At 44.4% G+C, this 122,866-nt stretch overlaps 2 protein-coding genes across 3 annotated transcripts; both read left to right on the top strand.

Moving 5' to 3' along the window:
* The first annotated feature begins 40,231 nt into the window (after window positions 1–40,231).
* CLSPN (claspin) lies at window positions 40,232–78,497 on the top strand. Of its 2 annotated transcripts, none has more exons than XM_064363679.1 (25): window positions 40,232–40,353; window positions 44,259–44,367; window positions 44,869–45,317; window positions 46,216–46,377; window positions 47,058–47,135; window positions 47,470–47,542; window positions 48,627–48,735; window positions 48,923–49,500; window positions 57,179–57,370; window positions 59,310–59,563; window positions 61,189–61,208; window positions 61,310–61,374; window positions 64,936–65,135; window positions 65,479–65,633; window positions 66,229–66,455; window positions 67,336–67,447; window positions 69,357–69,432; window positions 69,646–69,749; window positions 73,670–73,834; window positions 73,942–74,063; window positions 74,309–74,436; window positions 75,073–75,178; window positions 75,747–75,829; window positions 76,092–76,253; window positions 76,559–78,497. In XM_064363679.1, the coding sequence occupies exons 1-25, from the start codon at window positions 40,330–40,332 to the stop codon at window positions 76,670–76,672; spliced, it is 3,867 nt and encodes a 1,288-aa protein (XP_064219749.1). In that variant the 5' UTR covers window positions 40,232–40,329; the 3' UTR covers window positions 76,673–78,497. The 2 variants fall into 2 exon arrangements, with proteins under 2 accessions (XP_064219749.1, XP_012295287.2); XM_012439864.2 differs by having other exon boundaries at window positions 61,030–61,208.
* Window positions 78,498–93,575: 15,078 nt separating this feature from the next.
* Window positions 93,576–98,483, top strand: CUNH1orf216 (chromosome unknown C1orf216 homolog). Its single transcript, XM_012439876.2, has 2 exons — window positions 93,576–93,746; window positions 96,019–98,483. The coding sequence occupies exon 2, from the start codon at window positions 96,024–96,026 to the stop codon at window positions 96,711–96,713; it is 690 nt and encodes a 229-aa protein (XP_012295299.1). The 5' UTR covers window positions 93,576–93,746; window positions 96,019–96,023; the 3' UTR covers window positions 96,714–98,483.
* Window positions 98,484–122,866: the final 24,383 nt, after the last annotated feature.

Here is a 122,866-nt window from a genome sequence, read left to right as displayed (position 1 = left end):
ATGGGTGCCCGTGATCCCAGCTACTTGGGAGGCTGAGGCAAGAGAATTGCTTGAATCCAGGAGGCAGAGGTTGCAATGAGCCGAGATCATGCCATTGCACTCCAGCCTAGGGGACTCAGTGAGACTCTGTCTCAAGGAAAAAAAAAAAAGGTCTTGCTCTCTTGGATGCCTTCCCCTTAGCGGCCAAGAGCCAAGGGAGCAGCACCACCTCCAAGGTAGCATGGTCAGCCCAGCAGGCCCAGCATCTTTAGGGCTTTCAGTAAGAACTCTGAGTGGGAGAACATTGAACAACAGGCCAAGAAGCAGTTTCTAGTCAGCAGAATGAAGGAGCCCCTTGTCCACCAGTTGAAAAGGTACAGTGAGTGTGTGTATGTTGTATTCCTTTGCTAGGGCATAACATAACAAAGTATCTCAGACTAGGTGGCTTAAACAACAGAAATCTATTTTCTCACAGTTCTGGAGGACATGGTGTAGGCAGGGTTGATTCCTTCTGAGGCCTGTCTCCGGCACTTGTAGATGGTGGCATTCTCCCAGTAACTTCACGTGGTCATCCCTTTGTGCGTATCTGTGTCCAAATTTCCTCTTCTTGTAAGGATAGCAGTTGTATTAGAGTAGGGCTCATCTAATGACCTCGTTTTAACTTAATTACCTCTTCAGAGACCCTGTTTCCATCTACAGTCACATCCTAAGATACTAGAGTTAGGACTTCAATATACAAGTAATTGGGCTGGGGACAATTTAGGCCTCTGGCATGTGTGGTGGGATATTCATTTGAGCACCTGCCATGTGCAGTCATAGAGCCAGGTAGTTTTTGTATGCATTCATAAAAAATATTAGCATCACACCCTGGCCACCCATTGTGTTATGGGCTTTTCATGTCACTCAATCTTTACAATCACTGGTAAGGTACTGTTAAGAAAGGGATTTGTACAGATGATAACACTGAAGCTCAGGGAAGTTAACTAAGTCGGGCTTTGCATTATATGATGCTGCAGTGAAGCATGGGAAAATTGGAGTTCTAAATCTTGCATTTCAGTCCTGACTGATTCTCTCCCTGATTGGCTATAGAACTGGGACTTTTAATCTAGTGCCTAAATTCTAGTCTACTGATAGCATACTCTATATTCTTTTCACAGCATCATACTACCTCTCTGTTAAATCAGATATTAACTGGAAATAGTAATAGGGGACAGAAAGTTCAAAAGGGAGAAAGTATTTACTAAATGATCGGAGTGCTGTACAGCTAAGAAGAAAGAAAAACCAACTAGAGGTCAAGTTTTTCACTTCACGCTAAGTTCCTCCTACGGTTTAAACAATGCTGGTGTCTCATATAGCCTGGTTTGTGGCTGACTTTCCCAACCCTACTTCCTAACAAAATTTCTCCATATTCTATTTGCTACCCTGAGCAGAGACTATAGCTTGTTCCTTGGACTGAAAATCATTTTACCACTAGCTTCAGAAATGGGAGTATGAAATTTATTTAACCCATAGTTCCAGTTGGGATCGAAGTCTCACTCCATCAACAGTGATTCTTGATCACTCTGATCATCTGTCTTCTCATTTCAAAGCTCACTCCCACTCAGAAACCAACCGTCCCTTTTCCAAAAACTCTTCCTAACGAACTCTCCCAAACCAAATTTCTGTAGTCAATAAACTCCCCTAAACCTTAGCCTGCTCAGCAAGCCCTCCCTCCACTTCCTGCTGTGGCTGAGAAGCCATGACCCAGAATGCCACTTCCCCTGCAGCTCTCTGCTGCTGCTCATTCTCCCACACCCCACATGCCTCCTGGACAGGGTAGGGCATGAGTGAAGAATTGACAATATATTTTCCCCCATAATATAAAACCTTGAATCCTTCTTTTCATTTTAAAACCATTTGCCATTTGGCCACACCACCACAGAGCCTCCCTTGGGGGTGTAATTAACTCAGTTCCTGGTCTTACGTTTCACTCCAGGCCTGGCTCCCAAAATAGTGAAAATCCTTGAGAGCAGGGCTCATGCCTTATTCAGGTATTCAGGTTTGTTCTCTGTTGCCTACCAACCTACCAGACACCAAATGCCTATTTGTGGATGTTTATGGAATGAATAAATAAGTGAATGTGTAAACTGTGGAAGCTAAAAATGGTCCAGTGGAGGGGCCAAGGCAAAAAAAAAAAAAACAACTCTGGGTGAGGTGCCAGCTTCTCTAGAGCACAGATTTTCAAATCAGATGGTCCTGAGTGCAAATCCTAGCTCCTCAATGCACGGGCTCTGAATGACTCGGGTATGTCCCATCACCTACTGCTTAAGAATGTCTTGAGGAGGAAGTTAAATTATATATTTGCTTGCTCCTGTATGTCTGGCACAGAGATAGTTACTAGTTCTCCTTTCTTCCTACTGTTCCCCCTGCAAAAAGTCACAATGTGATGTCTCTCTTCTTCCATGCTGCTGTCATGCTGTTCTTTGAGAGACACTGAGCTCAAGATCTCAGTTGAGTCAAGAGAGGAGAGCAGCCTATAGTCCCAGCACTTTAGGAGGCCAAGGTGGGCAGATCACCTGAGGTCAGGAATTCAAGACCTGCCTGGCCAACATGGCAAAACCTTGTCTCTACTGAAAATACAAAAATTAGCTGGGCATGGTTGCGGGCACCTGTAGTCTCAGCTACTCGGGAGGCTGATGCAGGAGAATTGCTTGAACCCAGAAGGTGGAGGTTGCAGTGAGCGGAGATTGTGCCACTGCACTCCAGTCTGGGTGACAGAGAAAGGCTCTGTCTCAAAAAAAAAAAAAAAGGAGAGCAGAGTTCTCAAGAACTGAGCATGTTTACATGTTTTGTGCCTGAGCCACCTGAAGACAGGGCCTTGGCTCACCCCGCTGAAGGTGAGAGCCAGGCACGAAGAACATGCTTGATCAAGGTGTATAAGTGAAACTGAACTTCCTTAATATATCAATGCTCCCCGGAAGCTAGCTGTGCCAGGGGGAGCCTTACTGGTGGATGCTATGCCAGAAGGCAGGGTTCCAGCCACCAGTGCTGCATGGGGCACTCTGGGCCACTGGTCTCTGTCAGTGCTTTCTCTCCCCAGCCTTTCCTTACCCTAGCTTTCCTCAATGTCTGGAGTTTAGGAGTTGAGGAGGAGCTTCTTTGGTTTATCAGTTGGGCCAGGGGCTTTACTTCTTCTTTAGCTGGGGAACCCCTTATTCAAATAAAAACCTTCAATGTAAACTAAAGTGGAGCCACTCTGGTGGAGATGGGCAGAGACTTCATTGAACACTACTGAACTCAACCAGTGCACCATGAGCCACCATCTGGCATCTGAATAGAATTTCACCCCACCTGCTCCTATTCCATTGACAGCCTTGTGCTGTTGTATTTTTTAGAGACGGGGTCTCACCATGTTGCCCAGGCTGGTCTCAAACTCCTGGGCCCAAGTGATCCTCCTGCCTTGGCCTCCCAAAGTGCCGGGATTACAGGCATGAGCCACCTCACCTGGCCTTGAATGCTTTTTGTGGCTGAATAATATTTCACTATACGGATATGCCACATTTTATTTATCCATTCATCAGTTGGTTGACATTTGGGTTGTTTCCACTGTTTGGCTATAATAATACTGCTATGAACATTCATGTACAAGTTTTTATAGGGACATACATTTTCAGTTCTTTTGGATATAATCCTAGAGGTAAAATTCCTGGGTCATATGGTAACTCTATATTTAACTTTTGACAAACTGCCAAACTGTTTTTCCTCAGTAGCCGTATCATTTTACATTTCTATCAGCAATGTATGAGGGTTCTACTATTTCATATTCTTGCCAACACTTAATTTTATTTATTTATTTACTTTGAGACAGAGTCTCCCTCTACTTCCCAGGCTGGAGTGCAGTGGTGCAATCATGGCTCACTGTAGACTCAACCTCCCTGGCTCAAGCAATCCTCCCACCTCATACTCCCGAGTAGCTGGGACTACAGGCCTGCACCACCACACTCAGCTAATTTTTGTATTTTTTGTAGAGAGTAGAGATAGAGTCTCACCATGTTGCCCAGGTTGGTCTTGAACTCTTGGGCTCAACTGATCCTCCTGCATTGGCCTCCCAAAGTGCTGATTATAGGCCTAACCACTGCACCTTGCCTACACTTATTTTTAGATTAAAAAAATTATTAGCCATTTTTCTGGGTATAAGGTGGTATCACATTGTGGTTTGTATTTTCCTAAGTACTAATGATGTTGAACACAACTTATGTACTTATTGGTCATTTGTATTTCTTTGGAGAAATGTCTATTCAAATCCTCTGTCCTTTTACAAACTGGATAATTTATCTCTTTTGTTATTGAGTTGTAGGAGTCCTTATCAGACGATTTGCAAAACTTTTCTCCATTCTGTTGGATATTTCACTTCCCTCTTTTTGTTTCTAATGTTCCTTCCTGCACATTGAACTATTTTACTTTTTTTGTTCTTTGAAGTACAAAAGTTTCTAATTTAGATGAAATCTAGTTTATTTTTTCTTTGATTGCTTGTGCCTTTTTGTTATTATCTAAGAAACCTAATTCATGGTCATGAAGATTTATTCCTATGTTGTCTTCTAACAGTTTTATTCGTTTTAGCTCTTACATTTGGGTCTCTGGCCCATTTTGAGTTAACAGCATGAGGCAGCGGTTCAAATTCATTCTTTTGTATGCGAATACCGAGTTGTCCAAGTACCATTTGTTGAAAAGACTATCCTTTCTCCTAATGAATGGTCTGGCACCCTTGTTGAAAATCAGTTGACTACTGGGTGTGGTGGCTCGTGCCTGTAATCCCAACACTTTGGGAGACCGAGGCGGGCAGATCACCTGAGTTGGGAGTTCGAGACCAGCCTGGCCAACATGGTGAAACCCCATCTCTACTAAAAATACAAAATTAGCTGGGCATGGTGATGGACACCTGTAATCCCAGCTACTTGGGAAGCTGAGGCAGGAGAATTGCTTGAACCCGGCAGGCAGAGGTTACAGTGAGCCGAGATCATGCCACTGCACTCCAGCCTGGATAACAAAGTGAGACTCCATCTCCAAAAAATTTTTTTTAATTAAAAAAGAAAAAAAGAAAATCAATTGACTATACATGTAAGGGTTTATTTCTAGACTCCCAATTCTATCCCATCAATCTTATGTCTATCCTTATGCCAGTATCACATTGCCTTAATTACTGTAACTTTGTAGTAAATTTTGAAATCAGGAAGTGCAAGTCATCCAACTTTGTTCTTCTTTTTCAAGATTGTTTTGGCTATTCTGGGTCCCTTGTATTTCCATATGCATTTTAGGATATGCTTGTCCATTACTGCAAAAAAGGCAGTTGGAGCTTGTGCGTGTGTGTGTGTGTGTGTGTGTGTGTGTGTGTGTGTTTGGTGACAGTCTCGCTTTGTGGCCCAGTCTGGGGTACAGTGGAGCAATCTCATGATCTCAGCTCACCGCAACCTCCATCTCCTGGGTTCAAACGATTCTCATGCTTCAGCCTCTGGAGTAGCTGGGATTACAGGCGCATGCCACTATGCCTGGCTAATATTTTGTATTTTTAGTAGAGACGGTGTTTCGCCATGTTGGCCAGGCTGGTCTCAAACTCCTGACCTCAGATGATCCACCTGCCTTGACCTCCCAAAGTGCTAGGATTACAGGCGTTAGCCACCGTACCTGTACCTGGTCTTCTTATTGGAATTTTAGTAGGAATTACATTTAATCTGTAAATCAATTTGGGGAGTATTACCATCTTAACAATATTAAGTATTCCAATGCATGAACACAGGATATATCTCCATTTATTTAAATATTCTTTAACTTCTTTCAACAATGTTTTATAGTTTTCAGTGTTTTTAAAAAAAAACCATTCTTGGGTTAAATTTATTCCTAAGTATTTTCTTGTTGATGATATTGTAAATGGAATTGTTTTCTTAATTTCATTTTAGAATTGTTCATCTCCAGTGTTTAGAAATATTATACAACTGATTTTTAAAAATTATTATTATTTTTTATAGAGACAGGGTTTCACCATGTTGGTCAGGCTGGTCTCGAGCTCCTGACCTCAGGTGATACACCTGCCTTGGCCTCCCAAAGTGCTGGGATTACAGGCGTGAGCCACCGCGCCCAGCACAACTGATTTTTTATATTAAACTTGTATCCGCAACCTTACTGAACTCATTTATTACGTCTAACATGACCCTCTCTGGTAGTCTACTGGTTAGGATTTGGTGCACTCACTTAGTATCTCTAACTGATTTTTTTTAATGTGGATTCTTTAGGGTTTTCTATATATAAGATCATATCAGCCAGGTGCAATGGTTCATGCCTATAATCCCAGCACTTTGGGAGGCCGAGGCAAGCAGATTGCTTGAGCCCAGGAACTCAAGACCAGCCTAGACAATATGGTGAAACCCTGTCTCTCCTAAAACCACAAAAAATTAGCCAGGTATGGGAGTGCATACCTGTAGTCCAGCTACTTGGGAGGCTGAGGCAGGAGAATCACATGAGCCCAGGAAGTTGAGGCTGAAGTGTGCCAAGGTGGTGCCACTGCACTCCAGCCCGGGCAAAAGGAGTGAAACTCTGTCTTAAAAAAAAAAAGTTACAATAGCAAAGACTTGGAACCAACCCAAATGCCCATCAATTATAGAGTGGATAAAGAAAATGTGGCACATATACACCATAGAATACTATACAGCCATAAAAAATGATGAGTTCATGACCTTTACAGGAACATGGATGAAGCTGGAAACCATCATTCTCAGCAAACAAACACAGGAACAGAAAACCAAACACCACATGTTCTCATTCCTAAGTGGGAGTTGAACAATGGGAACACATGGACACAGGGAGGGGAACATCACACACTGAGGACTGTCAGGGGGTGGGGAGTAAAGGGAGGGATAGCATTAGGACAAATACCTAATGCATGCAGGGCTTAAAACCTAGATGACAGGTTGATGGTACAGCAAACCACCATCGCACATATATACCCATGTAACAAACCTACACATTCTGAACATTTCCCAGAACTTAAAGTATAAAAAAAATCATGTCAACTGCAAATAGAGATAGTTTCACTTCTTCCTTTTCAAAATAGATACTTAAAAATTATTTTTTCTTGCTTAATTACCCTCTAGTACAAGGTTGAATAGAAACGTCTCTTTTGTATTTCATAGGCAGCTTTCTGCATATTTATAGTCTAAAGGCCAGCAATACAGAGACTTGGCAACTTTTTTTTTAGACAGAGTCTAAAAAAGTCCATATTTGATCTCACCATCTTTGTCAATGGGATGGTACAGCTAGCAAGGAGAGCAATGCCTCAGGCATTGACAAACAATCGATGACTATGTTTGCTTTTACTTTTAGCCTTTATTTCTACTACACTTTTTAAACATGTCAATTGATTTTTCTTCCTCTTCTTTAAGATGAAGTAAAGAGAATGAATTATGAAATGAGATAAACTGCATTCAAATTCCTATTTATATAATTCTCCAATTTCAATTTTATAGGCCATGTTATTTTAAGTTGTCTCCTCACCTCTCTGAACCTCAGCTTCCTCAACTGTAAAATAGAGATGACACCAGTCGTTTCATAGGCTTATTGAAAGAATTAAAGGAGATAATGAATGGAAAACATCTAACTCTAACAGAGTGCCTGGGACTTTGAAAAGGCTCAAAAAGTGCACAATCCCACAGCCGGGCACGGTGGCTCACGCCTGTAATTCCAGCACTTTGGGAGGCCGAGGCGGGCGGATCACGAGATCAGGACTTTGAGACCATCCTGACCAACATGGTGAAACCCCGTCTCTACTAAAAATGCAAACATTAGCCAGGCTTGGTGGTGTGAGCCTGTAATCGCAACTACTCAGAAGGCTGAGGCAGGAGAATCACTTGTGAGCCGGGATCCTGCCACTGCACTCCAGCCTGGGTGACAAAGCAAGACTGTCTAAAAAAAAAAACAAGAAAGTGCTCAATCTCTTTCACTTCTTCCCTAGTGCTGAACAAGCCTCTTTTATCTGTAGGTTGGGGAAAATGACTAGTGTTTGTTTATTTGAGACGGAGTGTTGCTCTGTCGCCCAGGCTGTAGTGCAATGGCGTGATCTCGGCTCACTACAACCTCCGCCTCCTGGGTTCAAGTGATTCTCCTGCCTCAGCCTCCCAAGTAGCTGGGATTACAGGTGCCTGCCACCATGCCCAGCTAATTTTTGTATTTTTAACAGAGGAGGGGTTTCACCATGTTGGTCAGGCTGGTCTCGAACTCCTGACCTTGGACCTTGTGATCCACCTCCCTCGGCCTCCCAAAGTGCTAGGATTACAGGTGTGAGCCACCATGCCCAGCTCCATTATTTTTTGAGACAGAGTCTCACTGTGTCACCCAGGCTGAACTGCAGTGGTGTGATCATAGCTCATGTAGCCTTGACCGCACTGGACTCAGGTCATCCTCCTACCTCAGTTTTCTAAGTAGCTGGGACTACAGGCATGCACCACCATGCCCAGCATGGTGGCACATTTTTTCGGGGCACAAGTGATCTTCTTGCCTAGGTCTCCCCAAAGTGCTGGGATTACAGGTATGAGCCACTGCACCCAGCTATAATTTTAAAAAGAGCTTTCTAATACACAGAGTGATCCAAAGAAGGAAGGGGTCTTGGGAAGTAGTGAGCTCCAAATTCAGAGGGTGTTCAAGCATGATGTTTCAGGATTTGAGATTACATTTGGAGTGACTGAGATGATGAAAAGGTAAAGTCAGATGACTTTTGTGGTTCCGTAGAATCTATTAAGTTGCATGAAGATATTTATTGACTAATGTGTTATTCTTTTTTTTCAGCAACTACTTATTGAGTATCTACCGTGTGTCAGACCCCATGCTAAGTAACGGGAATCCAAGAGTGAGCAAGAGAAGCAGGGTTCCTGTCCTCTGGGAGTTCACAGTCTTGAAATGAGACTAACAATAGAAGGAAAACAAACCAAAACAAAGGAATAAGACTGTGGGGATCCCCCACCAGCGTAGAGGCCCCTCCGTGTCTCCGCCATGACGGGGTCTGAGCCCAGACACGTTTCCCTCCACTGGGTGCAGTCGAGTGAGGTGGCTACAGGAAGACGTGGGAAATGTTAAGCTTACAGAGAGTCACTCTCAGTTCACTGCTCTTAGAGCATGACTGAGGTAATGCCAGCTTATTGTTTTTCTGTTGAAGTCCCTGTTCTGGGCTAGTTCTATGACTCTGTTTACCTGTAGTCACAGAAGCATTGAGATTATTCACTGTATTACTAGAAAATTGCTCCCTTCCTGATTTATTGCTTGCCCACCTGTCTTAACGTCATTTTCTGTAACAATGGATAAGAGGATAAGAATCTTTTGTGACCTTTAGGTAAGCTCGCATGTTGCCCCCTCCCTTGGTTACTTTGAACCTCCTTTGGTTACCTTGTAACTTTCTGTTTTTTCCCCTGATAATGATTTTGTGAGAAAACTGACGTCAGTCACTGAATGTAAAACCATATATAAGATCATGTGCACAAAGAATAAATCGCTGATCTGAGCATAGCTCATTTCAGACCTCCGGACCCATCTTCTCTATCTCCCTTTTCTTCCGCGCACTCTGTCTTCCAGGTATTAGGACCCTCTTGCTGGTCAAGAGACCCCCGGCAGATGTGCCGGTCTCACGGCCAACGACATAAGACCACTACAAAGTGTGATGAGCGTTGTAGCAGCAATAAATTAGATTAGTTTACCTAGGGGAGGCAATTTAAGAAAAAGTAGAAAGGGAGTGCCTTTCTGACATAAGGAGGCTATATCACTAATTTGAGCTGAGCACTTCTGGTGGTTTTAAAACAGGGCCACAAGTTATTTGATATCTCACTCATCAGGAGGTAGGGTATATATCCTCTCTCCTTTTATATGGATGGGTTTATGACCATTTTGACCAATGGAGAATTGATGCTATGTGATGTCCAAAGCTAGGTGATAAAAGGCCATCTAGTGCTTTACCTTGCTCGACAGAGCGAGCACTCTGTCGGGGAACCCTGAGCTGTCGTGTAAGAGTCTGACTACCCTGAGGACCACCATGTTGGAGAGGCCATATGTAGGTGGTCCACTCGACTCTCCCAACTGAGCCCAGCTTTCCAGCTCTCCCTGCTTAAGGTGCCAGATAAGTGAATAAATAAGCCTCCAGATGACTTCAGCCACCGCCCAGTTGAGTGACCCTCATCTACTTGAGTCTTGCTAGCTGAAGCCCTAAATATTCCAGAACAGAGACAAACTATTTCAACTGTTCTTTTTCTGAATTTCTGACTCCCAGAATCCATGAGCATAATAAAATGGTCATTCCTTTGTGCCACTAAGCTTTGGGAGTAATTTGATACCTAGCAATAGATGACTGTAACAGCAAACAAAACACTTTATTTTTCTTTCCTTTCCCAATCCTGGATCCCCCTCCTGCAAGTATAAATGAGTGAAAACAGGACTTAAAGGTGTAAAGAGAAGGAGGCAAAGGAAGGCAATGAGCAAGCAGAGCAGCAGGAGATGGCAAGGGTAACAAAAAAGGTTGAGGAGGAGGTTAAGGAAGAAGAGGAGGAGAAGAAATACGAGTCCCCATGATACCAAAGCAATGAGACAGATAGGATCCAGGGAAAAACCAGACAATATGGATCCTGAAGCAGATCAGAAATGTTGTTAGAGGTGGAGGAAGACGAGGCAGAGACTAAGCATGGTGGCTCACACCTGTTATCCCAGCACTTTGGGAGCCAAGGTGGGTGGATCACTTGAGGTCAGGAGTGTGAGACCAGCCTGGCCAACATGGTGAAACCTTGTCTCTACTAAAAATACAAAAATTAGCTTGGTATCGTGGAATGTGCCTGTAGTCCCAGCTACTTGGACGACTGAGGAGAAAGAATCACTTGAGCCTGGGAGTCTGAAGTTGCAGCGAGTCACGATCACACCACTGCACTCTGGCCTGGGCAACAGAGGGAGACCCAATCTTAAAAAAAGGAGGTTGGGGGAAGGGCAGGTGTGGCGGCTCACACCTGTAATCCCAGCACTTTGGGAGGCCGAGGATCATTTGAGGTCAGGAGTTTGGGACCAGCCTGGCCAACATGGTGAAACCCATCTCTACTAAAAATACAAAAATTAGCTGGGCATGATGGTGGACCCTTGTAATCCCAGCTACTTGGGTGGCTGAGGCAGGAGGAGAATTGCTTCAACCTGGGAGACAGAGGTTGCAGTGAGCTGAGATGGCGCCACTGCATTCCAGCCTGGGCGACAGAGCAAAACTCCATCTCAAAAAAAAAAAAAAAAGGCAGGACGCGGTGGCTAAAGCCTGTAATCCCAGCACTTTGGGAGGCTGAGGTGGGAAAACCACCTGAGGTTAGGAGTTTGAGACCAGCTTGGCCAACACAGTGAAACCCTGTCTCTACTAAAATATAAAAATTAGCCAGGTATGGTGGAACGTGCCTGTAGACCCAGCTACTGGGGAGACTGAGGCAGGAGAATCACTTCAACCCGGGAGGTGAAGGTAGCAGTGAGCTGAAAGTGTGCCACTGCACTCCAGCCTGGGTGACAGAGCAAGACTCCACCTCAAAAAAAAAAAAAGTTAGTTGGGCCTGGTGGCGCATACCTGTAGTGTCAACCACAAAGCTGAGGCAGAAGGATCACTTGATCCTGGGAGATTGAGGCTGCAATGAGCTATGATTGTGCCACTGCACTCCAGCCTGGGATACTGTCTCAAAATAAATAAGTAAATAAATAGGCCAGGTGCAGTGGCTCATATAGGGTCCAGCCCTATAGGGTTCTGTGAGCCCCTCCCTGTTGGTACAGAGATGAGAAACTGTAGAAATGAAAGACACAGACACAGAGATAGAGAAAAGAGAGCTTGGGCTCAGGGGTCCACTGCCAACCAAAGTATGGAGACCTGCAGTGGCACTGACTTTTATTGAGTACAAAGCAGTGGGCAGGGAAGGTAGGGTGAGGTAAATCACGTGTTTGGAGATGGGGGCCCAGGACTTTCAAGTAGCTGAGAGGAGGAGAAAACCTAATGCGTCAGCACTCTTCGCATATTTGTCAGAAATGTCAAGGACATTTACGATTATTAATTCTTATCTTCTGAGAAAAAGAGAAACTAAGTACAGAAGCGGAGCGTGAGAATGAACATGGAACGTGACCACTGAAGCACAGCATCACATAGAGATAGTTAAGCCCCCGGATGTCTGTGGGTCTTCCTGACAGCCGTTAGGCCTTGCCACAAGAGCTTGGAGAAGCGGAGTTTTCTTCTGACTTTCCCAGGAAGGAGATATCTTGGTTATTTTGGACATCTCCTTCCCTAGCTGGCTAAACAGTGGGTGCTTGCACAGCACTGGCACTGCCGCACAGCCGAGGTGCCCTCCAACAGCCCTTATGCGGGCGTGACAGAGGGCTTAGAGCATCTTGCCTTAGGATTACTTTGTTCACAATGTCACCTCAGTTCCATGCTTCATAACCCGATAGTCATTAGTAAAATTAAAGGTTATATTGAGGTTATATCTTTATGATTATAAGTGAGTAACTATAAGATTATATATGGTTATATAAAGGAATAACTATGTGTCTACATTTCTAATTCTTTTCTAAATTGATATTTATACAGGAACAGGCTGAGGCTTCAGACCCTCGCCATGGCACTTGCGGGATTTCTCCCCCACAGGCTCACACCTGTATTCCCAGCACTTTGGGAGGCCGAGGTGGATGGATCACTTGAAGCCAGGAATTCAAGACCAGGCTGGTCAACATGGTAAAACCTCGTCTCTACTAAAATTACAAAGGTTAGCCAGGTGTGGTTGTGCATGCCGGTAATCCCAGGTACTTGGGAGGCTGAGGCAGGAGAATCACATGAACCTGGGAGGCGGAAGTTGCAGTGAGCTTAGATCATGCCACTGCACTCCAGCCTGGGCAATAGAGTGAGACTCTGTCTCAAGAAAAAAAAGTAAATAAAAAATAAGCAAATAGACTGGGTGCAGTGGCTCATGCCTGTAATCCCAGCACTTTGGGAGGTTCGAGGCAGACGGATCACAAGGTCAGGAGATCGAGATCATTCTGGCTAGCATGGTGAAACCTGTCTCTACTAAAAATACAAAAAATTAGCCAAGTGTGGTGGCATGTGCCTGTAGTCCCAGCTACTCGGGAGGTTGAGGCAGGAGAATCACTTGAACCCAGGAGGCAGAGGTTGCAATGAGCTGAGATCATGGCACGGCAGTCCAGCCTGGGCAACAGAGTAAGCCTCTGTCTCAAAAAATAAATAAATAAATAAACGAAATAAAATAAAAAGTATCTACTAGAAACCAAAAGCAAACATTATGCTTGTAGTGGAGATCTCCCATAAGGGAATGCCCACACTGTGAGTCCCACAAAGGCAATAATTCAGGGTTAAATAAGTATCTAAATGTTATATACAGATGTATTCTATTAAATATTTTACATTAAATACAGATGCATCCTGCTAAGTTGCACATGTTACTGTAATATGCACAAGCTGTCCTACCCATGCAAGGACAAGGTATAAGAGGTAACTGAGAAAGTATTTGGGCAGCCTCTTAGCCTCCATGAAACCCACCTCACATAAACTGTTAACAATTGGTCACCTGACCAGGACATGCGTATGGGACCAAGAATATCTCTTCCATGATGTCTTGCTATCTGCTGAATGAGGCATCTCTAAGTAAACAGCTTGGTTAGATAATACATGCATGCTTCTCATAAATGAGGGTCAATCCTCCAAATTATGTTATAATAAAAATGGCAAACCACAAACCTCACTAAAACAAAGAACAAGAAACACATGCCAGTTTTTCATCTCTACTAGTCAACATTATATTGACAAAGCACAAGTAAAAAAAAAGATATAAATATTTTCAAAAAGAGATAATACAGGTATTATTTGAAGCTTAAAGATGCTACCTAGAAAAATCCAAGCAGATCACTATCCTGGACAACACAGCAAGACCCTGTCTCTACAATAGTTTTTTAAAAAATTCAACCAGGCCTGGTAGTACACTCCTGTAGTCCTAGCTACTCAGAAGGTGGAAGCTGGAGGATCACTTGAGCCCAGGAGTTCAAGGCTGCAGTGAGCTATGATAATGCCACTGTATCCCAGCCTGGGTGACTGAGTAAAACCCTGTGTCAGAAAGAAAAAAAAAAAAAGAGAGAGAGAGAAAATAAAAGAAAAAGACAAGGTGCAGTAGCTCATGCTTGTAATCCCAGCACTTTGAGGGTCCAAGATGGGAGAATCACTTGAGCCCAGGAGTTTGATATCAGGCTGGACAACAGTGAGAACCCCAACTCTACAAAAAATCAGAAAATTAGTTGGCATGATGGCACACACCTGTAGTCCCAGCTACTCTGGAGGCTGAGGCAGGAGGATTGCTTGAGCTTGGAAGGTAGAGGCTGCAGTGACCCTGTCTCAAAAAGAAAGAAAAAAAAGAAAAGAAAAAAAATCCAAGCAAATCAACTGAAAATTATTAGAATGAATGAGAGAGTTAATAAAATGAATAAAATAATTACTATGTAAAAATTAATAGCTTGGCCAGGCATGGTGGCTCACACCTGCAATCCCAGCACTCTGGAAGGCCGAGGTGAGCAGACCATGAGGTCAAGAGATCGAGACCATCCTGGCCAACATGGTGAAATCCCGTCTCTACTAAAAATACAAAAATTAGCGAGTGTGGTGGCATGTGCCTGTAGTCCCAGCTACTTGGGAGGCTGAGGCAGGAGAATTGCTTGAACCCGGGAGGCAGAGGTTGCAGTGAGCCGAGATTGTGCCACTGCATTCCAGACTGGCAACAGAGCAAGACTCTGTCTGAAAAAAAAAAAAAAAAAAAAAAAATGAACAGCTTGGCCAGGCGCATTGGCTCACAGCTCACATCTGTAATCTTAGCACTTGGAGAGGCCAAGGCGGGTGGATCAACTGAAGTGAGGAGCTCAAGACCAGCCTGACCGGCATGGTGAAACTCTGTCTCTACTAAAAATACAAAAATTAGTTGAGCATGGTGGTGGGCACCTATAATCCCAGATACTCGGGAAGCTGAGGTAGGAGAATCACCTGAACCTGGGAGGCAGAGGTTGCAGTCAGCTGAGATCACATCACTGCACTCCAGCCTGGGGCCAGAGTGAGACTCCATCTAAAAAAAAAAAAAAAAAAAAATCGCCGGGGGCAGTGGCACTTGCCTGTAGTGTCAGCTATTCGGGAGGCTGAGGCTGGAGGATCTCTTGAGTCCAGGAGTTCTGGGCTGCAGTTCGCTATGCCAATCAGGTGTCCGCACTAAGTTCGGCATCAATATGGTGACCTCCTGGGAGTGGGGGACCACCAGGTTGCCTAAGGAGGGGTGAACCGGCCCAGGTTGGAAACAGAGCAGGTCAAAACTCCCGTGCTGATCAGTAGTGGGATCGCGCCTGTGAATAGCCACTGCACTTCAGCCTGGGCAACATAGTGAGACCCCGTCTCTTTAAAAAAAAAAATCAATAGCTTTTCTATAGACCAATGATAATTTATTAGACTATGTCAAAAATTATAAATTCACAATTGATGCAAAGTTTATAAAGAACAAAGAAATAAAGAAATGTGAAAGTCCTCCACAATGAATAAAATTGTACAGTGTTACTCTAAGATATAAATAAGATCCAAATAACACATAGAAAGCCACCTATTTTAAAGATGCAATTTCTCCTCAGTCTATTTATTAATGTGTTTTTTTAAAGTGAAATTTAGCAAGTTGACAAAAAAATGTACAAACAGCCAAAAATATGAACCAAGCAGGAGGAGAAACCCTATCAGATATCAAAATGTGCTATAAAGCTATAATTACTCAAATAGAATTATTTTGGCTTAAGAATAAATAAGCATTAAAAATAAAAGCCGGGCACGGTGGCTCATGCTTGTAATCCCAGCACTTTGGGAGGCTGAGGCGGGTGGAGCACGAGGTAAGGAGTTTGAGACCAGACTGACCAACATGGTGAAACCCCATCTCTATTAAAAATACAAAAATTAAGCCAGGTGTGGTGGCATGCACTGTAATCCCAGCTACTCACAAGACTGAGCCTGGGCAACAGAGTAAGACTCTGTCTCCAAAAAAAAAAAAAAAAAAAAAAACAACAACAACAACAGAGTAAAAGCTCCAAAACCGGATTAGCTAGCTAACTATCTACCTACCTACCTACCTACCTACCTTCCTTCCTGGTGGTGTTTTGTACATGATAAACATGGCATTTCAAATTAGAGGGGAAAAGAATGACTATAGCAAATATTGTTGGGACAACTGGCTATCCATTTGGGAATGATATGGTCCAATCATTCTTCATATCACACACAAAACAAATTCCAGTTTGATTAAACAAAAACAAAATAATAGCAAAATAACAATAATAAAATAATAACAAAATAATAGTAGAAAAAATAGAATATTTTCAAGATGGGGGTAGGGGAAGGAGAGGCATTTTTGAACAAGACCTAAAATTTAGAAACCATAAAAAAATACTGATATATTTAATTACATAAAAAATTTAAACTTCTCACAAGAACCATCATAAAATTAACTATAAAGAGCTACAGGCCAGGTGTAGTGGCTCACGCCTGTAATCCCAGCACTTGGGGAGGCCGAGGCAGGTCGATAACCTGAGATCAGGAGTTCAAGACCAGCCTGGCCAACATGGTGAAACCCCGTCTCTATTAAAGATATAAAAAAATTAGCTGGGAGTTTTGGCGAGTGCCTGTAATCCCAGCTACTCGGGAGGCTGAGGCATGAGAATCACTTGAACCCGGGAGGTGGAGGTTCCAGCGAGCTAAGATTGTACCACTACACTTCGGTCTGGGTGACAGGGCAAGACTTCAACTCAAAAAAAAAAGAGTTAATACAAGTCCATAGTAAACGATTAACAATCCAGTAGAAAAACTGGACAATTCACATAAGCAAACATGAAAAGGTGTATAATCAGCAATCAGAAATAAAAAGAACAAAAATGATACTTTAAAAAAGTCCATAGTCCAATCTTGGCTCACTGCAACATCCGCCTCCCAGGTTCGAGCTACCACCCGAGTAGCTGGGATTACAGGTGCCCGCCACCATGCCTGGCAATTTTTGTATTTTTAGTAAAGATGGAGTTTCATCATGTTGGCCAGGCTGGTCTCGAACTCCTGACCACAAGTGATCCACCTGCCTTGGCTTCTCAAAGTGCTGGGATTATAGGCATGAGCCATGGCATCCAGCCTACTTTTTTATTCTTTAAGACAGGTCTCACTCTGTCACCTAGGCTGGAGCACAGCACAATAATAGCTCACTGCAGCCTCTACCTCCCTGCTCAAGTGATCCTCCCACCTCAGCCTCCCAAGTAGCTGGGACCACAGGCATGTACCACCATGCCCAGCTAATTTTTTGTATTTTTTTGTAGAGATGGGGTTTCACCATGTTGTCCAGACTGTTCTTGAACTCCTAGGCTCAATGCATTTGCTCACCTTGGCCCCACAAAGTGCTGAGATTTCAGGCGTGAGCCACTGCACCCAGCCTAAAAATATTTTTGCAACTGATTATATCCAGATTTATTTGGTATGTATGGAGATGTTATTACTAGACTGTGTAATATGAATTAGAGGCAATAAGTACAAAATTGTGCAATAAAAATGAAAATAAAGCCAAAGTCCATTGATACAAATATATAGGTTATTATCTGAAACATTCATATTTTCATATTAAGATCATCAGGCTGGGTGTGGTGGCTCATGCCTATAATCCCAGCATTTTGGGAGGCCAAGGCAGGTGGATCTCTTGAGCTCATGAGTTTGAGACCAGCATGGGCAACATGGCGAAATCCCGTCTCTACAAAAAATACAAAGATTAGCTGGGCATGGTGGCATGCACCTGTAGTCCCAGCTACTCAGGAGGCTGAGATGGGAGGATGGCTTGAGCCCAGGAGGCAGAGGTTGCAATAAGCCAAGATCACACCACTGCACTCCAGCCTGGGAGATAGAGCCAGACTTTGACTCAGAAAAGAAGTAAATGAAATAAATACATTGTGAATTAGCTGGGTTTGGTGGCACATGTCTGTAGTCCCAACTACTCAGGATGCTGAGGTAGGAGGATCACTTAAACCAGGGAGACAGAGGCTGCAGTGAGGCATCCATCCTGGGCAACAGAGCGAGACCCTGTAAGGAGTTCAAGACCAGCCTGGGCAACATGGTGAAACCCCGTCTCTACAAAAAAATACAAAAACTAGCTGGGCATGGTGGTGTGCATCTCTAGTTCCAGCTACTCGGGAGGCTGTGGTGGGAGGATCACTTAAACTCAGGCGGTCAAGGCTGTGGTGAGCTATGATCACACCACTGCACTCCAGCCTAACCCTGTCTCAAAAAAAAAAAAAGTCTACTGGAATTTTTGTGTATACAGGAATGACTTATTTTCTGGTAGGCTTCATTCATAAGATTATCTGTTTAGATCCTATCATTGGAGGACTCTCAGCTATCTGAGTTTGTATGCATTTCTCTTGGTTTAGTAAGTATCCATAGGGAAAGATCCTCCAATCTCTAGATTGAAGATACAAACTTGGCTGGTAGCATTGTCAGAACTAAGTGAGGGAAGAGAGCTGAGGGTATCACCATTCAACATACAGAGTTTCACTTAATTCTCTGTTTGATCATGGTTTACTATAGGATTAACAGGAACAGTAAGGAGAGTGGACTGAAACTGATTGAACAAGGAGAATGATGAGAGAGGAAGTCAGAGAGAAGATGATGGGCATGCTGATGACTAGGGCCTTGTAGACCATTTTAGGAATTAGGAATTTTTCTCTGAATTAGTTAGGAAACCACTAGAGGGTTTTGAGCAGAGATAACATAATCTTACTTGAACTTTATGAGGACCACAATGGATTATGGGGGGTGGGAGTGTTATGGGTTTAACTGTGTACCTAAAAAAAGATATGATTAAGTCCCAGCCTCCTGTACTTCAGAATGTGATGTTATTTGGAAATAGAGTCATTGCAGAGGTAGTCAAGATGAGGTCATTAGAATAAGCCTGAATCCAGTATGACTGCTGTCTCTATAAAAATGGGAAATATGGCTAGGCGTGGTGGCTCACGCCTGTAATCCAAGCACTTTGGAGGCCAAGGCGGGTGGATCACCTGAGGTCGGGAGTTCAAGACCAGCCTGACCAACATGGTGAAACCCCGTCTTTTAAAAAAAAAAAAAACAAAAAACGGGAAATATGGACACAGACACAGGCATGTATAGAGGGAAGACTATATAAGGACACAAAAGGAGATCACCTTGGAAAGACAGATGATTGGAGTAATGCATCTATAAACTAAGGAGCACCAAAGATTAGGAAGAAGCTAGGAAGAGGCAAGGATTTCTCTAGAGGTTTCAGAGGGAGCATGGCCTTGCCAAGCCCTTTATTTCAGACTTCCAGCCTCTAGAACTGTGAGACAAAACTTTTTTTTTTGAGATGGAGTCTTGCCCTGTCACCTAGGCCAAAGGGTGGTGGCACAATCTTGGCTTACTGCAACCTCCACCTCCTGGGGTTCAAGTAATTCTCCTGCCTCAGCCTCCCCAGTAGCTAGGACTACAGGTACATGTACCCCGCCTGGCTAATTTTTGTTATTTTTCTTTTTTTTGAGACAGAATCTCGGTCTGTTGCCCAGACTGGAGTGCAGCGGTGTGATCTCAGCTCACTTCAACCTCTGCCTCCCAGGTTCAAGTGATTCTCCTGCCTCAGCCTCTCGAGTAGCTGTGATTACAGGTGCTCACCACCACGTCCAGCTAATTTTTTGTATTTTTAGTAGAGACGAGGTTTGCCATGTTGCTTAGGCTGGTTTGAACTCCTGAGCTCAGGCAATCTGCCTGCCTTGGCCTCCCAAAGTGCTGGCATTATAGGCATGAGCCACAGTGCCCAACCCGACAATACATTTTGGTTTGTTTTTGGTACTTCATTACTCAGTCCTAGGAAACTGTCCAGGGAGCAAGAGTGAAAGCGGGGAGACCACAAGGCAGGCTAGTGCTCAGCTTCAGGTCAGTGTTGATGGTGGCCTGAGTGAAGGTTGCCACTATGGATATGACTACATTTTGAAGGTAGAATTTGATAAAGGACCAAATATGGGGTATGAGAAAAGGGGCGGCATTAGAAATAATTCAAAAATTTCAGTGCTATCAGTGCCCCAGATATCTGCATTTCTGAGCCTGAGGCCTTTCCCAGAAGTACAAAAGAAAAGCCACTTTAACAATTCCTACCTTAGACGGAAAGTGCTGAGAAATTATCCTGCCCGGGGAAAGCTCTCAACCAGTGAGTCTCAGGAGCTGGGGTATAAATACTCCTGTTCCCTTCTCCCTCAGGTGGGATAATTCTGGGGCATGTGTTCTACATTATTTCCTAGAGTTTCCCTGCAGTATTGAGATCCAGTCAATCAGTGGTAGCTGGTTTAATAACATTCCCTTTATTGGCTGCTGCCTCTTCCACAAATCACTTCCCATTCTCCTATAAGCACTCTCTGCACTTCTAAAATAAGTTACTTGTACTTGAACACTTTTGGGGGAACAAACTAATACATAACATTTTTGGCTAGAGCAACCGGAAGGACATTTACCAATATTCATTTATTGGCCAGGCACGGTGGCTCACACTCGTAATCCCAGCACTTTGGGAGGCTGAGGTGGGTGGATCACAAGGTCAGGAGTTCGAAACCAGCCTGGCCAACATGGTGAAACCCCATCTCTACTAAAAATACAAAAAAAAATTAGCTGAGTGTGGTGGTGTGCGCCTGTAATCTCAGCTTCTCAGGAGGCTGAAGCAGGAGAATCACTTGAACCCGGGAGGCAGAAGTTGTAGTGAGCTGAGATTGTGCCACTGCACGCTAGCCTAAGGGACAGAGTGAGACGGTCTCAAAAAACAAAGTTATGTATTAATAAGTTGACCTTTATTAAGATGAGGGAGACTTTAGTAGATACAGATTATTGGAGAGAAGATGATAGATTATATACATATATATATTTTAGACAGAGTATTACTCTGTCACCCAGGCTGGAGTATAGTGGCGCAATCTCTGTTCATTGCAACCTCTGCCTCAGGTTCAAGCAATTCTCCTGCCTCAGCTCCCAAGTATCTGGGATTACAGGCATGCACCACCACACCTGGCTAATTTTTGTATTTTCAATAGCGATGGGGTTTCACCATGTTTGCCAGGATGGTGTAGAACTCCTGACCCCAGGTGATCCACAGGCCTTGGCCTCCCAAAGTGCTGGGGTTACAGGCATAAGCCACCACTCTCAGCTGGTAATATATTTTGAACACATTAGTTTTGAGGTGCCTATAAGGTCACTAGGTGGAGAGGTTGAGTATGCACAAACAGTCCAGAGTCAGAGGAGAAATTGGTCTAAAAATATACATTTGGGAGTCAACGGCATATAAAGAATATTTAGAGGCATGAGACTGATGAGCTCACTAAAAGAGTGAGTGTAGATGGAGAAAAGAAGAGGTCCTTGTGTCCTCAGCATTGCAATATTTAAAGGTCAAGGAGATTGGCCGGGCACAGTGACTCATGCCTGTAATCCCAGCACTTTGGGAGGCCGAGGCGGGTGGATTACCTGAGGTTGGGAGTTCGAGACCAGCCTGACCAACAAGGAGAAACCCCTTGCATCTTTACTAAAAATACAAAATTAGCCGGGTGTGGTGGCTCATGCCTGTAATCCCAGCTACTCCAGAGGCTGTGGCAGGAGAATCGCTTGAACCTAAGAGGTGGAGGTTATGGTGAGCTGAGATCACGCCATTGCACTCCAGCCTGGGCAACAAGAGCAAAACTCTATCTCAATAAATAAATAAATAAATAAATAAGTCAATAAAGGTCAAGGAGATGAGGAAGATCCAGCAAAGGAGATTGGAAAGGATCAGCCAGGGAGGTAGAAGGAAAAGAAGAGTGTGAGAAACTCCAGAAACAAAGGGAGTTACATGTTCTATTAGTCTCTTTTTGTTTGTTTTAGTCCCTCATTTATTTTGCAGGCTTTCTTCAAATGTCTGGTGATCCTTTTTTGTCCATTCGCAATAAAGAGGCAGGTACTAAAGCGCTGATTTGAATTCTGTATCTATGTATAAGGTTTGTCCGTTAGTAGCTTATGATGGAAGCCCTAATTTTAGGTCATTTCTCTGGAACTGTTTAGTTTCTCCAGAGAATTCTCCATTTGCATACTTAGGGAGGGAGTAGCCTAGCCACCAGGATAAGGAGACTGTGGGGACTCGGGTGGGAGTGGACAGAGAAGGGTGTGTCTCATGGTTCAGAAGTAGACTTCCAGTGGCTTGCTCCCTCTTTCTCTTAAGGCTCCTCTTTGGTTCAATTGCTTCACAGACTAAACCTCTAGACTCCTGCCAGACTCCTGATAGGTGCTAGATCATAGAGGGGTGTAGAGGCTAACTAATCCTTATGGAGACTTCCAACCAATCCTCTTGTCTTCCATCCATTCTTCTCCCTGGGTCTTTCTTCCTGGGTTCCTGGATGCCCTAGCTGGATTTCTGTGGCAGGAAATGGCTAGCTTCTCGTCAGCACCACCTGCTTAGTGTACAGCTTTCTCACCACTGCTAATTTTTTCACTTAGCTTTCCATCTTCTCATCCTCTATTTTCTCCCACTCTCTTTATTCTTGTGGGTTTATTCTAGTTTTATTCATTTGCTCTCATTTTTTCTGGGGCTCCAGGAAAAAGCAGAGATAAACATATGTGTTCAAACCAGCATTGTTCCTCCTTAACAGAGGTATTTTGAGATTGTCAAATGTTCAGCAATTTTTTAGGTTCTGGGATCACAGTATCAGGAAAGATAGAAGTTCTTCCCTATAGAAGCCACATTCCTTGGAGGTCTTAGTACCTCTTGAGTTCCAGAGTATTTCTTGTTTTCTTTTTCTCAGAGGCTAGAAGTGGTCCAGAAACATTTCTGCCTGGTCCATCCATCTGTTTTCCAGCTATCTGACTGTGGAGGCATGTCCTACTTCCCAAGGAGCCAACTGAGGTTTTCTCCTCCGCGTTGCCAAGCCTTATGTGTCTGAGATCCGCATAGCAGAAATACATGCACAACTGTATTGAGTCCTTAAAGTGAGAGTAGTTAGGAAAAGGCATCTTAAAGTTATATGGAGAAAATATTTGGAAACTTTGGGCTGAGACCATGTGTATGGAATAGGTGAAGGCAATTTGGGCCAAAAAGCTTTCTTTTTTCTTTTTTGAGACAGGGTCCCACTCTGTCACCCACGCTGGAGTGCAGTGTCGCAATCTTGGCTCACTGCAACCTCTGCCCCCCAGGGTCAAGTGATCCTCCACCTCAGCCTCCAAGGTAGCTAGGACAACAGGCCCACACCACAACACCTGGCTAATTTTTGTATTTTTTGTAGAGGCGGGGTTTTGCCATGTTGCCCAGGCTGGTCTCGAACTCCTGACCTCAAGCGATTCATCCACCTCGGCCTCCCAAAGTGCTGGGATTGCAGGTGTGAGCCACTGTGCCCGGCCCTGGGCCCCAAATCTTAACTTACATTATCATATATACATCCTAGTGTTTCTAACCTGCCAAAGTTAGTGCTGATAATAATTTAAAACATTTTCATAATGCTTGTTATAAGCCAGTAATATTCTACATGCTTGTATATTAATTTATAAAATAAACAATTATATGTTAACTATATAATCTTCAATAACCTTATGAAGGAGGTACTGCCATTATCTTCAATTTACGACTAAAGGATCCAAAGCATAAGGGATTTAAATACAAGCCTAAGGCAAGGGGCTGTCACTCCAGAGTCCATATGCTTAACCCCGATCTCTGCTGCCTCTCTTCTTAGGTTGTATTTTGTCTTGTCTAATTCATATGATGAAAATTTTAGGATACCAAGTCTCAGAAACCAATCAAAGGCTTTTCTATACTATTTGTTTTCTATATTCAACACCTCAACCACATCTTGATAGTATCCTCACTGATTTAACTCTCTGTTTAAAGATGAGATTCTTCAACCATCTGAATAATTCTGAATCCCAGAGGTGGTATGCTTCTCTGTAGTTGGGGTTAGTGATAGAGATGCCTGCACCCTTGCAGCAGAGTCTCTGAGTACTTGAGTGCTTGGTCTGAGTTGTGGTACCAACCAGAAGAAAGGGTCATTCTCATTTTCATGATTTTCCCAGTGGACACAGACTGTGGGTCCATAGTGAATTCTATTACAAATTTCTTTTCTTGTTGGGGATATGAAGGAAAAAGTCTTAATCTACTTATGAATGCGAGGCTCTGATGGGTGGATCACCTGAGGTTAGGAGTTTGAGACCAGCTGACCAACATGGTGAAACCCTGTCTCTACTAAAAATACAAAAATTAGTGGGGTGTGGTGGCAGGTGCCTATAATCCCAACTACTCAGGAGGCTGAGGCAGGAGAATTGCTTGAACTGGGAGGCAGAGGTTGCAGTGAGTGGAGGTCATGCTACTGCGCTCCAGCCTGGGCAATACAACAAGACTCTATCTCAATAAATAGATAAATAAATAAATAAATAAATGGTGAGGCTGGGCTCGGTGGCTCATGCCTGCAAATTCAGCACTTTGGGAGGCCAAGTTGAGTGGATCACTTGAGGTCAAAAGTTTGAGACCAGCTTGGCCAACATAGTGAAACCCCATCTCTACTAAGAATGCAAAAACTGGCCGGGCATGGTGGTGTATGCCTATAATCCCAGCTACTTGGGAGGCTAAGGCAGGAGAATCACTTGAACCTGGGAAGCGGAGGCTACAGTGAGCAGATATCGCACCACTGCACTCCAGCCTGGGCAACAGAGCAAGACTCTGTCTCAAAACATTAAAATAAATTATCATATAAATAAAATAGTAGGGGCATTGCAGGCATTAACCAGGGGTACAGAAGCCACCTTGCAAAAGCTGGGAGCAGGGCAGCAAGATAGAGAGGAATGTCCTGAGGCATAGAAAATTGGGGGTGAGAATAAATCTCAGGTGATCCCCAAATTTAGCAGCTGAGCTGTAAAGTAGAAAGAGATCTTCCACAGTTCAGAAGTCGGCAGCCTGTTGTTTTTTGTGTTTGTTTGGTTTGTTTTTTGTTGTTGCTGTTTTGTTTTGAAACAGAGTCTCACTCTGTCACCCAGGCTGGAGTGCAGTATCATGATCTCAGCTCACTGCAACCTCCACCTCCCAGGTTCAAGCAATTCTTGTGCCTCAGCCTCCTAGTCTTGAACTCCCAACCTCGGGTGATCTGCCCTCTTAGTCCTCCCAAGGTGCTGGGATTACAGGCTTGAGCCACTGTGCCTGGCCCTGTTTTTTTTTTTTTTTTTTTTTTTAGACAGAGGATCTCCTCTGTCACCCAGGCTGGAATGCAGTGGTGTGATAATATCTCACTGTGACTTCAAACTCCTGGGCTCCAGAGATCCTCCTGCCCCAGTTGTCCCAGGTAGCTAGGACTACAGGCTTGTACCACCACTCCTGGCTAATTTTATAAAATCTATAAATTATATAAATAGTGAGATGGGGTCTTACTATGTTGCCCAGCTGGTCTTAAACTCCTGGCCTCAAGCCATCCTCCCACAGAGGCAACCCACTTTAAAGCATAAAGGGTTTACTAGAATATTTCTGGTGCTGAGAGTCCAAAGGAGTCCTGATATACCCTCAAAACATGTGAAGCCAGATGCGAACTGAATCTAACTAAAGCTGCAACAAAGCTCAGATCCAGCTCTACTACAGATCACATTTACTAATTTTCCCAACGGTGATCTCACAAAAAGGGGCTTCCCCTTTTTAAAAATCTTTGTTAGTTTCTACAGTTCTTTTACATAAAATATTCAGCATATAATGAAAAACACAAAGAACACAGAAAGACACACAAAGAACAAAAAAGTATGGCCATGTCAAGAAACAAAACAGTACTAGAAGGAGACGAAGTATAGCTGAGATTTTAAATTATCAGACAAGGATTTTGAAATAGCTATGATAAATATGTAAAGGTTCTAGTGGAAAAGGTGGATAAAATGCATGAACAGATGGGGGAATTTCAGCAACGAGGTAGAAACTATAAAAAAGAACCAAATGGAAGTGCTAGAAATGAAAAATAAGAAATGAATGTTTTTCAATGGACGTAGCAGACTGAACACAGCAGAGGGAAGAATCAATATGCTTGAAGACAGGTCAGTATAAATTATCCAAACTAAGGTACAAAGAGAAAAAAAAGAGTGAAAATATGTAACAGAGTGCCCAAGAATGGAGACGATATTAAACATGCTAACATATGTGTAATTGGATTCCCAGATGGAGAGGGGAGAGAAAAATCAGCAAAAGAAGTATTTAAAGAGATAATGGCTGAGATTTTTCTAAAATAGATGAAAGACAGAATGCACAGATCTCAGAAGCTTAGCAAATCCTAAGCAGGATAACTACATATAAAACCACACCTAGACATATAGTCAAACTACTGAAACCAAAGATAAAAATAACATTTTTAAAGTAGCAAGTGAAAATGGACATAGTGCCTATAGGAAAACAACGATACAAAGAATGAATGAAATCAGAAATGGAGACTAGAAAACTGGGGTCTGGGAGGAAGGGAGGCAGAAGAAAAAACAACTGAGACCAGAGGACAATAGATGACACCTTTATTTTTTATTTATTTTATTTTATTTTTTGACAGAGTCTTGCTCTGTCACTCAGGCTGGAGTGCAGTGGCATGATCTCAGCTCACTGCTTCCTCCACCTCCCATGTTCAAGTAATCCTTCTGCCTCAGCCTCCCAAGTAGCTGGAATTACAAGCACCCGCCACCACGCCTGGCTAATTTTTTGTATTTTTAGTAGAAATGGGGTTTTGCCATGTTGGCCAGGCTGTTCTCGAACTCCTGGCCTCAGGTGATCCGCCTGCCTTGGCTTCCCAAAGTGCTGGGATTACAGGCGTGAGCCATCGGGCCCGGCCTGGATGACACCTTTAAAGTGCTAGAAGATAAAAAAAACACAAAAATATCCTTCAAATATGAAATAAAAATATTTGCACATAGACAAAAGCTAACAGAAATTTGTTTCAGGCAGACGTGTATTATAAGAAATGCTAAAGTAAGTTCTAGAAACTGATAGGAAATGATACCAGATGAAAGTACAGATTTGCAGGAAGAAATGAAGAAAACTTGAAAGGGTGAATATCTGAATAAATATAAAAGACTTTTTCGAAAATGATCCTTAATAAAGTATATTTTATATGTTTATATATGTATATGTGTATAATATATTGTGAGATTTACAGAATAAATATATAACAAGGATTCAAAGGACAGGAGGTAGGTAAATGAAATATCACTGTAAGCATTCTTATATTATTCATAAAGGAGTATAGTATTATTTGAAAGTAGTCTGTGGTGGCCAGGCGCGGTGGCTCACGCCTGTAATCCCAACACTTTGAGAGGCCCAGGCGAGTGGATCATGAGGTCAAGAGATCGAGACCATACTGGCCAATATGGTGAAACTCCGTCTCTACTAAAAATACAAAAATGAGCTGGGCGTGGTGATGCCCACCTATAGTTGCACCGGCTACTCGGGAGGCTAAAGTAGGAGAATCATTTGAACCCTAGAGGTGAAGGTTTTAGTGAGCTGAGATCATGCCACTGCACTCCAGCCTGGCAAAAGAGCAATACTCCATCTCAAAAAAAAAAAAAAAGAAAAAAGAAAGACTGTGGTAAATTTTTTTTTCATAGAGACAGGGTCTCGCTATGTTACTCAGGCTAGTCTTGAACTCCTGGGCTCAAGTTATCCTCCTGCCTCAGCCTCCCAAAGTTCTGGGATTACAAGTGTGAGCCACTGTGTCCAGCTGACTATGATAAACGAAAATGGCCATTATAAGAACTTTAAGGCCAGATGCGGTGGCTCACACCTGTAATCTCATAACTTTGGGAGGCTAAAGCAAGATGATCATTTGAGCCCAGGAGACTGAGGCTGCAGTAAGCCATGATTATGCCACTGCTCTCCAGCCTGGGCAAGAGAGTGAGACTTTCAAAAAAACAAAACAAAAAGTATAGCTAAGAATCAATACAGAAAATATGTGGAATATTAAGTTCACCCAAAAAAGGCAGAAAAAGAGAAACAGATGAAACAAAGAGAAGACAAATACCAAGATGACAGACTTAACTAACCTGATTTGTCTATTACACATTGTATTCTTGTCTCAAAATATCACATGTACTCCATAAATATGTACAACTATTATGTACTCCTAAAAATAAAAAACAAAAAAGTTTTTTAAAAAAGATTATGATAGACAAACTCAAGCACATTAATAATTATATTAAATGTACAAGCACTCCAATTAAACAAGATTTTCATATTGGGAGAAAAAAAATCAAGAAGGATTTCCAAGTAAAGAAACTTTAATTCAGTAACATGGTGAGGGAAAAAAAAAAAAAAGAAATTTTAAGAAGGGCATTTGCGGCCAATTGCAGTGGCTCATACCTGTAATCTTAGCACTTTGGGAGGCTGACGCAGTTGTATCCCTTGAGCTTGGAGTTCTAGACTAACCTGGGCAACATGGCACAAACCCATCTCTGCAAAAAATTCAAAACTTAGCCAAGTGTTGTGTCACATTCCTGTAGTCCCAGCTACTTGGGAGGCTGAGGTAGGAGGCAGGCTTGAGCCCAGGAGGCGGAGGTTGTAGTGAGCCAATATCATGCCATTGCACTCCAGCCTGGGCAACCCAATCTCAAAAAGAAAAAAAATGTAAAAAGGGCATTTGCATTCATTCACCCTTCTCTCTCAATACAGACATGTAGATATCGTATAAGAAATGGCATACAAAATTTAGCTGGGTGTGGTGGTGTGTGTCTGTAAATCCTAGCTATTTGGGAGGCCGAGGCAGGAGAATAGGTTGAACCAGGGTGTTGGAAGTTGCAGTGAGCCAAGATCGCACCACTGTACTCCAGCCTGGCGACAGAGCAAGGCTTCATCTCAAAAAAAGAAAAAAAAATAGCAGAGGGATTGCAATAACCATACTGTATTTAATGGTCACAATATGTAAGTCTCATTTGCTTCCATTAGAAGGAAAAATTATAGCATCGTTGTGTCAGGCATTACATTTGGTGATTTTCTGAGTATTATTGGTAGCATCTGGGCTTATTGATCAAATACATATTCTTATATTGGGAACTCTTATATCTAACACCCTTCTAAAACTTGGCATTCTGAACAGGAGTTGGTATCTGTCTTTTAAGAAGATAACAGGATCATGCATCTGCAAATACAGCAAAGAAGCATCCTGGAGCAGTGAAAAGATCACTGGACCTGGAGTTAGAGAGATGAGATTGAAATCCTAGCTAAGCTATTAATTAGCTCTGTGATCCTGAATAATAAACTCTCTTTCCTTCTCTGGGCCTCAGTTTCCATGTATAAAAAAGGGGATAATAAGAATTACTACTATATAGGTTTGTTGTGTCAGCTAAATAATATATATGGAAGGTCTCATTCAAACAATGTCTAACCCATGATAGGAGCTTCTTTTAATTATCTATTACTTCATAACAAACCATACTAAAATGTAGTAGCTTACAACAACAATCATTTATTTGCCCATAATTCTGTAATTTTTTTTTCATATGGAGTCTTGCTCTGTCACCCAGGTTGGAGCGCAGTGGTGCCATCTCAGCTCCCGGGTTTCAAGAGATTCTCCTGCCTCAGCTTCCCAAGTAGCTGGGACTACAGGCATGTGCCATCATGCCCAGCTCATTTTTATATTTTTAGTAGAGGCAGAGTTCCACCATGTTGGCCAGACTGGTCTTGAATTTTTGACCTCAGGTGATCTGCTGCCTCGGGCTCCCAAAGTGCTGTGATTACAGGCGTGAACCACCATGCCCAGCTCATAATTCTGTAATTTGGCTGGGCTTAGCTGGCTGATTCTTCTCTTGGTCTCATCTTTGGTCACTCGTGTGGTTCTATTCATCTGGTGGCTAAATGGGGCTGGGTGGTCCAGGATGGTCATAGCTGACAATTAGCTGTCGGCTGAGGTGTCTTGATTCTCTTCCATGTGGCCCATTTAATGGGTTAACTTGGTTTCTTAAATAGTGGCTGCAGTGTTCTGAGATAACGAAACTAAAAGCTGCAAAGTCTGTTAAGACTTAGCCTCAGAAACTATACAATGCTGTCTTCTTGGGTTTTGTTTGTTTGTTTTTGAGACAAAGTCTCACTCTGTAGTCCAGGCTGGAGTGCAGTGGCATGATCACAGCTCACTGCATCCTTGACCTCCTGGGCTCAAGTGATCCTCCTACCTCAGCCTCTTGAGTAGCTGGGATTACAGGCAGGAGCCACTGTGCCTGGTACGAAGTTACTTGCAATACATTCTGTTAATTTTGGGGGGCAGTGGAGTAGGGGAAAGGGTCTTGCTGTGTTGCCCAGGCTCGAGTGCAGTGGTGCAATCATGGCTCACTGTAGCTTGACCTCCCTGGGCTCAGGTGATCCTCCTACCTGAGTAGCTGGGGCCACAGGCAGGCACCACCAGCCCCGGCTGATTTTTGTATTTTTTGTAGAGATGAGGTTTCACCATGTTGCCCAGGCTGGTCTCGATCCTCCTCCTGAGTAGTTGGGACCACAGGCATGCAACACCAGCCTTGGCTAATTTTTGTATTTTTTGTAGAGATGGGGCTTCGCCATGTTTCCCAGGCTGGTCTTGAACTCCTGGGCTCAAGCAGTCTGCCTGCCTCAGCCTCCCAAAGTGTTGGGTTTACAGGCATGAGCAACCACACTCAGCCTATTCTGTTGATTAATGCAAGTAACTAGGACAGCTCAGATTTAAGAGATGTTGAATTAGCTGGGAGGTACAGCAAAATCACATTGAAAAAGGGAGAGGACATAGCCATGATTATTCTCTCGGTCTACCACAATGTTCAATAAAGGTTTGTGTGGTGAATGAATGGCCGTATGTCTTATACCAAGTCGAAAGTTCTACTCTTCATATTCAAGGTCTGCTATGATCCTGCTTCTGGAGCACAGACCTCATATCTTTTCTATAACACTCATCACAATCTACTCCACAATTTATTTATTTGTAATGATATTTTATCCTCAGAGAAAGGTAATTTGTCTTGTTTTCTCTTAAATCTCATGAGCCTAGCAGATATTCAGGCTCCAAATAGACACTCTGTAGACGCTTATTGAATTGGATTTAATTAAACAATCTTTAGATCTTATTCCCTACTTTCCTTACCATCATCACCTACTAGTGCCCTCTAAAGTCATTAGTTGGACATTTCCCTTAATATCTTACTATCATTCCTGTTTTTGTGCCTTTACGCATTCTATTTTCTCTGCCTAAAATACTTCTCATTTTCCTGTTTGCCTATTTCTTACTGATATTTAGCAATCTTGGTCTCACCCACAAAATGCCAATAGAGTCTGGGCCATTCTGACAATCATGATAAATCCACTGGTAAAACCATCCTTTGGGCCTATAATAGGCACAAAATATATTGTCTGTCTGATACCACCTGTCTTAAAAGTTCCTAAGTGTTCCCCTATCCCAACTATATTGTGTTTGAAGAAATTACTGTATTCTTATAAGGCTTTACTCTTCTAGGTATAGTTGAATTATCTGGCATGCCTGAAGGGAGTCGAATATTAGCCAATCTATAAGCAGGTGCTGAAATATAATAGAAAGGAGAAATGGGCTGGGTGCGGTGGCTCACATCTGTTATCCCAGTACTTTTGGAGGCCAAGGTGGGCAGGTCATGAGTTCAAGAGGTCATGAGTTCAAGACCAGCCTGTCCAATATGGCAAAACCCTGTCTCTACTAAAAATACAAAAATTAGACAGGCATGGTGGCAGGGCCTGTAGTCCCAGCTACTCAGAAGTCAGAGGCAGGAGAATCACTTGAACCCAGGAGGCAGAGGTTGCTGTGAGCCGAGATCACACCACTGCACTCCAGCCTGGAAAACAGAGCAAAACTCCCTCTCAAAAAAAAAAAAAAAAAAAAGTAGGAATGAACCAGACTCTGTTTGTCCTTATGTGGTAGAATTATTTTTCCCCAAGCATACATAAATTGTCTCCTTAGACTGGATGAGGCATATGTAATTGAAGTATAATTGACAAGTGCTAGGGATACTAATGTCTAAATAAACACTACTGTCACCACCAAGCCATTAAGTTTCTTTCATGGAGATGGGAATCATGAAAACACTGGGTTTTTATAAAAACTGAAGTAAAAAGCTTGAGCATGAATACAGCAGGACAGAAGAATTTCTCTTATTCACTTTTCCTGGATAGGTAGGCAGAACGAAAAGGGGAATTGAGGAGAAAATATGTGAATCGAATACAAAAGAGTTTAGGTTTTGGGTGCTATAGGGATAGCAGTTTGGAAATAGAATGGAGAGAAGGGCTGAGCCTGGGGACCATCTCTTTAGTCACCAGAAGTGACTACAATTTGGACAAATGTAGACAGGGGTGAGCTAGGAAACTCATTCATTCTACACATTAATTTGCACCAAGCTAAAGTGAGTCTGTATTTGGAATTAGTGACCTGCATTCTTAATTTTGGTGAATGGCAACAATCCATCACTCACTAGTCTAGAAATGCAGGTGTCATTGGAGTCACATCGACTCCACTGTCCCTCACCCCTCAAGGTTAAATCATCCATCAAGCCCTGTCAACTTTGCCTCTTTTTCCAATCCATCCTCTCCTCTTCATTGTTACCACCATTGACCTAGTTCAGGTTCCCATAATCTCCCACTTAGACAAATGGTCTTCCTGCCTCCAGTCTAATCCTCTTCCAATCCATGCTTCATATGCTGCTAGAATAATCTATCTCAAGCATATATCTGTCCATATCACTCTCCTTGACAAAGCCCCTCCCCACACCCCAGCTGCTCCATTCATACTGTTGAAAAGCTAAACTTTTAGACATAGCATTCCAGACCTTTTGTTCCTGGTTTAACCTTCATTACCTAACCTGTTCATAACCTGTTTAGCCTTTACTCTGGCCACACCCTCACACCATGCTCTAGTCATACTGACCTACTTTTAGTTCCCCAAACATAACATGCTTTTTCAAGCCCCTGCACATACCTGGAGTGTCTTCTCCTCCCTGTACCAGCCTGGAGAAATTCAATTCATCTTTGAAACTCGGTTCAGGAGTCATCTCCGCCCTGACTTAACCCAGTCACAGCCAGTTGTCCCTCCCTCAGGGACAAGTAGCTCCCTCCAGAGCTACCTGTACACACTTTCATATCACACATGCTTGTTTGCTTGCCTGTCTCTGACTGCAGGGGGAAGCTCTCTGAGTTCAAGATAGTATTTTACTTGTCTTTATATTCTTTGTGTCTAGTACAGGCTTAAAATAGGTGCTCAAGTGGATGAACATTTTATAGGTACTTTAGATTTATTTGCCCAATGTGGTAAGGGAGCTTCTGCACACAGACTAGCTGATGGTGTGTGCATGTGCTGTTATACCTTGGGAAAAGGCCCCGGCATTTTTGTTTTATTTTATTTTTAGTCCCTAGTATTTTAACCACTTATTCAACAATTATTATTAAGCACCCACTATATTTCAGGACTTTTTTTTTTTTTTTTTTTTTTTGAGTCAGTGTCTCCCTCTGTTGTCCAGGCTGGAGTGCAGTGGTGTGATCATGGCTCATTACAGCCTCAGGCTCAAGCAATCCTCCCACCTCAGCCTCCTGAGTGGTTGGGACCACAGGCACTTGTCACCACTCTCAGCTAATTAAGAAAATTTTTTTTTTTTTTTACTAAAGATGAGGTCTCACTGTGTTACTCAGGCTGATCTTAAACTTCTGAGCTCAAGCCATCCTCTTGTCTCAGCCTCCCTAAGTGCTGGGATTACAGGCATGAGCCATTGTGCCCAGGCCTGTGCCATGTTATTTTATTACTTTTCTTTTCTTTTTTGAGACAGAGTCTTGCTCTGTCACACAGGCTGGAGTACAGTGGCATAATATTGGCTTACTACAGCCTCCGCCTTCCAGTTTCAAGAGACTCTCCTGCCTCAGCCTTCCCAAGTAACAGATTACAGGCGCCTGCTACCATGCCTGGCTAATTTTTGTTTTCGCAGCAGAGACAGGGTTTTACCATTTGGCCAGGCTGGTCTCGAACTTCTGGCCTCAAGTGATCTGCCTGCCTCAGCCTCCCAAAATGCTGGGATTACAGGCATGAGTCACCATGCCCAGTGTATTATTTTTTGAGACAGTCTCACTCTTGCCCAGGCTGCTGTGCAGTGGCGTGATCTTGGCTCACTGCAACCTCTGCTTCCTGGGTTCAAGCGATTCTTGTGCATCAGCCTCCAGAGTAGCTGGGATTAAAAGCGTGTGCCACCACACTGGGCTAATTTTTGCATTTTTAGTAGAGACAGAGTTTCACCATCCTCTCCTCTCCATTGTTACTACCATCGATCTAGTTCAAGTTCCCATAATCTCCCACTTAAACAACTGGTCTAACTATTCTGGTCAAACTCCTGGCCTCAAGTGATCCACCTGCTTTGGCCTCCCCAAAGTGCTGGGATTACAGGCTGAGCCACTGTGCCGAGCCCCTGTACCATTTTAAAGGTCAGAGACTACTATGATGAGCAAGAAAAACAGCTCTGGCCTTCAAGTAGGGTACTCTCTAAGAGAAGCTTCATAATTGTATGGAATGACAATATGAAATTATTTTAAAATCAGATACTGGGAGATGCAGCTATTTTACCCCACCAAAGGAACATTTAAATAACTTGAATAATCTTAAAATGACCCCCATGTCTCAAATGGTTTTAGGATAGCATGGCATAACCAAGGCCTGCCACATAGTGGCAGTGTTTCTCCAGGGACGAAGGTAATTTAGAGGCCTAGGACTGGAAAAGCAGGTAGTTCCCAAACTTAACTCCTGAAGAATAGAGGTACTAGAAATGCAACATAGTAGCCTTCCTCAATTTGCAGAAAAAGAAACAAAACAGATAATTGAGTCAATTATCTCCCTCTAAACTTTCTTAAGCCTTTGGTTTCTGCTTTTGTCTGCCAAGGAGCACATACACATAGAGCACTTTTAGAAATGGCTGAGCATGTTAAGTTCCATGGCTGATTTTTTCCCAGACTTGTAACTTCAGAATTGCTTTTTGATTTTTTTGGTGATATAATAATATATCCTACTACATAAAAGTGTTTCTTCATTCATATGACCAAATTAACAGCATCAGTACTGCAAAATGCTTCCTCTGGAGTGCTATACTTTCGGGTGCCCTGCCCATTAAACCTATTTGAGAATCATGATCTCATCCAATGTTTTCTAGTTACAAAAAAGAAGAACAAGTTTCTTTTCATTTTTTGAAATGGAGTCTCGCTCTGTCATCCAGGCTGTAGTGCAGTGGCACAATCTCGGCTCACTGCAACTTCTGTCTCCCAGATTCAAGCGATTCTCCTGCCTCAGCCTCCTAAGTAGCTGGGACTACAAGTGCCCACCACCATGCCCAGCTAATTTTTATATTTTTAGTAGAGATGAGGTTTCACCATGTTAGTCAGGCTGGTCTCCAGCTCTTGGCCTCAAGTGATCTAACCGCCTTGCCTTCCCAAAATGCTGGGATTACAGGCATGAGCCACTGTGCCCAGCCTCCAAAAAAGAACAAGTTTCTGAGAAATTAAATTACTTATCTAAGTTCATGAAGCCCTCTATGGGACAGATTCAGGCTAATCCTCATCAAGTGAGCACTCCAGATGTTTCCTTTGTTGCCATGTATCAACTTGTGCCTCATTGTTGAATTACTACAACAATGAAGAGACAGAGAGGTCAAAGTAACTCCCAGCTTTCTGAAATGGTGAGTGGATTATGGTTCATTCACCAAAATTGAGAATATAGGTTGCTAATTCTAAATAGAGACTCACTTTATCTTGGCACAAGTTAATGTGTAAAATAAAAGGTTTCCTGGGAATGTGAGGAATGAGAAGCTGTTGTTTAATGGGCATAGAGTTTCAGTTTTGAAAGATGAAGAGTTCTAAACCAGGGGCATGGCTCACACCTGTAATCCCAGCACTTTGGGAGGTCGAGGCAGAGGGATCACTTGAGGTCAGGGGTTCGAGATCAGCCTGGCTAACATGGTGAAAACTCATCACTACTAAAAATACAAAAAATTATCCAGGCATGGTGGTGGGTGCCTAAATCCCAGCTACTTGGGAGTCTGAGGCAGGAGAATCGCTTGAACCCTGGAGGTGGAGGTTGCAGTGAGCAGACATTGCACCACTGTACTCCAGCCTGGGCAACAAGAGCAAAATTACATCTTAAAAAAAAAAAGAAAAAAAAAGAAAGAAAGAAAGAAAAGAATTCTGAAGATTAACCGGTTGCATAACAATGTGAATGATGTGAATGTACTTCTAAACTGCATACTTTACACTTGATCTTAGCCAAAAGGCTGAGAAGTGATGAACTGCATACTTTAAAATGGTTAAGATGGTAAATTTTATGTTATATAGGTTTTACCACAATAAACAATGAATAAAAGGTTTTCCTTTCCTAGCTTACCTCTGTCCATCCATTGTTCAAACTGGAGCTTTCTCTCTTAGCTTCTGTGATGAGTGAAGAGGTGCTCCCCAAAGATATTTGAAAATACTAATATAAGGAATATTATTTCATTTATTCACTTTCAGAGGGAGTCCAAGAAGTTGTCAAGTTGTCATAGTTGTCAAGTGAATGAATTAATTAATTCAACAAATATTTATCAGTTTCCCTATCTTAAACCTGGGATGTTCTAAGCCCGTTATTCTCAAAGTGTGGTCTCCAGATCAGCAGCACTAGCATCACCAGGGAATTTGTTAGAAATATACATTCCTGCGGGGCATGGTGGTTCATGCCTGTAATCCCAGCACTTTGTGAGGCCGAGAAGTATGGATTGCTTGAGTCCAGGAGTTTGGGACCAGCTTGGGCAACATGATGAGACCCTGTCCCTACAAAATAAAAAATTAGCTGGGCATGGGGGTGCACAGCTGTAGTCCCATCCACTTGGGAGGCTGAGGTGGAAGGGTTGCTTGAGCTTGGGAGGTTGAGGCTGCAGTGAGCTATGATCATGCCACTACACTCTGGGAGAAAAAAAAAAAAAAAAAAGGAAAGAAAAAAGCATATGCATTCCTGGACCCCACTTCAGACATACCGAATCAGAAACTTTGGCGGTAGGACCCAACAATTGCTATTTTTACCAGCCTTTCAGATTACTCTGATGCATGCTCAAATTTAAGAAAGACAATTCTAGATAGCACTGATACAGAGGCAAAGAAAACAAAGTGCCTATCCTCTTGGAGCAACAACAGACAAAGAGATATAAATAAAATTTCAGGCAAAGGTTGGTGTTATCAGGGAAACCAGCACAGGAGAAGAAGGGATAACAGAGAATGCTCAGGCAGGGTCTCTCTCAGGTGTATGAGCTCTGAAGTCACATCGAGCAGGATCTGAAAATTGGTTCCACCAGTTCCTAGCCTTTTAAAAGTTTGGTTTCCTGCTCTTCTAAAAAAGAGATAATAATATTACTTACAAGTTTACTCTGAAGATTAAATAAGATAATGCTCATAAAATCCTTGCAATTGTTTCTGCCACAGAGTAAGGCGTCAATAAACGTTAGCCCTCCACATATGATGGGAAGTGCCATAGATGTATATTTGGGAATCATCGATGTAGAAATTAACAGTAAAGTAGATGAAAAGGTGGATAAACCAAGACACAAAAAGAGAAGCAGATGGATGATGGGCTCTTGGTGGGGACAGAAGTAGGTTCAGAGATGGTGAGGAGGTAAAGAAATGAAGATGTAGAGAGGGAGCTTTTTCTGAATCCAGCTAAAGCTGGAAACTTAGAAGAGGAGGCCAGTGGATTGGTTGACAAAGCAGCCATATGGTAGGCTTGTGACTGAGGAGGTTCTCAGGATGCAGGACTTTCAGTGCTAAAACTAGGAAAGTCAGCCGGGTGCAGTGGCTCATGCCTGTAATCCCAGCACTTTGGGAGGCTGAGGCGTGCAGATCACGAGGTCAGGAGTTTGAGGCCAGCCTAACGTGTTGAAACCCCTTCTCTACTAAAAACATAAAACTTAGCCAGGCATGGTGGCACATGCCTGTAATCTCAGTTACTCAGGGAGGCTGAGGCAGGAGAATCACCTGAACCCAGAAGGCTGAGGTTGCATTGAGCCAAGATCATGCCATTGCACTCCAGCCTGGGCGACAGAGCAAGCCTCCGTCTCAGAAAAAAAAACAAAAACAACAACAACAAAAAAAACAAAAACTAGGAAAGTCCTGGGCAAGCTGGGCCAAGCTGGCCACACTAGCAGTGAATGTGACCATGGAGGGTGAAATGAGCAATAAATCAATAAATACTCTGACTTTTCTTTCCTGGTGGCCTCTGCTCTCCTTACATAACCTTTACATGGGCCTGACCCAACCAGAAGCCAGAGGACAAGGGAGGTGGGATAATACAGTGGAGAGGTCAGCCTTGCCTCAACACACACCAGGGTAAAGAAAGGACAGAGAATTGATGTGGAGGGGCAAAAAATAATGGCCAGCACAGTGGCAAAACTGGGATTAGAATTGTCTCGGATAAACTTAAGCTTCAATTCTTTTTTTTGAGACAGAGTCTTGCTCTGTCACCCAGGCTGGAGTGCAGTGGCACGATCTCAGCTCACTACAACCTCCATCTCTCAGGTTCAAGCAATTCTCTGTCTCAGCCTCTTGAGTAGCAGGGATTACAGGTGCCTGCCCGCACACCCAGCTAAGTTTTTGTATTTTTAGTAGAGATGGGGTTTCACCATCTTGGCCAAGCTGATCTTGAACTCCTGACCTCATGATCCACCCGCCTTGGCCTCCCTAAGTGCTGGGATTACAGACGTGAGCCACCGCGCCCAGCCCGGAGTTTCAATTCTTTTCCCAGCCTTGTTTAAAGGTAGAAAGCCCTTTAGGCGTGATGAGGGCTTTCTACATCCTCAAATTAACACTACATAAAATTATAAAGATTATCAAACTATACTCTGGTATCTGAGAAGCCCGCAAAATTTTTCTTTAGAGACAGGGTCTTGCTCTGCCGCCCAGGCTGGATTGTGGTTGAGTAATCACAACTCATTCTAACCTCAAACTCCTGGGATCAAGCCATCCTCCCACCTCGACCTCCCAAAGCCTTGAGATTACAGGCATGAGCCAAGGCGCCCAGCCCTCTTTAAAAAATAAAACTGGGGGGCCGGGCGCGGTGGCTCACGCTTGTAATCCCAGCACTTTGGGAGGCCGAGGTGGGTGGATCACAAGGTCAAAAGATCGAGACCATCCTGGTCAACATGGTGAAACCCTGTCTCTACTAAAAATACAAAAAAAAATTAGCTGGGCATGGTGGCGCATGCCTGTAGTCCCAGCTACTCAGGAGGCTGAGGCAGGAGAATTGCTTGAACCCAGGAGGCGGAGGTTGCGGTGAATGGAGATCACGCCCTTGCACTCCAGCCTGGGTAACAAGAGCGAAACTCCACCTCAAAAAAAATAATAAATAAATAAATAAATAAATAAAACTGGGCTGGGAGTGGTGGCTAAGGCCTGTCATCCTAGTACTTTGGGAGGCCGAGGCGGGCGGATCATTTGAGGTCAGGAGTTCAAGACCAGCCTGGCCAACATGGTAAAACCCCATCTCTACTAAAAATACAAAAATTAGCTGGGCGAGGTGGCGGGTGCCTGTAATCCCAGATACTCGGGAGGCTGAGGCACAAGAATCGCTTGAACCTGGGAGGCGGAGATTGCAGTGAGCCGAGATCGCGCCATTGTATTACAGCCTGGGCAAGAGAGGGCGACTCCATCTCAAAAAAACCCAACAACAGTATGTTCGTGTGTGTGCATATATATAAATATATATATATATACTCAATGATAAGTGTCATGTGCAAGAGGCAGACCGGATTTAGCTGTTCCAGAAATGAAGTCAGTAGAGAAAATCCCCACGGGGACCCTGGAATCCCTCTGAAAAGGTTCAGATACAGGACACTCCCAGGTGCCCAGGTACCGTTTGCCAGCTCACTTTTTCCTGGAAGACTCACTCCTCCAATCGCACTTGATATTTAAGTAAGTGTCAATGGTCAAAGACCACTGCTCGCCTAGTACCTATGGCACCGCACCCCGCGCACCCCCAGGTGGCCCAGGCTCCGCAGCCAATAGTCACTACCACCCGCCAACTCAGCCTGAGTTATATGAGATTGGGCGGCCGGAGGCGCTGCGTGATTGGTGAGTCGGATGGGGGCGGGGCCTCGCTCGAAAGCCCCCTCTGGATTGGTGCAAACTATCCTATCGGGGTGGGGTCTCCACTCTGGGCGGGAAAGCTCGAACAGTGCTGCCGGGCTGGAGACTGTGGTAGCCGCTGCGCTCCGGCTGAGGGAACCAGAGACTGCTCCATCCCTAGCGGAGCGCTGTGCAGGCAGGAGTCATGACGGGCGAGGCGGGTTCCGAGGTGAGTTTATGCACACGCTTCTCACCGGGGCTGCGAAGGCCCGGCGCCGAGGGGTTAGGTAGGGCTGGGGTAGATCCGGCAGAGCCGGGGCTCCCGGGCGGTACTACTGCGGCTCCCGGCGTTCACCGCGCCCGCTCCCGCGGCCTCGCGACTCAGCAGGGATGGTCTCCGAATGGGCGTCCCGTGCCGCCGTCGGGCTTCCGGTGCTTCGGGCCCCTTGGCCGTGGAGCTCCAGGTCTCTGCGGCGCGCGGTGCCTGCAGTTCAGCCCATCTCTGCCGCCCGCCCAGCCCTTTGGCGCGTTTCCTGTCGCGGAAGCTCCTCCCCTCAGGGTGCCCCGAAAACCAGGAGGCTCTGGCCGAACCGGGCCGCCAGGGTGCGGGGCGGGATTCTCGGCAAATAGAGGGCGAGAGTGTTATGTTAGGGAGCTCCACGCTGGGCTTGGGAGCGGGCCTGGAGGTCATCGCGCGCTGGCCCTTCGCGTTTTCCGACGGGGCCCGGAGTGGGGAAGTCACAGTCGGGGCTCCTGGCTGGTGGCTGGCAGCTCTTTGGTGAAATTGGGCATAAAAACACACGTTTCCAGACCTGTGCCCTTTCTGGGGCCGGATTCGGGCAAGGCACTCTCGCCTTAGGAGCAAAATTTAAAGGGGTGCCAAAACCCTCAGTAATCAAATGAAACTCATATTTTAATGCAATATTTTTAAAAAACCAAAATTAATGCAAAACATTTTATGATTTGATATTGAACAAAATATCAGACGTTTAAACAAAGACAAGATCCGACCAGGCTCTTGCGGGACCCTGCCTCACTCACCTCACCCTAATCCCGCCCCTGGTTCCAATAAACTTATTTACAGAGGCGGACGGCTGACGTCATGAGCCGTAGATTGTTGATTTTTATTTATTTATTTATTTATTTATTTATTTTTGGAGACAGCGTCTCACTGTGTGGCCCAGGCTGGAGTACAGTGGCTCGATCTTGGCTCACTGCAACCTCCTCCTCCCAGGTTCAAGTGATTCTCTTGCCTCAGTCTCCCAAGTAGCTAAGATTACAGACGTATGCCACCATGCCCAGGTAATTTTTGTATTTTTAGTAGAGACGGGATTTCACTATGTTGACCAGGCTGGTCTTGAACTCCCGAGCTCAGGTGATCTGCCCACCTCGGCCTCTCAAAGTGCTGGGATTACAGACGTGAGCCACCAAGTCTAGCCTCTGTTGATTTGATTTTTTTTTTTCTTTTTTTTTATTATTGGCAGGGGTCTCATGGAGATTTAATTTTTTGAAAAATAATTGCATTAATGTGTTATTTATTTTGATTACTGAATTTTTTTGAGACCTGACTCCATCCTGTTCCTGGCCCTGCCCTTTGACATTGCTGCAAATTGCCTAGAAGAGAATCGTGATTAAAAGCAGCCCTATTCCTTGAGCTGTCTGGTTACCTAAAATTGGTTTCCACATTCACAAACGGAAGTAATAGTTTTACTGCTTTGGATTGTTGAGAGGATCGTCAGTTGATACATATTAATTCTCAGCAATCCCAGCGCTTTGGGAGGCCAAGGCGATCGGATTGCTTGAGCTCAAGAGTTCAAAACCAGCCTGCGTAAGATACATGGCAAAACTCTGTTTCTACAAAACAAACATACAAAAATTAGCCGGGTGTCGCATATGGTCCCAGTTTCTCTGGAGGCTGAGGTGAGAGGATCCTTTGGGCCTGGGAGGTCAAGGCTGCAGTGAGCCATGATCTTGCCACTGCACTCCAGCCTGGGTGACAGAGTGAGACGCCGTATCAAAAAAAAAAAAAAAAAAAATTGAATACCAAGCATTCAAATCAATTTAATAATTTTTCGAGAAGCCACTAGGGTGAGGCTTTGTGCCCCGAAGCTCATATTTATCCCTTTATTAATAAGTTGATTCAGAGCCCTAAGAACATCAAGGAGGTAGACTTGGCATTTAGAGTAGCTTGGTCACTAACTGATCAAGTCACCTAACATAACCCTGCTCCTTAGATTTTTATTTGTGACTTCTTATACTGTCTTATTTTCAAATCTATACAAACATGGAAAAGCTGGTGTAATGAACCCATCACCTTACTTCGACTCCAGTTTTGAATATCTCTCATCTGAAATGCTTGGGACTAGAAGAGTTTTGAATTTCAGAATTATTTTGGATTTTGGAATATTTGCATACACATAATGATATGTCTTAGGGGAGGGACCCAAGTCTAAAAATGAAATTGAGTTATATTACATATACACCTTACACACATAGTCTGAAGGTAATTTTATACAGTATTTTTAAATAACTTTGTGCATGAAACAAAGATTTTACTGCAACCCATCATAGGATATCAGGTATGGAATTTTCACCCAGTGGCATCATGTCAGTGATCAAATGTTTTGGATTTGGAAGGATTTCAGATTTTCAGATTAGAGATGTTCAACCTGTATTATCAAATCATGACCAGTCTTGTTTCATTTATACCCCTACCCATTTTTCCTCTTACTGGATTATTTGGAAGAAAATCCCAGATACCATATTATTTTAACCACAAATATTTTAGTGTGCATATCTAAAAGACAAGGGCTTTCCATAAAAGACAACTACAATATTATTACCACACCTAAGAAGTATCTAGTCAGTGTTTAGATTTCTTTGACGCATAGATATTTCATTTATTTTTATATGCCATTTTAGCATAATTTTTTTATATTTTTAGTTTTTTGAATCATCCACAGTTGGCATATTGCAATTGTTTATATTAATATATATGTGTATATATAGATATATGTAAAAATTTTAAGATATACATAAATATATGAAGCATACATATATGTATGTAGAAATATACATTACATGCATGCACATAGAAATATACATGTGTGTATATATAACTATATAGAAATATACATACGTACACACATATATACATTCGCTTGTGTATCTCTTGTGTATCAACTTTCTTTATGGGTCCCTCTCCCTCTCTTTTTTTTCTTTGCAATATATTGTTAAACTGGCTGGGCGAGGTAGCGCATGTCTGTAATCCCAGCATTTGGGAGGCCAAGGCAGGTGGATCACTTGAGGTCAGGAGTTCAAGACTGGCCTGGCCAAAATGGTGAAACCTTGTCTCTACTAAAATACAAAAAATTAGCTGGGTGTGTTGGTGCATGCCTGTAATCCCAGCTGAGATTGCGCCACTGTACTCCAGCCTGCGTGACAGAGCAAGACTTCATCTCAAAAAAAGAAAGAAAGAAAAATTAAAAAGAAAGAAATAGCCCAGTTTGACTTGTGGAGTTTCCCACATCTAGATTGAATCTCTGTGGTGTTATCCAACATGTTCTTCTATTCCCTGTAGTTCCTGTAAATGGGTAGTTAGATCTAGAGACTTGATAGGATTCAGAGTTGATTGTTTTGTCAGGAATACTTTATAGCTAGCATTGGGCACTTCTATTGGGCAGCACATAATGTCTGGTTGTTCCTCTTTTGATGATGTTAGCAGTCAATAATGATAATTGCCTAGGTCTGTTGTTTAATAATTGAGGGTTGATAAAATTGTGATAATCTAATTCTATTATTTCTTCATTGATTAGGATATTTCTCTAATCAATGAGAAACTTTCCCTCATCAGTCATTTGGATATTTTGGGGAACAGTTCACATAGAAAAGTCATAATAAATGCTTGATCTTTTCATTTTTTTAATCATTCCTCAAAGAGTTGGTTCTGTTATCATCCTTCAAAGGTGAAAAATGAGTTTGTTGTCCAGTAATTCTAAATGTCATCCATTCAAGGAACCATTGTATTTGATTCTTTCCTTAGTTCAGGTTGATGATCCCATGATGGTTTATGTGTCATGTATTTGGAGCTTTCGGTCACCTGCTGGTTAACACAAAGTAATTGTCATTTTCTAGGTTCACCTAGAAATCAACAATCCAAAAGTCATTTCACAAGAGGAAGCAGATAGTCCTTCAGATAGTGGACAGGGCAACTATGAAACAACTGGATCCTTGAGTGAAGGAGGTTTGTAATAGTATTTTTATTTTTAGGAATAGGATGCGAGAGCCTTGATTGTAAGTAGATTGGATTAATTTCATCATTCTCTTGATTTATTACATTATTAATGCCCCTTATTGTTTGTTTTACTATAAAAGCAAAATAACAGTGCTTGTACCTTTTTGAAACTACGAATTTCTTTTATATTGTTGAATGTCTAATAGCTACCACATTGCCTGGTTAACTGCATTCATTCTATAATAAAAGGAATGTTAACACCTGCTAGAGGATTAGAACAACTTTACACATTGTAAATATATATAAAATTACATTTCTCAGTAAGAGACATTTTTTTCAGGGAAAATGTTTTTCAAAATGTATTTTTAGATTTGCTACAATCAGTTCTTAATAGTAGTTACAGAATTTCACAATGTGATATATCACTTGCATAACTAAATATATTTTTGAAGAGTAGTGGGATTAGGAGAAAGATCAAATGATAATATAATTTGAAAAAAATGTTTTCAGATTCAGATGAAGAGATATTTGTAAGTAAGAAGTTGAAAAACAGGAAGGTTCTACAAGACAGTGATTCTGAAACAGAGGACACAAATGCCTCTCCAGAGAAAACTACCTATGACAATGCTGAGGAGGAAAATAAAGAGAATTTATATGCTGGGAAAAATACAAAAATCAAAAGGATTTACAAAACTCTGGCAGACAGTGATGAAAGTTACATGGAGAAGTCTTTGTATCAGGAAAATCTTGAAGCCCAAGTGAAACCTTGTTTAGAGCTGAGTCTTCATTCTGGAAACTCTATGGACTTTACCACTGACAGAAAGAGTTCCAAAAAGCAGACACATGATAAAGAAGGAACTGCAGGAAAAGCAAAAATAAAATCAAAAAGAAGACTTGAGAAAGAGGAGAGAAAAATGGAAAAAATTAGACGGCTAAAAAAGAAGGAAACAAAAAATCAGGTACATTTTAAAGAATAATTTGCTATTGCTCGGATAGATTAACATTTTAGAAGAGGTTGCTGTTAGTACTTGAGGTTGTTTCTACTCTCCAAATATTGCTTTGAATTGGCTATTTTGTGTTGAGAATAGGATTTAAAATAACTGGTCTTGGCCAGGTGCAGTGGTGCATGCTTCTAAACCCAGTACTTTGGGAGGCCGAGGCCAGAGGTTCACTTAAGCCCAGGAGTTCAAGACCAGCCTAGGCAATAGCGTGAGATCCTGCCTCTACAAAAAACTTAAAAATTAGCTGGGTGTGGTGGCTGTAGTCCCAGCTACTTGGGAGGCTGAGGTAGAAGAATCACTTGGGCCCAGGAGGTCGAGGCTGAAATGAGCTGTAATTGTACCACTACACTCCAGCCTGGATGACACAGAGTGAGACCTTGTCTCAAACAACAACAAAAACTTATTGGTCTTATTCTGTATTTTGGGTATACAGAGGACATTTCCAAATAAATAGGTTTCTGATTTTCTTTATGAGCCCATGGAGTAATTCTTTGCTGCCTCTGATCTGATGGAAGTTAACTTTGAAAGAAGGCTTTTTTATGCATCTATCAGTCAGAAGTCTTGTTTGCTAACTAGAAAAACCATCCTTGAATTTATAAACTAATTGCTTAATAAGTATTTGACTTTTCTAAAAAAAAAGTTTATTAAGTTAGTTTTGGACAGTTGCATAAAATCACCACTTGGACTTCAAAGGATAACTGTGAGTTAGGAACCAGTGAGAATGTTCTAGATTTTATATGCTCGTCTGTTGATGAAACATGGGCTTTTTCTGGCCTGATCCAAACTGCCATATGATGTTGTGAAATAGTGGATTTTGAAATGATTGGATTATGTTTTTTGTTTATATGCTACCTAGGAAGATGATGTAGAACAGCCATTTAATGACAGTGGCTGTCTTCTTGTGGATAAAGACCTTTTTGAAACTGGGTTGGAGGATGAAAATAACTCTCCATTGGAAGATGAAGAATCATTAGAATCAATAAGAGCAGCTGTGAAAAACAAAGTAAAAAAGCACAAGGCAAGTAAAGCATGATTGCACTAAGAGTTAACCAACTGTTTCTGACCTTTGCTATATTTTTAATTTACTGGTGTAAACTTAATTTTTTTTTTAACTGAAGAAAAATATGTGTCAATTGATTTAAGTTTTTCAGCTGTTAATTTTGGAAACTTGCAGTACAAGTGATAGACATGCTAACTTCTTTGGAAACTAGCACTTTGTTATTACCCTTTAAGGAATGTTGGGGAAAAAAAAGTAAGATACTTGATGGTATAGTAAGATGCAGGTAAATAATAGGGAAGAGAGATAAATTTTGCAATCCTATGACCTTTGAGAAATAAACTCTATAGGGTTTCAGGAAGGGTATCAAGAGAGGCATTAGTCAAAACATTGTTGTCCCGAGTGTTTGGAAGCATAATTTTTCTTCCTAAGATTTTCTTCAGCTTCCTGGGAGTCATCATCCCTCTTTAGGGAAAGATGTAAGCAGAGGTAAAAGAAATAAGGGTCCAAACTCCATTTGAGATATCTAATTTGTTTTCCAAGCATAATAGAATGCTGTGTTTAATAATTTCTATTTGATGATTATTGATTTATTAATGTAGCACGATATGTTGTTGGACTACAAAAGTAGTCTTTAACTAAAGCATCCTCTTATTTGAATTTTGTTTTTGTGTTAATAATCAACCTGCCATTTCTTTTAGAAAAAAGAACCATCTTTGGGGAGTGGGGTCCATTCATTTGAGGAAGAAAGTGAGTTATCAAAAGGAACCATGAGGAAGGTGAGGTAAAGCCCTGTATATTAGTCACATTGATCTCTTTACACAGGAGATTATCGGTTTCTTAGGGATAAGTATTTTATTTGGTCTATCATGTTTTTCTGTTACCCATCATATTGCTTTGAACATAGTAGGAACACAAATATGAATTGGATTGAACGAATTCTCTGAGACTTGGGAATAAGTTAGTTCCTTGAGTTTTTACTGCATTTAGGCTTACTTGTGCTTACTATTTCCTCTCCTCTTTTCTTGGAGAGAGCAAACTCTTGAGAGATGAATATCTGTCTTTCTGGATATTCATATAATTAATGTAGTCTCACTTTTTGTTTTCTTTAAGGAAAGAAAGGCAGCCAAGTTAAGTAAAGAAGCATTAAAACAACTGCATAGTGAGACTCAGCGCCTTATTCGAGGTAATGCAACTCAGTAAACTTTGAGGGAAAGTCACAGTATTTCTTTGTAAGCTCAACTTGGAGACTTATTTTTTTTTAACACTTCTAATATGAACTCAGGTTATAATATTAAGTTTAGAATTGATCTTGGTGAATGGCCATTGTTCTAAAGCCCTTGGAACATTGGTATAAACTGAAGAAATTTTCAGAACTGTAGTGGAAGTAAGGAGGACTTTTTTTTTTTTTTTTTTTGAGACAGAGTCTTGCACTATCGCCCAGTCTGTAGTGCAGTGGCACGATCTTGGCTCACTGCAATCTCTGCCTCCTGGGTTCAAGCAATTCTCCTGCCTCAGCCTCCCGAGTAGCTGGGACTACAGGCATGCACCACCACGCCCAGCTAATTTTTTTGTATTTTTAGTAGAAATGGGGTTTCACCATGTTGGCCAGGATGGTCTCAATCTCCTGACCTTGTGATTGTCCCACCTCGGCCTCCCAAAGTGCTGGGATTACAGGTGTGAGCCATCACACCCGGCCGGAGGAAATTTTTTAATGGTTGTCTGTGGACTGATTGTGTCAGGATTCTTTTGAGAGGTAGTAATCCCCCCTTATTCGCAGTTTTGGTTACCTGTGGTCAGCCATGGACCATGGAATTTAAAAATATCCCTTTGTCCAGTGTATCATGCTCTATATGCTACCTGCCTGTTAGTTAGTAGCCCTCTCAGTCATCAGATCAAAAATACACTGCATGGTTTGGTACTGTCTGCAGTTTCAGGCATCCACTGCAGATCTTGGAATGTATCCCTGTAGATAAGGGGGGGCTACTATATATACATTTTTAGGCCCCACAGAGATTCTGATTCAGTAGATTTGAAATGGGATCCAAGAATCTGTATTTGTAAAACACTTCCTGGATCATTTTGATTTCACAGCTAGGTTTAAAAGCCACTGGTCTTTAAGGAGTTCTTTTGTACTTAGCTCTTTGTTCAAGAGGCGTTTTCTATTTCTAGTGATGGCTTTGGTTATTATTGTGTTTGGTTAACTGAATATGTAGTGACATCTTAGAATATACAGTATATATATTTACTTGTTTTATTTCCTCTTATAGAGTCTGCACTTAATCTTCCATATCATATGCCTGAGAATAAAACCATTCATGATTTCTTCAAACGTAAACCCCGGCCCACTTGCCAGGGCAATGCCATGGCACTATTGAAGTAAGAACCCTCTTTCCTTATGATTATAATTTTCATGAACTTTCAGTTTTGTATCAAACATATGGGATAAAAAGTTCAGATTTCTCACTCCCTTAAAACTGATTTAACTGATTTATTATATGCTAAGGGTTAAGAATGTTTCACATTTAGGATAATTTTCAACTCCAGCTCATTTTCTCTTCTCTAGGTCATCTAAATATCAGTCAAGCCATCACAAAGAAATCATAGACACTGCAAATACTACTGAAATGAACAGTGATCACCATAGTAAAAGTTCTGAGCAGACAACAGGTACAGAAAATGAAGTGGAAATTAACACACTCCCTGTGGCTTCAGAGGAAACTTGGATCACTGCTGGATCAGATGAGTCTTGCAGGAAGGATTTGGTAGAAAATGAAGAGCAAGAAATTCAGGAGAAACAGAAGCAGAGTGACATTAGATCTTCACCTGGGAACAGCTCAGTGTTGCAACAGGAATCCAACTTCCTTGGGAACAATCGCAGTGAGGAATGTCAGCTTGGAGGGCTTGTAGCATTTGAACCTCATGTCCTGGAGGGCGAAGGCCTCCCAAAACCAGAAGAAACAGATGAGAAAGTGGAAGAGACTGGGCAGCAAAGTAAATCATCAGTAGTTGTGCCCCTTGAAAAAGTGAGACGGTTTACTCTGGATAGACTTAAGCAACTGGGAGTAGATGTTTCCATTAAACCACAGCTAGGTGCTGATGAAGATTCCTTTGTGATACTTGATGAACCTAAAACCAACAGAGGTAATCCTTTAAATTGTGAGGAGCCTCCCTGGAGTGATTATCCTGGCAGCTTTTGATTATTGGCCACTGTTGAGGACAGAGAACACAGGAGAAACCAATAACCACATGTGATTTATCCTACATTTGTTCCAGATATGGGCAGAGTCCCTTTTAGAGAAATTTGGCAGGGCATGTAAAAGTAAATGAGTACGGTGAATTTGAGCAGTTAGACAGAAAACATTAGAAACAGACTTTTTCAGGTGTGGTTTAAGTAGTAGGGGCGACTGCATAAAGGTGGAGAAGGCGAGGGGCTGAAAGTGTGTGAGGTGTAAAGAGAAAACTTTGGAGGTTGTGAGAGCTAGAGGGTAAATGGGGCATAGCCTGTGATTTTGAGGGATTTTAAGAGTATTAGAGTGGCAGCTGCTGCTGTGCGTTGTCATGAGGGCCAGCCCAGGGCTGTTAGGTTAAGTTGTTTGGATAAAAGGGCTACAGGCGGTGGGCCTGGCTCCTGTGTAAGAATCCCAACTGCACAGTCCTGGATTTTAGCAGTGTATAATGAAAAGTGTTGAGACAAGCTGGGGAGAGCTAGGGAGGGAGCAGTTTTTAGAGCTGTTTTTAAGGCGTGAGGAAGGGATTTAGGATTAATAGGGTTGAATAAGTTTTCTTTAGTGAGTTTATACAATGACTTAGAATAGCAAAACCTCGTATCCAGAGGTGAAAGTAGCAACCACACCCAGGAAGGAGAGAAGGTGTTTGGTAGATGGGGTTGGGGTTTGGGAAATTAACTGGATACGGTTGGCAGGGAGAGTGCATGTATGCTGGCAAAAGATTATAACAGATGGGGAAGAAATTTGGGCTTTGGAAGGGGATACATGATACCCCTTTGAGTATAGATGCTGAAGAAGCAGGAAGGTGAATTAAAAGGCCATGTTGTAATAGATGGGTGATAACAGGCTTACACCTTTTAAAGCCTGTTATGGAATCGGGTACTGGGGCTGGGCAGGGTAAGGGTGGTTAGGTTTTAAGGGGATGATGAGGGGCGAGTGACTTGTAGCAACAGATGGGAAGGCGTTGTTTGACACCCTAGGAGTAAGGTAGGGGGACATAAGGGGAGCTATTGAGGGATGTATGGGTTCAGGGAAGAGGGAGGCAATGAGGTGTGGCCATAGCCCAGGAATAGTTAAGGAGGCAGACAATTTTGCTATGATATCTTGGCCTAACAGGGGAACTGGACAAGTGGGGATGATTAGGAAAGAATTTGGAAGGAGTGCTGGCCTAATTGACACCAGACTTAGGGAGTTTTTAGAGGCCTGGAGGCCTTGCTGTCAATTCCCACAACAGTTACGGAGACCAAGGAGACAGGTCCTTGAAAAGAAGGCATCGTGGAGTGGATGGCCTCCGTGTTGATTAAGAAGGGGACGGACTTACCCTCCACCATAAGAGTTACCTGAAATTCAGTGTCCTTGATGGTCCAGGGGGCTTCTGAGATGCTTGGGCAGCGTTAGTCTTTAGCTGCCAAGCTGAGGATTGGAGCTTCCGGAGCTCTGGGAGCAGCGACGTGAGTCGGAAAGTCGACTTTCTGTGGGTGCCCTGCACAGATGGGGCAGGGCTTAGAAGGAATCCCGGGCTGTGGGCATTCCTTGGCCCAGTGGCCAGGTTTCCCACACTTGAAGCAAGGTCCAGGAGGGGCGGCTGGATGCGCTGCAGTCTGGGCGCTTTGAAGTCTTTGTGAGCCGGCGGTGCGGCTGGGGTTTGTCTTATGGCAGAGGCAAGCATCTGTAGTTCTGAGATGTGCTGCTGCTGGGCAGATTTTTCCCTATTATCGAACACCTTGAAGGTGAGGTTGCTTAATTCCTGTTGTGGGGTTTGAGGGCCAGATTTTAATTTCTGTACCTTTTTGTAATGTTAGGGACTGATTGGGTGATAAAATGCGTATTAAGCATTTTTTAGGGGTGAGAGTAGAAGGATGACATTTAAGTTACTCCAGGTGAGATTATAGGACTGGGTTAAGTATTGGAGGCTTTGATGAAAAGGAGCCTAACCCAGTGGCCAATTTGGGAAAAGTTGGACAAAGAGAAAGAAATGTGCACCCTATCTATGCCTTTGGCTCCAGCCACCTGTGGAAGGAGGAATTGTTGGGGAGGGGCAGAGGAGGTAGCCACGGGACTAAACTATAAGCTGGGCCGAGAATGAGGTAGGGAGGTGAGAGGAGAGGCATAAGGAAGTGGGTTGTGGGCAGAGGAAGAGGAGGAAGGCTTTTGGGGGTGAGGTTAGGTTCTGGATTAGGGCCTGGTTTGGACAGGTGGGGAGGAGAAAAGTTGGAAGGGTTGATGGACAAGCAGGATTTTGGCTTACTGGCAGAGGAAGGAGGGGCAGATGGAAGGGAAGAGAAGGAGTAGAGATTAGGGAGGGATTGGTGTGTAAAAAATGCCTGGACGTAGGGAATTTCAGACCATTTGCCTGTGTTGTGACAAAAATTGTCTAAATCTTGTAAAATAGAGAGGTCAAAGGTGCCATTTTTTTGCCAGTTGGAGCCGTTGTTTAACTTGTATCGTGGCCATGCAGTATTTCAGAAGATGAGACGTTCGAATTTTTAGGTCAGGAGACAGTTGAAGAGGCTTGAGGGTTTTTAGAACACAAGCCAGTGAAGAGGAGGGAGGGATAGAGGATGGACGATTGCCCATGGTTCTGGAAAGGCAGCAGAGACAAGGAAAAGGGGCAACAACCCAGCTGCTTTTGTCTTTCCCTTTCCACTTCCTCCCCCTTTTGGTTTCACGGGGAGGAAGTGGAAAGGGAAAGACAAAAGAATAGGAAAGCAAAAAAGAAAAACTGCTTACCAAAATAGCCGGTGGTGTACGTCTGTGGGCAGGTCTGATGACCCCAGGTCGGTACGTAGATTTCTTCATGGAGGGAGCACAAGAACAGGGACGGGCATTTGGTCTCCCATAGGAGTTCCCCTGTCCCGGATTTTGGCACCAAATATTAAAAATGCGGGCTTTGAATGAAGAGACCCCCCCAAACAGGCTTTGTGTGAGCAACATGGCTGTTTATTCACCTGGGTGGAGGTAGGCTAAGGCGGAAAAGGGCATTAGCAAAGGGCAGTGGGATAGGAGTTGGTTTTATAGGTTTAGGGTGGGCAGTGGAAAGTTACAGAGTAAGCTCAGTTACAGTGGTGGGGGTAGGGGCAAGGAGTATACATTACCATAAGTTCAGTTACAATGGTGGGTGGGATAAGAGTGTTATAATAACAGTTAAAATGGCAAGGTTGGGTGAGGAGCTTGTCTGGGGAAGCTCCGCTGGGCCACTAGGGACAATGGCAAATGCAGGTTGCGGGTGGGAGACGATTAGCTGAGGCAAGCAGGACTTCAGACTTTCAGGCTCCAGGCTTGCATATGGAGACCTGACAAGAGGGTCACTTGAGCCCAGGAGTTTAAGGTCATCCTGGGCAGGATATGAAAGCCCATCTAAGAAAGAAAAGAAAAGAAAAAGAGACAGAGAGAAAGAGGAGGGATGGAAGAAGGGAGAGAGCGAGAGAGAGAGAAAGCAAGCAAGCAAAGGCTTGGTTGTGGGTATGTGAAGATTTGTTGAAATAATGCATGCAAATGGGTAAAGAAGCACTCAAAAAGTGGTTGCTGCTTCTACTATTATTAGTGAAATGGTTCACATCAAGACTTTTTTTTTTTCTTTTGAGATGCAGTTCTCCTGCCTGAGCCTCTTAAGTAGCTGGGATTACAGGCCCCTGCCACTACACCCAGCTAATTTTTGTATTTTTAGTAGAGGCAGGGTTTTACCATGTTGACCAGGCTGGTCTCGAACTCCTGACCTCAGGTGGTCTGCCTGCTTTGACCTCCCAAAGTGCTGGGATTAAAGGCATGAGCCACCTCACCTGGCCAAGACTCTTTCATTAAACCAGGTGCAGTCAGTAGCTTATGCCTGTAATCATAGCACTTTGGGAAGCTGAGGTGGGTGGATCACTTGAGCCCATGAATACATATATATTCTCTTTCATTAAACAGTTTATTGTTGTCAGGTGCTATGTCAGCCACTATATCTGGTGTGTAAAATATGCTCAGTGAATCTGTTAATTGGATGGGTTGACTTTGGAGATGGAGAGGATAGAAAGAACACCTTGTCTCAGAGAAAAAAACATGTACACACAAGATTCTCTTTCATTAAACAGCTTATTGGCAGGTGCTTTGTCAGTCACTATATCTGGTATGTAAAATATGCTCAGTGAGTCTGTTAATTGAATGGGTTGACTTTGGAAATGGAGAGAAAGAAAGAGCTCTGCATGGTGTGTAATGGGAAGATGTGAAAGTCAGTTTGACCAGGGCTGGAGGTTGTGTTGGCAGAGTTAGCAGAACTAGCATAGCTTCATTAGCAAAGAAGCGTGAGAGTGAGCTGTTGTCTGGAACACTGACGGAGAGATTTTGTTATATGGGACTAAAAGTTATCTAAACAGTCCTAGACTGATAGGAAAGGGAGAAACCTTTTTTGAGTACCAACTATATTAGACACTGGTACATTCTTTATTAGTTATTAGTTGTCTTTCTTAATTCTTATAGCCCCAGGTATTATTTTGCAAAATGAAGAGACTGAGGCTCAGAGAGGTTAGGTAATTTTTCCAACATTATATTTGGCTTATAAAGGGACCTAGCACAGTGCCTGGCACATGTTAAGCACTTATTTTTTTAACTTGGAACATATTTTCCTTTAGAAATAATTGACATGGGCCAGGCACGGTGGCTCACGCCTGTAATCCCAGCACTTTGGGAGGCTGAGGTGGGCAGATCACAAGGTCAGGAGTTCAAGACCAGCCTGGCCAACGTGGTGAAACCCTGTCTCTACTAAAAATACAAAAATTAGCTGGGCATGGTGGTGTGTGCCTGTAATCCCAGCTACTCTGGAGGCTGAGGCAAGAGAATTGCTTGAACCGGGACCCGAGAGGCAGAGGTTGCAGTGAGCCAAGATTGCGCCACTGCTCTCCAGCCTGGGCTACAGAGCAAGACTCCATCTCAAAAAAAAAAAAAATTAGTCAGGCATGGTGGCGCACACCTGCAGTCCCAGCTGCTTGGGAGGCTGAGGCAGAAGAATCACTTGAACCTCAGTGGCAGAGATTGCAATGAGCCCAGATCGCACCACTGTACTCCAGCCTGGGTGACAGAGCAAGACTCCGTCTCAAAAAGAAAGAAAGAAATAATTGACATGAAATTTGAGTTTTCAGACCAGCCATAATATACATGAACTTAGAATCAATATTCATTCATTCATGCAATAAATTTTATTTAGCACTGTGTTGGATGCTGTGTATACAGGTAAAACACTCCCTGCTCTCAAAGAAATTAAAGTGTAATAGGAGTGATAGGCAGGCAAACAGACCATTACAATACTGGATGGTCAGTGCTATGATCAAGGTATGTAGTTGAGGGTGCATTGGGAAGCTAGAGGAAGGGTACCTTACTTGGAGCCTAGAAATCAGAGAAGTTTCTGAAAGGAGCTCAGTAGAGATACTAAGGCAGAGGGGTGAGGGAGGGCTTTTTTGGTGGAGGAGTTGGACCTGCAAATGTCAGAGACAGGGTGTTCTGGCTGACTGAAGTGAAGATAGCAAGGACATTGGTCATCAAAGCCCAGATCATTCAGGATTTTTATGCCATGCTAGGAGCTTGGACTTTAGCTCTTTGTAAGTAGAGGACCATTGAAAGGTTTTCAGCAAAGGAAATGTTCAGTTAGATACTCATCTTAGGAAGTTAAATCTGGTAGCTGGTGTGCTGGATGCATTGGAAGGGGTTAAAAACAGTGGGAACAGCTCAGTTTCCTTACCTCATATAGAATAAGGTTTCCATGAGAAAATGCATATAAATTTAAATTTTGTGATGTCAGAAATATATTACTTTTGTTGCTTGCAATAGCATATGGAATAATTTCTGCCTCTAATTCCTCTGCTTTCTGGACCAGAGCAACGTGAATGAGAACAGTTCTCATGCTGCTTGTAGAGACAAACTAGGGCAGAGACTTTTCACTTAAGAAAGGAGATGAGAGGTGATGGAGACTAATGGAGGGTGAGGAACTTGAACAGGAATTTTAGGATGAAGACAGTGATGGCTGTGTCATGTAATAAAGGCCAAAGAAAGTGGTTGATCCAATGAGTTGGGGGAGGAAGAGCTTTGAGGATCCTAGCTTTCTCCAGTTATGAAATGAAGGTACCTCTTGCCTCACTGCTATTTTAAGTCCCAGGTAATCTTCCCACCCAACCATTTCTTTTACTCTAGAGGCACCCATAATAACCTGCCTATTTCTGTTCCCTTTTCCCTGCCACCACCTGTTGCTTTCAACTTTACTAAACCACTGCAAAATAGGCAGACTTAACAGCTTGTCTCTCTACTCTTTTGTTTGCCATTGTAAACATACCATCCTTTAGAGTTGGGTTTTTGCTGCTGATAATGTTGGGGACCTCAGGATAAAAAGATTTCCTTCATTTTTCTCTTTTTCTAGTAAGACCCTCTAGGGGAAAAAAAATCTAGATGCTATTCACAAAAATACTGAAGTATGATTTGAGTTCATTTTTAAAAATTAACCAAAGTTTCATGCTTATAGTCCCAGCACTTTGGGAAACTGAGGTGGGAAGATTGCTTTGAGGCCAGGAGTTTGAGACTAGCTTGGGCAACATAGCGAGTTCCTGTCTCTACAAAAAAATAAAAAAGCCAGGTGTGGTGACATGCACCTGTAGGCCTAGCTACTTGGGAGGCTGAGGTAGAAGGAATGCTTAAACCCAGGAGGTCAAGGTTGCAGTGAGCTGTGACTGCACCATTGCACTCCAGCCTGAGCAATAGAGCAAGACTCTGTCTCTAAAAAGAAAAATGAAAAGTGGCTGGGTATGGTGGCTCACACCTGTAACCCTAGCACTTTGGGAGGCTGAGGAGGGTGGATCACTTCAGTCTAGGAGTTCAAGACCAGTCTGGGCAACATGGCAAAAACCTGTTTCTAAAGAAATACAAAACTTGGCTGGGCGTGGTGGCTCACACCTGTAATCTCAGCACTTTGGGAGGCTGAGGTGGGTAGATCACCTGAGGTCAGGAGTTCAAGACCAGCCTGGGCAACATGGTGAAACCCCGTCCCTATTAAAAATACAAAAAAATTAGCTGGGCATAGTGGCGCTCTCCTGTAATCCCAGCTACTCAGGAGGCTGAGGCAGGAGAATCACTTGAACCTGGGAGATGGAGGTTGCAGTGAGTTGAGATCGCATCACTGCACTCCAGTCTGGGCAACAGAATGAGACTCCGTCTCAAAACAAAAACAAACAACAACAAATAGGGAATTTTAAAAAGGAGACTAAAACTCATGGAAAATTAAGCCCTTGAATAGTTGAGATTTGTGATATTTTTTTCCTACCAGTTTAATACTTTTAAAGAATTTTTAAAGAATGTTCAAGAGAATTGCACATATTTGGAAATTTCAGGTATAAATTTCTGTCTTAAATGTCTGATTTTTGAAACATTGAGGAAGAATTGTTGGAACAGTCCATTAGTTTGGGTTAAGTTGTATGAATTTGACTCAGGAGTTAGTAGCAAGGGATTTTTTATTTCTTTGTGTTTGTGATTTTCCTCATCATTGTTCAGCTAAAAAAAACTTAGCTTATAAGTCTTAAAGGAAAGAGTTCTGAGCGTGGCAAACTGACACACCGGTTGGTGTTTGGGTTTAGAACTGGAAGACTTGAAGCAGCGTTTCTGGAAGCATGCTAATCCAGCAGCCAAACCCAGGGCTGGTCATACAGTGAATGTGAACGTCATAGTGAAAGAAGTGGGCACTGATGGAAAGGAAGAGCTAAAAGCAGATGTGGTATCTGTGACTTTGGCACCTAAGAAGCTGGAAGGAGCAAGCCACACAAAACCAGGTATTTGAGCCCACAGGTTTTGTTTTTTGGTTTTTGCTTTGTATTCTAGCAGATCTTCATGGCTATTGAAAACCTTATAATGAAAAGTTATAGAATATTTTTCCTTCGAGACTTTGGACAGGAGTATCTCTGGCATGATTCACGTGTAGCACACCTAGAGGTATGGGGTGGACAAGCTGACTTTATTTTTTACAATATCATTTGTCTTATAAAAAATAATAAATATCCATTGTAGAAAAATATATAGAATAAACAAAAAACTTAATCTATCAGAGACAGGTTCTATAACCATATTGTGTATCCTTTCAAACTCTCCTCTTTGCACATATATATATGTATTTAAACAAAAACAGGGCTGGGTGCAGTGGCTCACACCTGTAATCCTAGAACTTTGGAAGGCCAAAGCAGGAGGATCGCTTGAGCTCAGGAGTTGGAGACCAACCTGAGCAACATAGTGAGCCCTCATCTCTACCAAAAAAAAAAATTATCCAGGCATGGTGGCATGCATGTGTGGCCCCAGCTACTTGGGAGGCTGAGATGGGAGGATAACTTGAGCCAGGAGGTTGAGGTTGCAATGAATCATGATTGTGGCACTGCACTCCAGCCTAGGCAACAGAGAGACCCTGTCTCAAAAAACCCAAAACAAAACAACCCACCTAATAATGTGATCATAACATGCATTTTGCTTTGTAATATGCTTTTTTGTTTTAAAACTGTAGTAAGGACAGCTCTCACCCCCACCTTGAAATCATAAGTAATGTATCACATGGAAAACAGTTTTAAACACTGAAAAAAAAGGTATTAAATGAAAAATTAGTCTTCCCAAAGATAACTATTAACAATTTCTTGTGTGTCCTTATAGGAGTATTTTTATCCGTGTACCATTTTTTGTGAATGTGTGTAGCATTGAACATTTACTTCCTGTCAGGCGTTGCTCTAGGTGCTTTATATGTTTTATCTCATTTAATCCTTACAACCCTATGAGGTAAATAACATTAGTATCTTTATTTTGTATATGAAGAAACTCATATGCAGAGCACTTAAGCCATTTGTTCAAGCTTACACAGCTAATAAGTGGTAGGACCAGTAATCTAATCCAGACCACCTAACTCCAGAGCTCAGATCCACCTTAAGTTGTTTTTGAGGCTTTTTAAAAATGGCCACATAATATTCCATTGAATGAATACAACATGACTCATTAAGCCATACTCCTATTGATGGACGTCTTGTTTGTTCCAATTCTTGCCATTGCATACCAGTGTTACATGATAGTACCAGATATATGTTGGTATGTTAATTGCAAAATTCCTTACAGTAGAATTGTTGTGATATATATCACATTCTAATATATGTTATCCAGTTGTCTTTCAGAATGGTTCTACCACTCTGAATCACAGTGTATGAGTTCCTGTTTCCTCTTGTTAATAATAGGTATTATCAAACCTAATTTTTGCTGAACTAACATGTTGAAAATGGTATCTCATTATTTTGATTTGTAGCTCTTTAGTTAGCAGTGAGGTTAAGCATTACTTTTAATTTGTTTATCAACAATATATGTTTATTTTTCTGTGAACTGCCAGTTCATATAATTTATCCATTTACTCTTGAGTTGTTTCTCTTTTTCTTTAACATAGGTAAATTTATCAGTGTTTTTCTTCATGGCTTTTGAGCCACAGACTTTTGAAGCTCCACTCCCTACCCCCTTTTTTCTCTTTTGAACAACGATTTTATAATCCCTGAGTAGTATACTATCCCAGGGAGCAGAAGTTCTCTTTGATACTTCAATTCATAATCCTCATGTGTTCAAATAACAAAAAAGCCCAGAATACTAAGGTCTCAGATTTTCCTTTTGGGATGTGACTAGAATACTTCTGGAGATGCCTAAAATGCATACTTAATTGTTGTATTATGACTAGAGCATTTCTACATTTCTGTTCAGGTGAAAAGCTTCAGGTGCTAAAAGCTAAACTGCAAGAGGCAATGAAACTCCGAAGGTTTGAGGAACGCCAGAAGCGCCAAGCGCTATTTAAATTAGATAATGAAGATGGGTTTGAGGAAGAATCGGAGGAAGAGGAAGAAATGACAGATGAGTCTGAGGAAGATGGAGAAGAGGAGGTAGAGAAAGAAGAGGAAGAAGAGGAAGAACTAGAGGAAGAGGAGGAGAAAGAAGAGGAAGAAGAAGGAAATCAGGAGGTTTCTGGCAATTATGTTGTTTTGTTACTTGGTCATGGTGAATATGAGAGAAAAAGTCAGATCTGAATAAGAGTATAATAAGCATGTTCAATTGTATAAGAGATTTTGGGGCATGGCAAGGGTAACTACCTCATATATGCCTAAATCTTAGTACATTCAGTTCTGTCGGTATCATTGAATATCTGTAGATGTTCAGTACCATTAAATATCATTATTATATATCAATACAGGTATTCAGTGGTACTGACAGAATACCATTGGCTTGGCTTCCACCTGTCTGTTTATATGTTTTAATATAATAATGCTAATATTAAAAATGGCTTTGTATTAGCAGGAAATTTTATCTTTGTTGTTTATTTAGGTTTCTCTATCAGATTAAAAAGCGGTCTTAACCTTGGCCAGATTGAGGTCTAGAGTAAATTCTCAAGGAGGCAGAGGCCTTTCTGAGTTATTTTCATTCTTCGTTGAAGAAGGCATTTATAGAAGAACCTCTTGCCCTTATTCCATAGTATTGTTTTCTGCCTAGGGAAGACAGGTGATGATAACGATTGTTAAGTATTAAAAAGCTTTCCTTTTGGGGCCTTGTGCAGTGACTCATGCTTGTAATCCCAGTACTTTGGGAGGCTGAGGTGGGCAGATCATCTGAGTCAGGAGTTTGAGAACAACCTGGCCAACGTGGTGAAGCTCCATTTCTACTAAAAATACAAAAATTAACTGGGTGTGGTGACACACACCTGTAGTCCCAGCTACTCGGGAGACTGAGGCAGGAGAATTGCTTGAACTTGGGCAGTGAAGGTTACAGGGCAGTGAAGGTTACAGTGAGCTGAGATTGTGCCACTGCATTCTAGCCTGAGTGACAGAGTGAGACACTCATCTCAAAAAAAGAGGGGGGAAAGGCTTTCCTTTTTGTATGCTGGGATCACTTGAGTTAATTTTTTTTTAATTTATTTTTATTTCTTTATTTTTTTAAGAGAAGAGGGTCTCACTATGTTGACCAGGCTGGTCTTGAACTCCTGGCCTCAAGGGTTCTCCCATTGTTGTGACCTCCCAGAGTGCTGAGCCACCACACCCAGCAACTTGAGTTAATATTTAATTTGGGGTAAAGGAGAAAGAAAGCAATGGCTGAACTGTACCGCCTGTCCCAGTCTGTGCTTTGTTTGTGATCAGTAGTTAGCCTGCAAACTGATTGTTTAACCTCTTACTGCCTCAATAAAATGATAATGCAGTTGTCCTTCATAATCTTAGCAATTTCTGGATGGTAAAAGTTAAAAAGCAATACAAAAAAGTTCTAGAAGTATCAGGGAACATTATGTTGATAATGGTCATATGGAACTTCCTTCAAGTTGACCTTTTTGAATTTAAAATGTGACCTGTAACCAAGCAGCCATATTTCAGGCTAACAGTTTATTTGCTTTTAAATTTTTTGACTTGTATTATTTTGTTTTGTGGTGGCATGACTGGTAAAGATTGCAGAGTTCCTTCTTAGTAGTGAAGAAATAGAAACCAAAGATGAAAAAGAAATGGATAAAGAAAATAATGATGGCAGTAGTGAAGTTGGCAAGTCAGTTGGCTTCCTCTCTGTTCCCAAGTCTCTCTCATCAGATTCTACTTTACTTCTATTTAAGGACAGCTCTTCCAAGATGGGGTAAGTGATTCTCTCTAAAAAAATATAAAATTGCCTTGGATTTGTCCTTCCTGTAAAAAATAAGAAAAGATACTGAACCAATTTACCTTCTTATTTTGCAGTTACTTTCCTACTGAAGAAAAATCAGAAACAGATGAAAACCCAGGCAAACAGCCTAGCAAACTGGGTAAGTAGTGATTCTTGTGCAGAACTTGACATTTCTTTTGTCCCTCAGCTTTGATATTTAGGGACTGCAATACTGTAAGTTTCCTTTTTTTTTTTTTTTTTTTTCAAAAAAGGGGAGAGAGAACAGGAGTCTTGCTCTATTGCCCAGGCTGGAATGCAATCTAAAAATAGGTATTAAGAACCTCTTTTATGCCGATAATTGTGCTTAACAGCAGAGACAGGAAGGAATAAGGGAAGAAAAAAACAAACAGCCAACCAATATTTCATTTAAGTCTGTGAAATGCTATGCAAATGATGAAGAGTGATTTACTTCCAATTATGTGGTCACTTTCAAAATAGGTATAATGTGGTACTGAGAAAAATGTATGTTCTGTGGATCTGGGGTAAAGAATTCTATAAATATTCACTGAGTTTACTTGTTCCAGGTCTGAATTCAAATGATAGACGTCCCTGTTAATTTTCTATCTCGTTGATCCGTCAAATATTAACAATGTGGTGTCAAAGTCTCCCGCTATTATTGAGCAGGAGTCCAAGTCTCTTTATAAGTCATTATGAACTTGTCTTATGTATCTGGGTGTTCCTATATTGGGTGCATATATATTTATGACCATTGACTCCTGTTGTTGCATTGATCCTTTTACCATTATGTAATGTCCTTCTTTGTTTCTTTTAGTCTTTGTTACTATTAAAGTCTATTTTGTCACAGACGAAAGTTACAACTCCTGTGTTTTTTTTTTTTTTGCTCTCCATTTAATTGGTAAGTCTTCCATCCACCCTTTGTTTTGAGTCTTTGTATGTTCTTGCTTATGAGATGGATCTGGATACAGCATACTGATGGGTTTCAACTTTTTATTCAATTTGTCTGTCTGTGTCTTTGATTGGGGCATTTAATCCATTTAAATTTAGGATTAATATTGATATTCGTGAGTTTAATATTGTCATTTAATGCTAGCTGGCTATTTTGCCCATTAGTTGATATAGATTCTTCATTATGGAGATACTCTTTACCTTTTGGTAAGTTTTTGGGATGACTGATACTGGTTGTCCCTTTCTGTGTATAGTGCTTCTTTCAGAAACTCTTGTAAAGCAGGCCTGGTGGTGATGAAATCTCTGAGTGCTTGCTTGTTTGTGAAAAATTTTATTTTTCCTTCATTTATGAAGCTTAGTTTGGCTGGATATGAGATTCTGGGTTGAAAATTCTTTTCTTTGAGGATAATGAATATTGACCCCCACTCTCTTCTAGTTTGTAGGGTTTCTGCTGAGAGATCTGCTGTGAGTCTGATAGGCTTCCCTTTATGGGTAACCTGACCTTTCTCTCTAGCTGCCCTTAGAATTTTCTCCTTTATTTCAACCCTGGTGAATCTAACGATTATGTGTCTTGGGGTTGCTCTACTTGAGGAATATCTTTGTGGTGTTCTCTGTATTACCTGGAGTTGAGTATTGTCCTGCCGTACTAGGTTAGGAAAGTTTTCCTGAATAATGTCCTGAAGAATATTTTCCATCTTGGATTCATTCCTTCATGACATTCAAGTACACCTATCAAACGTAAATTAGGTCTTTTCACATAGTCCCATAGTTCTTGGAGACTTTGCTCATTCCTTTTTACTCTTTCTTCTCTAATCTTGTCTTCTCCTTTCATTTCATTAAGTTGGTCTTCGACCTCTGATATCCTTTCTTCTGCTTGATCAATTCGACTGTTAAAACCTGTGCATACTTCGTGGAGTTCTTGTATTGTATTCTTCAGTTCCATTAATTGACTTATATTCCTCTCTAAATTGTCTATTCTTGTTAGGATTTCGTCAAACCTTTTTTCAAGGTTCTTAGTTTCTTTACATTGGGCTAGAACATGTTCTTTTAACTCACAGAAGTTTCTTATTATCCACCTTCTGAAGCCTAATTCTGTTAATGGAACGCACTCGTTCTCCATCAGGCCTTGTTGCCTTGTTGATGAGGAACTGTGATCCCCTGTAGAGGGAGAGGCATTCTGATTTTGGGTATTCTCAGCCTTTTTATGCTGGTTTCTTCCCATCATTGTAAATTTATCCACCTGTTGTCTTTGTAATTACCGACTTTCAAATTAGGTCTCTGAGTGGATATCCAACTTAATTCCCAGAGCCGGAATCTGAGCAACCCACTGCGCCGGCTAAAACGGCAGCATTAAGATTCATGGTGCATTTCTGCCCGGTAATCTCTGGTCTGGCTTCCTTCTTGAGTCCCTTTTTCAATCAGCTGAATAGGCGACTCTGCCTTTCTGGAACTCCAAATGTCAACCAAAAGGGGACCCAGTCCCGTTTACTCTGCACCAAGAACCGCCGCGCCAGCCACAAGAGTCACGCTGGCGACCCATGGGGCTCCTCCGCTGGGAATCCCATGGTCCGTGAGCAACGAAAATTTGTTTGAAAGTGTGGCATCCTCTCGTTCTCTGAGCTTTCACTGGGAGCTACGATCCTGAGCTGCTAGTAATCGGACATCCTTTTTTTTTTTTTTTTTAATCTGGTCACTTCCCAGTCTCTCATGTGGCAATTAAAGGGGTTTATGAATTAGAATATTTTTCCTGGTCTATTTTTTTTTTTCTTTTTTTTTTTAGACGGAGTTTCGCTCTTGTTACCCAGGCTGGAGTACAATGGCGCGATCTTGGCTCACTGCAACCTCCACCTCCTGGGTTCAAGCAATTCTCCTGCCTTAGCCTCCTGAGTAGCTGGGACTACAGGCATGCGCCACCATGCCCAGCTAATTTTTGTATTTTTAGTAGAGACGAGGTTTCACCATGTAGACCAGGATGGTCTCGATCTCTTGACCTCGTGATCCACCCCCTCGGCCTCCCAAAGTGCTGGGATTATAGGCATGAGCCACCGTGCCCGGCCCTTCCTGGTCTATTTTTTGAAAACTTGCGGTTTATTTATAGTAGGCCATGGTACATAATGTCCTTAGTGAATATGTGTTGATTGAGTGAGCAATGAAATATTTCTGTATGTAGATCAAAGGAAGACGTACAATTGGATAATGAAGAGTGTGATTATAGGCATTAGGCAGGATAAGAGAAAGAAGAGAACTTTTGGCCGGGTGCAGTGGGTCACACCTGTAATCCCAGCACTTTGGGAGGCTGAGGCCGAGGTGGATCACAAGGTCAGGAGATTGAGACCATCCTGTCTAAGACGGTGAAACCCTGTTTCTACCAAAAGTACAAAAAATTAGCCAAGCATGGTGGCATGCGCCCATTGGCCCAGCTACTCGGGAGGCTGAGGCAGGAGAATCACTTGAACCCAGGAGGCAGAGGTTTCAGTGAGCACTACTGCACTCCAGCCTGCAAGACAGAGCAAGACTCCATCTCCAAAAAAAAAAAAAGAATAACTTTCAAATGTCACTGCTCAGAGTAATAAGCCCTGATTACATAATGCTATCTTAGTACTGTAATTTACCTTTAACTTAATGTTTTGGAACATATAACTCGAGGGATTTGCCTATGAATTTTATCTGACAGTTTCATCCTCAACTCTTTTTCCTAAACAAATCCACCTTATTTCTGTAATCATGCACTTAAAAGGTGTTTCTCTTTCTTTAGATGAGGATGATTCATGTTCATTGCTAACAAAGGAGAGCAGCCACAATAGCAGCTTTGAGCTCATTGGCTCCACGATTCCATCCTATCAGCCTTGCAACAGACAAACAGGCCGTGGGACCAGTTTTTTACCTACAGCAGGAGGATTCAGATCTCCTTCCCCTGGGCTATTTCGAGCCAGTTTGGTCAGCTCAGCTTCTAAGGTAAGATGGTAATGGTTTTTCTAATCTCCTCCTCTCTTTGCTTCCCACATTGCTAAATAAAGTGTGTCCCAGCCAACCAACTCCCACCACATTGGTACTGAGCTTATGTGTGTTGAGTTTAAAAAATCCACCCCCTTTGTGTATTAAAAACAAGCTTCATCCAGTATTCTTACTTTCTTGGAGATATTTTTCTTTATGCTTCTCATGGCTGTGTATTGTCCTCCTCAACTGCAATTGCTGGAGAGTAGATTGAATTTTGCAAACAGCAACTTCTGTTGTTGTCATGACAATGAATGACATTTGTAAAATGTTTTGTTATTGTTTGTTTTTGTTTGGGTACCAGAGTTCAGGGAAACTGTCTGAGCCTTCACTTCCCATAGAGGATTCCCAGGATCTGTATAACGCCTCCCCAGAACCTAAGACACTTTTCCTAGGAGCAGGAGACTTCCAGTTCTGTTTAGAAGATGACACTCAGAGCCAACTGTTGGATGCAGATGGGTAGGTAGTTTTGTGTTTCTGTGGGTGGGAATGGTGCTGGGTACCGCTTAATTTTGTTTAAAAATAAGTGAGCTTCTGTCACTCCATCTGTGCTTTCTCTTCTGAGAAAGAGAAGGTGTACAGACCATTAGTATTACATTCTAAGTTTGAGCAAAGTCTATCCAGAGAATAAAACATAAATAGCTCTTGCTGACATTCTGGTCTTTCAGTTTCTGTCTTATTTAAAATGCATAGATCTTGTATTGTAAGGTCATCAAATTTCCCTGTATCCATCCTGCTATGTTATTGTTGGGTACGACTGAGAATTCACAGACTGGTGACACATTACAGGATATAATGCCAAGCCCTGCTCTAGCATCCTCTGAAGCTAAAAGTTATTCTTTACACTTTACCTTTTGAGTAACATTTTATTCTTTCACCAAACTTTTCCCTCCCTCTTTAGATTAACACAAGCCTAAAGTTTGAATCTTTTGCTTTCTAGTTTGAGATTCATCTTTTAACTGGTATTGGAAATGAGTTTAGTGGTTTTTCACCCCCTACTTTGCCATTTCTCTGAGGAATATTTATACTATTCGTTGTGCTCATTGGCTCGTAGGTTCTTAAATGTTAGAAACCACAGGGATCAGTACCAAGCTTTGAAGCCTCGACTGCCATTGGCCAGTATGGATGAGAATGCCATGGATGCCAACATGGATGAGCTGTTGGATTTGTGTACTGGAAAGTTTACGTCTCAGGCTGAAAAACAGCTACACAGGAAGAGTGACAAGAAAGAGAACATGGAGGAACTTCTGAACCTTTGTTCAGGAAAATTCACTTCTCAGGGTAAATATCCAACAGAGAGCATCAGGCTTACCACACCCAGGTATCCATGTCCTTGAAAAGAATTCCCTAGCCAGGTGCTGTGGCTCACACCTGTAATCCTAGAACTTTGGGAAGCCAAGTTGGGTGGATTGCTTGAGCTCAGAAGTTTGAGACCAGCGTGGGCAACATGGCAAATCCATGTCTCTATTAAAAAAAAAAAAAATTAGCCGGGCATGGCAGCACGTGCCTGTGGTTCCAGCTACTTGGGAGGCTGAGGTGGGAGGATCTCTTGAACCCAGAAGGTGGAGGTTGCAGTGAGCCGAGATCACAGCACTGCATTCCAGCCTGGGTGACAGAGACCCTGCCTAAAATAAAAAGAAAGAAAAGAAGCCCCTTGCCTTCAGATGAAAAGTTCACAGAAAACAAGGCTGTGATGGAATCTTGTATATAAATTGAATTCACTGCTTAGCGTGCTGACATTTAGAACTCTTACTTTCTTAGAGTGGTAAAGTATCAACTTAAGACTGTTTTAGCTTTGCCCATATGATACGTCATTTATGATTAACATGTTAAAAGTTTAGAACAGTGTCTGATGTATAATAAATTTCATATAAATGTTAACTTCTTTCCTGTCTCCTGCCTCAATGCACACACCTGGTAGATAGAACATAAGCTCTATGAGACCTGGGATAGTTGTTTGTTCATTACTGTATCCCTGGTGGCTTGGCACATATGGCAAATAGTAAGCACTAAATTAGGATTTTTTGAATGAATAGACGGTAAGCTCTTCTTGGCAAGCTTACCTTAGAACTGTATCGAGCTGGCATGACTTTAGATGGCTGGGAAAAGAGCATAAAGCTGTCATTCTTTGGTGATACATCTTATCCTTGTTGTGTTGTAGATGCCTCCACTCCGGGCTCGTCAGAGTTAAATAAACAGGAGAAGGAGAGCAGCATGGGTGATCCAATGGAAGAAGCACTTGCTCTTTGCTCAGGCCCTTTTCCAACAGACAGGTAAGTCTCAGATTGCTGGGAACTTGGGAAGGCCTGGCCTTTTGATAAAATCTTGAAGTCAGGTTCTCTGGGGTTAGCAATAACTGATCATCTTAAGGGCTTTGTACCTTTTCTGAGAATCTTGCAGTGGATTTGAGTTTCATATATGCCTAGTAAGCAAATTATAATGCTTTCATGGGGAACAGGGTAAAAAAGGCAAGAATATGAAAGATATTTAACGTCATTAATAATTAGGAAAATACCAATCAAAACCACAGTGAGACACCCATTAAGATGACTTTTATTAAAAAAAAACCCAAAAAATCTTAGTAAGAATGTGGAGAAATTGGAAACCTTGTGTATTATTGTTGAGAAGGTAAAATAGTGCAGTGGCTAGGGAAAGCAGTATGACGGCTCCTCAAAAATTAAAAATAGAGACAAGCTGTGGTGGCTCACACCTGTAATCCCAGCACTTTGGCAGGCCGAGGCAGGTGGATCACCTGAGGTCAGGAGTTTGAGACCAGCCTGACCAACATGGTGAAACCCTGTTTCTACTAAATACAAAAAATTAGCTGGGCATGGTGGTACATACCTGTAATCCCAGCTACTTGGAGGCTGAGGCAGGAGAATTGCTTGAACCCAGGAGGCAGAGGTTGCAGTGAGCCGAGATTGTGCCATTACACTCCAACCTGGGCAACAAGAGCAAAACTCAGTCTAAAAAGAAAAAAAAAATAGAATGACCATATGATCCAGCAATTTCACTTCTTAGTCTATGCCCTAAAAAAGTAAAAGTGGGACTTGAACAGATATTTGCATCCTATGTTCAAAGCAGCATTATTCACAGTGAATAGTCAAAACATGGAAGCAACCTATATCTGTTGACAGATGAATGGGTAAACACAATGTGGTATATACATGCAATGGAATATTCAACCTTAAAATGGAAATTCTGGCTGGGCATGGTGGTTCACACCTGTAATCCCAGCACTTTGGGAGGCTAAGGTGGGTGCATCACTTGAGCCCAGTAGTTTGAGACCAGCCTGGACAATATGGCAAAACTCCATCCCTACAAAAAATACTAAAATTAGCTGGGCATTCAGGGGTCTGAGGTGAAAGCCTGAGAGGTCAATGCTGCAGTGAGTCATGATTGCGCCACTTCACTCTGGGCAACAGAGCAAGATCCTGTCTCAAAGGAAATTCTGACACTACAACACAGATGAACCTTAGGATGTTATGCTAAGAGAAATAAGCCAGTCACCAAAAGACAAATACTGTATGAGTTCACTTACATGAGATACTTAGTCAGATGCATAGAAACAGAAAGTAGAATGGTGATTGCCAGGGACTGAGGCTATGGGGAAATGGAGAGTTTAATGGGTATAGAGTTTTAGTTTTGCAAGCTGAAAAGAGTTCTGGAGATTGCTTAACAATGTGAATGTACTTAACACTACTGAACTATACACTGTATATTTTACCACAACTGAAAATTAAAAAAATTTTTTTTCCTGTTTCTTGAAGAGATCATTGGTGCTAGTAAAAGTTTTAAATTTTGCTGGGCAAGGTGGCTCATACCTGTAATCCCAGTACTTTGGGAGACCAAGGCAAGCGGATTGCTTGAGCCCAGGAATTCAAGATGCACCTGGGCAACATGGTGAAATCTGTCTCTACAAAAATTAGCTGAACATGGTGGCTTGGACCTCCAGTCCCAGCTACTTGGGAGGCCGATGTGGGAGGATCACTTGAACCCTGGAGGTGGAGGTTGCAGTGAGCTGAGATGGTGCCACTGTACTCCAGCTGGTATAACAGACCAAGAGTGTCTCAGAAAAAAAAAAAAACACACGCACAAATTTTTTTTTAATTCCTAACTTGTCTGACTACTTGTAGTTTGCTTTTAACAACTTGTTTACTGATTCATTGATTTGCATTTTAGGGAAGAAGAAGATGAGGAGGAGGAATTTGGAGACTTTCGGCTTGTTTCAAATGATAATGAGTTTGATAGTGATGAGGTTAGTATGAAGGGAACAAAGTAATCATAACTGAGCTTCATGTATTGCTGCCCTTGGGTGTTTTTTTCCCTCAGTTCTTAAGAATTCTAAGTTTAGCATCTTATCAGAAACAATTTTCTAGAATTTTTGGTGTTTGGGCAGATGTTTATAAACCTGTTTTTGTTGAGGACACATTTTATTCTGCATAATTTGGAAGTGATGCTGATTTTGTAGGATGAACACAATGACTCTGGTAATGAAGATCTGGCACTAGAAGACCATGAAGATGATGATGAAGAAGAACTCATGAAGCGATCTGAGAAGTTGAAAAGGCAAATGTAGGTGCCATTACTATGTCCATTCCTTAAGCTGTATTTAAAAGTTGATCACTAGGCCAGCCATGGTGGCTCAAGCCTGTAATCCCAGCACTTTGAATGGGTAAACAAAATGAGGTATATATATGCAATGGAGTATTCAACCTTAAAATGGAAGTTCTGGCTGGGCATGGTGGCTCATACCAGTAATCACAGCACTTTGGGAGGCTGAGATGGGTGGATTGCCTGAGGTCAGGAGTTCAAGACCAGCCTGGCCAGCATGGTGAAACCCCATCTCTACTAAAAATATAAAAATTAGCTGGGCATGATGGTGGGTACCTGTAGTCCCAGCTACTTGGGAGGCTGAGGCAGGGAGAATCGCTTGAACCTGGGTGGCAGAGGTTGCAATGAGCCGAGATTATGCCATTGCACTCCAGCCTGGGTGACAAAGCGAGACTGTCTCAAAAAAAAAAAAAAAAGGTTGATCACTTAATATGTACTTTGTGCTAATAACTGTGCTTTATAGGCATTAACATATATTATCTTAGCCCAAGTGCAGTGGCTCATGCCTGTAATCCCAACACTTTGGGAGGCCAAGGAGGGCATATCACTCGAGGTCAGGAGTTTGAGATCAGCATGACCAACATGGTGAAACCCTGTCTCTACTAAAAATACAAAAATTAGCCGGGCCTGGTGGCGGGCGCCTTAGTGCCAGCTACTTGGGAGGTGGAGGTTGCAGTGGTGAGCCTTATTGCACTCCAGCCTGGGTGACAGAGCAAGACTCTATCTAAAAAAAAAAAAAATTATCTTATGAGTGGGTACTGTTATTCCCTTCATTTTACAATTGAAGGTACCGAGCCTTAGAATGATTAAATTTACCCAAGGTCACATAGCTGGAAGGTAGCAGAGCCTGGATTCAACTTAGATTAGGTGAAATTTCCCCTAAGAGTTGAGTTGTAGTTTGCCACCTTTTAACTTAAATCTTCCTACATCAGCTTCCTAAGTAGCTAGGACTACAGGCATGTGCCACCACACCTAGCTAATTCTTTTTATTTTTTGTAGAGATGGGGCCTTGGTTTGTTTCCAGGCTGGTCTTAAACTCCTGGCCTCAAGTGATCCTCCTGCCTCGGCTTCCCAAAGTCTGGGATTAGAGGCATGAGCCACCAGGCCCAGCTTATTTTTTTAATGATTTGTTTTTCTGGTCATGAAAGTAAAATATTTATTTTAGGATATGTAAAAGAATACAAGCTGGGCACGGTGGCTCACTTCTATAATGTCAGCACTTTGGGAGGCTGAGACGGGTGGATCACCTGAGGTCAGGAGTTTGATACCAGCCTAACCAACATGGCAAGACCCTGTCTCTACTAAAAATACAAAATTAGCTGGGTGTGGTGGTGGGCACCTGTAAAATTCCAGCTATTTAGGAGGCACGGCTGGAGAATCGCTTGAAAGTGGGAGGCGGAGGTTGCAGTGAGTTGAGATTAGGTCATTGCATTCCAGTCTCGGTGACAAGAGAGAAACTCCATCCCCGCACCCAAAAGAAAAGAATACAGAAATATATAAATAAAAAGTTATCCATATCCACCATCCAGTATATAAATGAAAGTTAGTGCTGGGCCGGGTGCCTCACGCCTCTAATCCCAGCACTTTAGAAAGCCAAGGCGGTCTGATCACGAGGTCAAGAGATCGAGACCATCCTGGCCAATATGGTGAAACCCCATCTCTACTAAAAAATACAAAAATTAGCTGGGTGTGATGGTGTGCACCTATAGTCTCAGCTACTCGGGAGGCTGAGGCAGGAGAATCGCTTCAACCCAGGAGGTAGAGATTGCAGTGAGCCGAGATGGCACACCACTGCACTCCAGCCTGGCGACAGAGTGAGACTCTGTCTCAAAAAAAAAAAAAAAAGTTCCTTTTAATCTTTTTATGCATATATTTTTATATAGTTGAGATTTATACGTCTTTTTATATGTATAATTTTGCATCTTGCTTTTTTCCCTACTTAGCATATCCAGAAATATTATCCTATGATGTTAAAAAAAAAGTTTTATAAAGACAATTCTAATAGGTATTTAATGTTATATTGTATATAAATGACTTGGAATTCACATATAGGACCTCATATTGATCCCTGTTAGATTTATATGGTTGCTTTTATCTCATCATTTCATTCTATTAAGATTCATTTTGTGTTTTCATTTGTCACCTGTCAGATAAACTCTCATACAGCTTTAGGTCATCCATAGATTTTTCTAAGGTAGTAGTTCTTAACTGCAGAGCTCTTTGTTCAAATAAAATCTTATAAAGAATGACAGATAAAAGTTGAACTGTTCAAAGACAGTAAGTGGGAAGTTTGGGAAACCTAGTGACTAGTGGCCCCTGAAGGAATTTTCCAGGAACCCTAAGATTTAGAAGAACTTAGCTTTAAGAAAATACAGTATAGGCCGGGTATGGTGGCTCACGCCTGTAATCTCAGCACTTTGGGAGGCTGAGGCGGAAGGATCACCTGAGGTCCGGAGTCCAAGACCACCCTGGCCAACATGGTGAAACCCTGTCTCTACTTTAAAAAAAAAAAAAAAAAAAAGGCCAGGCGCAGTGGCTCATGCCTGTAATCCCAACACTTTGGAGGCTGAGGTGAGCAGGTTACCTGAGGTCAGGAGTTCAAGACCAGCCTGACCAACATGGAGAAACCCCGTTTCTACTAAAAATACAAAATTAGCCAGGTGTGGTGGCGCATGCTAATCCTAGCTACTCAGGAGGCTGAGGTAGAAGAATTGCTTGAATCCGGGAGATGGATGTTGCGGTGAACCGAGATTGTGCCATTGTACACTAGCCTGGGCAACAAGAGCAAAACTCTGTCTCAAAAAAAAAAAAAAAACAATTTAGCCAGGCATGGTGGCACGCACCTGTAATCCCAGCTACTCAGGAGGTTGAGGCATGAGAATTGCTTGAACCCAGAAGGCGAAGGTTGCAGTGAGCCAAGATGGTGCCACTGCACTCCAGCCTGGACAACAGAGTGAGACTTCATCTCAAAAGAAAAGAAAATACAGTATAGGTCTTTGATAAAAATCAGTTTTCAGAAAGCCACCAAACTTCTGCCATTTTGGACCACATGGGACCAAGAAGACTTAGAACCCAGGGTGACAGCATATTTGTTCTCAGGGGGAGCTGAAGTCAGAAAAAGTAACTAAGTAGTAGTTTTGATTACGAGGAGCTCTGAGCCTTAGTCTTCCTTCTAATATGGGGGTCAAGATTTGGTAGACTGTAAGAAGATCCCAGTTTATTACCTTTCTACACCACACCATCTCCAGTTTCTCTCTTAAAGCTGATGTGCTCAAATGGCGCAAAACAAAATAGTTTGAACCTTCCAGCCGGTATTCTAATGCATGTAGAAGAGATTAAGAGTTTTCTGGCTTTCAAGTCACCCAATCTAAGTTGAATCCAGGCTCTGCTACCTTCTAGCTATGTGACCTTGGATAAATTTAATCTTTCTGAGGCTTAGTTCCCTCAACTGTAAAATGAAGAGAATAATAGTACCCGTTCCTAAGGATAAGATGTTAATACTTGTAAAGCACAGTTATTAGCACATAGGACATATTAAGTGATCAACTTTTAAATATAGATGCTCCACATCTTACAATGGAGCTGTATCCTGATCAATCTGTCGTAAGTTGAAAATGCAGTTTTGGCTTATCCAGATATAACTCCATTATAAATTGAGAAGCATACTAAGTGCAGATCACATTCATGTCATCGTAAAGTTGAAAAATCATTAAGTCAAACCATCAAGTAGGAGACTATTACCAAAAAAATTTAAATATTATCAAAATGTATTATGTTTATTATTATTATTAGAAGAGGCTCTGTGTTCTGCTTTTCTCTGCTTCCATATTCTGTGAGTATATTCATTGTTGTATTTCCTAATACTCAAAATTGCTTTCTAGGAGGTTGAGGAAATACCTGGAAGATGAAGCAGAGGTGTCAGGAAGTGATGTGGGAAGTGAAGATGAGTATGATGGGGAAGAGACTGATGAATATGAAGAGGACATAATTGATGAAGTACTTCCTTCTGATGAGGAACTACAGAGTCAAATCAAGAAAATACACATGTCAGTATCCCAGAAAGCCCTTCTGAGTAACAGGGTATATCGTAAGACAGGCCCTATAACCAGCCAGAATAGTCCTTATTTTGAACACCTTATTTCTCCTATTATAGGAAAACTATGTTGGATGATGATAAGCGACAGCTACGTTTATACCAAGAGAGGTACCTTGCTGATGGGGATCTGCACAGTGATGGTCCTGGGCGAATGAGGAAGTTTCGATGGAAAAACATAGGTATCTTGGTTGTTGCCTTTGAAAGCAAATAGTTACAATATGCTCATTTGTGCAGTTTCACATGGCAAATGGCAAGCAAAACTAACAGGCTATGGGAAGACCTAGTTGTAGCTATTGTTTTCTGTTAGTGGATGGGAAAAGTTTACGTCGTTATGTAGTAAACGATAAGGGTTTGTTTTTTGTCTGTCCAAGTACCCTCTCCTGTGAAGATTGCTGAATGCTGATTACTTTCACTCTTTGTTTAGATGATGCTTCCCAGATGGACTTGTTCCACAGAGACTCTGATGATGATCAGACCGAAGAACAGCTTGATGAGTCAGAGGCCAGGTGGAGGAAGGAGCGAATTGAACGAGAGCAATGGCTTCGGGACATGGTAGGAATTCACGTACTCTGACCCTAGTTTATGAGGCTGTCACTTAGCTTGTCATGATAGTTTCAAAATCTTGTTGGCCGGGTGCAGTGGCTCACACCTGTAATCCCAGCACTTTGGGAGGCCAAGGCGGGCAGATCATGAGGTCAGGAGTTCAAGACCAGCATAGCCAACATGGTGAAACCCCGTCTCTACTAAAAATAAAAAAATTAGCTGGGTATGGTGGCACGTGCCTGTAATCCCAGCTACTCGGGCGGCTGAGGCAGGAGAATTGCTTGAACCAGGACCCGGGAGGCGGAGGTTGCAGTAAGCTGAGATTGCGCCACTATACTCCAGCCTGGGCTAGAGCAAGACTCCATCTCAAAAAAAAAAAAATTTTTAGCTTGGCATGATAGTTTCAAAATCTTAGGCACCATATTGCTATCTCTTTTAATCCTTGAGCTATCTTTTGTATTTTAAGAAGGCTACCATGGACAATTCTCTTCACGTTTGTCTAAGATTAATTTTTTTGTTTAAAGCAGCAAAGGTTGCAAAAAGAAAAACAAATGATACCCCCAGGAACTCTTTCACAATCCAGGCCATGCTAACTGTTTAGGAAGGCTATAGAGTTTTTTAATGCTGTATAATTTTTATTTTCAGGCACAGCAGGGGAAAATTACAGCTGAAGAAGAAGAAGAAGTTGGGGAGGACAGTCAGTTTATGATACTGGCCAAGAAAGTTACAGCCAAAGCACTGCAGAAGAATGGTGAGCTCTTGTTTCTCCTTAGGGTCTAGCCCCCTGGATTGTTAGTGCTAGAGCTTTGGAGGTGACTCTAACCTTCAGGAGCTGTTGCAGCTTAATCATAAGCTTGTGTCTAATATTGTCTTAAAGAGGCTTCACAGAGATGGTGGGGGACAGTGTACTTAGCTCTTAGACTATTGGGCAGTAGAGACTGTATTTGTGAGTATATATAGCTGGTTTTACTTTATGTTCTAAGGCTCAGAGTTGTTAATTCTGGCTTTCTCTATTTAGTTGCCCAGTATCTTATACCTGAGTGTTAGAGGTGGGATTTTAATCCAGGAATATTTAATTTCAGAAATGAAGCTCTTTACTATTCCACACACCACTTCTGTTTTTCTTAAATGATTACTGTTCAACTTAGTTGTCTCTCTTCTTGGAGCCAATTCTTGTAGTTTCAAAGTCACCATTATATAGAACAGAGTTCCCATGGCTTTAGCATATTGATTTAGTTACAAGATATCTTAGTTTGTTTAGATTTAAAAGTAATTCTAATCAGCTTTTCCCAGAATAGGCCTCTGTCTTTTCTTTCCAGCCAGTCACCCTGTGGTTATTCAAGAATCAAAGTCTTTGCTCAGAAATCCTTTTGAAGCCATCAGACTGGGAAGTGCTCATCAGGTTAGTTGGGAGCCTAGTTAATCTAACATCTAGTCTACAGGTTATAAAGGCCCAAGGTCAGCTTAGGGAATAGTCTCTGTATTTAGAGGAGGGAGGTGGCTGCAGAGAAAAGTTAATGTTAAAGGAGTCCGCTATTTCTTTTCTACCTTGAATAGGGTAGGAATATGTATCCTCAATATCTGGGGGGAGATAGGGAGGGAAGGACTTTTCATTCTTTAGTTGGCACTTGGGATTTGATACTAGATGACTCGTCTTTCCTCAGGTGAAGACAGGCTCACTGCTAAACCAGCCCAAAGCTGTGCTTCAGAAACTGGCTGCTCTCTCTGATCTTAACCCGAGTGCTCCTCGAAATTCAAGAAACTTTGTCTTTCATACACTTTCTCCTGTCAAGGCTGAGGCGGCAAAGGAATTGTCTAAGTCTCAGGTATGGAATTTGAGAACTAATATGGTGGATTCCCAAACTAGAATTTATTTATTTAAATTTAAAAACAAAAATTCTGAAGCTTTATGCTGCAGTGTTGAAATCTTGCACTCCCCAATAAAGTACAAGAGAATTGCTACCCCTAGTAGGTAATCAACTTTGAAACTTGCCTAGAAAGTTTATCTTTCTTTCTTTTTTTTCTGTTTTTAATAATTCACGATTTAACTATAAGTTGCTTGAGAGCTAGTTGAAGGTAAGTACTTATGTGAAGGTCTTAAGCTGGCCCTAATTCCCTCTCTGCTCTCTAGGTAAAGAGAAGGGGTCCATCTTTCGTGACTTCTCCTTCACCTAAGCGCCTCAAAACAGATGATAATAGCACTTCAGGATTGAAGCAAAGCATCTTCAAATACTTGGAGAGCTAACACCATCAAGGATACCAGAATCTACGTTGAAACTGCCTTGAGAAGTTTCTAGCACTGAGAGTTGGAATTGACACTCAAGCCGATGATCCTTCCTTCATAATCAATGCAATAAGATTGCGTACTGAAATTCCAGTTCTTTCTACTGCACAGCTCTAGACATCTCTTTTCCTAGTATTAGTCCCTGGATTGGCCACTGATCTCAATTCTGCAGTATTTACAACATCAACAACTCATGGAATACTTGGGTGAGGTTTCTTTTTTTTTTTTTTTAAAGTGGAGTCTCACTCTGTTGCCCAGGCTGGCATGCAATGGTGTGATCTCGGATCACTGCAACCTCCATCTCCCAGGTTCAAGCGAATTTTTGTATTTTTAGTACAGACGGGGTTTCACCATGTTGGCCAGGCTGGTCTCAAAACTCCTGACCTCAAGTGATTCACTCACCTTGGTCCCCCAAAGTTCTGGGATTACAGGCATGAGCCACCACACCTGGCCTTGGGTTAGGTGTCACTTCTTCCATTAAACATCTGACATTTTATCCTAGCAGCTTCCTGGGTTAATATCTCTTTGTGATAGAAGTGGTTGGAAGAAAAAGAGTAGGGAAAACTGACATTACAGATTAGAGAAGACAGTGAAAATCAGTACCATAATGACTGCTTTACACCCATGAGATACGTACCATGATGACCAGGGTTCAGTGAAAGAAAGTTTATTTTATTTTATTTTATTTTTTTTTTGAGACAGTCTCACTCTGTTGCCCCAGCTGGAGTACAGTGGCGCAGTCTTGGCTCATGGCAACCTCTGCCTCCTGGGTTCAAGCAATTCTCCTGCCTCAGCCTCCTGAGTAGCTGGAACTACAGGCGTGCTCCACCACACCCAGCTAATTTTTGTATTGGTAGTGGAGACGGGGTTTCACCATGTTAGCCAGGCTGGTGTTGAACTGATCTCAAGTGATCCAGTCACCTCAGCCTCCCAAAGTGCTGGGATTACAGGCATGAGCCACTGCCCCCAGCCAAAAGAAAGATTCCTGGAGGACCTAGGAACTAATACATGAGCTGCTGTATTAGTCTTATCCCTTTCATTTTTCTGTATGCCTCTTCCCAAGGCAGCATCACATTTTGAATTAATTTTTGCTGCTTAATAAGGACTTAAACTGGTACCCAAGTCGGAAAGACTGTGGTTCTAATTTTCTGGAGCTTGGGGATGAAGATAAAATGTTACACCCAGTGTTCGTCCATCACAGTCTATGAGGCAGAGACCTTTCCTGGGACTGAATTCTTAATTTGAAGCACTGTTGTTCAAAGACCTCCCTTCTGGGTCTGACAAGAAGAAACAACCATTATTTATTTCATTCTCCTGGCTTACATACATTGCCCTCACTAGTCAATGGACATTTCAGTATTTCGTTACTAATTTTGAGAGAAGACCACCATGGAATTTAATAGAAATATAATTGAAGAGAATTGCCATCATTCTCTATTTTCCCTGAACTACCACAAGCTTCTCAGAATTTTGAACAAATGTTTTTCCCCTCAGAACTGAGCATCAGTGCTGCTTTGGAAAAACATTCTATGTGAATGTTGTGGTTTCAGTGTCAGGAGCTGGACTTGGGAAGTTGGAAGAGAGTGTGCCAGTTTTTTATTGGGAGGTGGGAATACCAATTTAATTGATGAAATTAGGTTGTAGATTTTCTACAGTTTTCTAATAAGATGCTGACTTTGACAATACTCATGTTTGTATATTTGTAATCTTATAATAGGAAAAATGTATATAAAGATGTTTTAATATGTATGTAGTTTTTCAATAAATCTTAATGCCTTGAAGGGAAGATTTGCTGTCCAGCTTGAATGCTCATTCTTAGGTCAATGCTTGTCTAACATTGAGGAGCATTTCATTTTCAGGTTATCTCCATCCCAGGGAAACCCTCTGGATCTAAAATGAGAGGCTGCTGCAGTTGTCCCCTCACTGGCTTCTCAGTCCTAGTGAATTGATCAAGTCAACTTACCAAGTGGTTTGGGTTCAGCATAGGAGAAGAGGAGAGCTGAGTTTACATAAATCGCACCTTCGGCCAGGCACGGTGGCTCACGCCTGTAATGCCAGGGCACTTTGGGAGGCCGAGGTGGGCGGATCACAAGATCAGGAGTTCGAGACCAGCCTGACCAACGTGGTGAAACCCCGTCTCTACATAAATGGCACCTGCTGTTATAGCTCTTTTAAAAAATATATATATATTTTTAGAGACGATCTCATTCTTTTGTCCAGGTTAGAGTGCAATGGCACAATCATAGCTCACTGTATGTACCCTTGAACTTCTGGGCTTAAGCATCCTCCTTCCTCAACCTTTGGAGTAGCTGGGTCACATTACAGGCACATGCCCCCATGCCCAGCTAATCATTTTATTTTTGTAGAGTCAGGGTCTTGCTGTGTTGCCCTGGCTGATTTTGAACTCCTGATTTCAAGCAATCCTCCCACTTTGGCCTCCCAAAATGCTGGAGTCACAGGCTCACCCACCCGGCACAGCCTGTTATAGCTCTTTGATTGAGATGAGTTTGTATGTACTTCATTTTATCCATGGGTTTAAGATAAGTGTTTTTGCCTCTTTAGAGCTCTCTAAACAGTGCCCAAGACAAGATAGCCCTTGCTGAGCAGGAAGGCTAAATATTTCTCCCCTCTTGTTTCCCTACATGTCTTTTAGGGAAGAGATGGAAAAGACAATTGGAATTGACAACTGAGGGTAAGAAAATTCAGCCAGGCACAGTTTACACTGGGATTACATGACTCACACTGGTAATCCCAGCACTTTAGGAGACTGAGGCAAGTACATTGCTTGAACTCAGGAGTTCAAGACCAGCCGGGGCAACATGGTGAAACCCCGACTCTATTAAAAATAATAATAATAAATAAGAAAATTAGTCCCTGCAAAATCTGGGGAGAAAATGGTTTCTGGGCCAGGCGCAGTGGCTCATGCCTGTAATCCCAGCACTTTGGGAGGCTGAGGTGGGTGGATCATCTGAAGTCAGGAGTTTGAGACCAGCCTGACCAGGCAGGTGAAACCTCATATCTACTAAAAATACAAAACATCTGGGCATGGTGGCAGGTGCCTGTAGTCTCAGCTACTCGGGAGACTGAGACAGGAGTATTGCTTGAACCCAGGAGACAGAGGTTGCAGTGAGCCAAGATTGTGCCACTGCACTCCAGCATGGGCGACGGAGCGAGACTGTCTCAAAAGAAAAAAAGAAAATGGTTTCTGATTGAGGCACCTGGGAGAAAGCACTCTTTGGAGAAAGAAAACTTGAGTCTTAAATTTCTGGGTTACTTTTCCTTATGCCAGGATAGTTGCTATAAGGTGAGCTAAGCCTTGATCTTGGAAACAGGATTGACATGGACAGTTTTGATCTGACCCACATGCCTGTTGCCCAAGGCACTGAGCCAGCAGCATCAGCTATGTTTTAATGAAATTGAAGTCCCAGGACCTGTCACTATGGCTCCTAGGAGAACTCAGTTCCACTAGCTTGGAAATTACACATTTGGAGGGATGAGAGCCCATGAGTGTGGGAGATAGCGTGTGCTCAGTGTCAGTCTTTTTGTTTCTTCCTTGTTCCATACACTTGAATAGGGATATGGTATTAGCCGCTTTAAACAGGTCCCTAATCTCATCTCATTAATTCACAGTTGCACAGCCATACTAGGGTCTTTTCCATAAACCATAAGATTTTATTCACCAAAGCTCTAGAGACAAGGTGCTCAGATCTCTGTAGCATCCCTCATTTTCTCAATTGCTTCTCTACAAAATTCTCACTTGAAGAGTTTCTAATGCTCAGGCTGGAAGACTTTTTAGGGGGTGTTTTTGGTTTTTATCTCCTAGGGTTATGTCTGATCACTCTTGGGGCATCCTGTCCTAGGACTTGTGTACCTAAGGATAGAGGAGAGTATTTCTGTGAAGAGTGTTGTCATGATACTATTTTATTATATCATCCTTGAAATGGTATTTATCTTCTACCTTTATTTCCTGCTCATGGCCTGGCACACAGCTTGGAATGTAGTGGTGCCTACCACAGTCTGAATAAATAACACTACACTTTTCAGAGTCTCTGCTTATAAAATGAGGATACTAAGTCATGGCTGTCTCAGAGTAGCTGGGGGGCTTAAGTTAGAAAATGTATGTCAGTGCGTTATGTCAAGTGCTATTCTGTAAGCATAAGAAATTGCCAGTAGCTCCCAGAAAAAAGAAATTCGCTTCCTTTGAGAAAGAAAAAAAGAAATTACCAGTATTGCAATTACATCATATATTGTAGGCCACTTCTTAAAGGCCCATTGTTTCTCAAATATCTCAAACTTATCCTTGAAAATGTGATCTCTAAAAACCTGCTCTTCCTCCTGTATTTGCCATTTCAGTAAATGATACCTCCATATACCCAGTCACTTGGACTGGAAACCTGAAGAGCATTCTCAATACCTTCCTTAACTCTGTAATCAGACAATCTCCAAGTTCTGTTATTTCTACTTCCAAACTGCATCTTGAATCAGCTCATTTCTCCCAGCTCTATGGCCAACGCCCTGGTCCAAGATTCCATAATTTTTTTCCAGGGTACTGCCGTAGCCTCCTGACCTCCCCACTTCTGTTTTTGCTTCCCTTCCATCCAATCTGCATAGCAGCCAGAGGTGACCTTTATATAAACATGATTTGGAGGATGACACTTCCCTACTTATAATCTCTTAATGTCTTCTACTGCACTCAAAGTTCAAACTTCTCATGGACAACAAGGCCCTGCATGATACAGCTCTGCCTCCCAACCTCCTGTCTATTTTTCTTTCTCCTGACATGCAGCCTCAGGACCATCTAAAGGGTCCTTCTCTTTTCCTGGAATGCTCTGCCCTCCAACTTCCCTCTTTGTCTGACTAATGCATAATTCTTAAGGTGTTAGCTTAAGCCTAATTTCTTCAGAGGAGCCTTCTCTGACCATTACCACCCCTTTCTTAATTAGGTTACCTCTGTTTAAGTTTTCTTTATTTTATTTTATTTTTTTTTGAGATGGATTCTCGCTCTATTGCCCAGGCTGGAGTGCAGTGGAGTGATCTCAGCTCATTGAAACCTCTGTCTTCCAGATTCAAGCAATTATGACTCAGCCTCCCAAGTACCTGGGGTTATAGCCACATGCCACCACCTCCGGCTAATTTTTGTATTTTTAATAGAGATGGGGTAGGTGTTAGCTTAAGCCTAATTTCTTCATTTCAGAGAAGCCTTCTCTGACCATTACCACCCCTTTCTTAATTAGGTTACCTCTGTTTATGTTTTCTATTCTTTGTTGTTGAAACGGATTCTCGCTCTGTCACCCAGGCTGGAGTGTAGTGACGTGATCTTGGCTCACTACAATCTCAGCCTCCCAGGCAATCAGTTCTCCTGCCTCAGCCTCCCAACTAGCTGGGGTTATAGGTGCTCACCACCATGCCTGGCTAATTTTTGTATTTTTAGTGCCCAGCTAATTTGTATTTTTAGTAGGGATAGGTTTTCGCTATGTTGGCCAGGCTGATTTTGAACTTTTGACCTCAAGTGATTCATCTACCTCGGGCTCCCAAAGTGCTGGGATTACAGGCATGAACCACTGCATCCAGCCTTAAGTTTCCTACTCTTTTGGGTCTTATCATGATGTGGTACCTTAATGTTTGTTGAGGCTTTGCCTTCATGTCTGTTTTGTTGAAAAATGTATGCTTTGGGTAGCACCATGCCTGGCACATAAAATAATTCAATAGATTTTTTGAGCAATGAGTGATGAGAGGCCTGGAAGAGCTAATGGTGAAAAGCACGGAGCTGAATGTATACAGAGGACCTGTATACAGTTCTGTAGTACAGAACAGAGGTGGAGAGCTTTGGTCCTTGCTCTTTCTGCAGCTTGTAGGCATCATGACTTTGGGTAAGTCATTACCTCTTAACTTTTTTCTGCAACTGGAAAATAAGGCTCATGTGAAATGACTTGGTTTAACTCACAGGGTATGGTTAGGATCAAAGGTACAAATTAAAGTGAAGTGATTGTGCATATTTAAGAGGCTAACCCACTGTTGAGGAATGGGTAGAGGAGATGCCTCATTATGCTCTGGTTGAGTGGGAAGGAGAAATCAAACCCCAACAAAGTTCCATAGTCCACCAGTGGCGGCTAGCTATATGACAAGACTGATAGCAGTAGAAATGGAGGCCTGCGTGTATGCCTGGACTCTCGTAGTGAACCGGGGAGACAGGCAAGGCTTGTGTATGGCTGGTGTCACCTCAGATTTTACCTTTTGAGATCCAGGTGCCTGGTTTCTGTCCCCAGTAGTTGTATCGTCTTAGTCTGTACCATCCACGTCCTTCCCATCCGCTCTTTCTGTCCTCTGTCCTCTCACCTTAAAGGTTTTTCATTTTCAGGTTATTGATTTAGTTCTTCCCTGTGATGGGATTCATAATGGGAAAAGGGGGTTTGAAGTAGCTACAGCCTAAGGGTGATTGGAAGGAGTTGTGGGGCTGGACACCTGAGTTCCTTCCCTTCATTTTAGAGAGAACCATAGTTTGTGGTATTCTTCATGGCTGCTGGGCTAGAGGTAGAGGTGAAGAGGCAGCTCCCAGTGCCAAGCTAGAGAATTACTGCCTAGTCCAAGGGGTAGAAAGTGCTGGGGCAGGGTTGGGAGTGAGCCGTGCTTTGGGTTTTTTGGCCCCCATATCTTTTTCTCAGAGGCTAAGGGAAGGAAAAGAGCTAACTGCGCACCCCTCTGTTTGTCTTGTCTAATTTAACTTACGTTATTTATCAAAAAGACAGGTTATTTGGAAAACCAGATAGACGTAGGCAAAAATCATCTGGGTTTTCCAAACATGAAAAATTAGGTTCTGCGGGCCCAGGAGGGAAGGCGTGTGTGTGTGTGTGTGTGTGTGTGTGTGTGTTGTTGTGGGGGGGCGGCGAGGTTCAGTGAATGTCTCTGTAGTTAGACCCAGACATTGTTCCATGACATTCAAGCATACTCCCTCCTTCATTTTCCTTCAAGTTCTTTTATGATTAGAATCTAAATGAGAAAACTAAAATCTTCATGTTGGTTGCTGGATATTTTAATTGACCAAGGATGAGAATCCATCAGGGCTATAGAACAGCAGCTGACAGTTTTTTCTCTCTTTCCAGCCCTCAGTCTCTTACACAGAGTGGGCAGATTAGTGAGAGGTGCGGGGTCCTGAGAGTTTTCTGAAGCAGAAACCTTTACCTCTTATTTCTTCAATGTTATCGTCCCAAAACAGTTGCAGCAAATATGGAGGTTAGACATTAGAGAACTTACCATCTCAACTTTCTGATGATCAGATGGCTAAAAGAACACGGAGGATTCAGGGTTGTCTCTCCATCTCATCCAAGGAAGAAGCTAGCCCAGCTTCCTTCTGGACAATGGTGGCTTGCTCTGTAGCTACAACCAGGAATTTGTAAAGCTTGTGGTTTGGGGCCGGGCATGGTGGCGCACACCTGTAATCCCAGCACTTTGAGAGGCTGAGGTGGAAGGATTGCTTGAACTCAGAGGTTTGAGACCAGCTTAGCAAAATGATGAAACCCTGTCTCTACAAAAACTACAAGAATTAACTGTGCATGGTGGCATGTGCCTATAGTCCCAACTACTTGGGAGGCTGAGGTAGGAGATTCACTTGAGCCCAGAGGTTTTGGCTCCAGTGGGCCAAAATTGCAGCGTTGCACTCCAGCCTGGGCAACAGAGTGAGACTGTCTCAAAAGAAAAAAAAAAGTGTGTGGTTTTGTTACCTTGGGAAGCAACACTTTAAGGAAGGAATTAAAGCAGGAGGCTATTGAGGCACAACTCTTGGCTGCCATAGAGGAAATGTTCTGGCTGAAAGCAGAAGGCAAGCCATCCCATTCATACGCATATGCACACACACGGAAGACAGCCAAGACCTTTTCTGGCCTGAGAAATCTTTGGCGGACGCAATAGCACTTGTCCCATTGTGAGTGGCATTTTTTCAAAGTGTCATTGGACTGTGAAAGCTACTTAATAACTTGATCTCATCTGAATAATCTGAGTTAATACTAGCTTCACAGTTGTGAGGATTAAATAAAAAAAAATTGTAAAGTGTCTGCCTCAAGGCCTGGCACACAGTAAATCTCAACAAATGCTTGCTGAATGAATGAATCCATGAATCTGAGCATTAATGCTATCCTTACCGTTTCCAAGGATCAGTGCATAACAGCCTCAGTAACTGAGACTTGTAGACTGTCCCAACTGAGCCTGCAGCCTGAGGCAGGCATGATCTAAACCTGCTATTCATTTAACACATATTTGATGAGTTATGGTGTGGAGTCTGGACCCTTCCATGAAGGCCTTCTTGGCCCAGCTGCTGGAAGCACTATTCAGACAGCCTTCCAATGTGGGAATTGCCTCAGCTGCAGAGAACACCTTGCCCAAGGTCAAGGATAGCCCACATCCAATAGCAACAGGCGTATAAAGTCCCGGCCTTCTTGGCTCATTTCAGGTCAACTCTGAAGGGCCAGTCTAGCTTCAGAGCTCCCCGTGGGGTTGGCTGAGGCTGTCACAGGCTTGTATCGTAATTCAGCTTCTTCCTCTGCCCACTCCTCATTCTTATCCTTCCACAGCTGTTGATCCTAAAAGAGGTTCTTAATAAACATCCTACACACTAAACAGTCTCAGAGTTGGCTTCCTGGGAAACCCAAGCTGTGAATGTGCTAGTCCTGGTGGTCAAGTCTTCAGAACAACAAAGAACAGAGACTCCTTTGCAATGGAGTTCCAGCATTGGAGGTGTGGATACTGTCTCTTTATGCCCACCAGAGGGCAGCAGCATCCTAGCCACCTCCCCTCCTGAGGCTCTGGGAGTGGGCTTGAAGCCTTTTCCCGGGCTACGTCAGGCCCCACACCAGTATTGGGCAGGATCACCTCCCTTAGGGTGTCCACCCTCCTGACCAAAACAACAAAACTTTCTTAAACTGTCCAGGCCTTAGTTATGTTAGTTTCAAGCGCCCGCACCACCAGCACTGAAGGCCAATCAGTCTTCCTACAGCCCCTTCCCCTGCTCCCCAGCCGGTAACCTCCATGCCTGGGATCTCCCACCTCTCACACTTACACCCACAATAGATTTGTTTTCTGTGTGACAAGGTAATTACAAGCTTGGGGCCAGTAGGCCCAGGGGCCAGTCTGAGGATGGTCACTTCATTCTGGCTCTCCCTGTTGTGCTAACGGTATTGATTTTTGTATTTATTATGATGATGTGTGTGTGTGTGTGATCTGGCCCTGGTGACATGACATATGGAGGCAAAAGGGCGAGAGCAAATTTCTTCTTGTCACAATTTAACTTCTTGAAACCCCCCACCCAGCATTGTTTATCTACAGGTTTTAACATCTTGGCTTATCTGTCTTCATTCTGTCCACTCATCCCCAAAGATTTCCAAGAGATTCACTGGAGCCAGATAGATATGGCACAGGAGGAAGGAAAGGGTCTGGGAAGGCGAGTGAGGACAGCAAGTGCACTACCTTTTGTCAGCAGCTATTAACTCATCCAGCAAAGATTTACTACATTCCCATCACATGCCAGTTACTTCTAGGCTAAGTTCCCCAACTCTCTGCTGGGGGCCATCCTGAGACAGACTGCTATGCGCCTCCTTTTTTTTTGGCGGCGGGGAGGGGGCTGCATCTGTTTCTGTGGCTGTGAAATGGGTGTGAGGAAGACCTGACCAGGAAGCTTTCAGAGAGAGTGAGATTGAGATCGGGTGCAACCAATTCAAGAATGATGCTTGCCTGAACTTCAGGCTCCTTAAGGCCTCCCGTAAGGTAATCTACTTCCTTACGGGGAAGAGGAACGGCAAGCTTGAGGCAAAACATTACAAATGGAAGGGGGCACTCAGAACTGCAATGATTGCCATGGGAATTAGCTGAGGCTGAGGGCAATTCGTGGGGCCACGTTTCCCCAGCCTGTCTTCTCTGTGCGAGCCAGGAGAATGAATAAATCATTGTTCAGGGGCGGGATGCAGCTGCCGAGCTCCTCCCCTCGGCACATGCCCCAACTCCAGCTCGTCCATTGAGGGCTGCTGGAGCAGAGCCGTTTATACACCCAGCTCCCCAAATCCTATTGAGGCCTCCCCCTCTGCACGAGCCACCAGCTCCAAGCCCATTCAGCGTGGCCTTTTGTGCTGGGGGTTAAGTGGTTACATGTGGGGGGCACCCAGAAAGGAACTGTCAGGCCTTGAAAGGCTGTGTTGATACAGTGCCCTCCTACTGATGAATGGGGTGGGTGGAGGAGAAGTGGGCGGCCGGAGGGTGGGGTGGGGGAGAGGGCTTGGGGATTATGGAGCCCACAGAGGCAGCTGCTAGGAAGGGGGTGGAACAGGCACCCCCATCTCTCATTCCTCCTTCAGCTTCTCTGTCTGGCTTATTCCCTCCGTTGTGGGCACTGGATGATCAAGAGCCTTGGGACCTTGGATTTGGCTTTTCTGGTCTCCTGGTGACCGCCCGAGTGCACTGGAGAGAAAGAGTTTATATTACCTTTCATTCTTCCAGCAGTTCTGAAAATACCCGTTTCTCCCTTTTCCCTTGGAAGGGGTGGGTGAGAAGGGAACAGGGCGGGGGACAGGGGGAGGATTCATTTCCTAGGTTCATCTGGTGCAGTGGATTTGCAGCTGTGCCCTGCTGAACTGTAAAAACTTCCCTGAGGTTCCCTCAGAGCCCTTAGGTGGAAGGGTTAGGGGAAGAGAGATCTTGAACTGGGTATATTGGAAATATTTTGTTGAGGAAAAAAAAATGACTTCAAGCCTCTAAAAATGCTTTAAAACTTCTAATTGAATGTACCTCCTTGTCGTTTTGCAGCTGGGAAAACAGCCAAAATGGAGGATAGGTGAATGGGCATATTTTAGCTAAGGTAATCACATAGTAATTTCTTGGTAGACTAGAGAGGCACTTTACCTTTAAGAAGCAGTAGAGAAATGGATGAACAAAACAACTAGGTCACCAGCTTCCTAGGCATTCCTTTTCCAAGATGAACCAATTCTGGGGAACAGTTTTCATTCTAATCTGCCTTAAAGGCTCTCTGGCATGTCAAAGGTCCTCTGGGGCTGTGCCTGGTCTTGGGAGCCCAAGTAACAATGTTCACCATTATAATGTTATTGAACAATGTTCAAGGCATGTTATCTTATTTAGCCCAAAAAGGTTAAAATGATTTGATTTGCCTAAGTTCCCAAAGCCATGTGGGGAAGTTGACAGATGATGTGAGCTCAGGAAGAGAGAAGAAAGCAGGTTAGCAAAGCAGTTTGTAATTCAGGATTACAAACTTTGTGCTTTTGTTCTGATGTGGAACCTTTGAGGCTTCCTCAGTTATTTCCCTGCTGCCCCCAGGATGGAGCCCAAGCTCCTCGGGATGGTGGTCAAGACCCTTCACAACTGGGCCACCTTTATCTTCTAGCCTTACTTTACCTCCACTGTCCACTGAGCTCCAGCCACACTGGCCTATGGGGTGTTTCCTGAACTCACTCTGAAAATGCAGTCTCCCATGCCTTCTCTTGCTTTCTCTTGGTGAACTCCTTTTCATCCCTCAAGGCCTGGCTCAAATATCACTGTGCTGGCTGGGTGCAGTGGCTCATACCTGTCATCCCAGCATATTGGGAGGCCAAGGTGGGAGGATCACTTAAGGCCAGGAGTTTGATACAAGCCTGGGCAACACAGCAAGACTCCATCTCTCTCTCTCTTTTTTTTTTTTTTTGAGACAGAGTCTTGCTCTGTCACCCAGGCTGGAGTACAGTGGCGTGATCTCAGCTCACTGCAACCTCCAACTCCGAATTCAAGTGATTCTCCTGCCTCAGCCTCCAGAGTAGCTGGGACTACAGGCGCATGCCACCATGCCAACTATGTTTTTGTATTTTTAGTAGAGACAGGGTTTCACTGTGTTAGCCAGGATGGTCTCGATCTTCTGACCTCATGATCTACCCGCCTCAGCCTCCCAAAGTGCTGGGATTACAGGCATGAGCCACTGTGCCTGGCCAACTCCCATCTCTTAAAAAAATATAGTAACTTCTGAGAAGCCTTTCCTTACCCTTCTTGGGGCTCACTAGTTTTACCTCCTGGCTCTGTTGGAGGGCGCATTACATTGTTATAGCCCATTCTTCTTCTTCTTTTTTTTTTTTTTTTTGAGACGGCGTTTCGCTCGTTACCCAGGCTGGAGTGCAATGGCATGATCTCGGCTCACCGCAACCTCCGCCTCCTGGGTTCAGGCAATTCTGCTGCCTCAGCCTCCTGAGTAGCTGGAGTTACAGGCATGCGCCAACATGCCCAGCTAATTTTTTGTATTTTTTGTAGAGATGGGGTTTCACCATGTTGACCAGGATGGTCTCGATCTCTTGACCTCGTGATCCACCCGCCTCGGCCTCCCTGAGTGCTGGGATTATAGGCGTGAGCCACCGCGCCCGGCTTTTTTTTTTTTTTTGAAACAGGTTTTGGCTCTGTCATCCAGGCTGGAGTGCAGTGGTGTGATCTTGGCTCACTGCAGTCTCCACCTCCCAGGTTCAAGCAATTCTTGTGCCTCAGCCTCCCAAGTAGCTGGGATTATAGGCATGTATCACCATGCCCGGCTAATTTTTGTATTTTTAGCAGAAACGGAGTTTCAGCACATTGATCAGGCTGGTCTCGAACTCCTAGCCTCAAGTGATCTGCCTGCCTTGGCCTCCCAAAGTGCTGGGATTATAGGCATGAGCCACCACACCAGGCCTTCTGTTTTCCTTTCTAAACAAGGAGCTCCCCAAGACCACGACCAGTTCTGATTCTGTTCTGAATTCCCAACACAGTACCTGACACAAAGTAAGGACTCTGTAACTGTATGATACATGTAAATGAATGGATGGGAAGGGACAAGGTCTTTGAAGCTGAAACAACTTGATCCTACCCACCCCTTTCTTCCTGAGAATACTGACATTGAGAAATCATCCACCTGTGAATAACCATTATGCCTGTCCTATTTCCTGGATGAGAAATTCCTCTCATCTTCCCTGGTTACTCACCAGGGAAGTGAAATTCCCTCACCTTCCTGGCTACTCACTGCTAGCATCTCTTGGCTCTGACATCTCTCTGCTTGCCAAGAGGCTTACCCACTGTCCATAGTTGGGTCTTGATGGCAAGGCCTTCAGCAGAGCCCTGTTCAGGGTGATACTGGCCATCTCGGGAGACTGCTGTGTCCCTGACACTTAAGTCCCTGGCATATATGTGGGTAGGTGAACACAGCCACAGACACTCTTTCACTTGGGGTGAATAATTCTCTGGTGTCCTCACAGGAAAAACCTGGGCATCTCTACAGCTGCTTTTTTGTCTTCCTGTAGACAGGTACATCCCTGCCTTCCTGGGGCTTTTTGTTTTTCAGGCTTTAAACTTTGAAGATTATGGAGTGGCCAGGACTGCTGTGTGAGCACTGACTGTATTATACAGTGCTAGAATATTCCATACAACATTGCCCTTGATTAAGCAAAGAGGCTACAGGCTAGGTGTGGTGGCTCACGCCTGTAATCCCAGCACTTTGGGAGGCCAAGGCAGGCAGATCACTTGAAGCCAGGAATTCGAGACCAGCCCGGGCAACATGGTGAAACCCCGTCTCTATTAAAAATACAAAAATTAGCCAGGTGCAGTGGCACACGCCTGTAGTCCCAGCTACTCAGGAGGCTGAGGCATGAGAATCGCTTGATCCTGGGAGGCGGACATTGCAGTGAGTGGAGATTGCACCACTGCAATCCAGCCTGGTTGACAGAGTGAGACTCTGTCTCAGAAAAAAAGAAAGAAAGAAAGAAAGGAGGCTACAATCTGATGTACTTCAAATGAATTCACTTGGCTTAGCAGGTATTATATTATTTAGAAGTAACTAGCTTTAGGCCCGGTGTGGTGACTCACACCTGTAATCCCAGCACTTTGGGAGGCCACGGAGGGCAGATCACCTGAAGTCAGGAGTTTGAGAACAGACTGGCCAACTTGGTGAAACACTGTCTCTACTAAAAATACAAAAATTCGCCAAGTGTGGTGGTGGGTGCCTGTAATCCTAGCTACTCAGGAGGCTGAGGCAGGAGAATTGCTTAAACCTGGGAGCTGGAGGTTGCAGTCAGCTGAGACTATGCCACTGCACTCCAGCCTGGGCGACAAAGAGAGACTCCATCTCAAAAAAAAAAAAAAAAAAAAAAGGAATAACTAGCTTTTTAGAACAATGGAATTGATGACTCAGCTATTCCAGGCTGGGGTGCTGCCCTGCAGAGCATGATATAGCCTTCATTTTCTTTATTTTTTATTTTTTTGAGATAAAGTCTCACTCTATCACCCAGGCTGGAGTGCAGTGGTGCGACCTCAGCTCAGTCCAAACTCTACCTCCTGGGTTCAAGTGATTCTCCTGCTTCAGCCTCCTGAATAGTTGGGATTACAGACGTGAACCACCACGCCTGGCTAATTTTTGTATTTTTGAAATGGAGTTTCATCATGGTGGCCAGGCAGGTCTCAAATTCCCAGTCTCAAGTGATCTGCCCGCTTTGGCCTCCCAAAGTGCTGGGATTACAGGTGTGAGTCACCACGCCAGGCCCAATATAGGCTTTAAATCGATGTATATAATGCTTTGTCCTTTGTGGCCAGAACGCATAGGAAAAGGTAGAAGTGGCTGTGGCACCTTATACGATTGCACCTAAGGGCTAAGAGTTTTCTTCCTGTCTCTTGAGATTCTGGGTATTGCAGCTCAGAAAGTGATAGCATCGGCCAGGCACGGTGGCACACGCCTGTAATCCCAGCACTTTGGGAAACTGAGATGGGCGGATCACCAGGGCAGGAGTTCGAGACCAGCCTGGCCAACATGGTGAAACCCCCATCTCTACTAAAAATACAAAAATTAGCTGGGTGGGTGGCACGCATCTGTAGTCCCAGCTACTCTGGAGGCTGAGGCAAAAGAATCGCTTGAACCTGGGAGGCAGAGGTTGCAGTGAGCCGAGATCGCACCACTGCACTCCAGCCTGGGTAACAGAATAAGATTCCATCTCAAAAAAAAAATTTTTAAAAAAGAACCAGGTCCCTTCCATAACATACACAGACAGATCACTCTCTCAGAAAAAAACAAAACAAAACAAAACAAAAAGACCTTTAGATACTAAGAGATCACAGAAAATGGAGAGAAGAAACAGCACAGAAATAATAGAAGAACATTTATCAGAGGTAAAAGACATGAGTTTCTAGAACAAAAATTAGCTGGGCATGATGGTGCGTGCCTATAGCCCAAGCTACTAAGGAGGCTGAGGCACTAGAATCTTGTGAACCTAGGAGGCGGACGTTGCAGTGAGCGGAGATCGAGCCACTGCACTCCAGCCTGGGCGACAGAGGGAGACTCCATCTCAAAAAGAGAGTGAGGATTTGGGTCACCCCAGGCTGAAGGCCAGGGGAACCTGCAGTGGATAAGGAAGGGAGAAGACTTAGGCCACAGGATCTGATATAGAAATGGGGCTGAGGTCTCCACTTGTATTTTCTTAGCTGGAGGAGTGTGCAAAGTCTGAATTACTTCTGCTTTCTCCCTCTTATTTCTTTTTCCCCTCTTAAAATAGTCGTCATAATCATAAAAATTTCTTTTCCATTTCCCCTGTTTTTGCATATAGGATTTCTTGGTGTGATTTAATTTGCCAATTAGTCTCTAGGTTGCAGAGTGGTGACTTGGAATCGAGTTGAAACTGGAAGAGGATACCTCATATATTAGGGTCAGTAATTACTCTACTCTGTTCTCTTTAATTGCAAACAGAGTCTCCAACTTCAAATTTCCCCAGGATGCAAAAGAGTGAGGGAGATCAACCTTCAGTAGAGTGGACCTCTGAGAAGAATCTACTGGAGTTTGGAACCCAGGATGCTTTCTTATCACGTTGTTCCTTCTTACCTGGGCAAAAGCACAGGTGCCCACTGTCCAGGTGTCATGGATGGGCTCTGTGTCCTGTGGAGAGACCCCGTCCCGGGTCCAGGACATCAGCCCTGGGTCCTGTCCCAGGCCGGATCTTTCTTCTTCTTTCTCTCTCTCTTTTTTTTTTTTTTTTTTTGAGACGGAGTCCCACTCTGTCTCCCAGGCTGGAGTGCAGTGGTGCAATCTTGGCTCACTGCAACCCTCACCTCCCAGGTTCAAGCGATTCTCCTGCCTCAGCCTCCTGAGTAGTTGGGATTACAGGCGCCCACCACCATGCCCAGTTAGTTTCTGTATTTTTAGTAGAGGGGGCTTCACCATGTTGGCTAGGCTGGTCTCGAAATCCTGAGCTCAAGTGATCCGCCCGCCTCGGCCTTCCAAAGCGCTGGGATTTCAGGTGTGAGCCACCGTGCTCGGCCTCTTCTGTCTTCTCTTAAAACATAGTTTTCACTAAGTGACTTTAGTCAAATAAGCACAAAAAAGAATATACAATTCCAAATTGTGATAAATGCTGTGAAGGAAAGGAACGTGCCCTGACATAAAAGGGGGAACGAATGTGGTCTAGGGAGTCAGAGATCTCTCTGAGAAGAGATCTGAAAAAGGAGTAAGTGGAGAGGGGGAAGAGCGGAGAGGGGCGTGCTGGAGGGTAGCTGCGGAGAGGGACCGTAGGGGACAAAGCGGGAGAGGCCGACAGAGGGCAGGAAGCGCAGAGCCCCGCGGCTGCTGCATTAGGGGATGTCCCGGCAATGGGGAAGCCGTTGAGGGGTCTAAAGCCGGAAGGTGGTGACTAATCAGATTTCACCTGAAAATGTCACGCTGTCTGCAGTGAGGCGAACTGATTGGAAGGGCCCAGCGAATGCCAATAGGAGCGAGCACCGGACCTGGAAGGCCTGGGTCAAGGCGGCCCCACTCAAGGGCGAGGCAGTTCCGGCGCAGGGGCCTGGCGCGCGGCTCCGCGGAAAACCGAACCGGCCCACGTGGGCCCGACCGCCCCGCCCCACCGCACAGACGCCGCCCGACTCCGCAGTCCCCGCCTGGGGCTGGGCGCGCTGAGCCCTGCACCCACGCCTGGACCGCGGAGACGCCGAGGCCGAGGAACCCCCAGCCCAGGGACTGGACATCACCGGGGCCGGGCGGAGCCAGAGCCAGACGCGCCGGAGCCGGCGCCTCTAGACCGTGAGTCCGAGTCTGGGTTCGGAGGGGGGGGGCTTGGGGCCCAGCCGCAGGAAGCGGGGAGTCACAGCTGCCTCTTCGCGGAGACTAGGAAAGGTTGGGCTCTGTCTCCTGGGATGGTCGCCCACTTCCGCAAGGCCAGGAAAGGAGGGTGCCTCCTATCTGGGGGGAGACCTAGTCCTGGGGTGTCGGGGTTCCCATTTTACTATCTCTAAGAACCTTGTGATCCCTAGCGCCACCTCCACCCCATCCCGGCTTCCATCCAAGTATAGGAAAAAAGAAAGCATTAGGGCGAGGCGAGATCTCTAGGCATCTTCCCACAAGCCTTGCTTAGAGGGTGATAACAAAGGAACTGTTCCCACACCCTTCTCCCTAGGACTTCTGCCCATTGCTGGAGGTGGGGAAAGTCCCTACTACCTATGGAGCGCCTCCCAGTACCGGCTCCATTTACCATATCCTTCCCCTTCATGCTCGTCAGTTGTTCTAATCCCAGTGCTGTTTGGTCAGTAGAATCCCTTTGTCAATTCAAACCCTAATTTTGGTTAGAAACTGGTTACCCGGGAGAGAAGAGTGGTGTGGCATGCCTTCCCTCCAGGGCATCAGGATGGCGCAAGCTAGGGACAGGGACACAAGATAATGGCCTTGTTCCAGGGGCATTAGGAGGGAAGGGGGCAGGCTCAGAAGAAAAGCTTGTCACTGGGGGAGGCCGGGCTCCCTGGAGCAGAGAGGGAACCGAACCCTGCTCTTCCACAACCCAGCCCTTCCAGCCCTGCGGAGTCGGCAGTAGCTTACTGAGTATAGAAATTCACTGCAGTCTCTTCTCCCATTCCTTCACTCAGCAAGTGCCTATATGCAGATAGCCTGGCTTCGAGCTCTATGCTGGCTCTGGGGAATATAATGGAGGATATATAGTGGAGGTCCAAACCAGATTACAAACTGCTATTACAAGATCATTACAACAAACCAAAAATGCCAGTTGAATAGACATTCGCTGATCGTCCATCATGTATGCCAGGGACAGACACAAAGCTGGATGAGACAGTGTGTACCCAGGGCAATGGGGACCCAGAGGAAGGCATAAGTAACCATGCTTGTTTATGTAATATTGGGGCAGTATCAAGACAGCTTCATAGACATGGGGACATGGGGATATTACAGCTGAGTTTTGAAGTACAAAAAAGGAATTTGCTGGGTGAAGGGAGAAGCTTTGAGGGGAGAGGATATTGAAGGCCAGAGGAATAGTGTACGAAGAACAATGCTGTGTTTTGAGATCTCTGGGTGGTTTGCTATGATGGGAGGGGCAGAGTGGCAAGAGGCAGGTGTGGAGGGGCGAGCAGGGGCCAGATCAAACAGGGCCTTGTAGGCCACGTAGAGGTTTAGCAGTTCAGAGAGGGCACTTGGAGCGGTGACAAGTCAAATTTACATTTTTAACTGGAGGCAGAGAGATCAGTGAAAAGGCCGTGGCAATAATCCAAGTCAGAAATGGCCTGGAAGAAGAACAATGGTCAGAATGTGGTTATCAATGAGATGGGAGAAGGAAGGAGAGTGAGGAGCCCAGGATGCTCCCAGCCTTCTGGATGGAGGGCAGAGCCATTTTGCTGAGGATACTGAAGAAGGAGAGTTTGTCTGGTTATGTGGAATTTTTTTGGGGGGACGGGGGACGGAGTCTCGCTCTCACGAAGGCTGGAGTACAGTGGCAATCTCAGCTCACTGCAACCTGTGCCTCCTGGGTTCAAGCGATTCTCCTGCCTCAGTCTCCCAAGTAGCTGGGATTACAGGCACCTGCCACCACGCCTGGCTAATTTTTGTATTTTTGGTAGAAATGGGGTTTTGCCATGTTGGCCAGGCTGGTCTTGAACTCTTGACCTCAGGTGAGCCACCGCACTCAGACTGGTTAAAAAGAATTTGAGGAGCTTATTGTTGGTTGCAGCGTTGGATAGCAGTTAGATCTGGGCTGAAGACAGATCTGAGAGTCACCAGCATATGATGGTCCCTGAAGCCACAGCAGAAAATGAGGTCATCTAGAGAGAAATGCACAAAATGAGAAGACAGCCTGGCTCTGAGGGCTGAGGAAAAACCATCTGCAGGAGGCAGAGAACGAACAGGTAGACAGGGAGGATGAAAACCATGAAGGGAAGTGCTACCAGAGGCAAGAAAGGGCTTGACAGGGAGTGGCCAGGCTCTTGCTCACAGCCTCATCCCTGCAGCTAAGTTGCCCTGACTTCAGGCACTCCACCCTGTCCTACTGTGACAGTCTCCTGCTTTCCCTTCACAGACCAGATGTTCGCCATCCAGCCAGGGCTAGCTGAGGGGGAGCAATTCCTGGGGGACCCGCCTCCTGGAGTATGTCAGCCCGAGCTCCAACCAGACAGCAACTCCAACTTCATGGCAAGTGCCAAGGATGCTAATGAGAATTGGCATGGGATGCCAGGCAGAGTGGAACCGATCCTGATGAGGAGCTCCTCTGAGTCGCGCTCTGACAACCAGGCCTTCCAGGCCCCTGGGTCCCCTGAGGAAGGGGTGCGCAGCCCCCCAGAGGGAGCAGAGATTCCCGGGGCTGAGCCTGAGAAGATGGGTGGTGCTGGCACAGTCTGCTCCCCTCTGGAGGACAACGGTTATGCCAGCAGTTCCCTGAGCATCGACAGCCCTAGCAGCAGTCCTGAGCCTGCCTGTGGGACTCTGAGAGGCCCTGGCCCTCCTGATCCCCTTCTGCCCTCAGTGGCCCAGGCTGTGCAGCACTTGCAAGCTCAGGAGCGCTACAAAGAGCAGGAGAAGGAAAAGCACCACGTGCACTTGGTGATGTACCGTCGCCTGGCACTGCTGCAGTGGATCCGGGGCCTGCAGCATCAGTTGATTGATCAGCAGGCCCGACTGCAGGAGAGCTTCGACACCATCCTGGACAACCGGAAGGAGCTTATTCGCTGTCTCCAGCAGAGGGCAGCACCATCCAGGCCCCAGGACCAGGGCTAAGAGTGTGCCTCCACAAGTGTGCAAGGGTATGTGTGTATATTTGCAGGCATGTGTGAGGTTGTGCCCTAGTAAGTACCTAATTATTTGCTGGCATGATTGCAGGTAGGCATGAGTGTGAACGTGCTAACATGTAGGCAAGTGTGTGTCGGCATGTGTGAATAAGCATGTATAAATGAGCTTAAGTGCTGTGTGCACGTGTGTACACACAAGCTAACTTATCTGCAGACCTATATGTAAGTGTGTAAGAGTGAACATATGTGTGTGTAGTAAGAAGAATGAGGAAATCTGTATATGCGTGTGTAGACAGGTACCCAGCAGTGTGTGTTTGTGCACATGAGTGAGGATGTATATGCAGAATATGTGTATGTATATGAGTGAGTTTGAGTGTGCAGGCTTGTGTTGGGTGTATGGGAGGGAGCCCTCGTGTGTGCAGGGATGCATGGGTGGGGGTGCAGGCGTGCATGGGTGGGGGCGCAGGCATGGGAGGTATAAGGAGCATGTGTGTTTGCAGGCAGACTCATGAGCAGGTGTGTGCAAATATATATCCAGCGGTACCTGTGGAGTGTCCATCCACACTTTGTGTCCCTTGTGGCCTACCCCAGCCTTTCTTCTCCACTGGGTCCACTAGACAGAGGGCTAGCATGCTGTCATTTATCTGAGGGTTGTGGCTGATCCATTCTCCTGGGATTTACAGGCCACCTCTCCTCTCCTTTTCCCTCACTAAACCCAGACTTGCTGAGCTACGGCTATTTTCCCTGATGTTGGCTTTGCTGTAGGAGGTTTAGTGGCTGCTCTGGCCTGCCATGGCATTTTGGCTGCAATTTTGTCAGGCAGTGGGTGGAGAACTGATGTCAGGAAGGGGAACTGGGAGTAGTGATGGAGATGATGGTGGCGTTGGGGACAGAGAAGGACATAGGGGACTGTTCCTCTTGAACTCTGCCTTTGGGCACATGGGAGATGGGGACAGGGGAGATGGTAATAGTGGAACCCTGTGAAGAACAGGAGAATGGGAATTCTAAAATACTAGTTCCCAAACAAACCATCTCTCCATTGGGAAAGGAGCTGTGGCAAACCCTGTTGATTTAAGCTTCTGATGAAAAGCAATGTATGTGTATAAGTTTGCAAGTAACAGACAAGATGTTCCAAGGCTGATGAGGAAAATATCACTTCCATGTCTGTGCCTCTACCTTGCTGTGCCTCTCTGGCTTTAGCAGCACTGGATGTCGAATTGGTTTGGTCCATTTCTCTGAAGTCGGACTGTCAAGATGAGCCAGAGGTTGGCTTTCTGGGACAGGAAGGGGACAGTGTCAGCCTAAACCTCTGGAAATGCTTAGGACGCTGAGTTTTAACCCCTTCCTTCACTGCATGGCCCTTCAAACAGGGATTGGCAGGTTCCGTGAGTTACAGAGTGGGTGAGTCTTAGAATCAACGAGTAAGGTAGCTGAGCTCTCTGCTTTGTTCCTGGGAGCCAAGAGAATGCAGGATCCTGGTGGGTGAGCAGTGGTATGAAGAGGGGACACTGATGAGTGAACAGTGGCATGGAAATCACTGATGCAGCCTCTGGCCCTCAGTCTCCCTGTCGGCAAAGTGGGAGAGCTCTTCCTGTCTATCTCCAAAGAGTTTGGTCCCTGATAGGTGGGTGGGTGAAAGGTCCAGGGAGCAGGGGTGAGGGGTGGGCCGTGAAGACTTTTTGTCTGTAGCTCTTGCATATCGAGTGTGTAAACCCAGCCTTTGGATCAACCCAGAATGAATAAACTGGGCAGAGAATTAAATTTCTTGAGTATGTGTTTTTCTTCGACCTGTTGTCTGGTGGTCTCTTTTCCACACCATCTGAGCTCCCCTTTTCAGTAGGGTCCTGGACGAGGAGCTGGGGGGTGGTTTCGGGGGGAAGACACTGGAGAATGTAGACTGCTATGCCTGATGACCCGATGGGGTGGGGAAGTCTCTCAGGGGCCTCCCAGTGTGACAGGGGAGATGGCCTCTACCCTGAGGGTCCCATTGGGACTGTCCTTGTCCCATGTCACCTTGGGCCTAAGTGAATTGTAAGGGACACATACCATATACACTTTCACATACTCAACTGTACCCTGGGCCGTGCGCAGTGTAATCCCAGCACTTTTGGAGGCTCAGGCAGGTGGATCACCTGAGGTTGGGAGTTCAAGACCAGCTTGGCCAGCATGGTGAAACCCCATCTCCACTAAAAATACAAAAATTAGCCAGATGTGGTGGCAGGCACCTGTAATCCCAGCTACTCAGTAGGCTGAGACAGGAGAATCCTTTGAACCCAGGAGGTGGAGGTTGCCGTGATCAGAGATTGCGCCATCGCACTCCAGCCTGGGCAACAAGAGTGAAACTCCATCTCAAAAAAACAAAACAAAAAACTGTAACCTGGCATCATCACTTCCCTGAAGGGCACTCTGACTATGAAAGACTGAGTTCGGGTCCTTAGATGGTTTTGACACACATGTAGTTATAATATGTAGTCATCTTTGGTATCTGAGGGGATTGGTTCCGGGACCCCCAGGGATATCAAAGTTCACAAATCCGAAATACTGCATTTTTTCTTTTTTTTGAGACAGAGCCTTGCTCTGTCACCCAGGCTGGAGTGTGGTGGCGCGATCTCAGCTCACTGCAGCCTTCGCCTCCCAGGTTCAAGAGATTCTCCTGCCTCAGCCTCCCAAGTAGCTGGGATTACAGGCGTGCACCACCACACCTGGCTATTTTTTGTATTTTTAGTAGAGACAGAGTTTCACCATATTGGCCAGGCTGGTCTTGAACTCCTGACCTTGTGATCCACCTGCTCGGCCTCCCAAAGTACCCAGATTATTACAGGTGTGAGCCACCGTACCCAGCCTGTATTTTTTTTTTATTTGATTTATTATTTTTGGAGACAGGGTCTCGCTCTGTTGCCCAAGCTAGAGCATAGTGGTGCGATCATAGCTCACTGTAGCCTTGAACTCCTGGGCTCAAGTGATACTCCCACCTCTGCCTCTGAGTAGCTGAGACAACAGGCATGCACTACCACACCCAGCTCATTTATAGTGATGGCTTCTCGCTATATTGCCCAGGCTGGTCTCAAACTCCTGGCTTCAAGCCATCCTCCCATCTGAGCCTCCCAAAGTGCTGGGATTACAGGTGTGAGCCACTGCGCCTGGCCAACATATTTATTTTAAACCTCACAAAGTATACTTGTCACTGAAACAGTTAATAATTCTTGTCATCTCCATACTTGACACTTAAATAGTATTGAACCAATTTTAACAAATTCCATTTACTAAGAGATGTTCGGGCAAAGGGCTAAGGCTAAATTTGAATGGCGATTTCTGACAATGAGACGTCTGTCAAGCTTCAGAGCATAAGAGGGTGAATTTTTATAAGAAGTGGAGCCCCTTTCTTTTTCTTTCTTTTCCTTTTTTTTAAATTTTATTTTTTTGGAGACAGAATCTCACTCTGTCACCCAGGCTAGAGTGCAGTGGTGTGATCTTGGCTCACTGCAACCTCCACCTCCTGGGTTCAATTGATTCTCCTGCCTCAGCCTCCCGAGTAGCCAGGACTACAGGCACCCATCACCATGCTTGGCTAATTTTTTTGTATTTTTAGTAGAGACGGGTTTTTACCATGTTTCCCAGGCTGGTCTCAAACTCCTGAGCTCAGGCAATCTGCCCACCTCAGCCTCACAAAGTGCTGGGATTACAGACATCAGCCACCGAGCTGGCCAGGAGCCCCTTTTCTAAATGTGTGAGGGCTCTTCTGAGCACAACCCCTGGTGAAGGACAGAGGCCCTGAAGCCAGACACCCTGGATTTGGACCTTGTCCCCATTGTTTTGTGTTTCCGTGACCTTGGGCAAGTCAATGAACTTTCCTGTGGTTTAGTTTCCTCATCTTAAAATGGAACAATAGTAATAACTACTTCGCAGGGTTTCTGCAAGAATTAAATAAATGTGTAATATATAGAAGACTTAAAACTGTACCTGGCACATAGTAAATTAGATTAATGAGAATTATGATTATAAATCACGCTTTTATGGTACACACAACTTTTTCATAGAAAAACGTTTTTTCTTAAGAAATTTTAATCTAAAATAATTTTTTTTTTTGAAACAGGATCTGGCTCTGTTGCCTAGGCTGGAGTGCAGTGGTATAATCTTGGCTTGCTGCAACCTCCGCCTCCTGGGTTCAAGCAATTCTTGTGCCTCAGCCTCCTGAGTAGCTGGGATTACAGGTGTGCACCACTGTGCCTGGCTAATTTTTTTATATTTTTAGTAGAGATGAGGTTTCACTATGTTGGCCAGTCTAATCTCGAACTCCTGGCCTCAAGTGATCTGCCTCAGCCTCCCAACATGCTGGGATTATAAGTGTGAGTCACCATGCCTGGCTGAATCTAAAATTTGAAAGTCATCTTTAAAGGGGGAGGGGGCTTTTAAAAAATAAAGCTGTGGCTTATGCCTGTAATCCCAGCACTTTGGGAGGCCGAGGCAGGTGGATCACAAGATCAGGAGTTCAAGACCAGCCTGGCCAAGATGCTGAAATTCCATCTCTACTAAAAATATAAAAAGTTAGCAGGGCATGGTGGCACATGCCTGTAATCCCAGCTACTCAGGAGGCTGAGGCAGAGAATTGCCTAAACCCGGGAGGCAGAGGTTGCAGTGAGCCAAGATCACGCCACCACACTCCAGCCTGGGTGATAAAGTGAGACTCTGTCTCAAAAAAAAGAAAAGAAAAGAAAGCTGCCTAAATTCCTTTCCATAAAAGATCTCTCTAAGCTGAGAAAAAGATGAAGGTGAGACCAAGGGAATGTGTGGTGAATTGCATGTTTACAGGACCCCTGCCAGTCACTGAGGGTCAGGGACAGGCCTAGCCCCTGAAGGGTGATGGGTTTGGGAAGGAGATTGGCAAGAATAGTGCCACAGCCAGGATGGCAGAGTTTGGAGCAGGGAAACGAAGGCAGGACTCCAGTGGCTGAATTGGTTCAGCCAAGAATTGTGGTTCTCCTTGGCCAGGCATGGTGGCTCACGCCTGTAATCCCAGCACCTTGGGAGGCCTAGGCAAGTGGATCATGAGGTCAGGAGATCGAGACCATCCTGGCTAACATGGTGAAAACCTGTCTTACTAACAATACAAAAAAATTAGCTGAGTGTGGTGGCACATGCCTGTAGTCCCAGCTACTCGGGAGGCTGAGGCAGGAGAATCGCTTGAACCCAGGAGGCGGAGGTTGCAGTGAGCTGAGATGGCACCACTGCACTCCAGCCCGGGCAACAGAGCAAGAAAAAAAAAATGTCATTCTTCATCAGGTCCACTGGCCATGAGGCCTGATCATGAGAAGTGCTGAGGCAACTGCAACACCTCCTTTGGGCAGACCTGGGCTACACTCTTTTTTTTTTTGAGATGGAGTCTTGCTCTGTCACCCAGGCTGGAGTGCAATGGCACGATCTTGGCTTACCACAACTTCCACCTCCCAGGTTCAAGTGATTCTCCTGCCTCAGCCTCCTGAGTAGCTGGGACTACAGGCAAGTGCCACCACACCAGGCTAATTTTTGTATTTTTAGTAGAGACAGGGTTTCACCATATTGGCCAGGCTAGTCTTGCCCACCTAGGTTTCCCAAGTGCTGGGATTACAGGCGTAAGCCACTGCGCCCGGCCCTGGGCTACACTCTTTAGACTTAGTTTCCTCACCTGTGGCAACTGTAAGGGCTGAATGAGAAAATGGGCATGAAGATGCTCTGTATGTGTGCCTCCCCTGCGTGAGGCCCCGAGGAGCCTGCCCCTGTCTTTGAGCAGCTGTGCCGTGCACAGGTAGATGAGACTTGCATCCAAATGCCTAATGCGGTCTGGGCACAGTGGCTCATGCCTGTAATCCCAACACTTTGGGAGGCTGAGGCAGGAGGATAGCTTGAGCCAAGAGTTTGAGACTCCATCCCTAAAAAAAAGGGAAAAAAAATTAGTCAGTCATGGTGGCACATGCCTATAGTCCTAGCCGCTCGGGAGCCTGAGGCAGGAGGATCATTACAGCCCAGGAATTTGAAGCTGCAGCGAGCTATGATCCCACCACTGCAATGAAGCCTAAGTGAGAGAGCAAGATCCTGTCTCAGCCCCGTCCCCGACTAAAAAACCAAAAGCCTAATGCATAAGCCACTCTGAACCAAGGAGAGGGGAATGCAGAACTGGCTGTCTAGTTTTCAGCCAGGGACTTCTATACGTGGGGGTTGTCTTAAAGTCATTGGAGTGGGGATTCCTTAGTCCCTGGGAAGGGAGGAGAGTGGGAAGAGTTCATGCACTTGGTAGAGGTTTGGCCAGTCAGCCACCTCCACCCCTTGACCTCTGTCACCAGAATAAAATCCCATGACCAGGAGCAAGAAAGTCTAATCCAGGTTTTGCGTGCTACATGAGGAGTCTTGCTTAGTAGGAGACATAGGGATGAGATTGGAGCAGAGACCCAAAGACCAGCACGGGCAGAGCCCACAGCAGAGGCCTGAGTAGACTGCAGGCACAGGACTGAAAGCATGGAAGGGATTGGCAGAGAAGCCTGTGAGGCTGGGCCCATTGAGAACTTGCTTGCTCTGCAGGGACACCAACTAGGTCAGCCCCATCAAGTATGATCAGAGTGGATGGGGTGAAAGCCTGAGTGCAGGGAGGCAGGAAATGAACTTGGAACTGAGAAAGGGTAAAGCGTTAGGGCACTGCAGAAGAAGGCTCCAGAGTATCATAGACGGGCCCCCCAGTCTGGGGTCTGGCTTGTTAGGGCTCTGTATAATGGCTATCTCTAAGGAGACTGAATGCCCCCTGGTGGCAGCCTGTCACTTGTCTATCTGCCTCTTACTGCCTTCAAGCCTCACCCAAAACCCAGTGTAGTAGGTTTGCTCCTATTCACAGCATGAATAGGTGACAGGAACAGGAGCGAGGCAAGATCTGTAAGGGCCCGGTGAAGGAAGGCTTCCTGGAGGAAGAGGAGCCTGGAGAACCAGTAGACGTGCAGGCAACAGAGGACAGTGATTTCTAGTGCAGAGTGGACCCAGGTGTCTTGGATCCTCCACTTATTAGTTGTGCCTCACTTTTCTCAACTGTAGAATGGGAGAAATGGTGGACTTCTTTTACAGGGTTACGTCAGTTAACAGATGAGTTAACAGATGTTAAGGGCTTAGACCTGAGCCTGCCTGGCTCCTAGGAAGTAGTCCACAAATGTTCATTGTTTTTATCTATCTGACTAGGAGAGGACAACAAGGCCCTCAGAGGGAGGAGATTCGGTGGAGCAGTTGTGCTCTATATTAAAAAGCATTGCTAAAGGGCCTGAAATCCCAGGCCCAGGAGTTTAAAGGATGCAGGTGGTGAGAAGAGGAGCCTGAGATGGGGATGTTCTGGGATCTGAGCCAGACCTCAAATCCACACTGGTATACGTGCTCGCCCACCAGGCACCTGCAGACGCTCAGGCACCAGCCCCCACACTCGTTCACATACATACACATGCACCATGGCTCGTTCACACTCACAAATTCACACTCGAGGACACAGACCCACATACATGCTCCCTCCTCCTCCCCACCCCTGGCAGAAATGACTGGACCCAGCCTGGGGACGGTTCTGCGCCCCAGCCCTGGCACCAGACTGCCAGAAATGCGGCTGCACCTCCTCTCCAGGCCAGTGAGCCTCTCCAGCCGAACCTTATCCTCGCCCAGATCCCCCTCCTCCCCAGCCCTTGCTCCTGCCCCCAAACCCGTAGGCTCTGAACCAGTCGATTCCCTAATCTCTCCATTCTCATTTATCTCCCGTGGATTTGCGAAGAGATACGTCGGGTGCAGACTGGCAGGCGGGGAAGGGGGTGGCGCGGGAGAAAGGGGGGGTGCATCCTACTAAGGTCTCAGATGTCGCAGCCGGGGGAGGGCTGGGTCCCCCGAAGGCCCGCTCACCGGGGATGAAAGTGGGCTCGGGCCGTGGGATGCGAACCGTCCGAGGGGGTCGGGGCGTGGCGGGGGACCGCGACCTCGCCACAGGAGGGGGCTCCAGGCCTCCGCGCCGGGTAAGAGGGAATGGGCGGCAGCGCGGCGCTCAGCTGGTGCTCGACGTTCCCCGGGCGGGGCTCGTCCCCGAAAGGCGCAGACAAAGGAGTGGCCTCCCCGGAGCCCCGCGACGCCTCGAGTGGCGCGAGCCGGGGGCTGCGCACAAAGCGGGGCGGGCTGGGCCGAGCCCGCCCCACGCGCCGCCCCGCACCCACTGTTGATCCGCATCGTCCCGAGCTCCCTTTCCTGCCCCTAATCCCAACAAGCATGAAAACGGCTGGGGCCGGCCCGCCAGCAGGCCCTTTGTCCCCGCGGGTCCCGGGCAGCTGCAGCCCGGGCCCCTCCCCATTTTGTGTCTCCTCCCCCGCGGCCCCTGCCCCTCCACCTCAGCTGCCAGGAGTGCCCGCGCCGCCCTGGGCTTTGGCCTCCGGCGCTAGGGCGCACAAAGCGGGGAGGGGAGGATTAACCAGGGTCTGCAGGGCGGAGTGGGGCCACGGAGGAGAGGGCTGCAGCGGGTAGGGCGGTGGGGATGGGAACCTGGTGATGGGACTGGGTTTGTGGGTGTGTACGTGAGCGGTGAGAGTTAGCACCGGCCCCCAACATTCAGTGTCAGCGCTCAGGGCTAGGACCGCTCCCTAGACCTTGATGCCTCCCTGGGCTGTCGTGGGACCGCTTCCCTCCACACTCCTGGGATCTCGTCCACCCCAAGGCCTCAGTTCTCATTCTCGGGGCTCCCAAACCTCTGTCTTCAGGAGGGGCTTTGCCTTCTGCCCCACCTGCAGCACATCCTCCCGCCACCGGGAGGGCTCCACCCACGTCATCCGCAAGCACCGCCGGCTTCCCACGTAGGAAGAGCTGGTCTTCTCCCCACCTGGAGTGGGGCGAGTCTCAGGCCCTCCCACCTCACTCACTCCGTGCCAGTCAAGGGCTAAGCCCTGTGCCATCTGCCTCTCAGCGCCTCTGCTTTCGTGCCCTCTTGGCTCAGGCCACCACCGAATCTCATCTGGACAACTGGAACGGTTCCTGTATGACCTCCTCCCAACCACGGGACACAGTACTCTAGAGTGGGCTTCTGAAAGGCATATATGGCCCCATCCCTCCTCCAATTTAAGATCTTTCCAAGGCTCTCCAGGGGCTTCAGTTGCTCAGCTTGGCTTGAAGGGCTTTGCCTACTGCTTCCTGCATCCCCACTGGCCCAATCTTCCCCAGGGTCTGGTCTTTCAAAAATCCACAAAAACCTTCCTTAAGAGCCTTCGTGGCGTGGCGCAGTGGCTCACGCTTGTAATCTCAGCACTTTGGGAGACTGAAGCGGGTGGATCACTTGAGGTCAGGAGTTTGAGACCAAGCTGGCCAACTTGGCGAAACCGTATGTCTACTAAAAATACAAAAATTAGCCAGGAGTGGTGGCACAGGCCTGTAATCCCAGCTACTTGGGAGGCTAAGGCAGGAGAATCACTTGAACCCAGGAGATGGAGGTTGCAAAGAACCGAGATTGCAGCACTGTACTCATGTCTGGACGACAGAGTGAGACTCTGTCACAGGCACACACACACACAAAAGCAGGGGGTAATGAAAGCAAGTATCATCTACTTTACAAAAGCAATGTGAATATTAAATAAATAATGCTCTTGAAATTGCTTTGTAAATTGCAAACTATTTTACTACCAAATATGTTGTTTTTTGTTATTTTTTCTTGATTTTTTTTTCAGTCTTTGTAGGAGCAAATATTTTTCTTTCAATAATTGACCTTTTGTGTTCTAAACAATGAATCAAACTTTTGTGCACTTTTGGATCTTGTTTGTTTAAGACAGGGTCTCACTCTGTTGCCCAGGCTGGAATGCACTGGTACAGTCATAGCTCACTGCAGTCTTGAACCCTGGGCTCAGGTGATCCTCCTGCCTCAGTCTCCTTGGTAGCTGGGACTACAGGCAGGTGCCACACACCCAGCTAATTTTTTTTTTTTTTTTTTTTGTAGAAATGAGAGTCTCACTTTGTTGCCTAGGCTGGTCTTGAACTCCTGGGCTCAAGGGATCCTATTACCTTGGCCTCCCAAAGTGCTGGGATTACAGGTGTGAGCCACTGTGCCTGGCCCTTTTGTGCTCTTTTGAAACAATTTTGATGAAGGACACAGAAACGATAATCTTTATTATTTGTGATTATTAATAATCTAAAAGAAAGTAAAAGTTGCTTATGTTAACAAAATTGACAATATTTTCCACAGGATGTCCTGCCTCTAGATTCCCTCTTTTATTTCCCAAAAGCCACTGTTAGCATTCCTAAATGCTCTAGGACAGGATGGGAGGAAGATGCTAAGGGAATGGGAACTGAGAACGGAGAAGCGGATAGGAATGAGGTGGAGACAGGAGCATCTAAAGGATACAGCATAAGATAAAAATTGACAGCATGTGTCAGAGCCTTCCATTTCACCCTCACAACCACCCCATGAGGCGATTTCTCCATTGTCCTATTTTACAGGTGAGTAAACTGAAGTTGCTTTAGGCGGGTTCCATTTCAGGGGAACAGACACACTACTCTCTGTTTCCACATCCCCCCAGAATAACTAGAAGCTGCTACCTTTTCTGCTTCCTGTGCCTGGAGTATGCGAAATCCTCATACAGCTTTCCAGGACTCACAAACCACCCTAACCTTGAAGTCATTCCTACCCCCATACTCATCCAGATAGGAGCAGATCCTTCTGAATTGACTTCCTTAATGCTCCCACTCCCTGCATGCCTTAGGTACAATCACTGTGTTGACCTCCATAATGAAACTTATTTTATTATTTTATTTATTTTTAATTTTTTTCTTTTCTTTTTTTTTTTTTTTGAGGCAGAATCTCACTCTATCACCCAGGCTGGTATGCAGTGGTATAATCTCAGCTCATTGCAACCTCTGCCTCTCCGGTTCAAGCAATTCTCGTGCTTCAGACTCTCAAGTAGCTGGGATTACAGGCACGCCTGGCTAATTTCTGTATTTTTAATAGAGATGGAATTTTGTATTTTTAGTAGAGATGGGGTTTTGCCATGTTGGCCAGACTGGTCAACCCAAAATGCTGGGATTCCAGGTATGAGCCACCGCGGCCGGCCATAAAACTTTGTTGTGAGACACTCAGATACTCCCTAATTACTAATGAGATCTTCTAGCCTGTGAGTCTGTTTGCACACTCATGCACATACGCATTTTGGGATGGAGAAGTTAGAGTGAATATGTAACCATCTAACACAGAAGACTGAGGCAGCGGGAGGAGAATGGGAGATTCTTCAGGTTCATCCGGAAATGACAAATTACCTCGTGGAGTTTTCTAGTACTTCGCCTCTTCATAATACTTAACATTTTCCAAGTTAATTTCACTTCTGTTTTTTGGTATAAAGTAGGTGCAACCCCATTTTTCAGTGGAGAAGTTGTAGCCAAGATCAAGCAGCATTAACTGTGGAAGCTGACCTTGTGAATATGAGCCTCTTACCCAGTGAGGCAGGAATGGTTAGGGTCACCATGGCCTTGTAAACTTCTCACAGAGGACGGCTACCTTCAGGAGCCCCTTACTAAACCAGCAGCCTAAGGCTCTGCTCCTCATTCTAATAACACCCCCTATGTGTGCTCCAGTTTTACAGTTTATAAACCCCTTTCCCTCTCTTATTCCATTGTTGTTTAGAGGCTATTCTGAGAGGTAGGCATTGACATGTCTATTTTATTATTTATTTATTTTTTGAGACAGAGTCTCACTCTGTCACCTAGGCTGGATTGCAGTGGCACCATCACAGCTCACTGAAGACTCAACCTCCTCGGCTCAAGCAATCCTCCCACCTCAGCCTGGGACCAATCTCCTGGGTTCAAGTGATCCTCCCACCTAGGCCTCCCGAGTAGCTGAGACCACAGGTGTGTCACACCACACCAGCTAATTTTTGTATTTTTTTTTTGTAGAGATGAGGTTTCTCTGTGTTGCCCAGGCTGGTCTCGAACTCCTGGGCTCAAGCAATCCTTCTGCCTGGGCCTTCCAAAGCACTGGGATTACATCCATGCACCACCACACCCAGCCGATACATCTATTTTATAAATTGGGAAATAGAGACTCAGAGAGGATAAAAGAATTGTACAAACTCAACAGCTTGTGATGAAGCAAGGACTCTGCTTATTCAACTATTAGACCATCCAGGACTCTTGTCTGTGCTAACACGGAATGGCAGGGCTTAAAGGAAAGGTCTGTTTTGTGTGTGTGTGTGTGCGTGTGTGTGTGCGCATATGTGTGCACGTGTGTGCGTGTGTGTGTGTGTGCGCACCTGCACTTATACAGGAAGGGTTGGCCCAGTGGGAGTGCCTTTGGCATTTGGATAATTCTCTGAGTGAGCCTGTCCTGGGCAATGGAAGGTCCCAGTTAGCATCCCTGTCCCCTAGACAGGAAATACTGATAGCACTGCCTACTCAATTATTGAGACAACCAAAACATCTCTTTCACATGTTAAAAAAGCCACCTATAGGGGTAGCATCTCCCCACACTTCCTGACATGGCCACCCCTACCACTTAGAACCACAGGGTCGGAGTCTCAGCTTTGGACACTGGTCCTTTTTCTATTGTCCCACCTCCTTCTGTCCTTCTTCCTGCCCAGGGTAGCACCTCCTACGTCTCCCGCTCCCTTAGTATGAAAGAGTGGAATTACTGAGGCTGGAGTCTCAACCTGCCTCTGAGGCCAAAGGGCTGTTCCTTTAGGGATGCTGGTTCCCAGAATTGAGGGGAGTTTTGGGCGTGGGTTAATAGAGGGAGGGAAGAAAAGGACCCCACCCCTGCCCCCTGCAAGCCTTACCTAATCACCAGACTCTGCATTATTACCCGCCTAACGCAGCGTGCTTTTAAATAAAATATGCAAAGATTTTCCTCTCAAATGATCTCCCCAGGCAAGCTAGCTCAACTCCAGCTTGTTAATAGGAAAAATGCAAATAGGGCCTCCCACCCCTCTCCCCCAGCCCCTGGGCTCTGGACAGCTACTGCGCTTTGCTTTCCTTCTTTCTGGGAATTTCTGTTTCCATTGAAACCATTACTTTGTGGGGAGACAGTGGGAGGGGGTGGTGTCGAGGAGGTGCCATCCAAACGAAGAGTCTTAGAAGGGAGAAAACAGCTCAGGCAGGAAGAGTTTGGGAAAATAGCACTGTTACGGAGCCTGCCCCTTTCTGAGCCTCCTTTTCCTCATCTGAGATCTCAATTTGTCCTTCCCGGGGCTGCCGTGAGGCTGAATAAAGGAAGAGGCATTAGCCAGCACATGCATTTGCAGGTTCGATTTTACAGTTTTAACTTGCAAAGCTGGAGAGAACAGACATGACTTCTGCCGTCATCAAGCTCACTGTCTAGCAGAAAAAAGCCCCATGTTATTTGAATTTTAAAAAGCAATTATAGGACATCTTAAGCAATCAGCTTCATCACGATGAGGCAATGGACATCTGCCTCCTAATGCAGCCCTGAGGACACCCCTAGGTACCACTCCTGTCCATGATGCGGGACCTGAGGAATCCAGAACCCAGAGGAAACCATCAGGCGAACCTAAATTCAGGGTCGGATTACAAAACAGCTGGCAGGTGCTCTTCAGAAATATCAATGCCATAAAAGAGGAATGAACTGTTCCAGATTAAAGGGTACTAAAGAGACAGGAGGCGGGGCATGGTAGCTCATGCCTGTAATCCCAGCACTTTGAGAGGCTGAGGCAGGAGGATCACTTGAAGCCAGGGGTTCGGGACCAGCCTGGGCAACATGGCAAGATCTTATCTCTACAAAAATAAAAATAGGCCAGGCGCACTGGCTCATGCCTGTAATTCCAGCACTTTGGGAGGCCGAGGAGTTTGAGACCAGCCAGGCCAATATGGTGAAACTATACTAAAAATACAAAAATTAGCCACGCGTGGTGGTGTGCGCCTGTAGTCCCAGCTATTTGGGAGGCTGAGGCAGAAGAATCACTTGAGCCAAGGAGGTGGAGGTTGCAGTGAGCCAAGTTCGCACCACTGTACTCTAGCCTAGATGACAGCAAGACTCCATCTCAAAAAAAAAAAAAAATTAGCCAGGCCTAGTGTTCGCTCCTGTAGTCCCAGATACTTGGGAGGCTGAAGTGGAGGATACTGAAGCCTAGTACTTTAGTCCAGGTAACAGAGCAAGATCTTGTCTCAGAAAGAGAGAGAAAAAGAGAGAGATTGAGAGAGGGAGAGAGAGAGAGAGAGAGAGAGGGGAGAGGAGACAACTAAATGCAATACATGATTCTGGATTGGATACTAGAGGATGAGAAAAAAAAATTCTGTGAAGGAGCCGGGTGCAGTGGCTCACACCTGTAATCCCAGCACTTTGGGAGACCAAGGCAGTTAGGATCATTTGAGCCCAGGAGTTTGAGACCAGCCCTGGCAACATAGCAAGACTATCTCTACCAAAATAAATAAATAAATAATAAAATTAGCCAAAATGTGGTAGCACGTGCCTGTAGTCCCAGCTACAGAGGCTGAGCTGGGAGCTAGAGGCTTCAGTGAGCTATGATCACACCACTGCACTCCATCCTGAGTGACAGAGTGAGACCCTGTCTCAAAAAGAGAAAAAAAATTATGTGAAACTGTGGTTCCCAACCTTTTTGGCACCAGGGACTGGATTTGTAGAAGACAATTTTTTCAATGGATTGGGGGAGGGATATGGTTTTGGGAGGAACCGTTCTACCTCAAGATCAGGCATTACTTTCTCTTAAGGAGCACACAACCTAGTTCCTTTGCCTGTGCAGTTCACAATAGGGCTCGCCGCTATGAGAATCCAAGGCCGCTGCTGGTCCGACGGGAGGCAGAGCTCAGGCAGTAATGCTGGCTCTCACCTCCTGCTGTGCCGCCTGGTTCCTAACCAGTCACTGACCTATGCAGTCCGTGACCCAGCTATTGGAGACCCCTGTTGTAAAGGACATCATTGGGACATATGGCAAAATTTGAATATGGATTGTATTGTAGATATTTATTGTATCGACTTTAAATTTCCTGAATGTGGTCACTATATTTTGGTTATATAGAAGAATTTCCTTGTTTTGGGGAAATATTTGTGGAAATGTTTGGAGGTAAAACATTTGCGACTTAGTCTCAGATAGTTTGGAGAACAAATGTGGCAAAATGTTAACAATAAGTGAATTAGGTGAGAGGTTTAAGGCTGTTTGTTGAATTATTCTTGCAACTTTTCTGTAAGTTTGAAATTTTTCTAAATAAAAAGTTGAAAAAGAAGAAAACAAGTATAATTGGCCTTTTAAAAGCATGATAATGATATTGTAACTATGATTTTAAAAGTCCTTATGTTTTAGGGAAACTTGCTAAATAAAAACATTTATAGATTAAATAAAATGATCTGTTTTACTGTTTAAAAATAAAACAGGAGGAGGGAAGTAGATGAGGATTAGTGAAACCAGATTGGCTGTGGGTTGATAATTGTTGAAGTTGGGTGATTAGAATACTCTTCTTTTTTTCTTATGTTTGAATTTTTCCATAATAAAAAAAAATTTTTTTAAGAAAAGCAATTACAAAATGTAATTCATGTCAAAAGAAAGGTATGTGTTTAACCAAGGAACACAATCCATTCAAGGGCTTTGAAGAAGGCTGTCTATATAGAAGACAAGAGTGTTTATTTCAGTGTTCAGACTCTGGATCCAGGCTACCAGGATTCAAACTCTTGGCTGGGTGCAGTGGCTCACCGTGAGGCCAAGGCAGGTGGATCATGAGGTCAGGAGTTCAAGACCAGCCTGACTAAGATGGTGAAACCCCATCTCTGCTAAAAATATAAAAAATTAGCCATGGTGGTGCATGCCTATAGTCCCAGCTGCCTGGGAGGCTGAGGTAGGAGAATTGCTTGAACCTGGGAGGCGGAGGTTGCGGTGAGCTGAGTTCATGCCACTGCACTCCAGACTGGATGACAGAGGAAGACTCTGTCTCAAAAAAAAAAAAAGAAAAAGAAAAAGAAAAATTCTGCCTCTGCATCATTACTAGCTGATGACCTTGAACAAAAGGGATGATAATAATATTACCCTAATTCAAAGGGATGTTGTGAGGATTAAATGCTTTACTATTTGTCAAGTGCTCAGAACAGGGCCATAATAAGGACTTAAATGAGTCTGCTTTGGACTGAGGACTGTCCCAGAAGGATGTAGGTGGATGGAAAGGGAAGAAAAGACAGATTCTTCAAAGATCTGATCCTGGCCAGGTGCGGTGGCTCACATCTGTAATCCCAGCGTTTTGGGAGGCTGAGGTGGGTGGATCATCTGAGGTCAGGAATTTGAGACCAGCCTGGCCAACATAGGAAACCCCGTCTCTACTAAAAATACAAAAAATTAGCTAGGTGTGGTGGTGGGCGCCTGTAATCCCAGCTACGCAGGGAGGCTGAGGCAGGAGAATCACTTGAACCTGGAAGGCAGAGGTTGCAGTGAGCCAAGATCATGTCACTGCACTACAGCCTGGCAACAAGAGCGAAACTCCGTCTCAAAACAACAACAACAACAACAATAACAACAAGAGATCTGAGCCTTATTGGACAAATGGAACACAGACATTAAAGAGCAATAATATCAAAACACCATGCTACTGCATTATTCACAATATTAAATGCACTTAGACATAACCAGGCATCCATTCATAAGGGAATGGCTAAGGAAAATGTTAATCAAGTAACGTTCAGGAAAAGGTTGGCGAATTCCTATTTTACTATATGAAGTGAAAAAGCCAGAAGCAAAATTGCAAATGTCACATGACCTCAACCATATCCTAGAAAGGATAGGGAAAAAAAAAACCATAGAAGGAAATCCACGGAAATGTTTCTGGTAGTTAGCTCTAGATGGTGCTATTTGGGTGTGGCTTAATTTTTTTAACTCTTTGGTTTTTTCCCCCCAAAATATAGAATAATATGCAATAATTACTTTTATAATGGGAACATCTCAACTTTATTTGTTAAAAACAACAACAACAACAAAAACTGGTTTAGATTAAAAATGAACAGGGGGCTGTGTGGGTCAGGCCGGGCCGCGGGCTGACTGCCGGGAACCGGGTGGAGCGCCGCCCCAAGGGCGCGTCAAGGGGAGAGGCAACCGACGCGCTGGACTTGTTCCTCAGGATCCGGTGCCACGTGGCCACCATCTTCGCGGTCGCCAAGGAGTCCAGCACGGTGTTCGAGCTGAAGCGCATTGTCGAGGGCGTTCTCAAGAGGCCACCCGACGAGCAGCAGCTGTACAAGGACGACCAACTATTGGATGATGGCAAGACACTGGGCGAGTGTGGCTTCACCAGTCAAACAGCTCGGTCACAGGCCCGAGCCAGATGACACCTTTGAGGCCCTGTGCATCGAGCCGTTCTCCAGCCCGCCCGAGCTGCCTGATGTGATGAAGCCCCAGGACTCGGGAAGCAGTGCCAATGAACAAGGCGTGCAGTGAGGACCCCCAAGAGGCCCATTCTCCCCAATAAAAGAGATTTGCGAGTAAAAAAAAAAAAAAAGAAGAAGAAGAATAGTGGCCGGGCGCAGCAGCTCATGCCTGTAATCTCAACTTTGGGAGGCCGAAGTGGGAGAATTGCGCAAGCCCAGGATTTTGAGGCTGCAGTGAGCTGTTGTTGTGCCACTGCACACCAGCCTGGGTGACAGAGGGAGACTCTATCTCAAAAACAGAAGAACGGTGAACATCATTAGCCATCAGAAAAATGCAAATCAAACCACACTAAAATATTCCTTCACACCCACATGTGTTCATAATCCAAAGAACAGATAAGTGTGGATGAAATGTGGAGAAATTGGAGCCCTCAGAACCGGCTGGTGGGAATGTAAAATGGTACAACTGCTTCGGAAGATAATCAGGCAGTTCCTCCATCGTTTAAAGCATTTAAACATACAACCCAGCGTTTCCATTCCTAGGTACATATATACCCCAAAGAATCAAAAACATGTACAGTATTCACACAAAAATTTGTACACAATGTCATAGTGGAAGTATTCATAATAACCTAAATGGAAATGACCCAAATGTCCATCAAATGATAAATGGATTTAAAATATGATACATACAATAGAATATTATTTAGCAACAAAAAGAAATGAAATACTAAGGCATATTATTTATTATATTATAATTATGTTGCATTATAAATTTTATGTTATAAGGTCCCCAACTACAAGTTTCAGAAGTAGGGTTATGGAGTTACTCTGATCATAAGAGGGGCTTGGGATAGCAACCTGATAGAAAAGACTGAATCTTAAGGCTGTATTTCCATAGTGCTTTACATCTACTAAGAAGAAATTGTTAGTATCAGAGAATGAAAGACCCATGATAGTGGGCACGGTGGCTCACGCCTGTAATCCCAGCACTTTGGGAGGCCGAGGTGGGCAGATCATGATGTCAGGAGTTCGAGATCAGCCTGACCAATGTGGTGAAACCTCATCTCTACTAAAAATACAAAAATTAGTCGGGCATAGTGTTGCGAGCCTGTAATCCCAGCTACTCAGGAGGCTGAGGCAGGAGAACTGCTTGAACCTGGGAGGCAGATGTTGCAGTGAGCTGAGATCAGTGTGAGACTCCATCTCAAAAAAAAAAAAAAAAAAAAGACCAGTGATAATTACCAGGCGAGGAGAGGGGCTGAAGATACCAGGGATGACTTTTCTTTTTTTCTAATACAACTCAGCATGCTGGTGTATTTTCTTTTAGATTGTTTTCCCTAATAATACTTTTTACATAGTTGCAATTATAGTGCATAAGCATGATGAATCCTAATTATTTGTCTTAACATTGCAATAATTTTCCATGTTGTTGCATAGCATGGAAACCATTATTTTTAATAGTTTTATAATGTTCCATCGAACAACCCATTCTGAAATACCTAATTCCCTATTGTTAGATATTTAAGCTGCTTATAATGAATAATGTTAGAATGAACATCTTTATTCACATTTTTCTCATATTTCATACTATTTGTTTGGGGTAGGTTCTCAAAATTCCTAGATCAAAGTATCTTTATGGCTCTTGAGAAATACTGTGAAATCTTTTCTCCAAAGACATCCTTGCAAATGTAATAAATATGAAATCAATAATTATTGGCCAGGCACAGTGGCTCATGCCTGTAATCTCAGCACTTTGGGAGGCCGAGGTGGGTGGATCACGAGGTCAGGAGTTCAAGACCAGCCTGGCCAACATGGTGAAACCCCATCTCTACTAAAAATACAAAAAATTGGCCAGGCGCGGTGGCTCAAGCCTGTAATCCCAGCACTTTGGGAGGCTGAGGCGGGTGGATCACGAGGTCAAGAGATCGAGACCATCCTGGTCAACATGGTGAAACCCTGTCTTTACTAAAAATACAAAAAATTAGCTGGGCATGGTGGCGTGTGCCTGTAATCCCAGCTACTCAGGAGGCTGAGGCAGAAGAAATGCCTGAACCCAGGAGGCAGATGTTGCGGTGAGCCGAGATCGCACCATTGCACTCCAGCCTGGGTAACGAGCGAAACTCCGTCTCAAAAAAAAAAAAAAAAAAAAATACAAAAAATCAGCCAGGCATGGTGGCAGGCCCCTGTAATTCCAGCTACTCAGGAGGCTGAGGCAGGAGAATCACTTGAAACCAGGAGGCAGAGGTTGCAGTGAGCCAAGATCGTGCCACTACACTCCAGCCTGGGCAACAGAGCAAGACTCTGTCTCAAAAGAAAAAATTATTAGACATGATTGTACAAATATAACAATAAACAAAACACACGATATAGTGTTGTATATATATTACAATTAACAATATTTATTATTAGAATCATTATTCTTCCTTCCTTCCTAATTCCTAGGAGGTTGAGTATCACACGCTCTTGTTTTTTTTTTTTTTTACAGTATCCCAACAGACCTTTCATGTAGCACCTGCTCTGTATGTGCCATGCTAAGAGGCTCTTTCAACTGAATCTGTCAGATGGTCATTGAAGTATGATGCCATAACAAGGTGGTGAGGGCCGAGCTAAGTCTGTGGTGGTGGGTGTAAGGCCGGTTGCCTCACCGGGAGCTTGGACTCACATCCCCCCACCTTTTTTCCGAAAGCTTGGACATACTCAGGTTGTTCCCTTTTCCCTTTCTTGCACAGCCTGGCTTTCCCTTAAAGAACCCAGTATGCAAGCGGGGTCTTGTGATTCTAGCCAATAGCAGCCAAGTCTTTCTAGCCAATAGCAGCTGAGTCTTTCTAGCCAATAGCAGCCGAGTAATTCTAACCAATAGCAGCCAAGTCTTGTATGCAAACAAAGGCTTGTAACCTTACCCAATAGTAGTCCTGCTCTCCCACAACCAATCGAGCTCTTCCACTCCCTATAAAACCCCACGTCTGAGAGGAGTCTGTACGACTTCTCTGGCCCTTCCTGTCGGACCGCAGAACCTCGCCCAGGAGCCTGAATAAATTCCTTCATATTGGATCTTCTTGTGTTGGCCTCAGTTTCTTCCTTTTAAACTCGGCAAGAACAAACCTTACAGTGGGGAAGGAGGAGATGGGATGAGTTCAAGGGAGTTTAGACAAAGCCTAATACCCTCTATGGGATGAAGTGTGGGTTGGATATAGGGTAAAGGAGAAGGATTTGTTGAGGATAATTGGCTCAACTGTCAAGCCTAGGAGATTGGTCCTACCATGAAATAAGGCAGAAAAGGAATAAATTCAGTTCAGTCTGGGGCATGCTGAGTTTGAGATGCCCGAGGACTTCCAAGTGGGGACGCTCAGCAGGTGGCTGGTAGGAGATGATACTTCACCTATATCCCCCTTTCAGGGACAAGGCACTCAACTGCTCTGTTTCTAGAAGTGTTGGTAGCTGAGGGCTCTCAGCTGAGTGTCTCTCTGCCTTTGCCCTCAGCAGAGGACAGCCACCTGGCTCAAGGTCACACTTACTTCCCAGGCAGTCATCATCCAATGACTGACCAAAGTAGGGGTATAAAGGCCAGGTCCCTTGCTTAAGGTGGAGGATGTCTGAAGGCCACTCAGTTTCCAGAGCTCATTTCAGGTTGGTTGGGGCTTTTGTTCTGACCATTCAGTTACTTCATCTTCGCAATCCCCCTTTCTTCCCTCCCCACTGGTGTTGATCTTAAGAGCATTCCTCAATAAACTTCCTGCTCGCAGGTCTCCACTTCAGAGTCTGTTTGCAGAAAACCAACTTTAGACAATTGGGAAATACATGTCTGGGCTAGGGAGGAAAGTCTTTGTGGAAGACAGAAATTTGGAGACTATTTGTCCTAGCAAGTTTGGTGGACGTGGGGCAGTGGGCAAGATAATGGGAGATGAAGAACCGGAGAGTGGGGGCTGCATCTTAGGAAAGGGAGGCTTTAATTTAGGGGGTGGGAAAAGGAAGAACAGGCAGCGGAGGGAGCAGAAGCATACCAGTTACAGTGCAGCACTGCATTTTTCAGAGGGGAGACCAGTCAGGGCCTCTCCTAGGGTGTCAGATCCCAGGCTACCTTTGTTTATTTGAGGGTCCAGGGTACATTTAAAAGGTGTTGCCGGGTGTGGTGGCTCACTCCTGTAATCCTAGCACTTTGGGAGGCTGAGGCGGGCGGATCACTTGAGGTCAGGAGTTCAAGACCAGCCTGGCTGACATGGTGAAACCCCATTTCCAGTAAAAATTAGCCAAGCATAGTGGCACACACCTGTAGTCCTGGCTACTCAGGAGGCTAAGGCAGGAGAATCACTCAAGCCCAGAAGGTGGAGTTTGCAGTCAGCTGAGATTGGGCCAGTGCATTCCAGCCTGTATGACAGAGTTAGGCTCCATGTCAAAAAAAAAAAAAAAAGTGTTGCTGGGCCCAGTAACACTTGATTATAGCGCCAGCTACTCGAGAGGCTGAGGTGGGAGGATTGCTTAAGCCTGGGAGGTCTAGGCTGCAATGAGCCAAGATTGTGCCACTGCACACCAGCCTTGGCAACAGAGTCTCAAAAAAAAAACTGTCTAATGACAAAACAATTTTTCTTTTTTTTGAGATGGAGTCTTGCTCTGTCATCCAGGCTGAAGTGCAGTGGCAAGATCTTGGCTCACTGCAACCTCCGCCTCCCAGGTTCAAGCAATTCTCCTGCATCAGCCTTCTGAGTAGCTGGGATTACAGGAGTCCACCACCACGCCTGGCTACTTTTTTTATTTTTTAGTAGAGACGGGGTTTCACCATGTTGGCCAGGCTGGTCTTGAACTCCTAACCTCAGGTGATCTGTCCACCTTGGCCTCCCAAAGTGCTGGGATTACAGAAGTGAGCACCACACCCGGCCAACAATATGTTTTAAATATGGTATAATTTAAGTGCTTACTTTGTGTCTTAGTCAGTTTGGGCTGCTATAACAAATTACCACAGACTGGGTGGCTTAAACAACAGACATTTATTTCTCATAGTTCTGGAGGCTGGGAAGTCCAAGATCAAGGAATTAGCAGATTCAATGTCTGGGAAGAAACCACTTCCTGGTTTGTGTATGGCTGCCTTCTTGCAGTGTTCTCACGTGTTGGAGAGCAGAGACAGATCATTTCTCATCTCTCTCACGTCTCTTTTTATAAGGGCACTAAACCCATTTGTGAGGGTCTATCCTTATGACCCAACTGTGCTCCAAAGCACCCCCCTCCAAATACCAACACATTACGGATTTAGGCTTCAACATATGAATTTTGCAGGGACACAAATATTTAGTTCATAGCACCCTAATCAATTAGTCCTTTTAACAGTTTTTTAAAAGTCAGATGAGTTGGCCAGGCATGGTGACTCACGGCTGTAATCCCAGCACTTTGGGAAGCCGAGGTGGGTGGATCACGTGAGGTCAAGAGTTCAAGACCAGCCTGGCCAACATGGTGAAACCCCGTCTCTACTAAAAATACAAAAATTAGCTGGGCATGGTGCTGGGTGCCTGTAGTCCCAGCTACTCGGGAGGCTGAGGCATGAGAATTGCTTGAACCTGGTTGGCAGAGATTGCAGTGAACCGAGATCGAGTCACTGCATTATAGCCTGGGCAACAAGAGCGAAGCTCCATTTCAAAAAAAAAAAAAGTCAGATGAATGTATGTATAATTTAATTGGAATTGAAAGTATAAAATGTAGGTTCCTCATGAATATGATGCCTGGGCCAAAAGTCTCTCTTAGCCACTGACTGTCCCATCTTTCCCTGCACTGGGTCCTGGTGTTAGCAGGATCTGACCTAGTCAGAATTTGGGAAATGCCTTTAGGCAGTGAGGAGGTTACCTTGATTTCTGTCATGTTGGAGGGGCCTGTTAGAGCCAGACTGTTGAAGATAAGAATGTTGGCTGTAATCATGGCATCATTCAGCTTAAGCCTCTCTTTTTTTAAAGACAGTGTTGCCCAGGCTGGAGTGCAGTGGCATGATCACAGCTCACTGCAGCCTTGACCTCTGGGGCTCAAGTGATCCTCCCACTTCAGCCTCCTAAGTACCTGAGATCACAGACATGTGCCACCATGCCTGGCTAATTTTTCATTTCTATTTTTATTTTTTTGAGATGGAGTCTTGCTCTGTCGACCAGGCTGGAACGCCGTGGCACGATTTCAGCTCAGTGCAACCTCTGCTTCCCAGGTTCAAGCAATTCTTCTTGCCTCAGCCTCTCGAGTAGCTGGGATTACAAGCACTCACCACCACACCCAGCTAATTTTTGTATTTTTTAGTAGAGACGGGGTTTCACCATGTTCAAGGTCAGGCTGGTCTTGAACTCCTGACCTCAGGTGATCCACCCACCTTGGCCTCCCAAAGTGCTGGGATTACAGGTGTGAGCCAGAACACCCGGCTGGCTAATTTTTTCAATTTTTTTTTTTTTTAAGATATGAGGTCTTGCCATGTTGCCCAGCTGGTCTCACACTACTGGGCTCAAGCAATCCTCCTGCTTTGGGCTCCCAAAATGCTGGGATTACAGGTGTGAGCCACCATGCTTAGCCTTAAACCTCTCTTGAGATGGCTTTAGGCTTCCGGGGCTGGCAGGGGCTGATGGCAACCATCTGTGGGCTGAAAAGAGGAGCCCATGAAGGAAAGATGGAGTATGTTGGATAGAGATGGCCCGCCGCTGCCATCAAGATGACCGAGCTCAAGCAGCGAGGTAGGAAAAAAAGCAACAGATTCCTCTTTCCTCTGCCTTTTGTTTTATTCAGGCCCTCAAGGGAGTGAACACTGTCCAGACACTGAGAAGGGCAATCTACTTTAGGGAGTCCACTGATTCAAATGCTAATCTCATCTGGAAACACTCTCACAGATACATCCAGAAACAAATGTTTAATCTGAGCAACACATGGTCCACTCAAGTGAACACATTAACCATCACAGCAAGGCAAGGCTCAGTAGATTGATGGAGACAGGAGCCTGATCAGCGAGATGAATGGAGTGAGCAAACTTAAGGAAATGAAGACGTTGACTGTTGACCACATTCAGAAGTGATGGCCCTACTTTACTAGGGCAATCTAGGATGGCTATTGTCAAAAACAAATAACAAAAATCCAGAAAATAGCAAGTGTTGACATGAATGTGGAGCATTGAAACCCCTGTGCATTGCTGGTGGGAATATAAATAGTACAGCAGCTGTGGAAATAATATGGCAGTTCCTCAGAAACTTAGACATGGAATTACCATATGATCCAGCAATTTCACTTCTGGGTCGGCATTGGGATTATTGTTATTTAATTGTAGTTATATTAGGGAGCCTCCAGTTTATGTGTGGGCAGGTGTGTATTTACTGGATACCAATGCCAGCTCCTCCTCAAGCAAAGGAGTGGAGGAAGCGGCTTTCTCCCTAGTGCCAGGGGTTGGTATGCCCCTAGTTCTTAGAAGAGTGTTGATACAACTCTGGCTAGATGAAGCCACTCTTCTGGAACAGATGTGTTTTGTTGGGGCTGTGAGGGCTGGAATTGTGTCCTAAGATGCTGACCGCAGAGGCAACTCAGTCTCTCTCTGACCTGGAGGTTCAGCTGAACACCCCTACTGGCCCAGGTTGGAGTAGAAGGAGAACCCCGTGTGGCAGTTTTTATTTATTTATTTTAGAGATGGGGGTCTCCCTTATGTTGCTCAGGCGGGTCTCACACTCCTGGGCTCAAGCAATCCTCCGTCCTCAGCCTCCAAAGTTGAAGGGATTGCAGGCACAAGCTTCAGTGCAGGTGTTAACAGCTCCGGGCTTTGTAAATGTCTGTGGGTTCCCGTAGCCCTCTGTGTGTTGCAGTGGGGAGGGTTCCTGAGAAGTCTTCTGGGCTGCAGTTAGGCCTCCTTTGAGGGGCTAACCTGGGGCTCCAGAGACTTAGGGTTCCGGCCAAGTACCTGGTCAAGTGCGGAGCACTCTGCAGGCTCCCAGCCTTGTTCTTGCTTCTCCGACCCTCCCCACCACCCGAGCTGGCCCACACCCACAGGGCTGGCTGGGTGTCCCCCAGGCAACTGCGCTGACAGCTGCATGGCCCAGTGGAGAAAGCAACACCATGCTTTCCCCTCTTTACTGCCTTTACAACCTCTCTCCAGGGGTCCTTTGTAGAAATGGAGCGAGAGACAGAACAGAGTCAGCCTCCCGCTCTTTATTGAAAGAGAGAGAGTGTGTAAGGAGAGAGAACTGTGCTGAAAAATGAACGTATCCCTTTTCCAGTTTCCCTCCCAGCCCTGCTCATCTGTGCAGGTGGACCCGGGGCTTGTCATTAAGTCTCTATCTCTCACTTTTTTTTTTTTTTTGCCTTTTTTTCCCCACAAACTCGTTGCTCAGTATCACAGAAAGTCTCTGTCTCTGACACCTCTGCAGCTTCCATGCCAGGGGCACCCTGCCTGTCTCCTCCTTCCCCCTCAGCCTCAGCTGCATACAGGGGCCCGGCACCCTTGAAGCTGCCCCTCCCACCCCAGCACCAGCCCTCAGAACTTCACAAAATAACCCCCAAGCCCCACTTCAATCTTGGCACTGAGCTTCTAGATAACAGGAGGAGACGGAGGGAAAAAAGAGAGGAGAAATGCAGAAAACAGAACTGAGTCTAGGCCGGGCGCGGTGGCTCACGCCTGAAATCCCAACACTTTGGGAGGCCAAGGCAGGCGGATTACCTGGGCCCAGGAGTTTGAGACCAGCCTGGGCAACATGGCCAAACTCCATCTCTACCAAAAATTAGCTGGGTGTGCTGGTGTGTGCTTGTAGTCCTAGCTGCTCAGGAGGCTGAGGTGGAAGGATCACTTGAGCTTGGGAGGTGAAGGTTGCTGTGAGCCAAGATAGAGC

The sequence above is a fragment of the Aotus nancymaae genome, unplaced genomic scaffold (assembly GCF_030222135.1).
Source record: "Aotus nancymaae isolate 86718 unplaced genomic scaffold, 86718_ANA_hifiasm-v0.15.2.pri h1tg000053l, whole genome shotgun sequence".
In the NCBI taxonomy this organism is placed as follows: Eukaryota; Metazoa; Chordata; class Mammalia; order Primates; family Aotidae; genus Aotus; species Aotus nancymaae.
Note: the sequence above shows the minus strand (reverse complement) of the source record. Positions and strands in the feature narration are given on the sequence as shown.

Bases quoted from the DNA above. Each gene is read 5' to 3' on its own strand.
- CLSPN (XM_012439864.2), top strand. From the start codon at position 40,330: ATGACGGGCGAGGCGGGTTCCGAG. The intron at 46,378-47,057 runs GCAAGTAAAGCA...CATTTCTTTTAG, and splicing joins ACAAAGTAAAAAAGCACAAG to AAAAAAGAACCATCTTTGGG. The intron at 73,835-73,941 runs GTCAGTATCCCA...CTCCTATTATAG, and splicing joins CAAATCAAGAAAATACACAT to GAAAACTATGTTGGATGATG.
- CUNH1orf216 (XM_012439876.2), top strand. From the start codon at position 96,024: ATGTTCGCCATCCAGCCAGGGCTAGCTGAGGGGGAGCAATTCCTGGGG.